A 127,561-nucleotide genomic window follows, 5' to 3' on the forward strand; every position below is an offset into this window, starting at 1 on the left:
CCATTGATAGCAATGGGAGTGAAACCCAAACATCTCAATCCAACCACCATTTCTTGGAGCCATAAGGTAACCTTAGAGCAGGATGGCTGATATATGCTGCTCACGCCAGACCCGCAGCCTACCTTCTGATGTAACTTCCTGTTCTGAATAGGTGCCCCACAGCCTTCCTTCTGATGTAACTTCCTGATCTGAATAGGTGCCCCACAGCCTTCCTTCTGATGTAACTTCCTGATCTGAATAGGTGCCCCAAAGCCTTCCTTCTGATGTAACTTCCTGATCTGAATAGGTAGAGTATGTCAGAAGGAAGACTGTGACTGTTGTGTTCCTTCCTTGGTAATCCAACATCTTCTGTAGCAGAGCAAATCGGATCCCCCTTATTACCATCCTGCACCCCATCTTTTGGTCTCTTACCACAAGGCCATGTAATAAGTAAAACAAATTTGTTTGATACAGATTTATTCAGCAGGTCTAAGCTCAATCAATAATGCCAGCGAGGTCATCACTCCATCAATAAATTCAGTCTTTCTGCCTATACAGATGATAGCACTGACTCTGTGGGTTAAGTTAAACATCGGCACCATCTTTAAACGCAAAGCTAAAAGGGTGGGGCATGATATGCTGCTTTTTATGGGTGGTTTACCCAATCAAAGCAGTTTACATGGGGCAAGGAAGTGTTAACTGACTTCCCAAAATCACAAGGAGTTGCAGTAGTTATTGAACCCACATCCTCAGAGGGTGGAGGCAGATACTCCCAGTGTACCCAGCGCCCTTGCAAGCCGAGGCAACCATACACATATGCTGTCTTTGCCGGCCCTGCAGACTTGCCTCTGCTGTGCCCTGCCTTCACCAATGACACTTCCTGTTTTCTTTCTAGCAGGACGCAGCCGCCTGCAAAACTGACACAAGTAGCGGAAGTACGTTGCTGCCGCCACCCAGGAGCTGAGGCACACCAGAAGGGATAGTTGCTGGGCCGTGGGCAGGAAAGGGTGGCAGCAGAGGCAAAATCTGGGGGGCATAAGGAAAGGAAGCGAGATGCAGGATAAAGTGTGTGCTGCTGTGGTGGCGGCAGAGGCAGTAGTTTGAGAAGGCCCACCCAACATAAGTGTGGGCCCACCCAACATAAGTGTGGGCCCACCCAACATAAGTGTGGGCCCACCCAAAATAACAGATCTGACCAGAATCTCAATAACTGGGCAGAGTAAATGGGGTATTTCATCATTTTCTGTTATCATCAACTACATTGCACTGTTATGTTATTATGTTCCATCCTGCACAAGCATTCCAATCAAATTAATATTTGTCTCTAGTTAATGAAGGCACAAGATTCATAAGATTATATTTAACAGAAACAACCTATATTTCCATAGTAAATGCAGGTGACAGGTGCAGATATCCCTTAATGCTTGACCTCCGAGCCGTAAGGCACAGCAGAGAGCACCTGGTACCCCCAGAGGTGTTGGAGCTCAGCAAGAAATAGAGCGGTCACCTCACCATCAGCATCATCATTTCTCTGTCTTTCTTCATTCTCCTTTGGGGGCAAATGCAGAAGTCTACTTCCGTGCATTTTCTATTTCTCATTCAAATATTCAATTGGAGAAGTCCGTCAGGAACTCTAAAGAATCCCCTGCCCTGTCCAAGGACAGTATTTGGAGCGGGAAAGGGGAACATTTTCACAGAACCTGTTTCATAACGTTAAAGATGGAAGCTCAACTGGTTTTGATGTTCTGTGACATCCTGAGGAAGACGGCTGAGGGTCGGTGCACACTTAGGAGCTTTGATGCAACTGTTCCACGACGAGGCTACCATGATTGGGGGACTCATAATTACACAAATCTTTCATGTGTCTTTAACTGAATTCTTCACATTTCATCCCAGTATACAGGGAAAAAATAATGTAAGTAGCATCGTGGATGAGTTCCTACCTGCGATATGCTTACAGGTTTTATTTTGATTGATTACAGCATGAGCTACAGATGTAACTAACTCAGGTTAGATGAATCTTTGGATTCAAAAGTTTTCTAAGCTATAAACATCTACTGTTCAGTTTTTCCATGTTATGCCTAGTATGAGTGATGTGTAAATGAGGGTAGTGTGAGTACAAGAGAGGACAGTACTCAGGGGGACTATTGCGGAGGGGTTTAGGGTGTGTCTTTCTCTCCTCTTCTTTCTCTCCCTTTCAACACTCACTTCCCTCTCTTCTCTTCTCTCTACTCATGTCACTGCCTGTTCCCTTCAATTTTTCTTCTTTCTTTCTCCCTCCTTTCATCTCTGCCATTTCCTCCTCCCCTTATGTATCTTTTCTTATCCTTCAAAGTCTGGGCCACATCTCCACTTGCGTTGGATATGATTTTCTTGCTCTTCAAACAGGGGGTCTGTCATTATTTTCATTGGTGAGGTCAGAAAACATTTATCGGTACCTCCAACCATGTCATCTCTCGCTTGTACCACTTCCTAAAGAAACCTCCACCAAATCCTGCATAAGCAGCATGGTGGAAAAAAAAACACACCACAAAAGCCAACAGAGGTGCTAGGGTCCACTGATTAAGTCTGCATGCATATGGGAAGGAGGGAGTAAAAAATATCTAATTTCTGCTAAACCTTGAGCACTGTTTCTAACCTTAATAGTTTTTTGTATTTTTTATTTTGATGCACATTTTTCATATTATCTGTCCTTAAAGAATTTCACTATTGAACTATTACAACTTGGTGACTTTTGTGTCTGCGGTGGAGGAGATTAACAACAGCTCAGAGCTCTTACCCAACCTCACACTGGGATTCCACATTTATGAACCTTGTAACTATTTATTCTTAATGTATAGAGCTGCTGTAAGTATATTTTCAGGAATTGACACCGGAGTCCCAAACTACAACTGCAAAACATCTGGTCCACTGGCTGCTGTCATTGAAGGTCTTCCACCTGAGCAATCGAGTCAGTTTTACAGCCTCTTCAGTATATACCACCACCCACAGGTCAGGGAGCATCTTTGATTTCACTTCATAACCTCTTCTACAACCTTTCCTTAAAAAACATCAATCTTCAGCTAATTGAAACCAAGACCCCCTTATACAAAGCCACACAGGTAAGTGCTACACAGCAAATGATCCCATTCAATTCCGATAGGAGTCACAGTATTGACCATGGTGTTGAGCTTTGTAAAACGGGGCCAAAAATTATTAACCACTCGACTGTAGCTGTGACAAAATGTAGAATTCAAATTGTGAGGGAGAAACAAACACTTCTAAAATAAAACGGCATGAAGGTAAGGATGGGGGCAGATATTAAGTCATTAAAGCACCGGGTGGAAGCCAGTGTTCAAAACCTTTCACAAGGTGCCCTCCTGATATTACTTATGACTCTCAGTAACTCACTTCTTCCTTCATTACCACTCGTGCAAAGTTTAACTCCAGTTTAACTAAAATGTACAGTGTATTATGTTAACTCGTGTTTTAACGTATGTTAGAACTTTTTAATACATGCTTAATGAATTGAAACTTGTTATGTTGGAGGCTAAGATGCATTAAGTCAATTCAGGGACCCTTTTACAAAGCTGTGGTGCATTTACCGCTGTGGCATCCCTACCGTGGCTTTGCAAATGAGGCCCTAAATTTGTTAAGGTGTGTTAAGAATCCAATTGCATGTTAACAAGAACACAATCTTGACCTGTATGGTTTGAGGCTGTCAGCTGCAGGAGTCCCTTAAAGCCAATATTTTTTACCACCTTATGAGATGTGTAAATATACGTAGCTGCAATAGAAAACCTAATATTAGATATGTAGGACGATTGATTTGGTATAAATATATTCAAATAAGTAGGATGATTGATGTGCCGGTAACATAAGTAGGATGAATGATTATGCCATAATTATGCCAGTCTTAATAACTCTGTATTGTAATACGGCTACAGAAACCCCTGTAACTCTGTAAAGAGCCCATGTATTGTAACACCTTTTACAGAAACTCATGCAAACCGCTATGAATTGATTCCCCAGTCATTAGTAGCGGTATATAAGCTCACAATAAACATCATTTCACAAGTGCACCAATTCACCATTTCATCATCTCCATTTCTCAATTTTTAGCTCGTTGTCAGTTTCAAGAAATCCTTGTAAAATGATTGAAACGCATCAATTGTTTTGAAATTGTTCTCAAAGGGCTTCTTCAGGAGCCATAGCAGATAGGAAGAAAAATGGGAGAACTAGAAGAAACATATCGAGACAATGGAATTTAAGGTCAAGAATTAAAAAAAATACCACTGAGTCTGGTTAACCAAAAGTTTTCACTAGTTTTCAGAAGCCACAATTTTGTAAATGAGTTATTTGTAAGGGAGAGAACAATTTTGGAAGTGATTTATTCATGTTCTTTCACCCCATCAATCATTTAATTTAAAATAGTCCTCCTTACATGATAGTTAAAAAGATTTCTATAGGTAGTGTCGATATCAGAGATAAGGAAGTGTGTTTCAAAATTGTGGAGAGGTATACAGTGCCTAAGGATGTATTTACACCTGCCCTTTCTCAGCTTTACTCTGTATGCTGGCAATAAAGGATGAGAGGGAACTTTCTAGCCCTTGCAAGGTTCCATCTCTTTAGGTATAATTCCTGGAGGTTAAACTACTGGACCAGAGATTGTCAGATCGTGATGACTCTCTTTTAATCCTTCCTAATCCTTGGAAAGGGAAAAGGTTATCTATTCTCCCCACCAAAAGTTCAATGAGGATTTGCCATGTCAAATCTAAATTTATAAATTTGCAGCATAATTTTGGGAATGTCCCATGGAAGCATGTAACTATGAACTGTTGGGGAACTCTATAATAGGGTGACTGGTAATGGCACCGGTGAAGTGGCTAGAGCTATATCTTCAGCACCTTGAGGTAGTGGGTTCAAACCCCATAATTTTCCCTGTGACCCTAGACAAGTCACTTAATTCTCCACTATCCCAGATCAATTGGGAACCCACTGGGACAGCTAGGGAAAATGCTTGAAGTACCTGTAGAGTATGTAAACCACTTTGAGTGTGGTTGTAGAACTACAAGAAGATGGTATACAAGTCCCAACCCCTTTCCTTGTTTTAAGCCTATTCTAGGAAGAAAATTATCTACTTTTCTTGATGGGCAAAAATAAACTCATTTACATCCTGATTGTATAAAAAGTACTAAAAATTGCATGTGTGAATATGGTCACGTGTCCAATTTTTGCATGAATAGCAACCCAATTAGCATCAGTAATTGACTTTTTAACAAACAATTACTGCTGCTAATTACTATTAATTAAACTTTGAAGTGGAGTTGGACCAGATATACTACCAGATCGACAAACTTAAAAGTGACAAATCCCCTGGACCGGATGGAATTCACCCGAGAGTTTTAAAGGAACTGAAGGTTGAAATCGGAGAGCTATTGCAAAAACTTGCCAATCTGACAATCAGAACTGGACAGATACCAGAAGACTGGAAGATAGCGAACGTCACGCCAATTTTCAAAAAAGGATCGAGAGGGGAACCGGGCAACTACAGACCTGTGAGCCTTAAGTCTGTCCCTGGAAAGATGGTTGAAGCACTGATCAAGGATAGCATAGTCCGGCACCTAGATACACACGACTTGATGAAACCCAGTCAACATGGGTTCAGGAAAGGGAAATCATGTTTAACGAATTTACTTCAATTTTTTGAGACCGTGAACAAGCAAATTGATAGTGGAATGCCGGTGGACATAATATATTTGGACTTCCAGAAGGCGTTCGACAAAGTTCCACATGAAAGACTTCTCAGGAAACTACAAAGCCATGGAATAGAGGGAAATATACACAGGTGGATAGGCAAATGGCTGGAAAACAGAAAGCAGAGAGTGGGCATAAATGGGAAGTTCTCAGACTGGGAGAAAGTGACTAGTGGTGTGCCCCAGGGCTCGGTTCTTGGGCCGATCCTATTTAATATTTACATCAATGACCTGGAAGAAGGAGTATCCAGTGAGATCATTAAGTTTGCAGACGACACAAAGCTATGCCGGGCAATCAGATCGCAGGAGGATAGCGAGGAACTCCAGAGCGACTTGTATCAGTTAGAGAAATGGGCAGAGCAATGGCAGATGAAGGTCAACGTGGAGAAATGCAAAGTAATGCATTTAGGTAGTAAGAATAAGGAACACGAGTATAGAATGTCATGCGCAACTCTGGGTAAGAGCGAACAAGAAAAGGACCTGGGTGTACTGATAGATAGGACCCTGAAGCCGTCGGCACAATGTGCGGCAGCGGCAAAGAAAGCAAACAGAATGTTAGGCATGATAAAAAAAGGAATCACGAGTAGATCGGAGAAAGTCATAATGCCGCTTTATAGAGCAATGGTCAGACCACACTTGGAATACTGTGTCCAACATTGGTCTCCCAACCTAAAGAAGGATATAAAACTGCTGGAGAGGGTGCAGAGACGAGCAACGAAGCTAATAAGAGGTATGGAGAGCTTGGAATATGAGGAACGACTCAAGAAACTGGGACTGTTCTCCCTTGAGAAGAGGAGGCTGCGAGGGGAAATGATCGAGACGTTCAAAATGCTGAAAGGCATCGGTAAAATAGAGCAGGAAAATAAATTATTTACATTGTCCAACGCAACACGGACAAGAGGACATGGTTTGAAGCTAAGGGGGGACAAGTCCAGGACAAATGCCAGGAAGTTCTGCTTTACACAGCGAGTGGTAGACGCCTGGAATGCTCTTCCACAGGAGGTTATTAAGGAATCCACTGTGCTAGGATTCAAAGGCAAATTAGATGCACATCTCCTTACGAGAGGCATAGAGGGATATGGGTGACTAAAACTACATCAGGTGTATACCTGACTGGGCCTCCGTGTGTGCGGATCGCCGGACTCGATGGACCATGGGTCTGATCCGGAGATGGCAGTTCTTATGTTCTTATGTTTGCATGCGTAAACGTAAGCACGGGATCCATGCCTATATTTCACATATGAGTCCAGAATGGGAGGGTCATTTGTGGATTGGGGCGTTCCTTCAAGTTGCGCAGGTAGTTATAGAATAAGGCGGGATCTACGCTTAGTTAAGACACAAACATTTCCACCACGTTTCAGTTTGTATAAATGTCCAAGCTTCAATTTAATCTCGTTTCCCGGGAATTGTAGGCCATATTCCGAAAACAATGCTATAAGTTAGGTGCCTTGATCACTCCTACAGGTGCCTAACTTAATTGCTTTAATTGGCTTTATCCAATTGTTTAAAGCCAATTAAAAACTATTTTAAAAAGAAAGTAGGTGCTGATAGGAGCCTTCTGGGGTAGGCGCTGGAATTGTACCTACAGCAGGTGGCAAGTGGTGCCTAAAATCAAGGTAGGCAGAGAAGATCTTAAGTGCCATTAGGCCCATTTCTCTAATAATCTTAGGCGCCGTTAATGTAGGCCTTTAAAATCCTGACCTAAATTACAGGCACCTAAGTTTTTTCTTAGGGGCCACTAGCTGTGATTCTGTTAATGGTGCCTAAGTGTAACTGACATGTGACTGGCGTCATTTTTCTAGGCGCCGGCTGACTTAGGCACCATTTAAAGAATCTAGGCCAAAGTGCTATTCTATAAACCATCCTTCTCATTTAAAAATCCCTCATAGACCTTTATAATAAAATAATTTCGTAATGGAACTTAAGCGCTCACAGTTACAATACCGTTAATGTATTTTTGGGCATATAACTTTAATGTGAGCTATTATCGGTCCTTTTATTATTATTAATTACTTAAAATTTTATTTTGTTTTAACTATTAACTGTGGCCATGTACTACAAAAATTTCCTTATATCGTTATTGTAGTAGTACTTAGCTTGTGAATACCACACAATACATTAACGGCATTGTAACTGTGAGCGCTTGAGTTCCATTACGAAATTCTTTTATTATAAAGGTCTATGAGGAATTTTTAAATGAGAAGTATGGCTCGAGCAGCAGCCTACATATACAGTGGTGTTTAAGTGCGAGGCACAAGTTATATTTGAACGAATTATTCTATAAACATAGAAACATAGAAAAATGACGGCAGATAAGGGCTATAGCCCATCAGGTCTGCCCGCCCAAGACTACTTTCCTAGAGATCCCACTCCTAATGACCGATCTCCTTAAGTCTTAAACCATGCCATTATTATAGAATAACGATGAGCGGTTTTTTCCAGCACTGACTTTATAATAACATTGGGACTCATACATCAGCCATTTTCACAACACAATTTTATTTCTTAGTAACAACTCATGACAGCGTTCCGTTGGGCAAATATTGGCCGCAGCTTTATTTCATATTATTTCAAACATTAAATTTTCAAACTTTTATTAAACATAACCAAACTGCACACTTAACCATTTAGGATTTACCTCCAAGAGCTGATCGGTATCGACACTAGCTCCCTTATCCCAAACTTGCCCTTAACTCCCGGTGACTTACGGTGTCGTCAAGCCACCTCAACTCGTGGCGGTGTCACCCACGAGGACATGTTTACAATTCACCATCATAGGTCTTCCAATTCAATTTGCCTTTAATAAAGGCTCTGCCCTTAGGCCATAAGCAGTGACAGAATTTCTTGTCACTGCTCCCCCCCCCCCCCCCCCCCGCGACGGAAGTCAATTAGCCCACTAAACAATGCTGTAACAAATCCTGAATCTCACTGAGAAAAATATTGACCCCAATTAAAGATAAATGTACTCCATCTGGGTGAAATAAGCCCGGGCAATCCACATTCCCGATTACTCCTAATCTCTCTCGGCTCACTAATGTAATTCAAATTATTTTACTAATGTAATTGACAATACCTTCTGTCACATCGCTGTCTATGTACAGTCTCTTCCTCTGTAAACCGCTCTGAACTGCTTCTGGTATTGCGGTATACAAAATAAAGTTATTATTATTATTATCCTGACCTGTATAAATAATAGAATTTATAAGAACATAAGAATAGCCTCACTGGGTCAGACCAATGGTCCATCAAGCCCAGTAACCCGTTCTCACGGTGGCCAATCCAGGTCACTAGTACCTGGCCAAAACCCAAGGAGTAGCAACATTCCATGCTGCCGATCCAGAGTAAGCAGTGGCTTCCCCCATGTCTTTCTCAATAATAGACTATGGACTTTTCCTCCATGAACTTGTCCAAACCTTTCTTAAAACCAGGTCCTCTGGGCATGTTGTACAGGTATCCATATCTGAGAATGAAAAATATAGTCTCATGATATTATAACTAGCGTCAGTTACAGGAGAGCAAATAAACACTCCTCCTTTATATTAAACCATATTTTAAATTCAGTTTTTAGCAGACAGTAACAAACATTAAACAAGTAACAGTGAGCTTTATGCAAATCTTATCCTGCATTATCGGTTAGAAGTGCCTGCACTTGTAATGTTTGGATTTAAAGGATTCCATTATCTCTTACACAAGAGAAGTATAGTTGTTGGGTTGTGGGGTTTTGTTTTTGTTTTTTTTTCTGGTATTCAGCTCATGTTTTGTGATAAACCAGTTTAAGGATTAATGCCCTATCTCACCGTGCTTCTGCTCCCTTAATCCCCACTTAATTTCCCTCCTCTTTGATTTTCTTCCTCATTTTTCCTTTGGGCAATTGATATTATTTGGTGTTCCCTTCTTGTTTTTTAGATTGTAAACCAACGTCAGATTGAGCAGTATGGCAAATATCCAAACAAACAAATATTCAAACTGTACCAGCATGCCGAGCATTTTCAAAACTCACAGACTGCTATTCTCTGGCTTCTTATCTCGTGCTCTGTGGGGGGTTATGCTTAGTTTATTTTAAAGTCATTTCTAAACTTCCTTGTTTTCCAGACATTTTTTCACTTTGTTTCACACATTCATGCTAATAAAATTTTTAATATTCTTTAGAATGTTTTATTGAATGCTAACAGATATGAAGGCCATTTTGTATCTAGTTTTCTGAGAAAAAAAACAGAACGTTTTGTTAAATACAATAGATTAAGGATAAGGTTGTACTGGAGCGTTGTAGACTTGCCACCATGTAAACTCGGGGCAGCCATTTTGAAAATATAGACATGAGCAGCTCATAGAACTGGAAATGGTGATTTCACGACTTGCCAAAGTCTCTTATGTGAGACTCCTTAGGAGTGTAGAGTATTGGAATGCAAGGTGGTGCCCTGTTGTTAATTGTAAACTAGCTAAAGACAGAAATCAGAGAGTAGAACTGAACTGACAATTATCTAAATAGAAAATAGTCACTAGTGGAGTGCCTCAAGGGTCTGTGTTGGAATCTGTGTTGAATAATGGGGCAACATTCAGATGGTCCATTATTTCTACAAATGCTAATCATTCTAGTTTATTGTTAGGTATTTCCTGATGTTCGTATCAGGTTTCAGCAGAATAATGTAGCACTTGGGCATAAAGATACAGCCCAGCAATCCAGCACTAGAGGCCAGAATAGCAAATATCTCCACTGCCACCATGTGCTTGCCTTTGGTGCTCAGGTACATTGGGATGAAGTAGACCCAGACGCTGCAGAAGACCAGCATGCTGAAGGTGATGTACTTCGCCTCATTGAAACTGTCAGGTTGATTTATTGCTAGGAAAGCTACTATGAGGCTGACACCAGCCAGAAATCCTAGGTATCCCAGAACACAGTAAAATGCAACTATTGACCCTTCATCACATTCAATTAATATTAATCCAATTTCTGATCTCATATTAAGATATGGGAATGGGGGAGCAGTGGACAACCAGGCAAGACACAGAACAGTTTGAATAAGAGAACAGCAAAGGACTATGGTAACTGAGACCCTGGAACCCATCCATTCCCGGAGCTTGCTTCCAGGTTTGGTGGCTTGGAAAGCTGTGACCACAGTGATAGTTTTTGCTAGTATGGAGGAGAGAGAAATGGAAAAAGTGATCGCAAAAACAGTCTGTCGGAGAAGACAAGTCACTTTTTCAGGACGTCCAATAAATACCAAGGTGCAGAGGAAGGAGAGCATGAGGGCGATAAGGAGAATATAGTTGAGGTTCCGGTTGTTGGCTGTGACTATGGGAGTGTCTCGATAATAAATAAAGATCCCCAGAATGACAGCAGTGATTAAAAAGAAGACAATGCTGATAAGAGTCAAAGCTATGCCCAAAGGTTCTCCATAGGACAGAAATGTTATCATTTTGGGGATGCAGGCGTCTCTGTTTGGAATGGACATCTGGTCCTCTGGGCATGTTGTACAAGTATCTGCATCTGAGAATAAAAAATATTGTCTCATTATCTTAACAATAGCATCAATTACAGGAAATAAACATACTTTATATTAAACCAGATTTCAAAATCACTTTTTAGCAGAAAGTAACAAACATTAAACAAACAACAGTGAGCTTTCTGCAAATCTGATCCTGCATTATCTGTTAGAAGTGCCTGAGCCTGAAATGTTTGGTTTTAAAGGATTCCATATCTCTTGTACATGGGAGGTATAGTATTTTTTTTTGTTAGTGTTTTTTGTGGTATCCATCTCATGTTTTTTTTATAAGACCTAGGGTGTTCCACTAGGATATGGGAACAGGGCAGGGACACAGGAAATCTGGTAACCGTACTTAACTCTCCATTGCCCCAGGTACAAAACCTCCCCAGAGAAACTACCTGCATATAATGTTTACAGCACTATAGAAATGATTAGTAGCATTAATATTCAAAGGGCCAAACTGGTATTCGGGGGTGGGGGTGGGGTTCACGAGGTGCCGTGTTTGGTAGAAGGGCTTGGGATCCCTCCTGCCGGTATTCGTGGGAGGGTGAGGGGGTCGAAGTGTTGCCTTTGGCAAAAGAGCTTGGGACCTTCCTGCCGGTATTTGTGGGGGTGGGTGGGGATATCAGAGTGGGGTGGGTGGGGGTGTCAGAGTGCCGTCTTTGGCAGGATGACTTGGGACCCTCTTGACGGTATTCATGTGTATGGCGGGGAGGTGGAATCAGGGTGCCATCTTTGGCAGGAGAGCCTGGGCTCCCTCCTGCCTGTTCTGGGTTTTGTTGGGAGGGGATCATGATCACAATCACAGCAGGAGAGATTAGGCATCTCTCCTGACACAATCATTTTGGTGGGTGGGTGGGTGTGGTGGTGTTGGTGGGGGGGGGGCAGTGACAGGCTTCTGTAACCGGTGTTGTTTTTTGACATATGCAGGTTACAGAATCCCACTTTTAGGTGAAGGACTGGCCCCTCCTTCGCCTAAAAGGTCTGGGTTTGGGTGTTTGGGACTTAGCCGATTGGTTGGGAATGTGGTGTAGGGATAGATGTAGTGGCAATCTGGGCGAGTAGATTGGTGAACGTGCAGGTAGGCCATTCTCAAAAATAACCTCAATTTGGATGTTTTTTTTGAGAATGGACATTTCCCTGCTGCCAACTTCAGCATCTACTGACTTAGGCCAAAAGGGGACTTAGACATTGTTTTTTTTTTATTATGCCCCTACATGCTTATAGGGAGAGGAGGAGATAGTGGTTGCTGCAGATGGGTAGACTGCATGGGCCATTTGGCCTCTGTTTCCATCATGTTTCTCTGTGTCATGTAGCTCATGGAAGGTCAGATTATGGTCAACGGGCCATAGGTTGGACAAGCCTTGATTTTATAATGTACTGTACAACTATTTGTGTTCTATTCCTTCTCCATGTTCAATTCACTATGAACTTAGAGAGAGAACATTTTTCTGTCTTTTACCTTCTCTTTGGCTAATTTGTGGTCTTAGAAAATTTGAACACATAACAACTTGGTTGAGGAAACTCCACTGGTTACCCTGTGCGCTCACGGATTATTTTTAAAGCGCTTGTACTTGTGTTCAAAGTTATCTATCATGGGATTCACTGGTATCTGTTGCAAGTTATTGCAATCTATCGGTCACTTAGAATGTTGATGTCTGAGGGTGCAATGTACCTGTCGGTGATGGATTTCTCAAAGATACACTATGAGAATACGAGAGTTTCTGCTTTCTCCATCATAGGAGTAACTCTGTGGAACAAGTTAACTGGACCACAAAGAGCTCTCGCTGATATTCAGAAGTTTAAGAAAATGCTTAAGACTACACTCTTTATAGAAGCATTGTAATGAATGATGATTCTTGTTTTCTCTAAGTCTGGATTGCAATATAGCAGAATATTGTGGATAAATTGTTCTTATTGACGGATTTGAAATTTATATTGACTGGATTAATTCAGGTTTTTGTACGTTTTTACTTATTTTATGAATGTTGATATTTGTAAGCCGCCTAGTACTAGGCGGTTGAGAAATTTGTTAAATAAATAAAATAGGTTTAAGGTTTATTTAAAAATTTGATATACCGCCTTATCAAAATTCAAAGCGGTTTTACATAATATAAAAACAAAGAATTAAAAAGACGTGAGTTAAAGACACATTACAATTAATATTACAAACAATCAAAACACACTGACAAACATTAACATACCGATACAGGATGGAAAAGGGCAGAAATACATTTTCTATAAAGACAAAGAGAGGGAGAAGGATCAAAACAAAAAGGAGGGGAACGAAAAAATAAATAGTCAGGTACTTGTAAAATAGGTTAAAATGATTAAAAGATGGCAAGGACTATTATACTTTGAATGCGTCTTTAAAAAGAAAGGCCTTCAAGTTACTTTAAATTTATCAAGTGATGAAATTTCTCTTACATAATTTGGGGCTGAGTTCCAGGTGGTAGGGGCCGTAACAGAAAAGATATTAGGGCACATAGTGTTAATGTGTCTTAAAGAGGGGATGGATAGCAGGTTTTGATTAGATGAACGTAATGTACGATGGGGGGTATGGGGGATTAATAACCAGTTAATGAAATCAGGTTGGCCATCTTGAGCTTTCATATTTAAGATTTAGATCTCTGCTAAAGACTTATCTTTATGAAGAAGCATTTTCTATTCAGTTGAATGGCTCAGATATTTATTCATTTAAAAAATTTATATACCGTTTAAAGCTGAACGGTTTACATAATTTACATACATAATTTTAAAACAAAACGTGATAAAAAAAACATACAAACAATCCTCAGAAATCATGACTACAAAATAATACCATAGCTTGCATAATAGAGATCATGAATAATTCATCAACTCTGCCAGAGAGGAAAATTAATGGCTAGAAAAAGGCGTCTTAAGTAATTTTCTAAACATGCCCTTTTCACAGCATTTTGTATCTGATCCACCAAGACGTTCCATATCTTAACTCCTGCACAACAAAAAGTAATTTTACCAGTCTTAATAAGCCTTGGATTGACCGTCGTCTTCAGTAAAGCTAGATTCTCAGAGTGCAATGATCTTTTTGGTGTACAGCTAAGTATATTATTTTTAAACAATTATTGAATGTTTCCATATAAGAATTGATGACAAATCATTACTGCTTTATACTGTGCTCTGAAGGCGACTGGTAGCCAATGCAATTTTTGGAGATGTGGCGAAATGGGATCATATTTAGATCATCCCATTATCAATCTTGCTGCTGCCTTTTGTATAACCTGCGATGCTCTACATCTTGCTTTTGTTATTCCAAGGTACAGGTCATTGCAGTAATCGAGTCTCGAAAAAACCATAGCCTGGACTACAGTACGGAAATCATATGGCGCTAACATTAATTTTAATCGGTGTAACAAATGCATTTGTAAGAGGCTGGAGAAGCTGGGGCTCTTTTCCCTGGAAAAGCGGAGACTTAGAGGGGATATGATAGAAACTTATAAGATCATGAAGGGTATAGTGAAGGTAGAGAGAGTCAGATTCTTCAGACTGGCGGGAGCAACAAAAACTAGAGGGCACTCAAAAAAAATTGTACGGTCTTGGTTACTTGCAACTTTATTGTTAGGCTAGAATCAAGTCTTCCACCTAAGATGGTCATAGACTCATGTACTGAAAGAACATCATCAATAATTTTCACTTCTTTAGTTAGCTTCTTTAGCTTTCGGCTTTCCTACCAACATTATTTCAGTTTTATCTACTTTTAATTTCAAACCTTGTTCTCCCATTCATTCCTCATATATTTACTCAATGATTTTTCAAAATTCTTATCTCATCTGCCTACTGGGAAAAAAACAATATTGTCTGCATATATTTGATATTCAACTCCTAAAGATTCAAATCATTTGCCTATAGCAGCCATATAGATGTTAAATAATAAGGCAGAGAACGCCGAACCCTGTGGTACTCCAGTCCTAGCTGAATATTCTCCTGAAATCTTACATCCATTTCTCACTTGGAAAGAACACATCCTAAAAGGAATGGTTTGGATTTACTAGCACTGTAGCCTACATTTTTTAAATTTATATATAGATGAAGCTAATTATATTGTATGTTTTATTGATTCTGTGAACCATTCTGTCGTATAAGAAAAGGTGGTATATTAAATAAAATAGACCATAAATCATAATGTTGTCTAGACACCAGCCCTGACTATCTGGATTTTATAGTTATGGTAGCCAGTGTTAAAAAAATCCCAAACATGACTGTCAAGGCTGAATATTGACCCAGTAATGAATATTCAGGGGCACGTGACATTATAATGATATCACTCACCAGTTTGGTTGGAAAACTCTCCCTCTGGACAGGGGATACAGTCATAGCAGCAGCTGGGCTTTCCTTCCATGGATAATTTCCTGAATCCAGGAAAGCAACTCGGGCTGCATCTGGACTGCAGACGTATCTGAGGATTGAGAAAAATCTGAATATCTTGAAATAACCCTGGGTTATGACTTTCAAATGAAGTATTACTTGATTGGTGGTCATTTTTAAGATGGCTGCAGATAACGGTGTTCTTCAACCTTTTTACACCCATGGATCGGCGGAAATAAAATAATTACCGGCAAACTACTAAGACTGAATTTTTTTTAAAAAACCCTTGCCACCCGTCCCCGCGAGCTTGGTCCCACAAACCATCTGATCCCATCCGCACAAGCCTCAAATAGTTATGATTTTATATTGAACATATTTTATTAAAGTATAAAAAGAAACAATATTCTATACCAGTGGTTCCCAAACCTGTCCTGGAGGACCCCCAGGCCAATCGGGTTTTCAGGCTAGCCCTAATGAATATGCATGGAACAGAATTGCATGCCTGTCACTTCCATTATATGCAAATCTCTCTCATGCATATTCATTAGGGCTATCCTGAAAACCCAACTGGCCTGGGGGTCCTCCAGGACAGGTTTGGGAACCACTGTTCTATACAATTGCCATTTTATAAATACAAATAATACAGGGCAAAGATCAACAAAACCCCTGTCTCCCCTCCCCTTCACATTTATCCCCTCTACTATCAAGAAAACTGAATAAGCCAAATTATTACAGAATGCTACACAAATATCATGTAACAGAATACCACAGTCACACATGACAGGAATGGTGTTAGGGGAGTGGAACTAGGGCAACTGCCCCCTGGTCAGAGAGAGCCCTAAGCCATCTGGAAGCTAAAGAAGCACTGCCTGGGCTTTGCAGTTTAGTTTAGTTTAGTTTATTGATTTTTAATATCCCGACCATCAAACAATTGTCTGGCCGGTTAACAATAAAATTTAAAAAAGAATTAAATATAGTAGTTTGTGCAAAAAAATGTCTAAGTTAAACATAAATGACAAAGACTTGACGTACTGGAGTGTGAGGGCAATAAGAGAGGAAAGGGAAAAAGTTACATTGTATAGGTGAGAAGGAGAGAGTGGGGGGGAGGATTGAACAAAGGGAAGGGGAGCGATAAAATGATGAAAGCTTGCTAGCCGAAAGAAGAGAGAGAAAAAGAAAGGAAAAAAAAAAAAAATTTTTTATTTTTTTAGGTTTGATTAAAGGCATCTCGAAATAAGAAAGTCTTTAGATTGATCTTGAATTTGACTAGTTGTTGTTCGTCGTGGAGGTGTTGTGGAAGTGAGTTCCATAATGTAGGGGCTGTTATAGCGAAGTTTGTTTTGCGAGTATAATAAAAGTCTTTAAGGGATGGAATATAGAGAAGTTTTTGGTCAAATGATCTTAATGTGCGAGTGGAACTTTGAGGTATAAGGAGTTTATCGAGGAATGTAGGTTGATGTAAGAGTTTGATTTTGAAAGTGAGTAGAATAATTTTATAAGTGATACGATGAGAAATTGGAAGCCAGTGGGCTTCCTTTAAGAGAGGAGTGACATGATCATATTTGTTTTTTTTATAGATAAGTTTTATTGCAGTATTTTGTATCAGTTGAAGGCGTCGTACTTCTTTTTGAGGGAGGCCATTAAGGAGCGAGTTACAGTAGTCTAAGTGAGAAATTACTAAAGAGTGGGTCAAGATAGTAATAGAATCAGTATTTAGAATGGAAATTAATGATCTGATGATGCGAAGTTTATAGAAGCAGACCTTTGCTACGGAACTAATATGTTCATGAAAAGAGAGATCTCTATCAATAATGACGCCAAGTAGTTTAATTTTAGTTTCCATATGTAGTGGGATGGATTTGATAGAGATAGTTCCTGGTAATGATTCAGATTTTTTAACTCCCCAGTTATGTCTAGCAAGATACATATTTCAAATCTGATATATTTGAATCACAAGATAGAAATAAAATTATTATTTTCTACCTTTTGTCATCTCTGGTTTCTGCTTTCATTGACTTTTCACTCTCTTCCATCCAGCGTCTGCCCTAAGAACATAAGAACATAAGAATTGCCACTGCTGGGTCAGACCAGTGGTCCATCATGCCCAGCAGTCCGCTCATGCGGCGGCCCTCTGGTCTAAGACCAGCATCATAACTGAGACTAGCCCTACCAGCGCACGTTCTTGTTCAGCAGGAACTTGTCTAACTTTGTCTTGAATCCTTGGAGGGTGTTTTCCCCTATAACAGCCTCTGGAAGAGCGTTCCAGCTTTCTACCACTCTCTGGGTGAAGAAGAACTTTCTTATGTTTGTACGGAATCTATCCCCTTTCAACTTTAGAGAGTCCACTCTTGTTCTCCCTACCTTGGAGAGGGTGAATAGTGTCTTTCTCTACTAAGTCTATTCCCTTCAGTATCTTGAATGTTTCGATCATGTCCCCTCTTAATCTCCTCTGTTCGAGGGAGAAGAGGTCCAGTTTCTCTAATCTTTCGCTGTACGGCAGCTCCTCCAACCCCTTAACCATCTTAGTCGCTCTTCTCTGGACCCTTTCGAGTAGTACCGTGTCCTTCTTCATGTACGGTGACCAGTGCTGGACGCAGTACTCCAGGTGAGGGCGTATCATGGCCTGGTACAGCGGCATGATAACCTTCTCTGTCTCTTCATCTGCCCCTTCCATTCACTGTCTGTCTTTCCCTGCCATCTCTCCTCCTCCCCCCCCAATTTGGTCTGGCATCCATCATCTTCCTTCTATTCCCCTCATGATCTGGCATTTCTGTCCTTCCCTCCCCCCTGTGGTTTTTAGCATCTCTCTCTTCTCATTTCCTCCACTCAGACCTGATATCGTTCTCTGCTCTCTCCTCCCTTTTCTTATCTGATCTTCCTTCTCTATTTTCTGCCTCCATCTAAATTAAATTATTTCTTACTATTTAGTCCTGTTTCCCTCTTTTCACTGTGTCTACCCACAGCTTGTCACCCCTTTCCCTCACCCCTCCATTATCTTACTATTTTCTTCCCCCTTTATTTATCTCCTTCTTCCATCCAGTATATGTTCTTTCCCCACTTCAATTCAGCATCTGCTCTCCCCTCTCAACTGACATCCATCTGCCTTCTGCTCTCTCTCCCTTCTTCTCATTTCCATCATCTGTCCCCTTCTCTCTCTCATCTCCTCCATTCCATCATCTGCCCCTTCTCTCTCCCCCCCTAACTTCCATCATCTGCCTCCTTCCCCTCACCTTTGCGGGTCACTTTCTTCCCCCTGAGGGTGGCTCATGTTAGACGGGAAGCTTTGGCCGAGCAAAACCGCTTGCAAGGAACAGTGGAACTTACTTGATGTCGATGCTGGGGCCCATTGCCGTTTGAAGAAAAAAAAAAAAAGGTGGAAAAAAAGGGACCTGCAAAGGTGAGAGGAAGGGAAACCTCCAGGACAGCTGCTCTTTGCTCTCCTTCAGTCTTTAGGCAAGCGGCAGCTCTGTGTGCTTTTAACTTCGGCAAAGAGCTGCCCCCTAAGCAGTAGTTTAGCGCGATTTCATGAGGCAGCCTCGGGGCCTTTGCTAGGCCGGCCCGCTTCAATGATGCTCCCCATCTCTTTAGTTCACTACACACCCACCAGGCTACTCCAGGAACCTGCTTGCTGATCTACTAGGACTGGCCATAAGAAGGGGTCGTGATTACATTTCTCCAGTGGTCATCTCATCAGTTTGGACACCTTTTAGGCATTTATTCATGTAAAAACAGGTCTAGCCCCAAACATCCAAACTGCCCAGGTGTTCGATTATGGTAGAAAAGCATCCAAATCATAAGCCCACCTTAGTCTGGCTAACACCATAGCTCTAACACGCCTACTTGAGATTTAGATAACTGCAGATGAACTGCATAGAAAATCATCTAGAAATATGTTTTAAAAATAGCAAATTGGAAGGGTTTGAGCACAGCAATGTCTACCTGATAGTTTCTGTTTTCTTTTTTGAAATGAGCTCCATTTTTTTTCTCAAAATTGGGTTCCTGGCACATCTGACTTTGGGAAAGCAAATGCTATACAAGTGTTTATTCCTCCTTGAACTAAATGTAGGGTATATTTTATGAAAGTTAACCTGTAAACATAAACTCCTTACTGGGGTTCAAAATATGTTTGCCACTTGCTTCCTTTTGCCAACAGAGGGCAGCACTGAGCACTCCCGTGTACAGTTGGAATAATAGGGTGCATTATTTATGGGATAGTTTGTTCTATTGATGACATTGCTCAAGACATGAAAATAAGTTTCAAAAACACCTAAACAAATGAATATACTGCATATGAAAGTTTTGGCTGACATCTACCTACTAAGTTTAAGTGCGCTAGAAACATTAGGCTTCTAAATTTGGCTCAAAAGAGAGGCCCATCTTAGGTGGCTAAATTTGGGTAATCATTTTTTTGTAAATATTAGCCTTGGTATTGTTATATACCCCCCTCCCCCCTTTACTAAGTCATGGTAGATGTTTTTACTTGGTCCGGACAACTAATGCTCCAATGAGCACCAGAGCAGCATTGGAGCATTTAGTTCCCTTGAACGCAGTAGAAATCTCTACCACGGTTTTGGAAAAGAGGGCTTCTATCTATAACTACATGCATGATATGTGTGTGTGGTTCACTGTCTTCCATCTTGTTTTTGTGTTACTCAAATCTGACCTGTGTAAATGGCTCCTCCCACACAATAGCCGTCTCATTGATGGTAAAATCCTTCCCCGGTGGAGCATAAGGGTTATAACTTCCAACTATTTTACTAATCGTGGTAACATTGGGTAGAAAGATAACATGTATAATATCATATCCAATGGCAAGATCACCGTTCTCATCAAAAAAGATTTCCTCACCCAGAATGTCCTTAAAGTGGAGGTTCTTCAGATAACGATGAAGCTAATGGAAAAGCAAATTCATTTTATTAGTGAAAATAATTGTAAAGATATGTTTCTAACTTCAAGCACATGTAGTTTTATCTGGATTTACGAATGGGTTTACTATTTAAGCAACATGAAAACAGTGACATGTTTCCTTACAAGTCATTTCCAAAATTAAACTATAGAAAATAACTGCACTAGACAAGTTGGTCAATTTGTATTTAATTCCCTGCCGTATAGAAATTTGAGGTATATGCACTGCAAACATTTTCAGTTTGGTTCGTCCTTAGTTCAATCATCTGTTTGGTTCATCTTTTGACTTAAAACCATTTGCATTATTCAGAGAATGGGAAAAACAATTTTGCACTTAAGAGTATAAGAACATAAGTTACCATTACTGGGACAGTAGCAGCCTAGTATCCTGTTTCAAACACTGGCTAACCCAGGTCCCAAAAAGTAAAACAAATTTTATGCTGCTTATCCTAGGAATACACTTCTTAAACAATATTAATGTTACCTGCCAGAAGTAGGTTTGCCCACAGAAAGAAAGCATTTAATAACAAGGTGGAGAAAAAGCCTCAAACACTTTATCAAAGACAAATCTTGTTAGTTTGGTTAATCACTTTTTCATGGGTTTCAAAGTTATCAAGGCAGATGACTTTAAAATATATAATGTCACCTCAGTAACTATAGAAAAATAGACAAATATAGTGCAAAATATAGACAGCAGATATAAGTTCTTAAAACTGACACATTTTGATCACTAAATTGAAAATAAAATCATTTTTCCTACCTTTGCTATCTGGTGATTTCATGAGTATCTGGTTGCATTTCCTTCTGACTGTGCATCCTTTCTTTCATTTCTTTCTTTACTCAGGCCCAACAATTGTCCCTTTCTATTCCCTCCCTCCTTCCTTCCTATGTCCTTAGTGCCCCGTCCTGTGTCTTTAATGCGTCCACTGCCTCCTTCCTATCTCCTTAGTGTCCCCAGTGCCTCCTTCCTATGCCCTCAGTGCTCCTTCCTATGTCCTTAGTGCCCCCAGTGCCTCCTTCCCATGTCCTTAGTGCCCCTTCCTATGTTCTTAGTGCCTTCCTATGTCCTTAGAACCCCTTCCTATGTCTTAGTGCCCCCAGTGCCTCCTTCCTATGATCTTAGTGTCCCATCCTATGTCCTTAGTGCCCCTTCTCATGTCCTTAGTGCCCTCAGTGCCTCCTTCCTATGTCCTTAGTGCCCCCAGTGCCTCCTTCCCATGTCCTTAGTGTCCCTTCCTATATCCTTAGTGCCCCCAGTGCCCCCTTCCTATGTCCATAGTGCCCTCAGTGCCTCTTTCCCATATCACCATCACTGCCTTCCAGATTTTGTCCCACCCCCACTCACGAAGCTAGCCTGCCTGCCTTGCTTATCTCCCTCCCTCCCTGCCATGCAAAAAAAGCCTTCCTCCTTCCTTTCCCCCAGTCCTCCACCGCTGCTGCTGATTGCCAGCCTATCTCCTTACTTCCCTGTTGCTGCTGTTGCTAATCGCTGCCCAGAAGCCTTCTTCCTGACAATTCTGACATTGGAGAGGATGTTCCGGGCCAGCCAATCACTGCCTGGTTGGCTCGGAACGTCCTTTCTGACGTCAAAATTGACGTCGGGAAGAAGGCTTCTGGGCGGCAATTAGCAGCAGTAGCAGCAGGAAGGTAAGGAGAACAGCAGCGGTGGCGGACCGGGGTAGGGGGTGGGGGGTTGAATCGGGCACTGGATGAAGGCTTTTTTTTTTTTTTTTTTGCGTGGCATGGAGGGACAGGAAGTGATCGCCTGTCCCATTGTTCCCGTGCACAGCTTCGGGACGCTGTCCTTGAAAACGGGACATTTCAGTGTCCCGAAACTGTTTGTCCAGGGTGTCCTATACAGAATTGGGCCTACAGCTGCCCAAATTAATCCCGATTCTGTAACCGACGTCCATGTTGCAGACGCCTGTTATAGAATCAGGTTACTTTAGACGCGGCCACTATACTTAATCGCTGCAAAGGATCTCCCTGCTGCAATTAGTATAGCGGCTTCGGCTACGGCCGCCAGTTTCCCCTCTCCCCCCCCGGACAATCGTGGCAGGAGAATGCCCAATTCCTCCTGCCCACAGAACCCCACGATTGCTGGCAGGAAGATGCTCAACACTTCCTGCTGGTAGGCCCACCCCTCCGAAGATCGCAGGCAGGAGGGTACCCAACCCCTCCTTCCGGACACCCCCCAATGACCCTCCCATCAAAATGCCCCAACCTCCCCTCCTCGAACACCCCCCAATGAAATACCCCACCCCGGAAACCCCCCTCAGGCTAATCTGCAAGTTGGCCGGACGGGTCCTCTCACCGTCCGGCCAGCAGGCCCACCTCTATCCAAATGAGGCGGGCCCGCCCCTCCTGCCCCTCCACCTGCCCAACCCTCAGGATCATAGGGCTGGATTGGTCCAGGTGCCTAAGGCCTCGCCTACTGCTGCCTACAATCGGGACACACTTTGCAGAATCGGGGCCATAAAGTATACACCATCTCGAATGTTACAGCAGCAGTATATAAATACATTCAATCAAATTAAATTAAGGGTGTCTTTTATGAAGCCATGCTACAAATGCACCAAAGGCCTTTAAATCTCTTTGGGCTTCAGTGCATTTGCTGAGCCAGCCTGTGCTAATTTGATGGATAAATCAAATTACCTTCCATGGCAAAAAATCCCCAAATCTCTCTCTTTCTCCATTCCATAGGGTGGTATTTCCAGATCTAGACGTGACCATGGCATGCAGTGCGTGTGCCACGGCGTACACAGCATTGTATACATTATACCTGTTTCCAGAGTTTATGATGTCACAGTGTCTGGGTTTGGCAGATGTTTCATTACTGCTGCAGGATCTTTTCATGTCTTTGGGGCACATTCTTTGACACAGGTCCTTCCACCACACCTTTGTACGTGAATTACTTAGATACCGGGCAAAATTCTCCTCATGGACAAATTTTAAAAAGCTTGGAATATTCCTCTTTCCCACAGTGAAAACTAAGGTGTTTTTCTTCACAGGATATTGTGGGCGTAAGTTAAATCCCCACTCAGAAACAGCAATCCAAATCTTTCCAGGTATTTTCCAGAGTTTTGTTTGTGCCATAATTTCTAAAAAATCTGTACTACAATAGAAAATGATCACTTTAGTTGAATATGATTGAATGATCTCTGACATACTATCGATACTTTGAAACAGTTTAGGACTGTAATGTCTGAAAGTTTCAATGAATTCGATGCAGCCTCCACTCCGCTCAATCCCTTCTCTCAGGATCTGCACAGCCGTCATGCTGTTTTCATCATTAGATGCAATGATACTGACCCAGGTCCAGCCAAAATGCTTCAGTAACTTGACTATCCCAGCGCAAAGGTGTAGATCACTGGGGACAGTCCGGTAGAAATTAGGAAACTTAACTGTATCACTCATGAAAACATTCCCTGAGGTGTAACTGATCTACTGAAAAATAAAATATTAAATTCATCAACATCTTTGTCATATTAAAGTACATCTCCTTCACCTGTAAAATATTTAAAAGATGATTATACTGTTAAAAGGAGATGTGGCTTAGTGGTTGGGAGTTTGATCCCATCCTGCTCCTTGTGATTCTGGGCTAGTCATTTAGGGGTCGATGAAGCCGTCCATGCAATGCGCGGCGGCGGTGAATAGGACGAACAGATCGGAGAAGGTTTTCATGCCACTGTACTGGGCCATGGTACACCCTCACCTGGAATACTGTGTCCAGCACTAGTCGCTATACATGAAGAAGGACACGGTACTACTCGAAAGGGTCCAGAGAATAGTGACTAAAATGGTTAAGGGGCTGGAGGAGTCGCCGTATAATGAGAAATTAGAGAAACTGAGCCTCTTCTCCCTTGAAAAGAGGAGACTGAGAGGGGACATGATCAAAACATTCAAGATAATGAAGGGAATAGACTTGGTAGATAAAGAGAGCTTGTTCACCCTCTCCAAGGTAGAGAGAACGAGAGGGCACTCTCTAAAGTTAAAAGGGGACAGATTCCGTACAAACGTAAAGAAGATCTTCTTCACCCAAAGAGTGGTAGAAAGCTGGAACGCTCTTTCAGAGGCTGTTATAGGGGAAAACACCCTCCAGGGATTCAAGTCAAAGTTAGACAAGTTCCTGCTAAACCGGAACATACACAGGTAGGGCTAGTCTTAGGGCATGGATCCCGTGCTTACGTTTATGCATGCAAAGTTTAATTAATAGTAAGCAGCAGTAATTGTTTCTTAAAAGGCCAATTACTGATGCTAGTTGGTTCATTATTCATTAAATTGCATGCAAAAATTGGACATGTAACCAAATCCATGCTAACAATTTTTAGCACTTTTTATATAATCCGGATGTAAATCAGTTTATTTTTGCCCATTTTTCAAGAAAACTAAGTAATTTTCTTCCTAGAATAGGCTTAAAACAGGGAAAGGGATTGGGACTTGTATATCATCTTCTGTTAGTTCTACAACCACACTAAAAGTTGTTTACATACTGTACAGATACTTCAAGCATTTTCCCTAGCTGTCCCAGTGGGCTCCCAATTGATCTGGGGTAGTGGAGAATTAAGTGACTTGTCTAGGGTCACAGGGAGAATTATAGGGTTTGAACCCACTACCTCAAGGTGCTGATGCTATAGCTCTAGCCACTACACCTGTGCCATTAACAGTCACCCTATTATAGAGTTACCCCAACAGTTCATAGTTACAAGCTTCCATGGGACATTCCTGAAATTATGCTGCAAGTTTATAAATTTAGATTTGACATGGCAGAGACCCACATCCTCATTGAACGTTTGGTGAGGAGAATAGAGTAACTTTTCCCTTTCCAAGGATTAGGAAGGATTAAAAGAGAGCCATCGAGATCTGACAATGTCTGGTCCTGTAGTTTAACTTCCAGGAATTATACCTAAAGAGATAGGACCTTGCAAAGGCTAGGACGTTCCCTTTCATCCTTCTTATTGCCAGCATATAGAGTAAATCCGAGAAAGAACTTGCTCCGATCCCGTATAGGAAGGAGCGAGGCCAAGGAGGCCGAAGCCGGAGCGAGAAGATGTGAAGGGGGGAGGGGTAAGGGAGGAGAAGGCAAGACCAATCAACGAGGGAAGCCGGGTTGGAGGGGGGGTTAGGAGAAGAATGGGAAGCGGAAGGGAGGTCGCCCTTTTCCAGATGGCGATCCTGGGAGACAGACGCGGCTTCCCTCACCTGCAAATCTTTTACTTCCACGGCCCATCTCCTGCGACCCAGCTAACAGCGTGTACTCTCTCGAGGAGGCACGCTCAGCGTCAGGAGCGTCACCACATCTGCCTCCCCCTAAGCGGCGATTCCTTACTGCGAGACCCGCCGAGACGCTGTCCCAATCCGTCCCAGCGTGCATCCAAGAACCCAGTAAGTGCCGCTGCACACGCGGCCATGGAAATCCTCGTCCATGCCGGTAGCGGCGGTAGTGGGGGAGGTGTGGTTGATGGTACGCCCACATGGCCACACGGCCTGATTTACTGCACCGCCGCCGCCAACGTAAGACCCGCTAGAGATCTGCGCCTGCCGGTGAATCCCCACTAATGGCTCCGGCTGCCGCGGGAGAGCGAATGGCTACACGGCTGGATGTAGGGCTCTCCGCCGCGGCCAACGTTAACGATCCCCTCATGCCAGTGAGTCCATAGGAATGGCTCCGGCTGCCGCGGTGGAGGGGTTGTGAGTGAGGGATCTGGCAGCTGTGGAGGAGCGGGGCTGCACCATGTGGCTCGGCGCCTGGGTCAGTTCTGGGTGGGCTCCGGCGGCCGCAGGAGATCGGGTACTGCGACCACATGGCCAAGAGGCCAGAGGGTAGTCCTCCACCGCACCCATGTTAATTTCCCCGCCGCTGCCGCTATGGGGGAGCGGGTCATGCGCCCACAAGGCCATGCGGCCTAGCGCGGCCGCTGAGACGAGTGTAGCGTGGCCACGCGGCCGGGACGGTCCTCCGCTACTGCATGTGCTTAGAAAGCCGTCTGGTGCCTGACCCTCTGCTTGGGTCAACACAGCTTTATGCAAGATAGGCACTGAGCTTGCTATGATATTTCCTTCTGTCTATCTGTTTTCTTTCCTTTTCTACTGCACTCTTTCTAATTGTACTGGACAAAAAAATGCAACTTGCCCTCACTGCTATTGTACATTGGAATGTCCCACTTGGCTGGGTTAGTCTAGCCCAGCCATCTGTCCAATCAACATTTTATTGATACTATAATTCTTGACTGCGGATGACCTTTAAATCCAATAGCATCTTCCGCATTAGCAATTTGGACAGATGGTATTATGGGATTTTTCTTATTAAGTTTCTGCTCTGAAATCAAGGTATACAGCAGTCTTAGGCTGCTCGGTTTTCTTTTCTGGCCCTCATACTGCAACAAGGTTAAACATGACATGCTTATGCTGGTACTTACAGTGTCATTCTCTTAGTATTTATTGTAGCCATGCCATCTCAACGTAAGCCAAGATCCAAGCCACCAGCGCAGAAGAAGCCCGCGGCCAACACTCAAAGAAAGAAGACCACACACGCTACTACCACGGCGGCGGCTTCTACGGCTGCACAGCCTCAGCAGGAGCTCGCCGACTTAATGACTGAGGTGCAACAGCAGATAGCTCTACATGGTGTTCATACAGTGCGCCAACGCCTATTAGCGGGGCCATCGGCCGTCCCAGGTGAGCCACCGCAAGCAACACCAGACCAAACACGACAAGCAACACCTGAACTTACACGGCAAGCTACATCAGAACCGACACACCCGACTCCCGCCGGAGCACCGAATCCTTCCTCTTCATCGGTTGACCACGTATCACCACGAAATACCAGCTCACAGGGTAAGGACTCCGGAAGCTCTGACCATACTAGTGGCCCCCCTTTCACGGGGGAGGCAGTCCCATCCACTAGTGGGCTGGTAGGGGATCAGCTGGCATTAGCTCAAGTGATACGGGAGGCACTAGCCAACTTCGAGAGATCTAACACAACCCCTCCCTCCAAAGCGGCGGACATATCGTCCCCAGTGGCGCCAGGCGATATTACATGTGGGGTAACCACTCTTGCGTCATCGGTCCCTAGGACACTCAAAGAAAAAATATGGAGGAGAGATTATGTTCACATGTTCTCCCTACTACAGAGAGAGCCAGATGAGGACTATTATGTGGAAACGGATAGGATATACATCCAGTTAGAGAGAGAGAATAAACCCAAGATCTATAAATCCTTAGCGAACTGGATATCCGCATTTCATGTATTCATGAGTGTGATCGTCAAAAGGGAGCCGGATATGAGTCCCTACTTAATCAGATATTCGGACACAATCATTAGGTCACATAAAAAGTATGGGGGATGGGCGTGGCTAAATTATGACATTAAATTCCATAAAAGTATGTCCGAGAACAAGTCCATAACATGGAAGCATAGAGTTTTTGATTTTTGGATGGACGAAATGGCCGCATTGCGCCCTTTTCATAAGAACATAAGAAGTTGCCTCCGCTGAGGCAGACCAGAGGTCCATCTCGCCCAGCGGTCCGCTCCCGCGGTGGCCCATCAGGCCCATTGCCTGAGCAATGGTCTCAGACTATCCCTATAACCTACCGCTACTCTTATCTGTACCCCTCAATTCCTTTATCCTCTAGGATCCTATCCAAACCTTCTTTGAAGCCTTGTAACGTGCTCCGGCCTATCACAGCCTCCGGAAGCGCGTTCCATGTGTCCACCACCCTCTGGGTGAAAAAGAACTTTCTAGCATTTGTTTTAAACCTGTCTCCTTTCAATTTTTCCGAGTGCCCCCTTGTACTTGTGGTTCCCCATAATCTGAAAAATCTATCCCTGTCTACTTTTTCTATACCCTTCAGGATCTTGAAGGTTTCTATCATGTCTCCTCTAAGTCTCCGCTTTTCCAGGGAGAACAGCCCCAGCTTTTTTAGTCTGTCAGTATATGAGAGGTTTTCCATACCTCTTATCAGTTTAGTTGCTCTTCTCTGGACTCCCTCAAGTACCGCCATGTCCTTTTTGAGGTACGGTGACCAATACTGGACACAGTACTCCAGATGCGGTCGCACCATTGCACGATACAGTGGCAGGATGACCTCCTTTGTCCTGGTCGTGATACCCTTCTTAATGATACCCAACATCTTGTTTGCTTTTCTTGAGGCTGTGGCGCACTGTGCCGATGCCTTCAAAGACGTGTCCACCATCACTCCCAGGTCTCTTTCAAGGTTACTTACCCCTAGCAGTGATCCTCCCATTTTGTAGCTGAACATCGGGTTCTTTTTCCCTATATGCATGACCTTGCATTTCCCTACGTTAAAGTTCATTTGCCATTTTTTGGCCCATTCTTCTAGCGTCGTTAGGTCCCTTTGCAGATCTTCGCAGTCTTCCATGGTTTCAACCCTGCGGTAGAGTTTGGTGTCATCCGCAAATTTAATAACTTCGCAATTTGTTCCCGCCTCCAGGTCATTAATAAATATATTAAACAGGAGCGGTCCCAGCACTGACCCCTGCGGAACTCCGCTCGTGACCCCATGCTAGTCTGAGTAATGGCCCTTCACTCCAACCCTCTGTTTTCTGTCTGCCAGCCAGTTTTTGATCCATCGGTGGACCTCCCCTTGCACCCCGTGTCTCCACAGCTTTTTAAGCAGTCTTTCGTGCGGTACCTTGTCAAAGGCTTTTTGAAAGTCAAGGTAAATGATGTCAATGGATTCCCCTTTATCCACCTGTCTGTTTACCCCCTCAAAGAAGTACAATAAGTTTGTGAGGCATGACCTACCCTTGCAGAAGCCGTGCTGGCTCGACTTTAGCTGTCCATTGTTTTCTATGTGTTCACAGATACTGTCCTTAATCAATGCTTCCATCATTTTTCCCGGGACCGAGGTCAAGCTCACTGGCCTGTAGTTCCCCGGGTCCCCCCTTGAGCCCTTCTTGAAGATGGGTGTGACATTTGCAATTTTCCAATCCTCCGGGATCTCTCCAGTTTTTAAGGATAGGTTACATATTTGGCGAAGTGGCTCTGCTATTACGTTCCTTAGTTCCTTGAGTACCCTTGGGTGAATGCCGTCCGGACCTGGCGATTTGTCGCTCTTTAGTCTGTCTATCTGCCTGAGGACATCCTCTTGGCTTACCTCTAGTTGGACCAGCTTTTCATCCCGATCCCCATTTACGATGTCCTCCGGTTCCAGAATATTGGATGTGTCCTCCCTCGTGAAGACTGACGTGAAGAACTTATTTAACCTGTCTGCTATCTCTTTTTCCTCCTTTACCACTCCTTTTTTGTCTCCATCATCCAATGGCCCCACTTCTTCCCTTGCCGATTGCTTCCCCTTCACATATCTGAAGAACGATTTGAAGTTTCTTGCTTCCCCCGCCAGTCTCTCCTCATATTCACTTTTAGCTTTTCTAACCACACGGTGACACTCCCTTTGGTGTTCTTTGTGCTCCTTTTGGTTGTCCTTTGTTTGGTTCTTTTTCCATTTTTTGAACGATGCTTTCTTGTCACTTATCGCCTTTTTCACCGCAGTTGTTATCCACGCTGGGTTTTTTGTTTGGTTTTTTTTGCACCCCTTCCTGATTCTGGGGATGTACAGGTTCTGTGCCTCTCGCACCGTGCCCTTAAGTAGGGACCAGGCTTTTTCTACAGACTCCATCTTCCTTGCATTACCGTTGAGTTTCTTTCCCACCAATTTCCTCATGCCTTCATAATTCCCTTTTTTGAAGTTGAGTGCTGTCGCTGTGGATCTTTTCACCTTTGATGGTCCAATTTCCAGATTGCACTGGATCATGTTGTGATCGCTGTTTCCTAGGGGTTCTAGCACCGCCACCTCCTTTGCAGGTCCCCCTAGCCCATTGAGGATTAGGTCGAGAGTTGCATCCCCCCGTGTTGGTTCCCGATAGATTTCCGTATAGATTCCCCAGCTGGCCCCCAGGGCCGGGAGAAAGACCACCAATGCACCGCAACACGTTCATCGACAAGCCGGACATTACACTGGGAGGCGTATCTGCAGGCAATTCAATAACGGCCATTGCACGTGGCCCAATTGTAAATACAGACTTGTCTGCAACACCTGTGGAGGCACACACCCATCCATACACTGCAGAAACGGCAGAGACTGCAGAATGTTTACACCACCCGTCCCTCCACACATTGAAGGAGCTGGCCCCCTCCCCCATCAAGCCTAACGCTTTACTCCCTTGGCTGCGGTTATACCCACAGAGGGAGGACGCACGAGCCATTGAGAAAGGCTTCGCTAACGGTTTCTCTATACCCTACACAGGGCCGCTCAAACAGGAGCATAGACCTCCTAACAATGCTACCTCCTGTCATTCACACACTCAAATAGTCCAAGATAAGATCACAAAAGAGTTACAGCTCGGTCGGATAGCTGGCCCCTTCGACTGCCCACCGTTCTCAGATTTCATTATTTCACCCATCGGCGTGATACCAAAAAAAAAGAGCCAGGCAAGTTCCGGCTCATCCATAACCTCTCCTACCCGGCCGGGGCTGCAGTTAACGATTTCATCGACCTGGCTTTATGCTCCGTCCAGTACACCTCATTAGACCAAGCCATATCATTCATCAAACACTCCGGCCCCAGTACCATGTTAGCAAAAGTGGACATAGAATCTGCGTTTAGGCTTTTGCCAGTACACCCTGACTCATTCCCCTTATTGGGCTTTCGTTGGCAGGGTCAGTTCTATTTTGATAAATGTATTCCCATGGGTTGTTCGGTTTCCTGCGCTTACTTTGAGCAATTCAGCACTTTCATCAATTGGGTATTCAGCCACTTAACATCTCAGGGTCTAGCAGTGCATAATTTAGATGATTTCTTATTCATCTTCCAGAGTCAGCAGGACTGCGACCATTTACTGGCGTCCTTCCATCGACTCGCTATCCACTTCGGAATTCCTTTAGCTAAAGATAAAACAGTAGGCCCAGCGAATGTACTCACATTCTTAGGAATCGAGTTAGACGTGATCAACCAGGTTTCCTGCCTCCCTGCTGAAAAAAATCTGTAAACTACGCGCGGCAATACATGACATGTGTACACGAAAGAAGGCCACATTACGCCAATTCCAAGAACTTCTGTGTTTGTTAGGGTTCGCCACCAGGGTGATCCCCATAGGCAGAGTATTTGCCAGGCGCCTAGACAGAGCGACAGCAGGCGCGATCAAATCCCACCATCACATTAGAATCACGGGAGCTATTAGGGACGACCTCAAAGTATGGGACTCATTCCACACACATTTTAATGGACTCGCCTTTTGGCAATCATTTATCGAAACAGCAGATGCACTACTGCTATACACAGACGCGGCGGGCAGCGAGGGATTGGGGATCTACTTTCAAGGGTCATGGTCCTCAGCCAGGTGGCCAACTCAATGGCTTAGCTCAGGCATCAACAAGAACATTACATTCCTCGAGCTCTTTCCCATCATGGTAGCCTTAACCTTATGGGGTGTTCAACTAGCACATAAATCCATTATCTTTAGGTCAGACAATGCAGCAGTAGTCGAAGCCATTAATAGGTTGACCGCCAACTCCCTACCCATTATCAACCTGTTGAGATACATAGTTCTCCTCTGTTTACATTACAACATTACTATCAAATCTCAGCACATACCCGGGGCCCAAAATGTTATCGCAGATTCCTTATCTCGTTTTAAGATGTCCATGTTCCGGGCGCTGGCCCCAGCAGCAGACCTGCATCCGATTCCGATTCCTGAGGAATTATGGCGATTTGCACCCCCGACGTTTGGAACCTGATGCTGCATTCATTATCGGAATCCACACGGCGCAAATATATTCAGTTATTTGACTCGTACATCACGGTGACAGGGAGAGATTGCACGATGCACTTCCTAGTACACTTCATCTATCAATCCAAGCTGGCTGGTGCAAAGAGGACTAGGGTGGCGGCCACGCTATCCAGCATTAGTTTCTTCACCGATGCAACGGGCGCCCCAAATCCGACTAAGGCTTGCGTGGTTCGACGCATGATGAAGGGTTGGGAGCATGAGCAAGCATCCCTCCCAGACCGCCGCCTCCCAATTTCACTCGACAATCTAGTCAGGCTACTCCAAATATTACCGATGATCTGCCACGATAAATACGAAGTTAATCTCTTCCGCTATGCCTATTCACTAGCTTTCCATGGTGCACTACGAGTCAACGAACTAGTCCCCGCTTCCAAACAACCGTGAGCGTTTGGCGGTATGTTACTAGCCAATGTCCGCTTCACGGAGAACACCTTAGCCATAAGGATACCTCGATCTAAAACTGACCAGTTAGCCAGAGGGGCCTGGCTATCGCTAGCCGCCTCTTCCATACCCCTAGCTTGCCTGATACACAATCTCCGGTGTTATATGTCTCACAGGCCGGTTGGATCCGGTCTTCTCCTACTGCATTCCAACGGTTCCCCTCTTACACGTTTTCAATTTGTGAGAATTTTACACTTATCCTTCACCAAGTTAGGTATGCAGGACAAACATTTTCGCTCCCATTTCTTCCGCATTGGAACAGCCATTACCGCCGCCGAGAATGGCTTATCCGACCATCAAATTAAAACCCTAGGTAGATGGAAGTCCAACGCATTTCGAAAGTACATTCGGCCATTCTCGGCCAACTGAACCAATACTCTATCAGCTACTAATCTCTTTCATCTGTGCGTTACAGGTTTTCAGAAGCACATTTGGATATGCAGCCACTCCTTTCCGTGGGCATAAACACATGACTTGCTAGAGCACAGCTGTCCAGGTCTGTACCACCCAGATGGGGGTACATCTATCTGACATCAGGCTGGATATATTTACCAGTACAATCCAAGATGGCATAGGGCACATCGCCTTGCTTGGACGGCAGGGAGGCCAGGCCATGATCTTCACAGCAACGTACCACTGACGAGGGGACACCTCTTTGAACGGGAAGGGTCCGGTGAGCCAGGGAAGCATGTACGGCACCCCACATTGTGCGGGGATAGAGAGGCATATGCTGTGCGCCTGATCATCGGTTGGTTATATGTTGCCTGGTGATGTATATTGCATGTTATGCCATTTTCAGAAGTGCGGTTACAGTATACAGTTCATCACCGTTCATGCTTGATTATTATGTTCAGTTGATAACAGTTTGATGTAATTGTGCTGTTATGGCTGCGGCCAAATAAATTCCACTTGAGTTGATAAACGCTTGAGTGTCATCATTGTGCCACGCTAGACCATGAGGGGTAAGAGCAAGTGCTGAGTGCACGATTTGAGGGCAGGTGTAAATACTTTCATAGGCACTGCATACCTCTCCACAATTTAGAAACGCACTTCTTTATCTCTGATATCGACACTTCCTAACGGAATCCTTTTAACTATCATGTAAGGAGGGCTATTTTAAAACAAATGATTGATGGAGTAAAAGAATATGAATAATTCACTTCCAAAATTGTTCTCTCCCTATGCATATTTAGCTGAGTATATTGGCCCTTACAAATAACTCATTTGCAAAATTGTCGTTTCTGAAAACCAGTGAAAACTTTTGGTTAACCAGATTCAGTGGTATTTTCTAATTCTAGACCTTAAATTCCATTGTCTCGACATGTTTCTTCTATTTTTCCCATTTTTCTTCCTATCCGCTACGGCTCCTGAAGAAGCCCTTTGAGAACAATTTCCAAACAATTGATGTGTTAGCAAGCAATTTACGAGGATTTCTTGAAACTGACAACCAGAGCTAAAAGTTGACAAATGGAGATGATGAAATGGTGAATTAGTGCATTGGTGAAATGATGGCCCTGGTATTATTTAATGTTAATTGTGAGTTTTTATACCGCTACTAATGACTGGGGAATCAATTCATAGAGGTTTGCATGAGCTTCTGTAAAAGGTGATATAATTTATTGACTCTATACAGAGTTACAGGGGTTTCTGTAGCCGTGTTACAATACAGAGTTATTAAGACTGGCATAATTATGGCATAATCATTCATCCTACTTATGTTACTAGCACATTGATTATCCTACTTATTTGTAGATGTTCATACCAAATCAATCGTCCTATATATCTAATATTAGGTTTTCTATTGCAGCTACGTATATTTACACATCTCATAAGGTGGTAAAAAATATTGGCTTTAAGGGACTCCTGCAGCTGACAGCCTCAAATTATACAGGTCAAGAATATGGTTTTGTTAGCATGCATTTGGATTCTTAACATACCTTAACAAATTTAGGGCCTCATTTGCAAAGCCACGGTAGGGATGCTGCAATGGCAGATGCACCACAGCTTTGTAAAAGGGTCCCTGAATTGACTTAAAGCATCTTAACCTCCTACATAACGTGTCAATTCATTAAGCATGTATTAAAAAGTTCTAACAACCATTAAATCATGAGTTAATGTAATACACCGTACATTTGAGTTAAACTGGACTTAAAATTTGCAAAAGTGCTAATGAAGGAAGAAGAGAGTTACTGAGAGTCATAAGTAATATCAGGAGGGCACCTTATGAAAGGTTTTGAACACTGGCTTCCACCTGGTGCTTTAATGACTTAGGGCTCCTTTTACAAAGGCGTACTTGTGATTTTAGCGTAGACATAGCACATGTGCTAGCTGCTACCACCTCCTTTTAAGCAGGCGGTAATTTTCGGCTAAAAACGCTAGCATACCTTAGTAAAAAGAGCCCTTAATATCTGCCCCATTCTTACTTTCATGTAGTTTTATTTTAGAAGTGTTTGTTTCTAACTCACAATTTGAATTCTACATTTTGTCACAGCTACAGTCGAGTGGTTAATAATTTTTGGCCCCGTTTTACAAAGCTCAACACCATGGTCAATACTCTGACTCCTATCGGAATTGAATGGGATCATTTGCTGTGTAGCAATTACCTGTGTGGCTTTGTATAAGGGGGTCTTGGTTTCAATTAGCTGAAGATTGATGTTTTTTAAGGAAAGGTTGTAGAAGAGGTTATGAAGAGAAATCAAAGATGCTCCCTGACCTGTGGGTGGTGGTATATACTGAAGAGGCTGTAAAACTGACTCGATTGCTCAGGTGGAAGACCTTCAATGACAGCAGCCAGTGGACCAGATGTTTTGCAGTTGTAGTTTGGGACTCCGGTGTCAATTCCTGAAAATATACTTACAGCAGCTCTATACATTAAGAATAAATAGTTACAAGGTTCATAAATGTGGAATCCCAGTGTGAGGTTGGGTAAGAGCTCGGAGCTGTTGTTAATCTCCTCCACCGCAGACACAAAAGTCACCAAGTTGTAATAGTTCAATAGTGAAATTCTTTAAGGACAGATAATATGAAAAATGTGCATCAAAATAAAAAATACAAAAAACTATTAAGGTTAGAAACAGTGCTCAAGGTTTAGCAGAAATTAGATTTTTTTTTTAAACTCCCTCCTTCCCAAAAGGATGCAGAATGTTAGAATCACTGGATTCTAACACCTTTGTTGTTTGGTTTTTTTGGGGTGTGTGTGTGTGTGTGTTTTTTTTTTAACCTATCTATAAACCCACTATGCAGGAGTTGGTGGAGGTTTGTTGAGGAAGTGGTACCGGGGAGAGATGGCATGGTTGGAAGTGTTGATAAATGTTCCCTGACCTCACCAATGAAAATAATGCCAGACCCATGTTGGAAGAGCAAGAAATTCATATCCAACGCAAGTGGACATGTGTCCCAGACTGCAAGGGAGAAGTAAAGATACATAAGGGGAAGAGGAAATGGCAGAGATGAAAGGAGGAGGTAAGAGAGAGGAGAGATTAAATTGAAGGGAACAGGCAGTGAGATGAGTAGAGAGAAGAGAAGAAAGGGAAGTGAGTGTTGGAAGGGAGAGAAAGAAGAAGTGAGAGAGACACACCCTAAACGCCTCCGCAAAAGTACCCCTGAGTACTGAACTCTCTTGTACCCACACTACCCTCATTTACACATCACTCATACTAGGCATAACATGGAAAAACTGAACAGTAGATGTTTATAGCTTTGAATCCAAAGATTCATCTAACACAGTGGTGTCAAACTCAAACCTTTGCGGGCCACATTTTGGATTTGTAGGTACTTGGAGGGCCGCAGAAAAAATAGTTAATGTCTTTAAAGAAATGACAATTTTGCGTGAGGTAAAACTCTTTATAGTTTATAAAACTTTCCTTTAACAGTTAAAAGGAAAGATATATAAACTATAAAGAGTTTTACCTTATGCAAAATTGTCATTTCTTTAATAAGACATTAACTATTTTTTTCTGCAGCCTTCACATTTAAAGTTTAATATCTTTTCTTTCTCAAAACTGACATATTTCAATCACTATATTGAAAATAAAATCATTTTCCCTACCTTTGTTGGCTGGTGACTTTATTTTTCTGTGCTTTTAACTATATTTCTGTGCCGTTTCTACTTCCCTCTATAAAAACCCGACTGCTGCCGCGGAGGGACCGGGAGCTGTTTTGTGTACCTGTGAGGACGCCGAGGATCTTTTTCGCTTCCCCGTTCAGCTTCTGCTACAGCAGCGTGTGCAGACATTGTGCAGGCAACCCAGAAGACGGACCCCTGACGTCACCGGGTCCGTCTTCCGTGCCGTTTCTACTTCCCTCTATAAAAACCCGACTGCTGCCGCGGTTGCAGCCGCAGCCACGCGGCCACAGGGTGTGGCCGAAGGGGCATGCCCTAAGGGGCAGGTTACGGCCCTTGGGAGCCCCTTGGAGCACCGTGGAGCTGTGGAGCAGGATACCAGGTCGTATAAGTTAATTGATCATGGGGAAAAGGAAAGTTAAATCTAAAAGTTCGACACCTGTTATTTTAGGTCCTATGGACAGACACTTGACGTTTTCTCTAGACTCTCCAGCACAAAATGTGTCTGATTTGAATTGTTCCATATCCGGAGCATCGATGAGTCCCCTACAAAGGACACCCCCCCCCTTCATCCAATATCCAGTGTAAGTGGGAATATAACTCTCACTATTTCCACAGATCCTGTGGTACCATCCACTTCAACAAGTAAATTGATTTTTACAGATATACCTAAACCACTTGAGTTTACTAGTGTAGTGGATGAACAACCACTAGTAGTGGAAAAACAGGATATTACCTTAAAGGACTTATGGTTAGGTATTTCTAGAGTTGAGGGATTTCTCAGAGAATCAATGAAACAAACGTCTGATTTCTCACAGTCTGTGGTTCAAAAGTTTGAGAATGTGGACACCAATTTAAGTTGTCTGGAAACTAGAATAGGTGTGATTGAAAATCAAAGTAACACATTGCAAGCTGTTTCACTATCCGCTGTGAAAGATTCTACATCATTGCATTTAAAAATGGAAAGGTTAGAAAATATGCATCTGGGAAAGAATCTCCGCTTGGTTAATTTCCCAGTGACTCATTTGCTATTACCAGATAATATTATTAAGAAAATACTGGGATTACCCAATGCGGATAGATTTCCAATAAATAATTGTTATCATATTCCCCACAAGAAAAAGGAAACTGTACAAGATGTGGACCATCTGGTAACTGACGATGTTAATTTGACAGAATTTTTAGAAGATTCTCAAGATGTTATTCAGACTCGGTCCACAATGATTATAACATGTGTGAGTGAGACAGATAAAATGCTGTTAATGAAACTTTACTTTAAAAATAGACTGACCAAGTACTGTGGGGATTTGGTCAGTATGTTTACTGATGTCTCAAGAGCTACCCAGCTTAGAAGAAAAGAATTTTTGAAATTAAGAACTAGAGTATTGGCACTTGAGGCATCATTTTATTTGAAGTTTCCTTGTAAATGTTTGGTTAAGACACAAGACACTGAATTTGTTTTTTGGGATCCCATTCAATTGCAACAATTTTTGCTAGCTCGTGAACAGAAGTGAGATTTTCTTTTCCTTTTCTTTTTTAATTTTTGATGAGAAATTAGGTTAGGAATGTCCAAAATGTCCTAAATTAATTGGGAATGACTTGGGTTCATTTAGAATTCAACCCATTTCTTTGTTTTCCTTTAAATTTAGTTGGTTAAATAAGAAATATGCTCCCCCTTTTAGTGGGCTTGTAAAGGATTGTTTGTTTTATTGTTTGTCGTATTGAAAATTTTGTATCGAAACCTTTTTTTTCCTTGATATCTGTATGATATTGTAAATGTATTAAATTCAAATTAAAAAAAAAGAAAAACTATATTTCCAGGGCCTTTTTGTCCTTTGACTGTTTTTCTCTCCATCTTCACTTTCTGCTTTGCATCCATCTTTGGCATTAACTTAATATTCAATTTTTCTGCTTTCTTTTCAAAATGTACATTTCCTTGTCTTACCTTCCCTTCCTATCTCTCCCTTCTTCCTTCCTATTTCTATGGTCTGACATCTCTTTCCTTCCTTTCTCCCCCTCCCTCCTTCCTTCCTTCCTTTCATCTGGTCTGGCATCTGTCTCCTTCCCTCCCCCCATGTCCTGGCATCTCCCCCTCCCCCTCCATGGTCTGGTATCTCCTTTCCTTCCCTCCCTCCCATGAACTTGGCACCTCTTGTTCATCTCCTCTCCCTTGTCTTCCTTCTCCTTCCTTCCCTCTTTCCCCAATTGGGTGCAGCAGCATTTCTCTTCCCCCTTTCCTGTGCAGCAGAGGCATTTATCTTCCCCCTTCCCTCTATCTCCCTGTACAGCAGCAGCAGCAGCAGCATCAGCAGCATTTCCCTTCCCACTTTCCTGTGCAGCAGAGGCATTTCTCTTCCCCCTTCCCTCACTCTCCCTGTACAGCAGCAGCAGCAGAAGCAGCAGCAGCAGCATTTCCCGTCCCCCTTTACTGTGCAGCAGCATTTCTCTTTCCCCTTCCCTTCCTTGTGGAGCAGCAGCGTGTCTGGCCGGCTCAGTCAATCGTTCTGTTCAAAGCCGCGGGTGGCGGCTCCTCACGAGATACGCGCCTGCGTCTGAAGCCTCTCTGGTGTTGTGACGTCAGAGAGGCTTCCAATGCAGGAGTGGATAGCGTGAGGAACCGCCACCTGCGGCTTTGAACTGAACAATCGACTGAGCCAGCCCGACACGCTGCTGCTCCACAAGGAAGGGAAGGGGGAAGAGAAATGCTGATGTGGATGGTGCCAGGAGCTGCCGGTGGCCGCAGCTTTGACCGGAAAAATCAACTGCAGCAAGGGAGCAGTTGATTATCACGTCCAGACTGCGGGCCGCAAAATAGCACCTGGAGAGCCTCATGCGGACTGCGGGCCGCGTGTTTGAGACTGCTGATCTAAAATGAGTTAGTTACATCTGTAGCTCATGCTGTAATCAATCAAAATAAAACCTGTAAGCATATCGCAGGTAGGAGCTCATCAATCATGCTACTTACATTTTTGTTCCTTCTATACGGGGACGAAATCTTAACACACGAATAGGACTCGGATAAAAGGTTTTCCATAGTTATGAGTCCGCCAATCATGATGTCTCCATCCTTATGGTATCCTTGTTGTGGAATAGTTACTTCGAAGCTGTTAAATGTGCACTGACCCTCAGCTGTCTTCCTCAGGATGTCACAGAGCATCAACATCAAAACCAGTTGAGCTTCCATCTTTAACGTTATGAAACAGCTTCTGTGAAAATGTTCCCCTTTCCTGCTCCAAATGCTGTCCTTGGACATGGCAGGGGAATTCTTTATGGTTCCTGATGGACTTCTCCGATTGAATATTTGAATGAGAAATAGAAAATGCACGAAAGTAGACTTCTGCATTTACCCCCATGGAGAATGAAAAAAGACAGTGAAATTATGATGCTGATGGTGAGGTGACCGATCTATTTCTAGCTGAGCTCCAACACCTCTTGGGGTACCAGGTGGTCTCTGCTGTGCCTTAATGCTCAGAGGTCAAGCCTTAAGGAATATCTGCTCCTGTCACCTGCATTTACTATGAAAATATAGGTTGCTTCTTTAAATATAATCTTACGGATCTTGTGCCTTCATTAACTAGAGACAAATATTAATTTGATTGGATTGCTAGTGCAGGATGCAACATAATAACATAACAGTGCAATGTAGTTGAGGATAACAGGAAATGATGAAAGATGGGGTGCAGGATGGTAATAAGGGGGATCCAATTTGCTCTGCTACAGAAGGTGTTGGATTACCAAGGAAGGAACACAACAGTCACAGCCTTCCTCTGACATACTCCACCTATTCAGAACAGGTGGCGTCAGAGGCAGTAGTTTGAGAAGGCCCACCCAACATAAGAGTGGGCCCACCCAAAATAACATATCTGACCAGAATCTCAATAACTGGGCAGAGTGAATGGGGTATTTCATCTTTTCCTGTTATCCTCAACTACATTGCACTGTTATGTTATTATGTTGCATCCTGCACTAGCAATCCAACCAAATTAATATTTGTCTCTAGTTAATGAAGGCACAAGATCCATAAGATTATATTTAAAAGAAGCAACCTATATTTTCATAGTAATTGCAGTTGTCAGGAGCAGATATTCCTTAAGGCTTGACCTCTGAGCAGTAAGGCACAGCAGAGACCACCTGGTACCCAAAGAGGTGTTGGAGCTCTGCTAGAAATAGAGCGGTCACCTCACCATCAGCATCATAATTTCACTGTCTTTCTTCATTCTCCTTTGGGGGAAATGCAGAAGTCTACTTCTGTGTATTTTCTATTTCTCATTCAAATATTCAATCGGAGAAGTCTGTAATGGAACCATAAAGAATCCGCTGCCCTGTCCAAGGACAGCATTTGGAGCAGGAAAGGGGAACATTTTCACAGAAGCTGTTTCATAACATTATAGATGGAAGCTCAACTGGTTTTGATGTTGATGCTCTGTGACATCCTGAGGAAGACAGCTGAGGGTTGGTGCACACTTAAGAGCTTCGATGCAACTGTTCCACGACGAGGCTATCACAGGGATGGAGACATTATGATTGGGGGACTCATAACTACGCAAACATTTCATAATTCTTTAATTGAATTATTCTTAGATCATTCTGCTAGACAGGGAAAAATAATGTAAGTAGCATCATGGATGAGCTCCTTCCTGCGATATGCTTATAGGTTTTATTTTGATTGATTACGGCATGAGCTACAGATGTTAACTAACTCATGTTAGATGAATCTTTGGATTCAAAAGTTTTCTAAGCTATAAACATTTACTGTTCATTTTTCCATGTTATGCCTAGTATGAGTGATGTGTAAATGAGGGTGGTGTGGATAAAAGAGAGGTCAGTACTTAGGGGAACTATTGCGGAGGGGTTTAGGGTGTGTCTCTCTTTCCTCTTCTCTCTCTCCCTTCCAATACTCACTCCCCTCTCTTCTCTCTACTCATCTCACTGCCTGTTTCTTTCAATTAAATCGCTCCCTTTTCTTACCCCCCTCCTTTCATCTCTGCCATTTCCTCCTACTCTTATGTATCTTTTCTTATCCCTAGAAGTCTGGGACACATCTCCACTTGCGTTGGATATGAATTTCCTGCTCTTCCAACATGGGTCAGGCATTATTTTCATTGGTGAGGTCTGGGAACATTTATCGGCACTTCCAACTATGACATCTCTCCCTGGTACCACTTCCTCAAGAAACCTCCACCAACTCCTGCATAAGCAGCGTGGTGGGTTTATAGATAGGTAAAAACAAACAAACAAACAAAAAAACAGAGGTGCTAGAGTCCAATGATTAAGTCTGCATGCATTGGGAAAGGAGGGAGTTAAAAAAAATATCTAATTTCTGCTAAACCTTGAGCACTGTTTCTAAGCTTAATACCTTTTTGTATCTTTTATTTTGATGCAAATTTTTCATATTATCTGTCATTTACTGTCCTTCAAGAGATTCACTATTCAGCTATTACAACTTGGTGACTTTTGTGTCTGCGGTGGAGGAGATTAACAACAGCTCAGAACTCTTACCCAACCTCACACTGGGATTCCACATTTATGAACATTACAACAATATATTATTTATGTATAGAGCTGCAGTTAGTACATTTTCAGGAATTGACTCCGGGGTCCCAAACTACAACTGCAAATCATCTGGTCAACTGGCTGCTGTCATTGAAGGTCTTCCACCTGAGCAATCGAGTCAGTTTTACAGCCTCTTCAGTATATACCACCACCCACAGGTCAGGGAGCATCTTTGATTTCACTTCATAACCTCTTCTACAACCTTTCCTTAAAAAACATCAATCTTCAGCTAATTGAAACCAAGACCCCATTATACAAAGCCACACAGCGGAGTGCTACACGGCAAATGATCTGATGCTCAGTCAATTCCGATAGGAGTCAGAGCATTTACCACGTGTCGAGCTTTGTAAAACGGGGCCCAGAGTATTAACCATGTAGAATTCAATTTGTGAGATAGAAACAAACACTTTTAAATAAAACTACATGAAAGTAAAGAATTAATGGGGCAGTTATTAAGTCATTAAAGCACCAGCTGGAAGCCAGTGTTCAAAACCCTTCACTAATAATAATAATAATAACAGTTTATATACCGCAGTACCGTGAAGTTCTATGCGGATTACAAAAGATTCAAAGAAGGATACAAATTGATTGAGCTTAAAAGAGGTGAAAGATAGTGGTTAATAGGTCAAGAGAACCGTTATTGAGGAGAAGGAGATGTACGGGTCAGCTGTCTAGATACTTCAGGAACAGATGTGTTTTTAGGCGTTTCCTGAATTCCTAATAAGCAGCTGGCGAAAGCAATTGTTCTAGATTTTTACCCCATAATGCTGCCTGATGTGAGAGAAGGTGATCATGGTGTTTTTTCAGTTTACATCCTCTAACTGGGGGGGACACGAAGTTCGAATATGAGCTTCTCTTGTGTCTTTTGGCTGAGAAGGAGAAAAGGTTAGTTATGTATATAGGGGCTAGTCCGTATAGAACTTTAAAGCAGAGGCAGGCAAACTTGAACTTCACTAGGTGCCCTTCTGATATTACTTATAACTCTCAGTAACTCACTTATTCCTTCATTACCACTCGTGCAAAATTTTAAGTCCAATTTAACTCAAATGTACGGTGCATTACGTTAACTCATGATTTAATGTATGTTAGACCTATTTAATATATGCTTAATGCATTGACACATGTTATGTCAGAGGTTAAGATGCTTTAAGTCAATTTAGGGACCCATTTACAAAGCTGTGGTGCATTTACCGCTGCGGCATCACTACCGTGGCTTTGCAAATGAGGCCCTAAATTTGTTAAAGTATGTTAAGAATCCAAATACATGCTAACAAATTAAACATTCTTGACCTGTATAATTTGAGGCTGTCAGCTGCAGGATTCCCTTAAAGCCAACATTTTTTACCACCTTATGAGATGTGTAAATATACATAGCTGCAATAGAAAACCTAATATTAGATATGTAGGATGATTGATTTGGTATGAACATATACAAATAAGTAGGATAATCAATGTGCTAGTAACATAAGTAGGATGATTGATTATGCCATAATTATGCCGGTCTTAATAACTCTGTATTCTAACACTGCTACAGGAAACCCCTGTAACTCTGTATAGAGTCAATGAATTATAACACCTTTTACAGAAGCTCATGCAAACCTCTATGTATTGACTCCCCAGTCATTAGTAGAGGTATAAAAGCTCACAATTAACATTAAATAATACCAGGGCCATCATTTCACCAATGCACCAATTCATCATTTCATCACCTCCATTTCTCAACTTTTAGCTCTGGTAGTCAGTTTCAAGAAATCCTTGTAAAATGCTTGAAACGCATCAATTGTTTGGAAATTGTTCTCAAAGGGCTTCTTCAGGAGCCGTAGCGGATAGGAATAAAAATGGTAGAACTAGAAGAAACATATCGAGACAATAGAATTTAATGTCAAGAATTAGAAAATATCACTGAGTCTGGTTAACCAAAAGTTTTCACTGGTTTTCAGAAACCACAATATTGTAAATGAGTTATTTGTAAGGGCCAAAATACTCAGGTAAATATGCATAGGGAGAGAACAATTTTGGAAGTGATTTATTCATGTTCTTGCACCCCATCAATAATTTGTTTTAAAATAGCCCTCCTTACATGATAGTTAAAAAGATTTCTATAGGTAGTGTCGATATCAGAGATAAGGAAGTGTGTTTCTAAATTGTGGAGAGGTATGCAGTGCCTAAGGAAGTATTTACACCTGCCCTTTCTCAGATTTACTCTGTATGCTGGCAATAATAAGTATGAGAGGGAACTTCCTAGCCCTTGCAAGGTCCTATCTCTTTTAGTATAATTCCTAGAGGTTAAACTACTGGACCAGAGATTGTCAGATCTTGATGACTCTCTTTTAATCCTTCTTAATCCTTGGTAAGAGAAAAGGTTATCTATTCTCCCCACCAAAAGTTCAATGAGGATGTGGGTCTCTGCCATGTCAAATCTAAATTTATAAACTTGCTGCAAAATTTTGATAATTATCCATGGAAGCATGTAACTATGAACTGTTGGGGTAATTCTATAATAGGGTGACTGAGAATGGCACCGGTGAAGTGGTTAGAGCTATATCTTCAGCACCTTGAGGTAGTGGGTTCAAACCCCATAATTTTCCCTGTGACCCTAGACAAGTCACTTAATTCTCCACTATCCCAGATCAATTGGGAACCCACTGGGACAGCTAGGGAAAATGCTTGAAGTACCTGTAGAGTATGTAAACCACTTTGAGTGTGGTTGTAGAACTACAAGAAGATGGTATACAAGTCCCAACCCCTTTCCTTGTTTTAAGCCTATTCTAGGAAGAAAATTATCTACTTTTCTTGATGGGCAAAAATAAACTCATTTACATCCTGATTGTATAAAAAGTACTAAAAATTGCATGTGTGAATTTGGTCACGTGTCCAATTTTTGCATGCAATTTAATGCAATTAGCATCGGTGATTGACCTTTTAACAATCATTTACTGCTGCTAATTACTATTAATTAAACTTTGCATGCGTAAACGTAAGCACGGGATCTCTGCCTATATTTCACATGAGTCCAGAATGGGAGGGTCATTTGTGGATTTGGGCGTTCCTTCAAGTTGCGCAGGTAGTTATAGAATAAGGCGGGATCTACAAATGTTTGCACCACGTTTCAGTTTGTATAAATGTCCAAGCCTCAATTTAATCTCGTTTTCCAGGCATTGCAGGCCATATTCCGAAAAAGCTATAAGTTAGGTGTTATTGATGTCTTGATCACTCATACTGGAGCCTAACTTAATTGCTTTAATTGGCTTTAACCAGTGCGGTAATTGGCCGTATTGTTTAAAGCCTATTAAAAACTATTTAAAAAAGAAAGTAGGTGCTGGTAGGAGCCTTCTGGGGTAGGTGCTAGTGGTGCCTAAAATCAAAGCAGGAGTGGTTAGGGGCAGAGATGACCTTAAGTACAATTAGGTGCCGGTAACGTAGACCTTTAAAATCCTGTCCTAAATTACAGGCACCTAAGTTCTTTCTTATGTGCCACTAGCTGAGATTCTGTTAATGGTGCCTAAGTGTAACTGACACGTGACTGGCGCCATTTTTCTAGGCGCCAGCTGACTTAGGCACCGTTTAAAGAATCCAGGCCTAAGTGCTATTCTATAAAACATGCCATTATTATAGAATAACGATGAGCGGTTTTTTTCAGAGTGGAGTTTTAAATACCGTATGTAGAATTTACTCCTTACGGTGAAGTCGCTTATCCTGACCTAGAGGTTAGCATTTTCTTGTATAAATAATAGAATTCATAAGAACATAAGAATAGCCTTACTGGGTCAGACCAATGGTCCATCAAGCCCAGTAGCCCGTTCTCAAGGTGGACAATCCAGGTCACTAGTACCTGGCCAAAACCCAAGGAGTAGCAACATTCCATACTGCCGATCCAGGGCATGCAGTGGCTTCCCCAATGTTTTTCTCAATAACAGACTATGGACATTTCCTCCAGGAACTTGTCCAAACCTTTCTTAAAACCAGCTACACTATCCGCTCTATAGTCTGCACGCTCTAAGGAAACAACCAAACTCTCATCCACATTAACCCAAGGATGACCCTGCAGCCATTAGCTACGGCAAACAGCCAAGTCGATGTACTAAGCTACCTGATATTTTGAACTTTTCTGCTGGAACCCATCACCCCCAAATAAATGTACCCGTGCATCCTGCCCAAACCGCCCATATCCAGTCTCACCGACAACAGATGCACCATTAAATCACGGCATGAACTTTTCTGCTAGTCTTCCATAAGAGCTCATTTCCTTGCAAAAATGAGTAGAATGCCTTTCTTTGTACACGTTCTTTATGCCTTTAACTAATTGGTTCTTTAGAGAATTAGCCACGAAGGGACAGATTCTGTAAACAGTGCTGTTAAACGTATGTCCATCACACACGGCTTTCATCAAAGGTAGGCACTGGAAATATAGGCCAGGGGTTTAAAGGTCTACATTTCTGGTACCCACCTTTGATAAGATTCATGTTTATAGAGGCGCCTTCGAACGCTTAAGGTCATTTCTGGTGTTAAGCAAACCTACTTTGACCTTAGTGTTCTAAGGTGCCTCTGTAGACCGATGATGCCTATTTTAATAGTTTTTAAATGATTTTTACCACTTAAGTTAGGCGCCAGTACCAGCACCTAACGTAAGATGCCATTTATAGAATACGGATCAATATGTAGAGATTTACATGCCAACCTGTGTCCCCAGATGTTTATGGATGTACTTGTTGCTTGTTTAGACTTACGTACATTGACGATGGACAGAGAAAGGGTAACTCTTGCTGCGTCATTTGAAAAAAGCAGGGGCTCTTCTCAGCAGCCCTGTTTTCTAGATCAGAGCAGGAGTTACCTGACCTGCGGTATATAAATCTATTATCCACCCTCAAGTTGGCCAGTCATCTTAAAATACAGAATCTACACAGAGTCTATAGGATTTCCTCAGCAGTAGCAACAAGGGAAGAGGGGTAGGGGGAGATTATCTGCTACTGTTTCTTTGTTATCTAAAAAAACCCCAAATACAATTTATAGACAAGTACAATAAGCACCCATTAAGGAAAACCTCAAAGTCCACAACAAATAACAGGAAAAGAAGTGCGTTAGTTACAAAACAACCCTCCCCCCCCTCACTGATGCTGCTTTGATGTTCATTGGAATTATATGAGCAGCGCTGGTGCATATAGTGCTCCTGGCCATGGTAGAAACCTCTATCGTGGCTTAGTAAAAGGAATGGAGGGTTGGGAGGGGAGGGATTGTCTTTAACAAAAAGAAGCAACCAGAATATGCAATGGAAAAAAAATATGTTCTCTCCACAGTCTCCTTTAACGCTGCTCTCTCTGCCTGAGAGTTCAGTTTGGCTATTGTGATTCTGCATTCCCGCTGGCTTCGGCATCTCATACTTTTTCTTAACTGCTTTTTTCGTGAAGAGATTCACCCACAGAAGTTTACGATATGTTTTCCCTGTCTGTCCTGGCAGGCTCATAATCAAAGTGTGGTACATGGGACAATGGAAGGACTAAGGTAGGGGGTGGAAAACTCTGGTCCTCGAGGGCCGCAATCCAGTCGGGATTTCAGGATTTCCCCCATGAATATGCATGAGATCTATTTGCATACACTGCTTTCTATGCATATTCATGGAGGAAATCCTGAAAACTTGACTGGATTCTGGCCCTCGAGGACCGGATTAGCCCACCCCTGGACTAAGAGGTCCTTTTGCTAAGGTGCGCTAACTGATTTAGCTCACACTAAATGCTAAGGTGCTCTTTATATTATATATATAATCAGTTTGCACGTGCTCAGTAAAAGGACCCCTAAGTGACTTGCCCAGAATCACAAGGAGCAGGATGGGATCAAACTCCCAACCTCAGGGTGAGGAGGCATAAGTTCTAACCACTAAGCCACACCTCCTTTTAACAATATAATCATCTTCTAAATATTTGACAGGTGAATGAGATGTACTTTAATATGACAGAGATGTTTTATTTTTCAGCAGATGAGTTACGCATCAGGGAATCTTGTCATGAGTGACAGAGTTAAGTTTCCTAATTTCTACCGGACTGTCCCCAGTGAGCTACACCTTTGCGCTGGGATAGTCAGGTTGCTGAAGCATTTTGGCTGGACCTGGGTCGGTATCTTTGCATCTGGTGATGAGAACAGCATGAGGGCTGTGCAGATCCTGAGAGAAGGGATTGAGTGGAGTGGAGGCTGCATCGAATTCAGTGTAACCTTCAGAGATTACGGTGCATATATGATTCAAAATATCAACAATATGTTAGAGATCATTCAATCATATTCAAGTAAAGTGATCATTTTCTATTGTAATACAGATATTTTAGAAGCTGTGGCACAAACAAACCTCTGGAAAATACCTGGGAAGATTTGGATTGGTGTTTCTGAGTGGGAATTTGACTACATCCCATTCCATGCTGTTAAGAAAAACACCTTAGTTTTCACTGTGGGAAAGAGGAATATTCCAAGCTTTTATAAATTTGTCCAAGAGGAGAATCTTGCCCGGTATCTAAAAGAGACATATGGAACGGTGTGGTGGAGGATCCATCGTGGCAATTGGTACTCACATTACCTCAAAAAATCCTGCAGAAAGTCATAAAGCATCTGCCAATCCCAAACACTGTGACATCATAAACTCTAGGAGTATGTATAACGTATACAATGCTGTGTACGCCCTGGCAAAATGCACTGCATGCCATGGTCACGTCTAGTTCTGGAAATACCACCCTATGGAAAGGAGAAAGGGAGAGATTTGGGGATTTTTTGCCATGGAAGGTAATTTGATTTATCAAATAAATTAGCACAGGCTGGCTCAGCAAATGCACTGAAACCCAAAGGTATTTAAAGGCCTCTGGTGCATTTGCAGCGTGGCTTCATAAAGAGACCCTTAATTTAATTTGATTGAATATATTTATATACTGCCACTCTAACATTCGAGATGGTGTATACTTTATATGAAAAACAAAGAATAAAAAGAAAACTGCAGAAAAATGTACAAGGTGCAGGGATTTATTCAACAAAAGTCATAAAAACATATATCTATAATAATAAAACGCTAAGTGCGCATGCGCATTCACACCGCGTGTTCCCTGATCCCTGATCTGTCGGGATGTGGCGGCAAGAGTGCGCATGCGCTACAGGAGGAGGGCTTAAAGGAGCGGTGCTGGCGGTGGTTGCCGGGAGGAGGGCTTCGAGGCAAGGCTGCTGGCGGCGGAGGGCAGACGCCGGGCCAGGACGGTCTGAAGAAGATGTGGATGGCGGTGGAGGGAGCGATCGCAGAGTCCTGCCGTCGAGACGGCCCCTGCCCAGGGAAACCTTCCAGGAAGTAAAGATAAACCAGCTCCGGAACACTTGCAATTCAAAGTCGCTGCCACGGCTCCTCTCTCGAACTGCACCAGCGTCGGAGAAGACTTCCGACTCAGGCGGGGATCGAGAGAGGAGTCGCGGCGTCGGCTTTGCACTAAAACATGAACTTTGATGGAAGAGCTCTCCCCAATCGGGAAAACTACAGATTTCAAGCCCCCATCTTCTGATCTGTAGAGGGAGAGTACCTTTAGGTCAGCTCCCCTGTTTCTTTTCTAATCCCTACGCTCCAGATCGGGAGGGGTGCAGCTCTCCCCAGGGAAACCATTGACTAATTAAACATAAACCAAGCAAACCCGCATGGGAACTAGCTCTCTCACACTTAAGATATAGTTACGGTACACAAACGAGCTTAAACATAAAGCAAATGTGGCATCACATCCGGGTAATAGTAGGCGTGTTACACGGCCGAAATTATCATGTTCAAGAGTGTGTCCGCCAGCTGGGATTATAACACCAACCTGACTGCGGAGAACCAGCAGAAGCAGGTAGTTCGGCGTGGAGGGAGACCACACAAGTGTTTTGCGGCGGATTTTGTTGTGGGGGAGGGGAAGGCAAGGACGATTGAGTATGAAAAACGGTAGGGGTGGGGAAGGGGGTTAAACAGATCCTTACTAAATAAGCCTCCAATGGGAAAGTCATTTTAGATACATATTCAAGGCCAGTTTCCAGTTCTTTCATCTGTGCTCCTCTGTTAATGAAGATATCGTGTATTTTGATGCCTACATAAGAGTAGGGGCAGGGATTGGGGAATGACTACCTCCCTCTTCCTGGCTAATGAGAGCTAGCAGGTGGAAAGTAGCTAGCTGGATGGGGAAGCTGCATACGGAGATGAGGTGCTGCAAGTATGCAACTGGTGCAACCCCAAACTTATATGTCATGTCTATATTTCTAAGTTAGATTGTAAGCTCTTTGGAGCAGGGACCATCAATAAATGTCAAAATGGCTACATCAGGTCACCAACTTCGACTTTATTCTACCCACCGAAAAAGTGACCGGCTTGAAACCTTTGCGCAAATCAAAACAAAGAGCCTGACAAACAGCAGGCAGGGGGTGGTCTTTGGGGGGGGGGGGGGGCGCCGGCACATCTTCTCTCTGCATACCTCTTTAAATGTTCGCCAGCGCACGGAGCATATTCCGTTCTTCAAATAAGCTACTCTTAGATTTACCCTTCTCCTCCACTGCCAATTCCATAGGGAACATGTGACGGAAGGAGGCTTTACTAGCACCCGTTAATGTAACGGGTTAAAAAACTAGTAACGTAAATAAACCAATTGTATCCAAAAGCTGGTCCTTGTTCTCGTGTGTATCGGACACGACAGTTCTGTTTGAGATTTTGTTTGTTTTCATCCATCTAGTCTTTTGAAACTCTGTGTACCATCCATCAGGGACCTCTGAGGAAGAAATGTTTTTCGAAATACAGGCCATGTCGGGTCCGGTATACACGAGAACAAGGACCAGCTTTTGGATAACAATTGGTTTATTTACATTATATATGTTTTTATGACTTTTGTTGAATAAATCCCTCCCAAAAACTTAAACTATCCTTCCCCTCACTAAAAGGTATCCCCTATGTGGGAAAATTGGGTAAATCCCTCTTCTTCAGAATTACAGGGCTTTGAAATAACCTTAATACCCCACTATGGAATCAGGTCTCCTTCCAACTATTCCGTAAGCACCTGAAAACTAGGCTTTTCACAAAAACTTAATGCTCTCCTCCCCCCCATACCCAACCCCCAATTCCAATGTGTTATCCCATCCTTTATTAAACTCTTGTAAACCGTGCCGAGCTCCATAATCATGGACAGTATGTGGTATATAAAAGCTTAAGGTTTAGTTTAGTTTAGCCACTGCAAAAGAGAGCGAACACTTGAAGGGCAGTTAGGCTGAAGCACCTTAAACAACATGCAAAGGACCTTAAATTTGACCTCTGTATCGACAGGTAGCCATTGAAGCTCACGAAGTTTAAACTGCTTCTTACCTGTAGTGCAGCAAGACTATGAAATTTTCATTCTGAAACAGCACTTTGGTCTGTTTACAATAAATATAATAAAAACATAACTGATAAAACAGGGGATTAAAATATAACATTATTACTTATTATTATTAATTATTATTACATAGTCCAGCAGTTTTTCCAATTCACTCACTATATCATTTTCGGTGCAGTCCATAAACTTATGGCCCTGGATCGGTAGCATGGAATATTGCTATCCCTTGGGTTTTGGCTACCATGAGAATAGGCTACTGGGCTTGATGGACCATTGGTCTGACCCAGTAAGGCTGTTCTTATTTTCTTAAAGCCAGCTGTCTGCCTGCTTCCGATTCATTGTATGCATGGAGATTTGCACTTATCTTTGGCACAATAGGTTCCCTTTTCTGACACAAACCTGTTTTTTAGCACTCCCCTCTTTTGGTGTCTCTTTAGAAAAAAATAAATAGGAATTGTCCGTTTCTATTTTCTTCTCTGGCAAATGTCTGGGCTTGGCAATAGGTGGGAAAACAGCCAGCCTTTTGGCATCTCTGAGTATAAGTCAAGGTTCACAATGTGACATTGGCAAAACAAGAGATTTGTCGGAGGCTTGAAGCAGTGGCATACCTAGCATATGTGACACCCGGGGCCCATCATTTTTTGACACCCCCCCCATCTATATGAAAAATATGATTTTTAGTAACAATCCACATATCGCACCACAAGAGTGCACCTAGGAAAAGGCAGCATCTTAAACACTGCAGTGAGCACACATACATTGTAAAACTAAACAAGCCAGATCCCGCACAGTCAATTGATCCTGCAGTCAATGCCAACTGAAAACTATGTCCTTTTCATACACACAGAACATAGATACGCCCTCGCCCAATATGGAATAATCACAAACTAAAAATAGAAATATGTAGACAAAAGTTAAACTGAACCGCCAAGAAACCAGACTCTGCATACAATGCAACACCACAAAAACAGTAACACATGTCCTCTAATACTGTGCAAAATATAAAGATAGTAGATGTAAATTTGAAAAAACTGATACATAATAATCACCACTTTACCAATTAACAAATAAAAATAAAACAAATAATGAGAAATAAGAAAATACCATTTTATTGGACTAATCCCCATAAGCTCGGTCCCAATCCCCGCAAACCACCTGATTCCATCCACACAAGCCTTGAATTGTTTTATATTGAACTTATTATATTAAAGTATAAAAAGAAACAATATTCTGTACATTTGTCAATTTATAAATCAGCATCTTCTCCCCACTCTCTCTTCCCTATTTCCCTTCAGCGTCCTCTGCCCACTCTCTCTCCACTTTCCTTCAGCGCAGGCACATAAAAACAAGCAAGTAATTTTATATCATTTTAATTCTATTCATTCATAGAAATTAAAGTCTAAATAATGCCAGTCACATAACAAAACATGATTTTACTAAATTAATTCCCTGCACAGTCAAGCCTGCAAAGATTACTAGATGTCTTTCAGCAGCACCCCTCCCTCCCCCTTACCTTTGTGGCCAAGTCAAAATGATCTACCAACAATAAAATTTTAAAAACAAAGCACACTGTACGCAGAGAAAATGTTAATTATCATTTATATTTCACGGGTTTTCAAAGAGGTCAAGGCAGATGACTTTATGCAATGTCACCTCAGTAACAACTGTACAAAAATAGACAAATATACCCCCTCCCTTTTTACTAAACTGCAATAGCATTTTTTAGCGCAGGGAGCTGCGCTGAATGCCCCATGCTGCTCTCGACGCTCATAGGCTCCCTGTGCTAAAAACCGCTCTTGTGGTTTAGTAAAAGGGGGCCATAGTGCAAAATATAGACATCATATATAAATTCTGAAAATGGACACATTTTGATCACTAAATTGAAAATAAAATCATTTTCCCTACCTTTGGTAATTTCATCAGTCTCTGGTTGCACTTTATTCTTTATTTCTTCCCTTCTTTCAGCCTCCTGTATGCTTCCTCTCCTCCAGACCTCATTCCCTCCCCCAACTTTTTCTTTGTTTCACCCTGTCCCTTCTTTCTTTCTCTCTCCATGCCCCCTTTCTTTCTCTATGCCTGTCTTTCTCTGATTCCGTGCCCCATTTTTTTCTTTGTTTCTCCTTGCCCCCTTTCTTTGTTTCAGGCTCCCTATCCCCTCCTCCTTTCTTTCTTCCTTCCTGCCCTCCCCCATGCCACCGCCGCCGAGGAATAGGCTGCTGCCACTGCCGCTGCCACTGCCACCATCGGGAACAGGCCGATATCTCCCTACTTCTCTTCCATACAAGGCCGCCCAACTCTCGCCGCCCAACGTCAATTCTAACGTCGGAAAGGACGTTCTGGGCAGCCAGGCAGCGATTGGCTAGCCAGAACGTCCTCTCGACATCAGAATTGACATCGGGTGACAAGAGTTGGTCGGCCCCGCAGGGAAGAGAAGCAGGGAGATCAAAGAACGCGGCGCCGGCCTGTTACCCGATGGCAGTGGTGAGAAGAGAAGGGAAGGGAAGGGAAGCAGGTTGGGCACCCCTGCTCTAAACGAGCCTCGAGCCGCACTCTAGGGAGAACAGTGGAGGGTGGCCAGCTGTGCACCCCCCTTGGGGCGTGCACCCGGGGAGGACCCCCCTCCCCCCCGTTGGCATGCCACTGGCTTGAAGGTTTCAGCGTGTGGGGTTCACTCAGTGAGGGTGTTGCAGTAATGGAGAGCTGAGGTCTGACAGTTGAAAGGAGACAACACTTTGATTAAGGAGTTGCCGACACTTTAAACTGAGTAAAATATATATATTTTTTTGTATTTAACCCTGTGCACAGTGGTAGGCTTAGTCTCTATTTGAAATTTTCATTTTTTAAAGTGGCGTTTTTTGATGCCTATGATAAGAAGCGAGCGGCTTAAAATCATTGTCGATTGCCATCTCTGATATAGTGCTTGAGGTTTTTTCTCCACCTTCTTATTAAATGGGTTTTTCTGTGTGCAAACCCACTTATGGCAGGTAACATTAATATTGTTTAGGAAGTGTAATCTGTTGCCAGACTATTATTACTTGTGAGATATCTTTGAAACTCGACTACGGAGTGAATGTGCACACTGCCCAGGGCCCCTCCCGTGGAAGAGCTCTTGATCTGACCGTGGTTGATGGGCTTCTCCCGGCCTGTATGAGATAAGAACATAAGAATATAAGAATAGCCTTACTGTTCTCATGGTTCCCAATCCAGGTCACTAGTTCCTGGCCAAGACTCAAAGAGATGCAGTTATATATCACGGTGAAGTATAGTACTTATTTACAAAGAAGAATAAGTACTATAATTGTCCCTTTCTCTTACTAATAAAGGCATTAGCTAGTTTTAAAAAAGAAACGAGTGTGTGTGATGTTTTTTCTACAATAGAGACAGTACGTAAAAACTGTTTTCTCCTCGATTTTTGTAACCGTTACGGCTAGGCAGAACAACGTACAATTTTCTTGACTCATGAGTCAATTAGTACCAATAGTCGGGTGATAACAATCAATTATTGGCATCCTTTGTCTCCAATTAGGATTTATATGTGCATGCAAACTTTTCAACGGGTGACTAAAAAGGGGCGTGAACAAGGGAAGAGCTTAGGCAGGTTGGGGTATTCACTAAAGATGGAAGATGTATTTCAGAATACCAAGGATTCACACTAAAATTATACACCAACATTTACTCCTGGTTTCTGTTTGTGAAAACCTCATAACCAAAGCTGGATGTGAATCCTGGTGCTGTTACACACTATTCTATTCTATAAGTGAGATGTGAGAAGATAGGGGAAGAGGTGAGTCACTTGTTTACTCTTTAGAAAAATGCTAGGAGGAAGGGGCATGTATTGAAGCTACTAAATAGAAGATTTAAAACAAACATAAGAAAATATTTCTTCATGCAACGTTTAATTAAACGCTGGAATTCATTGCCAGAGAATATAGCAGCATTTTAAAAAAGCTTTGGATAACTTCTTAAAAGAGAAGTCTATAAGCCATTACTAAGATGGATGTGGGGAAATCCACTGCTTATTCCTAGGATAAGCAGCATAAAATTTGTTTTACTTTTTGGGACCTGGGTTAGCCAGTGTTTGAAACAGGATACTAGGCTGCTACTGTCCCATTAATGGTAACTTATGTTCTTATACTCTTAAGTGCAAAATTGTTTTTCCCATTCTCTGAATAATGCAAATGGTTTTAAGTCAAAAGATGAACCAAACAGATGATTGAACTAAGGACGATCCAAACTGAAAATGTTTGCAGTGCATATACCTCAAATTTATATATGGCAGGGAATTAAATACAAACTGACCAACTTCTCCAGTACAGTTATTTTCTATACTTTAATTTTGGAAATGACTTATAAGAAACATGTCACTGTTATGTTGCTTGAAAAGGAAACCCATTCGTAAAATCCAGATGAGACTATATGTGCTTGAAGTTAGCAACATATTCTTGCAATTATTTTCACTAATAAAACAAATTTGCTTTTCCATTAGCTTCATCGTTATCTGAAGAACCTCCACTTTAAGGACGCCCTGGGTGAGGAAATATTTTTTGATGAGAACAGTGATTTCGCCATTGGATATGATATTCTACATGTTATCTTTCTACCCAATCTTACCAAAATTAGTAAAATAGTTGGAAGTTATAACCCTTATGCTCCACTGGGGAAGAATTTTACAATCAATGAGACAGCGATCATGTGGGAGGAGCCATTTGCTCAGGTCAGATTTGAGTAACAGAAAAACAAGATGGAAGAAAGTGAACCACACACACATATCATGCATGTAGTTACAGATAAAAGCCCTCTTTTCCAAAACCACGGTAGAGTTTTCTACCGCATCCAAGGGAACTAAATGCTATGATGCTGCTCTGACACTCATTGGAGCATTAGTTGTCCGGACCAAGTAAAAACCTCTACCATGGCTTAGAAAGGGGGTGGGGAGATATATAACAATACCAAGGCTGATATTTACAAAAAAATGATTACCCATATTTAGGTATCTAAGTTGGGCCTCTCTTTTGAGCCAAATTTAGAAGCCTAATGTTTCTAGCGCACTTAAACTTAGTAGATGGATGTCAGCCAAAACTTTCCAATATAGTATATTTATTTGTTTTTCCATTTGTTCGGGTGTTTTTGAAACTTATTTTCGTGTCTTGAGCAATGTCATCAATAGAACAAACTACCGTATTTTCACTCATATACCGTGCACCCGTGTAAAACGCGCACATGGGTATAGCGTGCGGGAAACTGTAATTTATGTAAATAGGGACCAGGGGAGCATGGAAGAGGTGCTGCTGACCGGGGGAGCAGGGAAGAGGGACTGGGGGAAGAGGGAAGATGTGCTGCTGACCGGGGAAGCAGGGAAGAGGAACCGGGGAAGCAGGGAAGAGGAACCGGGGAGCAGGGAAGAGGTGCTGCTGACTGGGGGAAGAGGGAAGAGGAACCGGGGGAGCAGGAAAGAGGTGCTGCTGTCCGGGGAAGCAGGGAAGAGGAACTGGGGGAGCAGGGAAGAGGTGCTGCTGACTGGGGGAGCAGGGAAGAGGGACCGGGGGAGCAGGGAGCAGGGAAGAGGTGCTGCTGACCGGGGGAGCAGGGAAGAGGTGCTGTTGGACCGTGGTGGGAGGGAGGGGCGTAAAAATGGGTTTGGATCTGGGGCTGAAAATAGGGGACATGTGAGGGAAGGAGGCTTTACTAGCACCCGTTAATGTAATGGGCTTAAACACTAGTATATATATAAAAGCTTGATCATTTGAAGATTGCAGTGAAAATACTCTATTTAGCACAGAATGCAGCTCGTGTGAAGCACATTTGAAGATCTTGCAAGTGATATACTGACTATGTATGATATGATATTTTGTTCTGGCATAAGAACATAAAAAGTTGCCTCCGCTGAGTCAGACCAGGGGTCCTTCGTGCCCAGCAGTCCTCTCCCATGGCGGTCCATCAGGTCCATGACCTGTAAGTGATCCTATGTCTAAAACTTTTCAATCCCCATTTTTCTTCTATCTATACCCTTCCATAATCCTATCTCTACCTCTATCTATATCCCTCAATCCCTTTATCCTTCAGGAACTTGTCCAATCCCTCTTTGAATCCCCTTAATGTACTCTGACCTATCACATCCTCCGGAAGCGCATTCCAGGTGTCTACCACCCTCTGAGTGAAGAAAAATTTCCTAGCATTGGTTCTAAACCTGTCCCCTTTCAATTTCTCAGAGTGCCCCCTTGTTCTTGTAGTTCCCAATAGGCTGAAGAATCTGTCTATTTCCACCTTCTCTATGCCCTTCATGATCTTGTAAGTCTCTATCATGTCTCCTCTGAGTCTCCGCTTCTCCAGGGTGAAGAGCCCCAGCCTTTCTAGCCTGTCTGCATATGAAAGGTTTTCCATACCTATTATCATTTTTGTCGCTGTTCTCTGAACCCTCTCAAGTATCTCTATGTCCTTCTTTAGATACGATGACCAATATTGAACACAGTATTCCAGATGCGGGCGCACCATCGCGCGATACAACGGCATGATGACTTCCTTCGTTCTGGTTGTAATACCCTTCTTAATTATACCCAACATTCTGTTTGTTTTCTTTGAGGCTGCTGCGCATTGTGCTGTTGACTTCATTGTTATGTCCACCAGCATACCCAAGTCCTTTTCAAGGTTACTTGCCTCTAGTACTAATCCCCCCATTTGGTAGCTGAACATCGGGTTCTTTTTCCCTATATGCATGACCTTGCATTTTCCCACATTGAAGATTGATAGGTGATACATGTGTACGTCATAATAAACTTGGATTTAGAACTCATATCGAAAATGCCCCTCCACGTCACTTGCTTCCTTTTGCCACTAGGAGGGCAGAAGAGTGTCCCATATTGCTTGATAGTATGCGCTACTGAACAATAGTGTGCCTACTCACAAATAGTGTAGATTATTGAGCTGTAGTGCTCCATATTGAGCAATAAGGTTCGCTAATAAACAATAATCTATATATATAAAATCGGAGGTATGTATGTATGTATGTATGTATGTGTGTGTGTATGTGCCGCGATCACGCAAAAACGGCTTGACCGATTTGAATGAACATTGGTATGCAGATCCCTCACTACCTGGGGTGATATGTTCTGGGGGTCTCGCGGCCCACCTGCACACGTGGCTGGAGCTACAAACAGAAATTCACATTTCACCCATTCATGTCAATGGAAAAAATGTAAAAAGCTGCCATTCTCACAGTAATTCAAAAACAACTTGACTGATTTGAACGTAACTTGGTATGCAGATCCCTCACTACCTGGGGTGATATGTTCTGGGGGTCTTGCGGCCCACCTGCACACGTGGGCGGAGCTACAAACAGAAAATCTTATTTCATCCATTCATGTCAATGGAAAAAATGTAAAAACCTGCCATTCTCACTCTAATTCAAAAACGGCTTGCCCGATTTGAACGAAACTTGGTATGCAGATCCCTCACTACCTGGGGTGATATGTTCTGGGGGTCTCGCGGCCCACCTGCACACGTGGGCGGAGCTACAAACAGAAAATCAGATTTCACCCATTCATGTCAATGGAAAAAATGTAAAAAGCTGCCAACGCAAAAACGGCTTGCCCGATTTGAACGAAACTTGGTATGCAGATCCCTCACTACCTGGGGTGATATGTTCTGGGGGTCTCGCGGCCCACCTGCACACGTGGGCGGAGCTACAAACAGAAAATCATATTTCACCCATTCAAGTCAATGGAAAAAATGTAAAAAGCTGCCAACGCAAAAACGGCTTGCCTGATTTGAACGAAACTTGGTATGCAGATCCCTCACTACCTGGGGTGATATGTTCTGGGGGTCTCGTGGCCCACCTGCACACGTGGGCGGAGCTACAAACAGAAAATCATATTTCACCCATTCAAGTCAATGGAAAAAATGTAAAAAGCTGCCAACGCAAAAACGGCTTGCCCGATTTGAACGAAACTTGGTATACAGATCCCTCACTACCTGGGGTGATACCTACCTGGGGGTCTCGCGGCCCACCTGCACACGTGGGCGGACTTACAAACATAAAATCTGATTTCACCCATTCAAGTCAATGGAAAAAATGTAAAAAGCTGTGGGACCGATTTGAACGAAACTTGGTATGCAGATCCCTCACTACCTGGGGTTATATGTTCTGGGGGTCTCGCGGCCCACCTGCACACGTGGGCGGACCTACAAACATAAAATCTGATTTCACCCATTCAAGTCAATGGAAAAAATGTAAAAAGCTGTGGGACCGATTTGAACGAAACTTGGTATGCAGATCCCTCACTACCTGGGGTGATATGTTCTGGGGGTCTCGCGGCCCACCTGCACATGTGGGCGGAGCTACAAACAGAAAATCAGATTTTACCCATTCATGTCAATGGAAAAAATGTAAAAAGCTGTGGGATCTCCAGTTATTTTACTTAGCAACCTTGACCCACCAAAACTTTGCAATGGCACAAGGCTTTGTGTAAAGAGGTTACTGGCCAATGTAATTGAAGCGACTATCTTAACCGGAAAGGGACAGGGTGAAACCGTATTTATCCCGCGGATACCACTTATTCCAACAGATCTTCCTTTTCAGTTTAAGAGATTGCAAATTCCAGTGAGACTTGCATTCTCTATCACAATCAACAAATCACAAGGACAGACTATTACATACTGTGGAGTGGATTTAAGATCCCCCTGTTTTTCCCATGGATAACTCTATGTTGCTTGCTCAAGGGTGGGTTCACCCAAGAATGTATATGTTCTTGCTCCTGGAGGTGAAACTAAAAATGTTGTTTATAATCAAGTTTTGTGTTAGTTGTATTGTATTCATTTTGTCAAATATTTCACATTATAATTTGAATATTGTACTTTTTATAAAGCTGTAAAAAAATAATTTCATTCACCACTATAAAGTATCTTTATTTGAATCCATTTACAGTGTTATTGCTATAATTAAATACCCGTGCAACGCCGGGGCATCAGCTATTATGCAATATTGGAGCCAGGACTAGAATTTGGGTGGGTGAATCAGGGCAAGTGCCCTGGTCTCCACGGCTCCAAGGGGCCCTCTTGGGCTGGGATGTCCTTCCCTTCTCCGCACTTGGTTCTAAAGCGCTCCTCACCTTTTAAAATGCAAAAGGGTCACTGGCGTGGCTGTGATTCTCTTGCACTGCTGGAGGCTTCCTTAGCTCTGCTCTTCTGCCGTGGTCCGCCCATATGGAAACAGGAAGTTGATTTGGAGGGGGCGGGCTTCAGCAGAGGAACAGTGTCCAGCAAGCTGTCAGGGACACTAGAGAATCGTTGTTGCACCGGTGACCCCTTTTCATTTTAAAAAGTGAGGGGAGCTTTGGAACAGAGTGGGGGGAGAAGGGAAGGATGTGCCCGCCCACTTGGCCAGCTAGAGCAGCTGATTTTTAACTGAAGGGAGTGATTCTGGATGACAGGGCATTTGGTGGACCCAGGAGGAGAGAGAGAAGGGGAGGAAGGGGAAGATGCTGGATGAGAGAGCATTTGATGGGGAAATCAGAAGAGAGGGGCAGATATGAGAGAAAGTGGGGTGACCCCTCCTTAATTACTGCCCTAGGCCTCAGCAAATCTAACACAGGTCCTGAATTGAGCAGTCATGTGTACTTCTTCTTAGCATATGCTTATCTTTCAACTAAATCAGTCAGTAGAGGAGACTAATGCAGTGTACAAAGCCCAAAACCACCAGGCAAATATATAAGTGGACATACAGCATATTGATCCAATTTGATATACTGCTTAAAAAGTTGTCGAAGCCGTGCACAAAGTCAGGAACACATAAAATCTTGTTTAGTAGACACTACAGGGATACTGTGGATCATCTCTGAATAAATTTTGTAATTCGGAGCTAGATTTTCAAAAAAAATGCATAAAAATAACCGATAAGCTGCTATCACAGCTGTTATAGTAGCAATTTTTAAAAAGTGAGTCATTCTCCAAAAAATGCTCATACAAATGAGGTTGGTGGAGAGTAGCGAAGACTCACTAAATTTGCATGTGTCCATTGCTAGTTATAGTTATGGGCACATGCACAGAATAAACAAAAAACAAAACCCACAACAGCGGGAGAGATGCTGAATCTCTCTGGCTGCTGACACACATACCCAGCAGGGGGAGAGATGCCCAGTCTCTCCCGCCACCAACAAATACCCACCCAGCAGTGGGAGAGTTGCCCAAGCTTTCCTAACCAATTAAAACCCCTCCCCTCACAGCAGGAGTGATGCCCAATCTCTCCTGCTGCCAATCAGCACCCCCCCCTAGTTCCCCTCAGAAGCGGGAGAGTTGCCCATGCACTCCTACCCACCCAGCACATCCCCCATGGCTAGAGAGTTACCCATGCTCTCCCACCACCACTCAACCCCTCCCCGTGCATCCAACCTCCCCCATTCCTCCACCTTCTCCCTCCTTACCTTCTTTTCAGATGACTGGCTGGAGAGATGCCTACGCCTCTCGGCCGACTGGCCCATCTCTTCAACCTGCCTCTTCAAAATGGCAAAACTTCCCCTCCCCAGTGCATCCTGCGATGCACCAAGGAGGGGCCTTAGGCATTGATTGGCCCAATTGTTTAAAGCCCCTCCTATGGGTGGGGCCTTATGCATCTGGGCCAATCAGTCGTGGGCTTCTTCTTTAAAAGGATCAATGCAGTTTACAACAAAAATATCCACTTAAAGGAAAGGATAGGACAGATCCACATCTACACCAAACTAACTAAAAACATCTTGGCCCAGATTCTGTAAATAGTGCCGCTATCGGCAGCCATCTTAAAAACGGCCACCAGTCACATAATGCTGCATTTGAAAAATCACAACCCAGAGTTATTTCAAGTTATTCAAATTTTTTCTCAATCCTCAGACACGTCCACAGTCCAGATGCAGCCCGAGATGCCTTCCTGGGTTCAGGAAATTAACCAAGGAAGGAAAACCCGTCTGCTGCTATGACTGTATCCCCTGTCCAGCGGGAGAGGTCTCCAACCAAACTGGTGAGTGATTTCATTATAATGTGAAATGCCCCTGATTATTCATTACTGGGTCAATATTCAGCCTTGACATTCAATGTTTAAAAACAAACATTAAACACTGTTTGCCATGACTATAAAATCCAGATATTCAGGGCTGGTGTCCAGATAACATTATGATTTATGGTCTATTTTATTTAATATACCACCCTTCTTTATACAGTAAGAACAGTTCACAGAATCAATGAAACATACAATCAAATTAGCTCCATCTAAAAAGGAAAAAAGAAAAAAAATCTGCAGGCTACAGTGCAATAAATCCAAACCATATCTGAGTAGTCCAACTGAATAGAAAAGGCCTCTTCATAAAGATAAGTCTTTAGCAGAGATCTAAATCTTAAATACGAAAGTTCAAGATGTACGGAAGATGGAAGAGAGTTCCAAGGAGAAGGTGAAAAACATGGGGGGGGGGGTCGTGGGTCGGCAGGGGGCCGATCAGGGATTCAGGGGCAGTCATTGGGGGGTAGTGTCGAGGGCAGGAAGGCCTGGGATCTCTCTTGCCCGTATTGTAGTGGGGGTGGGGGGTAGGGGGTCCGCCTGGGCAGGAGGGGTTGGGCTCCCTCCCGCCCGATCTTGTAGGGGGTGGGGGGCGAGAGGCCAGGAGGGCTTGGGCTCCCTCCTGGCCCCATTGGACTCAGGGGGAGATTAGAGATCGCAGGGCAGGAGGGCTTGGGTTCCCTCCTGCCCTGAACGTAATCGGGGGTTGGAGATCACGGGGCAAGAGGGCTTGGGCTCCTCTTGCCCCAATCTTATTTAGGGGTTCGGGGGTGTCGCAGGGCAAGAGGGCTTGGACTCCCTCTTGCCCCGCGGCACACCCTAATGAAGATCGGGGCAAGAGGGGAGTCCCTCTTGGTCAGATGTCGTGGGGGGGGGGGATTCTGTAACCGGTGTTGTTTTTGATAGACACCGGTTACAGAATCCAGCTTTTAGGTGAAAGACTGGCTCCTCCTTCGCCTAAAAGCCCTTGTGTTGGACATTTGGGGCTTAGGCGTTTTTTTGGGTTCATTATGGGGTATAGGTTTAGACGTAGTGTGGTGGTCTGGGCGTTTAAACAGCTGAACGTAGAGGTAGGTCATTATTTTAAAAAAAACCTCATTTTGGACGGTTTTTTTGATTATGGACATTTTCCCTGCTTCTACTTTCAACGTTTAAGGCCTTAGGCCAAAAGGGGACTTAGAAGTTTTTTTTGATTATGCCCCTCCACATGTTCATCCCACGCTTCTTTGAACTCCGTCACTGTTTCCTCTCCACCACCTCTCTCGGGAGCGCATTCCAGACATCCACCACCCTCTCCGTAAAGTAGAATTTCCTAACATTGCTCTTGAATCTACCACCCCTCAACCTCTGGTTTTACCATTTTCCTTTTTCTGGAAAATATTTTGTTCTATGTTAATACCCTTCAAGTATTTGAATGTCAGAATCATATCTCTCCTGTTCCTCCTTTCCTCTAGGGCAGTGATGGCTAACCTTTTTGAGCCCGAGTGCCCAAACTGCCGCACAAAACCAAAGAATTTCCTCAAAGTGCCAGCACGTCAATTAAACCTTAATAACAAGATTTTAGTATCTAAAAACTCTTTATAAAGTTGCCTGAACTATGTAACATCATTTTTAAAGGTTGGAATCTTTGTATTGTCAGAGAATCAATTTGATTCACAATCCTTTGGTTTTCATTTCAATTTATTGGCAATTTATAATGTTTTAATGATTTCATTCAATTTAATGAATTTAGGAAGAATTTGATTCAGTTACATAATATATTTTAAATGTATTATTCACATAACATGTCAAATGTATACCGAGTAAAAAAAAATATAAACTTCTTAAAACTGTTAACTGTGTCAAGACTCGGTGTGCATTCCCAAAGAGTCTATACATGTTTTTTTGTAAAATTTACAATCAAATTAGAAAATAGTTAAATCATTACATTTCTAATAATATGATGTAAAGAAAACAAAAGAGCTTTCAATTAAACCAACCGTTTTTATTGGAAATTCCAGATTGGAATACAACAGGGCCATGTAAAGTCCCTTTTTTAAATAACATCTTTAAATAATATTTAAATAACTTAGAAAGTATCTTAACTGCAAACTGAAAACACTGCTTCATGTAAACATATGCATTGGGCATGCTCTGAAAAAAATTAATGTGATTTTTGTTGTTGCATGCATGCTAATAACTTGTCAATCCTTGGTTCATAGTGCGTTAATTTCAGAGCAACACATGCAGCACTCATGTCATCCGTTAATCTGTTTCTAGCATCAGGTTTTATATGATTCAAAGCCGAAAACAGCTGCTCACAAGCATAGGATGACCCAAACAAAGTAAGAAGAGCAATCCCAAGTGCTTTCATGGACTTAAAATTGTCTGGCAGAGAATTCCACGCTTTTAGGATTTCATTTTCAGAACTGCTAGCAGTGATTTCATTTGTCACCCTTTCACACTCAATACGTTCAAGAGCCGCACGCAGGTCATTGAATTTACTTTTCCAGATAGAGCTTTCTTGAAATTCCAGTAGCTCCATTTCCAAATTTTGAATATCCAACCACTGTAAGCAGGAAAGATCAAGATCTTCAAATGTGGACTTTTCTGGGGAAGTTATAAATGAAAGGGTTGTCTCCATCTTACGGAACTGAGAAAATCTTTTACTAAAATTCTCCTTTGCTTCGGCTACAATGGTGGAATATGCTTTGTGGATTTCCTGGTGTTTTTTATGACTGTCCACAAATGTTGTAGAATTATCCAAATGTATTTTTAGGTTGGGAAAATATTTTAGCTGTCCACTCTCAAGGTCTTTTTCAAAAACATGCAATTTTCTCTCAAAAGCTTTGATGTCACTAAACATGCTTTCTGCTGTTTTTCCCATGCCTTGTAATTTTTTGTTTAGTACATTAAAGTGGTTAGTAAAATCTGTAAAGAACATGAGGTTGGTAAGCCAGGCCATGTTGGTGAGTTGAGGATAGTCTTCCCCCTTTTCGTTCATAAATAGCCTAACTTCTTCCAAGCAGGCCACAAATCTCTCTAACACTCGTCCTCTGCTCAGCCACCGGACATTATTGTACATCAGTAAAGTGTTATATTGTGCCTGAACCTCATCAAGAAGGGCTTGAAATTGTCGAAAATTAAGAGCACGCGCCATGATGAAGTTCACCATTTTTGTTACATCTTTGAGGACATCGTCAAGTTTTTTGCTGCATTCTTTGGCGCAGAGAGCCTCTTGATGTATTATGCAGTGAAATTGAATCAGTGGATGTTTTGCTTCCTTAGCAAAGAAATGAATGAATCCTGATGTTGTCCCCACCATGCTAGGTGCTCCATCGTTAGTAACTGAAACCACTTTTTCTGGACTTATGTCTAGTGATGAAAAAGCCTCCATCACAGCATTGTGGATATCTATCCCTTGTGTTCTTCCAGGCAAAGACAGCAGTTTTACCAGCTCTTCTCTCATGATGTCACCAGTAGCATAACGCAAAATGAGCGCTAGTCTTGCATGGTTAGTAATATCTGTACTTTCATCCAAGCACATGGAGTAGAAGGGTGCTTTTTGTAAGTCGCAAGTAAGCTGTTGACTAACATCAGCAGCCATTCGCAGAACCCTATCTTTTGCAGTATTTTTGCTTAGCGGCATCTCAGAGATGCGCTGCACAATTTTATCCTTGTTTTGGAAATCATGGAAGAGTGAATTACTCCCAGCCAAAATTGCCTTTTTGATAAAATCTCCATCAGAGAGGGGCTTAGCATGTTTTGCCATACACAGTGAAATTTGAAAGCTGGCAACTGTAAGATGATTAGTTTTTGAAAGATAGTTGTTAAAACTAAGAGACTGGGAGTGATATTTCTTTAATTTTCCTACAAGGAACTCTTTTCTTTGAGCTAAACCAAGTTCAGCAACACTGTTATGGTTGGTCTCAAAGTGACGTTTGACACTTGATGTGCGAGACACAACACTTTCATTACACATAATACACAATGCTTTCCCACTGCGTTCAATCACTCCATATGTCTCTGTCCAGGCCTCTTGGAATGGTCTTCCACTATCTGTTTTTGCTTTTTTTGCTGTACTCATTTTCTTTGTCTGGGTGAAAACCGGACTTGTGCAACCTGAGTGTATGGGAAAAGGACTTTTATTTTTCATTATTGGAGCCTTTGTTATTTTATTATGATGTTTACAAAAGCACTGTGAAGGGCCACATATACACTTTACTGTTTTTTGCTATATTGAGTTTTTCATAAGGTACAGCGCAGAGGATTAGTGTGTTGGTTGTTCACAGAGAGCCCAGCCCTCCTCTCAGCTTACTGAACTTCTCTATGCAATCATCATAAGCAACTTTTTTATTTCCTCGAATTTAGCATGTACCCCATGGAAGATACAGAGGTTTTTACAGAGGAGCACATTATTAGACACATTAACATCCCCCCATATCCTCACCTCTCTAGCATGGGAGCACTAGGAACTATTCCTGATTACAGATGTCACATGTGGAGTCACACTACAGCCTCACTGAGTTCCTGTGACAGACTCAGTGTGAAGCTTCTCTTCCTCCCCCCACTTCCCCCTCACACACTGCCTGGCTCATAGGATACTAAGGGGAAGACAGGCAGGCTAAACATCCACTCACAGGACTGCAGCCAGCACAGGAGGATGGGCCGCGGCCCACCAGGACAATGCCCGGTCCTCCCAATGGCCAGTCCGGCCCTGTTGCCAGGTGAGCTGCAAAGCAGACACCGGCACACTCGCCTCCCGCCGCGCCGCATATCTTAATTGCGGACCTTCCCGCATGCCAGCTGCAAGGCCTTCACGTGCCACAGCTGGCACGCGTGCCATAGGTTCGCCATCGCTGCTCTAGGGTATATATATTCAGGGCTTCCAGTCTCTCCTCATACATCTTCTGGCGCAAGCCTCCTATCATTTTCGTCACCCTCCTCTGGACCGCTTCAAGTCTTCTTACGTCCTTCGCCAGATACGTTCTCCAAAACTGAACACCAAGTGGGGCCTCACCAATGACCTGTACAGGGGCAATAACACATTCTTCCTTCTACTGGCTATGCCTCTCTTTTTACAGCCCAGCATCCTTCTGGCAGCAGTCACTGCCTTGTTACACTGTTTTTTCACCTTTAGATCTTCGGACACTATTACTCCAAGGTCCCTCTCCCCGTCTGTGCATATCAGCTTCTCACCTTCCAGCATATAAGGTTCCTTCCGATTATTAATCCCCAAATGCATTACTCTGCATTTCTTTGCATTTAATTTTAGTTGCCAGGCATTGGAACATTCCTCTAATTTTTGCAGATCCTTTTTCATATTTTCCACTCTCTCCATTCCTCTAACTTTTGCAGAGCCTTTTTCATATTTTCCACTCCCTCTTCGGTGTCTACTCTGTTACAAATCATGGTATCATCTGCAAAAAGGCAAGCTTCTCCTTCTAACCCTTCAGCAATGTCACTCACAAACATATTGAACAGGATCGGCCCTAGCACAGAACCCTGAGGGACTCCATTAACATAAGAACATAAGAACATAAGCAGTGCCTCTGCCGGGTCAGACCAGAGGTCCATCCCGCCCAGCAGTCCGCCTCCGCGGCGGCCCAACAGGTCATGACCTGCCTTAATCACCAGAAGGGGCCTCCTTGCCCCCTAGGTTTCTCATCGAAGTCCTATCTTCCCATCAATGTCCTAACCCTCCGGCCTTGCACCTGCACGACCTGGTGAGCTGTCTATACTTATGCAACACCCCAGCACCTCCCTCAGTACCCCACGATCCCCTTTTCCCTCAGGAATCTGTCCAATCCCTGTTTGAATCCCCGTACTGTACTCTGCCGGATCACTTCCTCCGGGAGCGCATTCCATTTGTCCACGACCCTTTGGGTGAAGAAAAACTTCCTTGCATTTGATTTGAACCTATCTCCCTTCAGTTTCTCTGAGTGCCCCCTCATACCTGTCGTCCCTTTTAGTCTGAAGAACCTGTCCCTGTCCACCCTCTCTATGCCCCTAAGTATTTTGAAGGTGTCTATCATATCCCCCCTGAGCCTCCTCTTTTCCAGAGAGAAGAGCCCCAGTTTATCCAGCCTCTCAGCATATGGGAAGTTTTCCAGCCCTCTTACCAGTTTCGTTGCCCTCCTTTGGACTCTCTCAAGAACTGCCATGTCCTTCTTGAGGTGCGGCGACCAATATTGAACGCAGTATTCCAGATGTGGGCGCACCATCGCTCGATACAGCGGCATGATGACTTCCCGCGTCCTGGTTGATATGCCCCTCTTGATGATGCCCAGCATCCTGTTGGCTTTCTTTGAGGCTGCTGTACACTGTGCGGATGGTTTCATGGATGGATCCACTAGCACACCCAAGTCTCTCTCAAGTCCGGTGTCTTCCAGCAATCTCCCCCCCATTTTATACTCGAACAACGGGTTCTTTTTCCCTATGTGCATGACCTTGCATTTATCTACGTTAAAGCGCATTTGCCATTTGTTTGCCCAGTCCTCCAGCTTATCGAGGTCCCTTTGCAGTTCCTCACACTCCTCCCTGGTCCTAACTCTGGCGCAGAGCTTGGTATCGTCTGCAAACTTTATAACCTCACACTTTGCCTCCGTTTCCAGGTCATTGATAAATATGTTGAAGAGTAGCGGCCCCAGCACCGATCCCTGCGGCACACCGCTCGTGACTCCCCGCCAGTCAGAATATTGGCCCTTTACTCCGACCCTCTGTAGTCTATCTGACAGCCAGTGCTTGATCCATCTGTGTACATCCCCGCCCACCCCGTGGTTCCACAGCTTCCTAAGCAGCCTTTCATGTGGCACCTTGTCAAAGGCCTTTTGAAAATCGAGGTAAATGATGTCTATGGGTTCCCCTTTGTCCACCTGACTGCTTATTCCCTCAAAGAAGTACAGAAGGTTTGTCAGGCACGACCTTCCCTTACAGAATCCGTGCTGGCTTGTCCGCAGTAGGCCATTTTTCTCGATGTGCTCGCAAATGCTGTCCTTGATCATTGCTTCCACCATCTTCCCTATAACTGAAGTCAGGCTCACCGGCCTGTAGTTCCCGGGGTCACCTCTCGATCCCTTCTTAAAGATAGGTGTGACATTCGCCAGTTTCCAGTCCTCTGGTACCTCTCCAGTTTTCAAGGATAGGTTGCAAACATGCTGGATTGTGCCCGCTATTTCCTGACTTAGTTCCTTTAGAACCCTTGGGTGGATCCCGTCCGATCCCGGTGATTTGCCGCTTTTCAGTCTGTCAATCTGCTTGAGGACATCCTCCCGACTTACCTCTATATGCCCCAATCTTTTGGCCTGCTCCCCACTCATGAGCTCCTCTGAGTCCGGTATATTGGACGTGTCCTCGCTCGTGAAGACCGACGAGAAGAATGTGTTCAACCTCTCAGCTACCTCTTTATTCTCCTTAATCACTCCCTTCCTATCCCCATCGTCCAATGGCCCCACCTCCTCTCTCACTGGTTGCTTCCCCTTTACGTAACTGAAGAATGCCTTGAAGTTTTTCGCCTCCCTGGCCAGCCCCTCCTTGTATTTCCCTTTTGCTTTTCTAATCTCTCGGTGGCATTCCTTTTGGCATTTCCTGTGCTCCTGGTGATTTTCCTCCGTTGGATCCCTTTTCCATTTCCGGAAGGACACTTTCTTGTCACTGATTACCCTCTTTACTTCAGGTGTCATCCAAACCGGGTCTTTTGACCGCTTGTTCTTGCGGCCTTTCCTGAAACTGGGGATGTACAGTTTTTGCGCTTCCTGCAGTGTGTCCCTGAGAAGGGTCCAGGCGCTCCCTACAGTCTCCATCCTAAAGCCGTTCCTGAGCTTCCTCCCCACCATTTTCCTCATAGCAACATAGTTCCCTTTCCTGAAGTTGAGCGCAGTTGTTGCGGTCCTCCTCACTATGGGTGACCCCCTTTCTAATGTGAATCTGATCACGTTGTGATCACTATTGCCTAGTGTTCCTCCCACTTCTACCCCTCTTGCAGGCCCCCCTAATCCGTTAAGGATGAGGTCAAGAGTAGCATCCCCTCGCGTCGGTTCCTTGACTAGTTGCTCCATGAAGCAGTCCCTCACAGCTTCTACGAATCCTGCTTCCCTCGTGGAGTTGGAGTGTCCCGTACTCCAGTCTATCCCCGGGTAGTTGAAGTCCCCCATCACTGTTACACTTCCAGTCCTGCATTCCTGTCTCAGTTCTGCTTCCAAGTCTTGTCCTATTGTTTCTGACGCACCAGGCGGGCGATAATACAGCCCCAGCTTTATGTCTGCACTCTTCTTTCCCGGCAATTTGACCCATAGCGATTCTATCTCCTCTGCCTTTGTTGCCGTATCGATCCCAATCGAGTAGATATAGTCCTTTATATACAGCGCTATGCCTCCCCCCTTCTTGTGGGTCCTGTCCCTCCTGTAGAGCTTGTACCCTGGCAGCGCCACATCCCATTGATTTTCCTCTGTCCACCAGGTTTCTGTAATTCCTATTATATCCAGGTCCTCCCCCTTGGCCATGACTTCCAGTTCACCCATCTTAGTACTCACCTTTCCTTCCTCCGAGCGACTTCCATTTACCCACCACCCTCTGGCGTCTGTCCAACAGCCAGTTTTTAACCCAGTTCATCACTTTGGGTCCTAACTTCAGCCCTTCAAGTTTGTTCAACAGCCTCCTATGAGGAACTGTATCAAAGGCTTTGCTGAAATCTAAGTAAATTACTTCTAGCATATGTCCTTGATCCAGCTCTCTGGTCATCCAATCAAAAAATTCAATCAAGTTCGTTTGGCATGATTTACCTTTTGTAAAGCCATGTTGCCATGGATCCTATAACCCATTAGATTCAAGAAAGTACACTATCCTTTCTTTCAGCAACACTTCCATTATTTTTCCAACTGAAGTGAAGCTCACCGCCCGTAGTTTCCCACTTTTGTGAATAGGGACCACATCCGCTCTCCTCTAATCCCCAGGAACCACTCCTGTCTCCAGAGATTTGTTCAACAAGTTTTTAATAGGACCTACCAGATCCTCTCTGAGCTCCCTCAGTATCCTGGAATAGATCCCGTCCGGTCCCATCGCTTTGTCCATCTTCAGTTTTTCAAGTTGCTCATAAACACTCTCCTCTGTGAAAGGCGCAGAATCTACTCCATTTTCTCGTGTAACTTTGCCAGACAATTTCGGTCCTTCTCCAGGATTTTCTTTCATGAACACAGAACAGAAGTATTTGTTTAGCAAGTTTGCTTTTTCCTCATCACTCTCCACTTATCGGTTCCCAGCATCTTTTAGTTTAGCAATTCCATTTTTCATCTTCCTCTTTTCACTAATATATCTTAAAAAAAATTTGTCTCCCATTTTTACATTTTTAGCCATTTGTTCTTTAGCCAGATGTATCTCTCTCTTGGCTTCTTTCAGTTTCACCCTGTAGTCCTTTCTGCACTCCTCTTCTTGGTTTTTTAATATTTCACGAACTCCATCTATTTCGCCTTTATTTTCTCCGCCACTATTTTAGAGAACCATATCGGTTTCTGTTTTCTCTTGTTTTTATTTATTTTCCTCACATAAAGGTCCGTAGCCATTTATATCGTTCCTTTCAGCTTAGACCACTGTCTTTCCACTTCTTTTATGTCCTCCCATCCTAACAGCTCTTTCTTCAGGTACTCTCCCATTTCATTAAAGTCCATACGTTTGAAATCTAGGACTTTAAGTATCGTGCGGCCGCTCTCCACTTTAGCCATTATATCAAATCAAAACCGTTTGATGATCGCTACTTTCCAGGTAAGCACCCATTTGAACATTAGAGATACTCTCTCCATTTGTGAGGACCAGATACAATAACGCTTTTTCCTTCATGGGTTCCGTCACCATTTGTCTGAGCAGAGCCTCTTGAAAGGCATCCACAATCTCCCTACTTCTTTCCGATTCCATAGAATGAACATTTCAGTCCGCATCCGGCAGGTTGAAATCTCCCAATAGCAACACCTCCTCTTTCCTTCCAAACTTTTGGATATCCACAATCAGGCTTGTTCAACCTATGGCTCGTTACCAAAACTAAACCCTCTATGAGCTACATGAAACATAGAAACATCATGGCAGACAAAACCAAATGGTCCATCCAGTCTGTCCATTTGCTGCATCCACTATCTCTTCCTTTCCCCATAGGCCAGGGGTCTCAAAGTCCCTCCTTGAGGACCGCAATCCAGTCGCGTTTTTAGGATTTCCCCCAATGAATATGCATGAGATCGATGTGCATGCACTGCTTTCGATGCATATTCATTGGGGAAATCCTGAAAACACGACTGGATTGCGGCCCTCAAGGAGGGACTTTGAGATCCCTGCCATAGGTTAAGGCTCTTTACACCTACATTGTCATAGTTAAAGAAACATAGAAGCATGATGGCAGAAAAAGGTCAAATGGCCCATCCAGTCTGCTTATCCACAGCATCCACTGTCTCCTTCTCTCCCTAGGAGATTCCATGTGCCTGTCCCACACTTTCTTGAATTCAGACAGTCTATCAGGAGTCTAATCCATGCAACTACTACCCTTTCTGTAAAAAAGTATTCCCTTAGATTACTCCTGAGCCTATCACTTCTTAACTTCTTCCTATGCCCTCTGATTCAGAACTTCCTTTGAAATATAAGAGATTCACCTCATCTGCTTTCCCCGAGGCAGCTCAGCTATTTGCAAGCTTGAGCTCCTTAGTGCCAGAGGTTTGGATTGGCCTTGTGCTTTCAACTCTTGCTAAACTTGAAACCGCAAGACCAACTAAAAATTCCAGCAACACACAGGCCAAACTTACAGAGAGCAGAGTCACAGGGGGAAGCAGTACCACTGGGCTTCTCCTGCTGGAGCCAGGTGAGGGGAAAGAAATTGATTGAAGACTGGTGGGGTGGGGTGGGGGGAGGGGAGGCTATATGAGAAAGAGAGAGAGAGAACATAAGAACATAAGAATTGCTGCTGCTGGGTCAGACCATTGGTCCATCGTGCCAAGCAGTCCGCTCACGCGGCGGTCCTTAGGTCAAAGACCAGTGCCCTAACTGAGACTAGCTTTACCTGTGTACGTTCTAGTTTAGCAGGAACGTGTCTAACTTTGTCTTAAATCCTTTGAGGGTGTTGTCCCCTATAACAGACTCCAGAAGAGCATTCCAGATTTCTACCATTCTCTGGGTGAAGAAGAACTTCCTTACGTTTGTACGGAATCTATCCCCTTTCAACTTTAGAGAGTGCCCTCTCATTCTCTCTACCTTGGAGAGGGTGAACAATCTGTCTTTATCTACTAAGTCTATTCCCTTCATTATCTTGAATGTTTCGATCACATTCCCTCTCAGTCTCCTCTTCTCAAGGGAAAAGGGGCCCAGTTTCTCTAATCTCTCACTGTACGGCAACTCCTCCAGCCTCTTAACCATTTAAGTCGCTCTTCTCTGGACCCATGCGAGTAGTCCTTCTTCATGTACGGTGACTAGAGCTAGACACAGTATTCCAGGTGAGGGCATACCATGGCCCGGTACAGCAGCCTAGTACAGATCTGTTTGTGATCCCCTTCTTACAGATCGGAGAAAGAGATTGGGTGAAGGTTGGGGGCAATTCTCAGAGAATATGTGATTCTCAAATGGAGAGTGTGAGTTCATGTGTCCATGTATGGTTTGGCCCTCTGAATATTAATACTACTAATCAGTTATATAGTGCTACTAGATGTATGAAGTGCTGTAGACATTATTTGCAGATATTAAGTACGGTTACCAGATTTCCTCTTTAAAAAACAGAGGACGTGTGGCCCCGCCTGGTTCCCATAACCTAGTGGAACACCTCCCATGTGGAAGAGATATTGAATTCTTTAAAACCAAACATTTCAGGCTCAAGCACTTCTAATGGATAATGCAGGATAAGATTTGCAGAAAGCTAATTGTTACTTGTTTACTGTTTGCTATTGTCTGCTAAAAACTGATTTTGAAATAAGGTTTAATATAAAGTATATTTATTTCCTGTAACTGATACTATATTAAAGATAATGAGACAATATTTTTTGTTCTCAGATGCGGATACTTGTACAACATGCCCAGAGGACCAGTGGCCCAATCCAAACAGAGATGCCTGCATCCCCAGAATGATAACATTTCTGTCCTATGGAGAATCTTTGGGCATAGCTTTGACTCTTATCAGCATTGTCTTCTTTTTAATCACTGCTGTCATTTTGGGGATCTTTATTTATTACCGAGACACTCCCATAGTCAGAGCCAACAACCGGAATCTCAGCTATATTCTCCTTATCTCCCTCATGCTCTCCTTCCTCTGTACTTTGATATTCATTGGACGTCCTGATAAAGTGACTTGTCTTCTCCAACAGACTGTCTTTGCGATCACTTTTTCCATCTCTCTCTCCTCCGTACTAGCAAAAACTATCACTGTGGTTATGGCCTTTCATGCCACCAAACCTGGAAGCAAGCTCCGGAAATGGATGGGTTCCAGGGTCTCAGTTACCATCGTCCTTTGCTGTTCTCTTATTCAAACTGTTCTGTGTCTTGCCTGGTTGTTCACTACTCCCCCATTCCCATATCATAATATGAGATCAGAAATTGGATTAATATTAATTGAGTGTAATGAAGGGTCAATAGTTGCATTTTACTGTGTTCTGGGTTACCTGGGATTTCTGGCTGGTGTCAGCTTCATCGTAGCTTTCCTAGCAAGAAATCTACCTGATAGTTTCAATGAGGCCAAGTATATCACCTTCAGCATGCTGGTCTTCTGCAGTGTCTGGATCTCCTTCATCCCAACATACCTGAGCACCAAAGGAAAGTACATGGTGGCAGTGGAGATATTTGCTATACTGGCCTCTAGTGCTGGATTGCTGGGCTGTATCTTTATGCCTAAGTGCTACATTATTCTGCTGAATCCTGATAGGAACAGCAGGAAATACCTAACAAAAAACTAGAATGATTAGTATTTGTAGAAATAATGGACCATCTGAATGTTGCCCCATTATTTAACACAGATTCCAATACAGACTCTTGAGGCACTTCACTAGTGACCCTTCTCTATTTAGATAATTGTCAGTTCAGTTCTACTCTCCGTTTCTTGTCTTTAGTTAGTTTGCAATTAACAACCGGGTACAGCTTGAATTCCAGTACTGTACTTTCCTAATGAGTCTCTGATAAACTAATTTGGCAAGTCATGAAATCACCATTTCCTCTTCTAAGTGCTGCTCATGTCTCTATTTTCAAAATAGCTCCCCCACTGTACATGATGGCAAGTCTACAAGCACTCCAGTACAACCTTGTTCTAAATCTATTATATGTATTTAATAAAAGTTTCTGTTCTTTTCTCAGAAATCTAGATACAAAATGGCCTTCACATCTGTTAACATACAATAAAATATTTTAAAGAATATAAAAAGATTTTATTAGTATGAATGTGTGAAACAAATTGAAAAAATGCCTGGAACACAAGGAAGTTTAGAAATGAACTTAAAATAAATGACAAAAAACCTCAGTTCCCTTATAATGGAACCAGCAATGTAACTGAAAAAGGGGAGGGAATTGGGTATATTTGCTTTTAGTGATAATGTTTATTATATATTAACTCTGTAAATTTTGGTTTTTTTCTTGTATTTGAAATGATTTTTACTATTTTGTTTGTATTTGAAATTTAATAAATATGATTTACATTAAATAAATAAATAAATATATATATATAGTGGTATGCGAGGTAGGCCTGCTAGGATTGGCCCTAGTATAAGGCCCTAGAGCAGTTGATTCCCATTCTGCCCAAGATAAAGAACAATTTTCCTTCTTACCTGATATTCCCACTAAAACCAGCAGAGGGAGCTTAGGGGTTGAGCTACAGACTTCCCCTCCCCCTCACCTTCCCAAGGCTTGTGACCGGAAATGCTTTGCACCTGGGAAGGTTGGGCGGGGCTGTAAGTTCCTTAACCGCAGGTCTGTGCAGTTGGAAAGGCAGAGGGAGAACTGGAGAGCAGGAGAACAGTCGCAAGAGAAGTACTGGCAGCCTAGCTCAGGACTAAGAGCTCTGCAGGACCAACAAACCCCAGAATGTATGGAAATTGTTGAAGCTGGGACTGAGATGACTCCTGACCTTTCCGAAGTTCCACAAGCCATGGAACTAGAATTTGAACCAGGCCCAGAGGTTCAAACTGTTCAACCTATGGAAGTGTGTGTCTCCAAGGCAAGTTCCAAATCTGCCTAAGGGAATAGGTATTGCAATTTATTATGCTTTGGGACACTGAACTGTTTGTTTTTCTTTTGAAGCTGTGCTTTAATTCTCCCTGGTGAGGTTTAAGCAGGGGAGCACAGGAATTTGGGACTGAAAGAACCTATGCTTATTTGTTTGCTGTGTTTCTCCCTGTTATGAAGAAAGTGGACTTTATCCAGCCAGTGTGGTGGGGGATTTAGCCCCACGTTTTTGAGGTGGGATAGTGGGCTCAATTGTGTAGCGAAATTACAACACGTGGAGCACACCACCTGGTCAGCATTTCCATTTGCTGAAGAAGTGCAGTGCTGTGTCACTGATCTTGGTACAAGTTTCTATCTAAGGAAAGAGACTGTTTGTTTTGGTTAGTTTTTCTTTTTTGAAAGAACTTTAAAGCTGAGGCTCATAAATACAGAGCCCTTCTTCCTTTTTGCTGTGTGAATTTTTGAACTTTAAAGCATATGATATTGAAATTGAGTTTGGTTTTGAAGACTGCATTATTTTGTTTGAAATCCTGACAAAAAAGTTTGTTTTTATTTTTGTTTAATGCTATGCAGCAAAATAAAATCCAGTCCTGATTTTCAAGAAAACTTACCTGGCTTTTTGGCAAAATCCTTGCTCTAAACCGGTGTCTTTTTCATTCCTTGTGGAGCCTTCCGCGGCTCACAAGGGTGCAAACCTTGTCCCCGCAGTCCTGGACACATTGCCCTGAGAGTGCGGGTGACAAAAGATATATATATATATATATATATATATATATATATATATTTATTTATTTATTTATATATATATAATTTAGTCCATTATAGAGAAGAATCATACACTTCTAGAGTTACTTATTATTAGGTGGAATGGCCTTAGAGATGGAGCGTATATATTATCCAGTGTTGATAGCCGGCTTGTAAGTGCTCTTACCTTCAATCATTGGCCTAAACCACCTTCCTACCCACTATATATTCGATCTCTTTTTTTTTCTTTTTTTTCTATTGGAACTTTCTCAACTATTAATTTTTCACTTCAGGAACATAATTGGGCAGGAATACATCAATTCTCAAACCTCAATTTCTGTAGTGTTATTCATGCAAGCTACATTTTCTGTAATTCTGCAATAATATTCAAGCAGGCTGTCCTTTTTCACCCTGTAGAATGTAAAGCACTTCTTGCAATCGAGAAAGGTCAACAAAGCAACGGTACTTATCTCTTTATCTGTTGCAGTAAAGTAAATCACTTCAGTTCATATGTAGTCGATACTTTTTCACTTTCTATGCAGTCAATATCTCTCACAGCATGAGCCGCTTCATACTCGACCAATGAGGCCAGCGATTCGCTGGAAAGAGTTATCATCTGCTGCTTTAGGGCTTGTTTAGTATAAGAATGGTAGTCTTTTAGACATTTAACATCAGACTTTTCTTGAGTGCATCGTTTATATTTGGGAGGTTTACAATGAGATCAAGGCTGAGCCCCCACAGAGCATGAGACAAGAAGCCAGAGAATGGCAGTCTATGAGTTTTGAAAATGCTTGGCATGCTTGCAAAGCTTGAATATTTATTAATTTGGATATCTGTTATACTGCTCAATTTGACAATGCAGGTCTAAATGGTTTACAACCTAAAAAAAACAAGAAAGGAACTCCAAATAATGTCAATTGCAGCTTTCTAGGAACAGTAGAAGCAGGGAGCCGAGGAAGGAGAGAGGCGGCTAGGAGAGGGATAAAGGCAAAGGAGAGAGTTAGCAGAGAAAAGTGGAGGACAGAGAGAGAGCTAGGGGAGGCAGAGAGAGTTTGATCCGCCCAACCCCCGACATCATCCACCGGGCTCCGACTCATAAGGGGAGGAGCCAACGGTGCTCAGCCGTTTGGCGCGCGTTGAAGGCAAGCGTTAAAGGCGCTCGCCTTAGCAAGAGCGCCTTTGCAAAGGGCCTTGAGAAGGGACGAACCACCGCTAAAGGAGAAGCAGAAGAAGACCAGAACAGACACAGAGGACACAGAACCAAGCAGGGTCAGCAAGCACAGAGGACACATAACCAGGCACAGGGGACACAGCAGACACAGAGGACAGCCAGTAGACGCAGGGGACACAGAACCAAGCAGGCTCAACAGGTACAGAGGACACACAACTAAGCAGGCACAGAGGACACATAACCAGGCACAGAGGACAGCTAGCAGACACAGAGGACACAGACCTAAGCAGGCTCAGCAGATACAGAGGACACACAACTAAGCAGGCACAGAGGACACATAACCAGGCACAGGGGACACAGCAGACACAGAGGACAGCCAGCAAACACAGAGGTATGCGTTCAATACGGAAAACTGGAGAATCTGAAGAAACAAATCAGACTCCTGGAGGGAAGAATACTGGAACTGGAGGCGCTTCAAGCAATGGAGGAGGAAGACAGAGATGCGGAGACGCAGAGATGCAGAGAACTCCAAGCAGTGGAGGAGGAAGTCTGAGAGCTGGAGAAGTTCATAGAGGAGGCGTACAGGGAGGCTGTGGAAAATCACCAGCAACAGTGGAACTGCCGAGACTCACCTGCAGAGAGTGTGGACCACCCGACAGACAACCACCACAAAAGAATAGGTGACACAGCAGTGAGAATGAAGGATACAGACCTACGGCTGGAGAAATGGACGTGCACCAGGGACACGGACCTGCTACTGGAGAATCAAAAAAAGATAGAGAGGACAGCAATCGTCGAGGGGGACTCCATCATCAGACAAGTCAACAGCCACATAGCGGGAGGAAGACTGGACCAGCCGAATCGACAGGATCATTGACAGTGTGGAAGAAGATACAGCAGTGGTGATCCATGTGGGTACAAACAACGTGAGCAAAAGGAACTACAACAGGGAAGTACTGAAGGACCAGTTCTGGATGCTAGGAAGGAATCTGAAGACCAGAACACAGAGGACAACATTCTCGGAAATCCTGCCCATACCCAGGGCTGATGAGAAGAGGCAGATGGAGCTGCAATCAGTCAACATGTGGATACGGCGCTGGTGTGAGGAAGAAGGATTCCACTTCATGCACAACTGGACGACGTTCTGGGAGAAGAGCAAGCTATTAAGGAAGGACGGACTCCACCTCAGCAGAGACGGAACGAGGCTACTTGCAAGCAACATCAAGAGAGAAGTTGAGAAATTTTAAAACTAGGAAGAAGGGGAAAGTCGACAGTCGACCGAGAGAGAGAGTTGATGGTTCGGGAACCAGTATACCCAGAGGATACCGTGCAGGATGATAGAGGGGAAGACTCACTAGAGGATACCATGCAGGAATATAGAAGGGAGGACAGGCAAGACAGACCGAAAGGGACATAAGAGGGAAGGAAATGCAAGAAAAGAACAGGCCGCAAACTCAAGTGTGTGTACACGAAAGCAAGGAGCTTAAGGAATAAGATGGGTGAATTAGAAGCAATGGATAACATGGACATCTTCACCATCACAAAAACATGGTAGACTGAGGAAAACGTCTGGGACACTGTGCTACCAGGATACAAACTATACCGCAGAGACAGAGTGGCTCAAAAAGGTGGGGGCGTTGCCATATACATCAAAGAGGGAATCGAATCTACTGGAGAGACCACACCACAACTGACGAATAAGTTAGAGTCTCTAGGGGTCAAAATTCTGGGAACAAATGGACTGGAAATGAAGATTGGCATCTACTACTGACCCCCAGGGCAGTCAGAAGAAATTGATGGAGAAATGATGGACGAGATTAAACGCAACTGCAAGGGAGGCAACACAGTTATCAGAGGTGACTTCAACTACCCGGGGATAGACTGGAACCTAGGCACCTCCTGCTGCAACATTGATCACTTTGACGGACACAATCTGATGAGGACCAGCCAGCACGGCTTTAGCAAAGGAAGATCTTGCTTGACGAACCTACTGCACTTCTTCGAGGGAGTAAACAGGCAGATAGACAAGGGTGACCTGGTCGATATTGTATATCTGGATTTCCAAAAGACGTTAGACAAGGTCCCGCATAAATGACTGCTTCGAAAAATTGCAAGCCATGGAATCGAAGGTGAAATACTCATGTGGATTTAAAAACTGGTTAGCGGATAGGAAACAGAGAGTGGGGGTAAATGGATAATACTCGGACTGGAAAAGCATCATGAGTCGAGTGCCGCAGGGTTCGGTGCTCAGGCCCATGCTCTTCAACATAAACAACCTGGAAATTGGTACAATGAGCGAGGTGATTAAATTTGCGGACTATACAAAGTTATTCAGAGAAGGATTGCAAAGACCTGCAATGTGACATACACACGCTCGAGGAATGGGCCGCAACATGGCAAATGAGGTTTAACATGAATAAGTGCAAGATGATGCATGTTGGTAACAGAAATCTTATATATGAATACAGGATGTCCAGTGCAGTACTCGGAGAGACCCCCCAGGAAAGAGACTTGGTAGTACTGGTAGACAAGTCAATGAAGCCATAGGCGGTGGCAAAAAGGGCAAACAGAATGCTAGGAATGATTAAGAAGGGGATCACAAACAGATCGGAGAAGGTTATCATGCGGTTGAACTGGGCCATGCTACACCCCCACCTGGAATACTGCATCCAGCACTGGTCGCCTTACATGAAGAAGGACATTGCACTACTCAAAAGGGTCCAGAGAAGAGCAACTAAAATGATTAAGGAGCTGGAGGAGTTGCCTCTTTTCTTTTGAAACGAGGAGACTGAGAGGAAACTTGATCAAAACATTCAAGATAATGAAGGGAATAGACTTAGTAGATAAAGACAGGTTGTTCACCCTCTCCAAGGTAGAGAGAACGAGAGGGCACTCTCTAAAGTTAAAAGAGGATAGATTCTGTACAAACGTAAGGAAGTTCTTCTTCACCCAGAGAGTGATAGAAATCTGGAACACTCTTCCAGAAGCTGTTATAGGGGAAAGCACCCTCCAGGGATTCAAGACAAGGTTAGACAAGTTCCTGTTGAACCACAATGTACGCAGGTAAGGCTAGACTCAATCATGGCACTGGTCTTTGAACTAAGGGCCGCTGCGTGAGCTGATTTCTGGGCACGACAGACCACTGGTCTGACCCAGCAGCAGCAATTCTTATGTTCTTAAAAAGTCACACATGTATAAAATAATTCTAATGTCTCCTAATGCCAAAAGATATCATAAAACTACTTATTCATAAATTGTTTATGTAAATCAGAAAACTCGTTTTTGGCTCCTACAAGAGGTCTATCTAGCTAAGTTATCACACAGGTCAAAGATTTTTTTTTTTTCAATTCAAACTCATTTAACATTGATTCTCCATAATTACCCAAATAAAGATTGCATTGTATTGTATTGTCTTCTGCAAGCCTGCTGTAACTGGCAGGGTTGAGTTGTTACATCTCATGATTAAAAGCAGTACTATGTACTCCATATAGTCCCCCCTCTTGTAAGAAGAAAAAGAGGGACGTCCAGAAATGCTTGCCATAGGGGTGGAGGGAAAACAGAAAATCCCCTACATCAGAGAGTATGCATACCACAGTTAGAATAAAAGACCATAAGAACAGTTCCTCTAAAGTTCCCCCAGAGCCTCCAAAACACCAACCAAGTATTCAGATCCCTGAAATGTAACGTAATCTTATTTGTACTCTAACTGTAATCTATTTTTTATATCTCACAGTAAAGTACAGTCAATTTAATATCCAATTTGCAAGTTCTTCCGGAATTAATCCAGCTACCTCTCCTCCCTTGTAACCGAAAAAAACCCCAAAAAAACCCCAAAACTGTTGTAACTTCACTGGAAATGTCCAGTTAGCTCTTTTGTAATCCGCCTTGAACTGCAAGGTATAGGCGGAATAGAAGTCCCTAATGTAATGTAATGTAATGTAAATTTAAAATTGTTAAGAGAAGGACTTGCAAATTTCTGATACGGGATGAGCATTGTGCCACTGCATCAAAGCAGTGTTTTCTAATAATTCCCTGTTCCTTTCTGCTAAGCACAAAAAACAAAAAAGAAAGATAGACAATCTCCTTTCAGATATGCAAAATGCGTCCTAAGCATTGGTAAAAATTATTCAATTAAATCATTGAATCTTCCAGTTAGGATTTCATTCTGGACAGAGAGCTCTTCCCCGTCTATTGTTAACATATTCCGTTCCCCTGCTACTACCCTTGAATGTGAGAATTACTGTGCACTCTGGTATTTTCAGGGTTAAGTCACACATTCTTATCTATTCAGATTCCAAGTTTAGCAAACACTTCTAGCCTGTATTCTCGCTAACGGATTAGCTTACAGAATTGCATTTTAGGTAATATCTGCTTATCTAATTATTCCCTACTTTCTGTACTCAATAATTTTTATTATTTACACTGTAAAGGACTAAACTTTATGTGTCCTTGCTTTTGGAAATTCTGTTCGTATTAGCTTAACTATTAAAACTTTCTGTCTTTTATCTATCCAACTTACTACTCCCCTTCCTATTCTGCATCTGAAAAAGGTCAGAAGTGTAATAAGTTTCAACTCCAAGGGCTAGATTCACTAAGCAAACTGATTGTGTTCTGATCGATTTGCACCCCCTTTGCAACCCTATTTTACTCTGGCCTGATTCACTTACCTCTCTGCTGATCCAAATCCGATTCACGCATGCAAATGAGGGGAATGGTATGCAAAGTAGGCAGGGGTGCGATTCACAAAACAAATTTTACAATCCAACTGGGCTCATTAATCAACCCAAGAAGCGACTGCTGGGACCAGTTGCAAATGTCCTTTCTGACTATCCATCTCCATTGCCGCCCTGCTCTCAGCTACCCCGAAAATCTCCTGCCTGCTGCCCCGATGCTCTGCCCCGAATCTCTCCTGCCTGAAGCCCTGAATCTCTCCTGTCCTTCCCCGCACTGTGAACCCATGGTTTTAACCCATGGGTTTAAAGCAGGTTAAAACCACGGGCTCGCTAGGCTACAAAAATTAAAATAGAAGTTATAGAAAGTCATGGCTCAGATGGGTCTTAGACGCATGCACAGACCATCTACAGATGCTCTGCGCATGCGTTGGGATTGCACACTAGCGATCCATGGCGGCAGATGGGGGCATTCCTCCGATCGCCCCCCATTTGAATATTGCCGGTTTGTGAATCCATTGGCCCTACCCAGATCGGACACGGATCGGCCACGATCGGGCAGGTTAGTGAATCTAGCCCTAAGTCAGAAGTGCTGTATGCTTTATTCTTTTTTGGTGTGTTTTATGTAAATTAGCTAGAAAACCCTTGGATTGTTAGAGGACTAGATTCTTACTTTTTTTTTTTTTTTGCACAACTTTTTCTGCTCAAGGAACTAAGGGGCCTGTTTACTAATGTGTGGTGAGGATTTGCATATACCATGCATTAATTGCAAACGCTAATGCGTGATAACTGCCAAGCCTGTGAGAATAAATGCTGGGGGCATGCCCTGCATCTGCCCATGCAGTGACTCTGCAGTCCATATATTTATCACACATTAAGTGCATTTTTGATAATGCAGCGGCAGCCTTGCAATTGGCAAAGAATTAAAGGGTTACGGCTGCCCCAGAAAACTCTTCCATCCCTGGAAGCCACTCCCTGGCATGATGAAGAAGATCCTCTCGTCCCTCCAAACCCCCAGCTGTTTTCTTGATGGCTAGTGGAGAGCCCTTGAGGATACTGTCCCATTGGCATTCATGTTCAAAATGATACCCAATGGTCAAGCTTCCAAATAAAGATGTTATCTTCAGCAGTGACAGTGCACAGTGACGCACAGTACATTAATTGCCAATGCTGTCCATACCCATAACCCACCCATTCTCCAACTTTTCCCATGCATTGGCGCAGTAGGCTGGGTGGCTGGGGAGCAGTCAGCCCTGATGTTTTCTCCCCCTTGGCTCTTGTAGAGGAGAATCTGTTCAGCTCCTCCCATCTCTGTTTAGGTCACTGTCTCAAAGTCACAGAGAATTTCCCTGTCTCCTATTTACCTATGTAACTAAGAATCTGTGCCTTTCCTTTATCAGGGCACTCTCCTGCTGTCTTTTCACTAACACCCCCTCTCCCCCGAGGGTTTTACGAGGAGGGGATAAATGCTTCAAAGAGTTCATTTTAGTTTCCTTCATGAATAGATCTACTGGCTATTCACCTACATAGTTAAGATTTCGACATAGCCAATTTTAACATTCCAGCATCTCCCTAAGGGGCTTTCCCAAAGCCCCCCCTATCACTTCTGTTAGCTTTTTTCTTCCCATTCTGGCACCTTTACTCAGAAGAGAAAAACTATCCCTTAGTCTGCAAGACTTCCCTTTCTTTCCATGTCACCGACACACTAGAGAATGTCTGTGGAATCGGGAAAGAAGTAGGGAGATTGTGGATGCCTTTCAAGAGGCTCTGCTCAAACAAATGGTGATGGAACCCACAAGGGAAAAAGCGATATTGTATCTGGTCCTCACAAAAGGAGAGAGTATCTCTAATGTCCGAGTGGGTGCTCACCTGGGAAGTAGTGATCATCAAACGGTTTGGTTTGATATAATGGTTAAAGTGGAGAACTGCTGCCACCCAGGAACTGAGGCACACCAGGAGGAATAGTTGCTGGGCTGTGGGCAGGAAAGGGTGGCAGCAGAGGCAAAATCCGGGGGCAGAAGGAGAGGAAGCAAGATGCAGGATAAAGTGTGTGTTCCTGTGGTGGCGGCAGAGGCAGTACTTTGAGAAGGCCCACCCAACATAAGTGTGGGCCCACCCAAAATAACAGATCTGACCAGAATCTCAATAACTGGGCAGAGTGAATGGGGTATTTCATCATTTTCTGTAATCATCAACTACATTGCACTGTTATGTTATTATGCTGCATCCTGCACTAGCATTCCAATCATATTAATATTTGTCTCTAGTTAATGAAGGCACAAGATCCATAAGATTATATTTAACAGAAACAACCTATATTTTCATAGTAATTGCAGTTGACAGGAGCAGATATTCCTCAAGGCTTGACCTCTGAGCAGTAAGGCACAGCAGAGACCAACTGGTACCCCCAGAGGTGTTGGAGCTCAGCAAGAAATAGAGCGGTCACCTCACCATCAGCATCATAATTTCACTGTCTTTCTTCATTCTCCTTTGGGGGCAAATGCAGAAGTCTACTTCCGTGCATTTTCTATTTCTCATTCAAATATTCAATTGGAGAAGTCCGTCAGGAACCCTAAAGAATCCCCTGCCCTGTCCAAAGGACAGCATTTGGAGCAGGAAAGGGGAACATCTTCACAGAAGCTGTTTCATAATGTTAAAGATGGAAGCTCAACTGGCTCTGATGCTGATGCTCTGTGACATCCTGAGGAAGACGGCTGAGGGTCGGTGCACTCTTAGGAGCTTTGAAGCAACTGTTCCACGACGAGGCTACCATAGGGATGGAGACATCATGATTGGTGGACTCATAACTACACAAATCTTTCATTGGTCTTTAACTGAATTCTTCATATTTCATCCCAGAATACAGGGAAAAATAATGTAAGTAGCATCGTGGATGAGCTCCTACCTGTGATATGCTTACAGGTTTTATTTTGATTGATTACGGCATGAGCTACAGATATAACTAACTCAAGTTAGATGAATCTTTGGATTCAAAAGTTTTTTAAGCTATAAACATCTACTGTTCAGTTTTTCCATGTTATGCCTAGTATGAGTGATGTGCAAATGAGGGTAGTGTGGGTACAAGAGAGGTCAGTACTCAGGGGAATTATTGCGGAGGGGTTTAGGGTGTGTCTCTCTCTCCTCTTCTTTCTCTTCCTTCTAAGACTCACTCCCTTTTCTTCTCTTCTCTCTACTCATCTCCCTGCCTGTTCCCTTCAATTTAATCTATTCCCTTTATTACCCCCTCCTTTCATCTCTGCCATTTCCTCCTCCCCTTATGAATCTTTTCTTATCCCTCACTGAGACACATCTCCACTTGCATTGGATATGAATTTCTCGCTCTTCCAACAGGGGTCTGGCATTATTTTCATTGGTGAGGTCAGGAAACATTTATCGGTACTTCCAACAATGTCATCTCTCCCTGGTACCACTTCCTCAAGAAACCTCTACCAACTCCTACATAAGCAGTGTGGTGGGTTTATTGATAGGTTAAAAAAAAAACAACCCAAAACCAGAGGTGCTAGGGTCCACCGATTAAGTCTGCATGCATTTAGGAAGGAGGGCGTTTAAAAAAATCTAATTTCTGGTAAACCTTGAGCACTGTTTCTAACCTTAATAGTTTTTTGTATTTATTATTTTGATACACATTTTTCATATTATCTGTCCTTCAAGAAATTCACTATTGAACTATTACAACTTGGTGACTTTTGTGTCTGCGGTGGAGGAGATTAACAACAGCTCAGAGCTCTTACCCAACCTCACACTGGGATTCCACATTTATGAACCTTACAGCAATATATTCTTTATGTATAGAGCTGCAGTAAGTACATTTTCAGGAACTGACAATGGGATCCCAAACTACAGCTGCAAAACATCTGGTCCACTGGCTGCTGTCATTGAAGGTCTTCCATCTGAGCAATCAAGTCAGTTTTACAACCTGTTCAGTATATATCACCATCCACAGGTCAGGGAGCATCTTTGATTTCACTTCATAACCTCTTCTACAACCTTTCCTTAAAGAGCAGCAGCCTTCAGCAACTTGAAACCAAGACCCCCTTATACAAAGCTACGTAAGTGAGTGCTACACGGCAAATGATCCAATGCTCAGTCAGTTCCAATAGGAGTCAGAGCATTTGTCACGGTGTCGAGCTTTGTAAAACGGGGCCCAGAATATTATCCACTCAACTGTAGCTTTGACAAAATGTAGAATTCAAATTGTGAGGTAGAAACAAACACTTCTAAAATAAAACTACACGAAAGTTAAGAATTAATGGGGCAGATATTAAGGCCCAAATTCTGTAACCAGCGCCTAAAGTTAGGCACCTATTTCGGAGGCGCCCAACTAGATAGGCGCCTATCTAAATTGAATAACAAGCTCAACTAAGCTTTTTAATCAGCACTGGCGCCTATCAAGAAAGCGCGATTCTGTAGCAAGGCACCTCAAAAAATTTAGGTGGCCTTCAAAAAATAGGTGCTATTTATTTTAGGCGTGGGCATGGCTACGTGTTAGGTGCCTTCTTACAGAATCACTGCTCTTAAGCGTGCTTAAGCGCTCAGCTAGGCGCATAATTTTAGTTGTGCCTAGAGCTGGCCAATTTCTTGGGCGCCTCCAAAATAGGTTCCGCTCAGCGTAATTCATTAAATAGCACCCAATTTGACTTGGGAAGGAAGGAGTTGTGTTATGTTATGTCGGAGGTTAAGATGCTTTAAGTCAAATCAGGGACCCTTTTACAAAGCATATTCTTGACCTGTATAATTTGAGGCTGTGAGCTGCAGGAGTCCCTTAAAGCCACCTTAGGAGGTGTCTAAATATACTTAGCTGCAATAGTAAACCTCTGCTTCAAAACCCTAACTGGCTTGTCCCCGATATATCTGTCTCACCACTTCGTGTTCCCTGGAACCACTCGCACGCGCAATGCCAACCTGTTTACCTACCCTTCCCCAAAGGGATGCACCCACAAAAGATTCCTCAATAGAATTCTCTCATACCAAGCTGGCAGATGGACAAACTGCCTGACCACCCTCATCTCATCTGCCCCATCCTACTCATCCTTCAGGAAATCTCTCAAATCTTTCCTCTACGACAAATTTCTTGAACCCCCCCTCATCACCAAATAACCAAATACCTCCATCCTGTAATTGATACTGGTCGTCTTCTTGACATTCACCACCCTGTATTGGTTTTGTACACTGCTTTGTTCTTTATAAGCCTCTCGCACTGCCTCTCTACTATATATATATATCTCCGCTGTATACGTACAGTCTCCTGCATGGTAAATTTACATGGTGCCTCGCTGTTTAAACACCTTTACTGAATATGTACAGTTCTCATTGTATCTTCGCTGTAAATGTACAGTCTCTTACATTGTAAACCGCTCTGAACTGTTTGTGGTACTGCGGTATATGAAATAAAGTTGTTATTATTATTATTAATATTAGATAGGTAGGATGATTGGGGTTTTTTTTCCCCATAAAAGTTTATTAAGATTTTGAGAAAAATACAAGAAAATATAAAACTGAAACATCAATGAGGTTCACAGTACATCAGTGCATGATTCAATACAAAACGTAATAGAGTTGCAATGTCTGTTTGTATGCTTACATTCAAAATCAATGGAACAGAGAGAAATGATATGAAGTAAGGTTTCAACATTAAACACTGCTGGAAAACGATTACAGATATGCCTGCAAAGGAGACCAGTGTCTATTGAAAAAGACGGTGGTTCCAAATTTCTTGGCAAGGACCAATTCATATTTATAGTAATGTAAAACGGATTGCCACCAGTGATGTGAGTATCAAGCTTCTAGGTATCACTTTGGATGAATCTCTCACTTTCCAAGATCGAATAAGTACAGTTATAAAAAAATGTTTTTATCGTTTATGAATGATACACTCTCTAACTAAATTTCTTGATATATCGGCTTTAAATGCTTTTAATCCATTCATTAGTTATTTCTTGTCTGGATTATGGCAAAGCCTTGAACATAAGAACATAAGCAATGCCTCTGCTGGGTCAGACCTGAGGTCCATCTTGCCCAGCAGTCCGCTCACGCGGCGGCCCAACAGGTCCAGGACCTGAGTAGTAATCCTCTATTTATACCCTTCTATTCCCTTTTCCAGCAGGAAAATGTCCAATCCTCTCTTAAATCCCAGTACTGTATTCTGCCCTATAACGTCCTCCGGAAGCGCATTCCAAGTGTCCACCACACGTTGGGTAAAGAAGAACTTCCTGGCATTCGTATTGAATCTGTCCCCTTTCAACTTTTCCGAATGCCCTCTTGTTCTTTTATTTTTTGAAAGTTTGAAGAATCTGTCCCTCTCTACTCTCTCTATGCCCCTCATGATCTTATAAGTCTCTATCATATCCCCTCTAAGTCTCCTCTTCTCCAGGGAAAAGAGACCCAGTTTCTCCAATCTCTCAGCGTATGAAAGGTTTTCCATCCCTTTTATCAGACGTGTCGCTCTTCTCTGAACTCTCTCAAGTAACGCCATATCCTTCTTAAGGTATGGCGACCAAAACTGGACACAGTATTCCAGGTGTGGGCGCACTATCGCCCGATACAGCGGCAGGATAACTTCTTTTGTCCTGGTTGTAATACCCTTCTTGATTATACCTTGATTGTACCATGGTATTACTAAAAAAGAGTTAAAACATCTACAAATAATCCAGAACACAGCAGTAAAAGTTATCTATAAAGCCAAAAAATTTGACCACATAACTTCTCTTCTGATAAAAGCCCATTGGCTTCCCATCCATCACCGTATCATTTATAAAACTCTATTATTGACTTTTAAAACTAGAAACACTGGACAGCCAGAATTTATTAATACATTTTTGATACCGTATGCTACATTGCGTTTTCTTCATTCCTCGGAGAAAAATTTATTAGCAATCCCAACCTTGAACTATATTAACACTAGAAGAAACACTATCTTTTCAGTAGTTGCCCCAACCCTCTGGAATTCGGCACCAAATGCTCTAAGAGAGATAACCAATCTTGAGAAATTTAAATCTTTTCTTAAGACATTCCTTTTCAAAGATGCCTTTCGAGTGTAAATGTCTTAAGGATTTTAAATTTTTTAAAAAATCTTTTATTAGTCTGCTTGTATTGGACTTACTTGTTTTTAACCCCACCCTTTTGTTTATACCTTTATTTTTTACTTTTCTTTAATCATTGTAGTTCTTCCCTTTTTTTCCATTCGTACCCGTTTGTCTAATCGTGTTTGTCATTGTTTTGTTTAATCTTGTATGTTTATTTTGATAAAGTTATGTTAAATTGTATTATCTGTTTTTACCCTATTTTAAAATGTATAACCACCTTGAAATACATAAGGTGGTATATTAAATTTTTAATAAACTTGAAACTTGAAAGAGAGCTAGTTGACTTCCAATTAGAAAGAATGAACTTAAGCGCTATAGAGAGAAGAATATCAAGGGGTTTAGCATGATTTTCACTTAGAACCATTCCTGGAGCATGAGACTTGAAAATTACTATGGAGAGAGAGATATCAGCTTGGATATCAAAAATTTTTAGTATAATATTCCAAACTTCTTTCCAATATTGTGATACATATGAACAATCATATCATATGAAGTAATGAGCCAACAGCTCATCCACAGTTCCAACAATTATTAGACGGCAGGAGGCCTACCAGTGAGAGTTTATGTGGAATCCACAGGGCTTTATGGTACAGGAAATACATGGATTGGGACATGCTAGCTGAAGCCAAAGGCCTCGCCGTTCTTTTCCAAAATTGTGATTAGTCCTGTTCCCCTAAGGAAGAGCCACAGTCTTTTCCCCAGATATGTTGCAGGCTCTCTATTGAAGAAATATCTGCAGGTAATAACATCTTATATAGGTTTGAAGCTGCATGTCCTGCCTGTAATAAGACTGTGGCTTGAGTCAAAATAGAAGGGAAATGAGTATGAAAAATTTGTAAAATATTTTTATGACTAAAGCAGTGACGTAGTTGCAGACATTTAATTGAATAGCTTTCCCTTAAGTTGGAGAAGGGGATTAAGGTTTTCTCAAGAGTTAGAACATCATAAAGCCTGAGAATACCTTTATCTATCCATTCCTTTCAAAGGAATGGAGTTCTGTTAATGAGAATGTGGGAACTGAACCAAAGATAGGCATATGTTGATGAATGAAAAGGAAAATCAAGTAATTTATCAAATTCTAAGCATTTGTAGGTGGAAAGTAAGATTGGGTTTTTAATATAAGAGCATGGTACTGATAATAGTGTGAAAGGGAATAGGTTGGGATAGTGTTTCTTCAAGCAAGTACCAAGAAGGAGTGTAATAAGAGTGATCAGTGAACCAATGAAGTCCCTGATGTGTAATGAAAGCTTTATAATAGGTAATAAAATCAGGAAAAAGCACTCCTCCATGTTCAATTTTCATCTTTAATTTTTTCAAGGCCAATCTGGGTTGCTTTTGTTTCCAGAGAAATGCAGTGAGAATTTGATCTATGGTTTTATAGAAGGGAGCTATCATCATTTTTATTGTTTCTAGTCGACCCCACCATGAGAGGTTAAATGAGTGCCAAGAATGAGTTATTGTTTTAACTGATGAAATAAGTTTGTCATTATTAATGGCAATCGTGTCATCTAAGGATTGAGAAAGTTCAATACCTAAGTATTTAAGCTTGGATGGAACCCATACCAAACCATAAGAAGTGACTTGAACTAGAATGAGTAAGCATATTTAGGGGAAAGGATTCTGTTTTTTTGTTGGTTTATTTTATAACCGGAGAAGGTGGAGAACTCCGCAATGGTATTCAGAATTGCTGGAATTGATTTATAAAAGGACATCATCTGCGTAAGTGGATAATTTGATGTCCACGGAGTCTATGGTTAGTCCTTGCACATCTGTATTTAATCTTAGTGCTATAAGCAACGGTTCTAAAGCGAGGTTAAACAAGTAAGGAGAGAGAGGACACTCTTGACATGTGCCTCTTTGCAATCGAAAAAGAGGAGACAATGACTATGATTTTTGCAGATAGGTGAGTGTAAAAGATTTGTATCATTTTAATAAAACTAGGTGGGGTACCAAACCATTTAAGGACAAAAAATAGGTATTTCCACTCAACTCAAGAGAGATTGTGCAATGTGAGAGACATGAAAGAAGAGTCGTGAATTATCGATTAGCCTACCTAGCATAAATCCCGTTTGGTTAGGATGAGTTACCTTATTAATAATAGGTTTAAGGTGATTAGAGAGAATTTTGGCAAAGATTTTATAGTCGATATTAAGGAGTGAAATGGGTCTAAAGTTTTGCACCAGTAATGGGTCTCTATAAGGCTTAGGTATAACTGTTATAACCACATCTGTGAATCTGGTAGAGGTTACCATTTCCGGAGGGAGATTTTGATAAAAATTTAGGAGCCAATGCATTAATTCTGATTTGATAAGTCTATAAAACTCAATTGGTATCCCATCCGGGCCAGGTGATTTCCCAATAGGTATTTGTTTTATAGCCCTGAGAAGCTCTTCTTCAGAGATTTCTTTTTCTAAGAAGTTAATATCAGAGGAGTTCAATTTGGGCCCTGAGAGATTGTGAAGAAAATTTTGAATATGGGAGTCATCTGAGATCGATTCCGATTGGTATAATTCAGTGTAGAATTCTGAGAAAACTTTAAGGATATCCTGAAAAGCAGTAACTATTGTATCATTTTTGTCCTTAATAGCTGCGTTTGTAAGTAATTACGGTATTTGAGATGCTTTATGTATGTTCAATTTTATCCCGATATCCAGTATTGCCTTACGTATAGATACGTTCTCTTTGAACCAGCTGATTAGGTTGTACGTGCTTCGTCACACGTTTCGAGCTAGATTTAATCACAGCTGCATGGCAGCCTTAATGATTAATGAGAGACGGCATGAGTTTGATCGGTTTGAACTATTCAACGCGTTTGTAAGTACCCATTTGATATGTTCTATAAATGTTTTATTTTACAGCTTTATCCCGATATCGTCGTCTCATGCTAGTTATATATCTTTTTTGCCTCCTGTACGCCCATTAACTACTGCCTCATTTGTGTTTTTAGGTGTCAGGTCAAAAGCGCGCCGGGGACAAAGGCGTGCGCAGACAATTGAGCGCAGCGCGGAGGCGCGCACCGCAGAAAATTACTGTTTTTAGGGCTCCGACGGGGGGGCGTGGGGGGAACCCCCCCCACTTTACTTAATAGAGATCGCGCTGTATTGTGGGGGCGTTGTGGGGGGTTTGGGGGGTTGTAACCCTCCACATTTTACTGAAAACTTCACTTTTTTCCCTGTTTTTAGGGAAAAAGTTAAGTTTACAGTAAAATGTGGAGGGTTACAACCCCCCAAACCCCCCATAACGCCAGCGCAATCTCTATTAAGTAAACTGGGGGGGCTCCCCAACAAAACCCCTCGTCGGAGTCCCTAAAAACTGTAATTTTCTTCGGCGCGCGCCTCCGTCTTGCGCTCAGTTGTCAGCGCGCGCCTTTGTCTTTCACGGGGTTGTCTATGAACCGTGTTTTTATACTAAATAATCCTGGTCTACCTCCCCTTTTTTAACGCCCCAATGTGTGGCGGTACTCCTTTTTTATCATGGATGGTGGTATGTTTGACTCATAGATTTTATACATTTTAAACATTTACTCCTTTTGTGTACGCATTATTCTTGGTGGTTTTTTGTTTTCTTGTTGTGTAGTTCGCTTCTTTCATTTCAGTTTTGTTTTTTAGCGTAGGTAGAATAAGCAATAAGTGCAAAACCTAATAATATTACAACTAAACTAACCAAATAATATCTTCACAACGATATAATGTTTTTGTTTTTTCTGTGTTCTTTCCTTTTTTTCTTCTGGGCTTTTCTTTCCCTCTTGCATTCCTACCCCTTCTCTTTCTTTTCTCTCTTTTTTTTCTTTTTTCTTTCCCTTTCTTCCCCCTCCCCCTTTCCTGCATTTTTACCCCCTTTTTCTTCCTCTTCTATTCTTCTTTATCTTCTGTTTTTTCCTTTTTCTTTTTGCATACATTTATTTAGCTTTTAGATTTCACATTTGAATTTTGGCAGTGTTCATGTGTTTTGCCAGCAAAATTGTTTTTGGCTTTGTGATTCTTAAGGTATGTTCTTCATTATTTATCTACTATCATGACCACTGGGTGTTTCACAATATGGTTCTCACAATACAGTTTTATAAGATAGGTTTATAATATAATATATTGTTTTATCGATGCTCTACTGCTTTATGTTTCTTAAGGTATGTTTTTATGGTATATCTACTATTTATGACCACTGGGTGTTTTATAGTACATATTTATATCCCTCATTTTTCATTGGTGCCTACATTTTATTTTATTTTAATGTGTTTTTAAGTTTTAAATAATTTAAGTTGTATGGTACATGTTCTTTTTGAATTAAATATATTTTATTGTTTATATTAATATTGTAGTTTTATATCATTTTTTGATACTATTAAATTAGATTTATATCAATTGATTCATATCATTGCATTAATTCTATATACATTTTGCAATTTTATTGTTTGTGAATGTATTTTCACATGGTTGTAATTTTGTATGACTTATGTTTTTAACTCATATATTTCTTTTTAACTATTGCTGTCTCGATTTCCATTGTTCTTTTTAAATGTATATTTCTTTAAAATGTATATTAAGTTATTTACACTTTTTATGTATATATATTCATAGACTCCTGAATCATTGATTGTACCATGATGATATTGGAAGAATAAAGATTTCTACATCTACAGATTAGCTTGTGGACACTTTTTTAGTGCACATCATTCTACTCTGGACAATTCCACCTTTTTGGTCTCTGGTCTTTCTTTTAAGATAATTAGCTAGCATATTACTTTCAGCATAGAATCTTGATTTAGTGACAAAAATTTCTTGTCCTACTTGAGTTGAAGGGTTTTTTTTTTTATTGTATTCATATTTTAACTGACAAAACTTATTGCAAACGAGAGGGTCATTAGAAGCAATATAGTTAGCTTCTTCAAGTTTAATAGAGGTTTCTAGACTCAATATAGCGGATTTATCTGATTTAGTTTTAAATGCTGCCATGGAGTTAAGTTCACCTCTCAGAGTTGCTTTAAAGGATTCCCAAAGGGTTCAGAGAGATATAATTGGGCTATTATTAATGGTAAAAAATTATTGGATAAATTTTTTAATATGTGGGACATTGTCTTCTTCAAGAAGAGATGGTTTTAATCTCCATAATGGAGATCGGGGAGAGCTCATACCTTGCCATGCAAGGGAAAGAGAGACTGCGGCATGATCTGAGATAAGGATTGGTGAGATATTTGATGAAGTTACTGATTGTAATAAGGATTGGGAGATAAAGATATAATCTATATGTGAAAAGCAATGGTGAGGGATTGAATGATGGGTATATTCTTGAGCGTCAGGATGCTGAAGTCTCCAGGGATCTGTTAAGATTAGTTGTTGAATCATAGTATGAAAAGCAGAAGTAGATCTTTATTGGGAGAACTTACTTTTAGATTGTCTATCCAAGATGTGATCTACTGGAGTATTAAAATCACCCACAACAATTAATGGGTGAGGTTCAAGTTCTTGAATTTTACTGATAAGATTAAGAAAAAAATCTGGGGAATCAGAATTGGGAGCATAAATGTTTACTAACAATATGTCAATGTGTATTTTAACATGTGCTAGTATCCATCTACTTTCTGGGTCTATAAATTGCTGGATGATTTGGACATTTAGTGATTTATGGAAAAGAATAGAAACTCTACCTTTCCTACCTTTAGAAGGAGAGTCAATGGAGGTTTTGATCCATTTACAAGTTTTGGTGAGATTTGAGGTATCTGGCACATGAGTTTCTTGTAGCATAATTATACTAGGATCAAATTTCTTAAGGTGAATTAGAATTTTTTTTTCTTTTTAATAGGGTTTTTAAGACCATTTATGTTCCAAGAAATAATATTGATGGGAGAGGTAGTCATAAAGGCTGCTTGATAAGAATTTGTTAAAATTCCAAGTAGTGATATAAATCAGCAGAATGAAAGCACAACATTGCAGAGAGAGATAGCAGTGAAGGATGTAGTATACTTGTGAATCTCATAACAAATGGTATAAGGAACGCAACGGGTTCCAACCTATAGGGAAGAACTATGCAATGGAGACATCGGCTGAGAACAGAGAATGGAACACATAAACCATTCCCTCTAACTGTGGTTGAGCACATTGGGAAACACAATGGCATTAAAGAAAAGATACATCTTTGATGTGAGAAAATGAATCCAAAATGATTGGAAAATAAAAGGTAAGGAAAATGAACAAAATAAGCGATCGTGAGAGCAATTATGAACTTCAAAAGAATGAAGCAGGAGAGCGTTTAATTGGGTAAGTGTCTCATGGAAAAGAAACATGAGATCTAATCCAATTATACAATATCTAGAGAGAAAAATCTGAGAACAGTGGGAAACAGCGGGTACCAGCAAGTATTGCCATCCATAGAAGAGGTCATTAACAGTAAAACCATCTATCTGCATAAAGGACATAAGGTTAAAAGGCAAACTTACCAGTGGAGGCAGCAAAAGCATGATTCATGCTCTGCAAGTCCCATTAAGCATAAATTTGAGATATACAACGTAATACAAGTTAAGAAACTGTAGGAGAGACTTGGTATAGAGATTCAGAAAGGCATTAAATATCAAATAACAGCCAAGATTTATGATTATCATGGAATCTCAATGTGATAATAATGAGAAACTATAGGCTGCAGAGGAGATTGTCCATTGGAAAGGAGGTTAATGAGGTTGAAAAGCAACGGGGAAGAAAATTCCATATATCAATTATTATTATCCACATAAGTTAATTTCATTGGTAACATCCATCAAAAAAAAGAATATAAGGTGAAGAGGCAAACTTGGCAGTGAAAGCTGCATTAGCGTGGTACATATACTGCAGGTCACATACAGTAAAAAAAAAAAAAAAGTGAGATATGCATAGTTATACACATCTAGAGAATATAGGAGAAGTTTGGCACAGAGAATCAGAAAGGCAGTACATAAGAACATAAGAAGTGTCATCTCCGGAACAGACCCTAGGTCCATCAAGTCCGGCGATCCGCACGCGCGGAGGCCCCGCCAGGTGTACCCTGGCATAGTTTTGGTCCTCCAAGCTTCTCGTAAAGAGAAGTGCATCTAGCCTACCCCTGTCACTTCATGCCACTCATTTAACTTACCCTTAAATCCTAGAATGGTGGATTCCGCAATTACCTCTTCTGGGAGGGCATTCCAGGTGTCCACCACTCGTTGCGTGAAGCAGAACTTCCTGATATTTGTCTTGAACTTGCCCCCCTTAACTTCAGCCCATGTCCTCTTGTCCGTGCCACATTGGACATTGTAAATAACGTTTTTTCCTGCTCTATTTTGTCGATTCCTTTCAGTATTTTGAATGTCTCGATCATATCCCCTCGTAGTCTCCTTTTCTCAAGGGAGAACAACCCCAGTCTCTTAAGTCCTTCCTCGTAATCCAGGTTCTCCATATCTTTCACTAGCTTTGTTGCTCGTCTCTGCACCCTGTCTAATAAAGAGAGAAACACTAGTTGCAGGAAATATATTCCATAAGATAGGGAGATTAGTGAAGCTGGGAAAGCAGTGAGGAGAGTGAGAGAGAAAAAAAGGAAAAAGGATGTTATACCAGCTAATAAATCACCCAAATAAGGAAACTTCTAGAAATGTCCAAATAGATATAAACACCAGATAATGAGGACAAAACTATATTAAATGGATTTTTCCACTAAACTTCAAACACCCAAGGTACTACTTAATATTTCTATTCATACCCTTACTGGGGTGGTGTGTTCATCATTGGTCGCAGCAAGTCGCATGTGCAACCAAATATTTTTTATATAAATTAATTATCTCTTCCGGCTCTGCATAAATGATAAACTGCATAGAGTGCTATAAAGTGGTATAGAGTGCTGTAAAGGAAAGGAACTTATCTTTATGCACGATGGCTGCCCAACCGTTTCACTCCTAGTTTCGTCAGGGGCTATGCCTCCTTCAAAACAAACACCATCATTTTTAGTTAAGAAGACCCTTATTTTGAGCCAAAAACGCCGCTATTTTTAGCACATGCTACTTGCTAAGACCAATGATGAAAATACCACCCCAGTAAGGGTATGAATAGAAATATTAAGTAGTACCTTGGGTGTTTGAGGTCTAGCAAGTGGTGCCTAAAATCAAAGTAGGTGTGGTTAGGGGCAGAGATGATCTTAAGTGCCATTAGGCCCAATTCTCTAAAAATCTTAGGCGCCGGTAATGTAGGCCTTTAAAATCCTGACCTAAATTACAGGCACCTAAGTTTTTTCTTAGGCGCCACTAGTTGCGATTCTGTTAATGGTGCCTAAGTGTAACTGACACGTGACTGGCGCCATTTTTCTAGGCACCGTTTAAAGAATCCAGGCCTAAGAGCTATTCTATAAAACATGCCATTATTATAGAATAATGATGAGCGTTTTTTTTTTTTTCAGCGCTGACTTTTAAATACTGTACGTAGAATTTACTCCTTAAGGTGAAGTCACTGACCCTGACCTAGAGGTTAGCAGTGTCTTGTATAAATAATAGAATTCCATTGTCTACATGCTCCAAGGAACAACTAAACTCTCATCCACATTAGCCCAAGGAAGACCCTGCAGCCATAAGCTACGGCAAACAGCCAAGTCGATGGACTAAGCTACCTATCTTGAACTTTTCACCCCCAAATAAATGTACCTGTGCATCCTGCCCAAAGTGCCCACGTCCAGTCTCAACAATAGATGAACCATGAAATCAGGGCATGTACTTTTCTGCTAGTCTTCCATAAGAGCTCATTTCCTTCCAAAAATGAGTAGAATGCCTTTCTTTGTACACGTTCTTTATGCCTTTAACTAATTGGTTCTTTAGAGAATTAGCTATGATGGGACAGCTTCTGTAAACGGTGCTGTTATCGGCAGCCACCTAATAAATTACTACCCAACGTATGTCCATCACACATGGCTTTCATCAAAGGTAGGCACTGGAAATATAGGCCAGGGGTTTAAAGGTCTACATTACCTGCACCTACCTTTGATGAGAATCATGTTTATGGAGGCACCTTAGAACACTTAAGGTCATTTCTGGTTTTAAGCACACCTACTTTGACCTTAGGTGTTATAAGGTGCCTGTGTAGACCAATGGTACCTACATTTTTCTTTTAAATGATATTTTAATAGTTTCTAAATGACTTTTACCACTTAAATTAGGCACCGGTAGGGCACCTACCAGCACCTAACTTAAGATGCCATTTATAGAATACTAGTGTTTAAGCCCGTTACATTAACGGGTGCTAGAATATATGTCTGTCTGTCTTTCTTTCTGTGTCTCTCCCTGCCCCTGTCTCTTTCTTTCTTTCTTTCTGTCTCCCTCCCTCCCATTGTCTATCTTTCTTTCTGTCTATCTCCCTCCCGCTGTCTGTCTTTCTTTCTGACGGTCTCTCTCCCTGGCCCCTTTGTCTGTCTGTATTTCTTTCTGTCTGTCTCTCTCTCCCTGCCTGCTATCTTTCTGTGTGTCTGTCTTTCATTCTTGTGCGCTGCCTACCTGTCTTTCTGTCTCTCTCCATGGCCCCCTTCTGTATCCCCCCAAAAGCAAACCAAGATTGCTCCCTGGCCCAATTCCCTTCCCCCCCCCACTTCCCTGTGCAGCAGCAGCAGCATTCCCCCCACTTCCCTGTGCATCAGCAGGAGCAGCATTCCCCCCCACTTCCCTGTGCAGCAGCAGCAGCAGCAGCAGCATTCCCCCCTATTCCCTGTGCATCAGCAGGAGCAGCATTCCCCCCACTTCCCTGTGCAGCAGCAGCATTTCCCCCTCCCTTCCCTGTACAACAACAGTAGCAGCATTTCCCCTGTCCCTGTGCAGAAGGTCGCAGCATTTCTCTTCGTCGTTTCTGTCCAGCTCCCTTGCTGAAGTTATTTTGTAGTTCAAAGCTGCAACCGCCGCAGCTCCTCTCATGATCCATGCCTGCGTCGGAACCCTTCTCTCTGATGTGACATCAGAGAGGCTTCCGACAATGGTGCAGCTCGTGAGAGCAGCCACCACCGCAGCTTTGAACTCAAAAATAACTTCAGCAACGGACTGAAGAATAACTTCAGTAAGGGAGCCGGCCAGACCGCAGGCCGCAGATTAGTACCTGGGAGACCGCGAGTTTCAGACCACTGTGTTAGACGGAGTGAGGGCGGGAGTCGCCGCCGTGGTCACCACCTCCGTGTGTCTGTGGTTAAGGTGCCTCCGCATCATAGTAGAAGGAGACAGCATCTCCGAGGGATGAAACCACTGCTGGCTCCTTCTACTGCGCATGTCTGACATGGAGGCACACATCATGGACACAGAAATCACGGCGTTTGAACTGCGCATGTCTGGTAAGGGTTTTATTATAGCAGATGGATCAATATGTGGAGATTTATATACCCATCTCTGTGTGCCCAGGTGTCTATGGATGTACATATTGCTTATTTAGACTTACGTACATTGACGATGGACAGAGGAAGGGTAACTCTTGCTGCACCATTTAAAAAAATGCAGGTGCTCATCTCAGCAGCCCTGTTTTCTAGATCAGAGCAAGAGTTACCTGACCTGCTGTATATAAGTCTGTTAGCCACCCTCAAGTTGGCCAGTCATTTTAAGATACAGAATATGAAATGGGGGGAAAAAAAAAAAAGTTCTCTCCACAGACTCCTTTAACGCTGCTCTCTCTGAGAATTCAGTTTGGCTATTCTGATACTGCATTCCAGCTGGCTTTAGCATCTCATACTTCTTCTTAACTCCTTTTTTCATGAAGAGATTCACCCAAAGAAGTTTACGATACGTTTTCCATATCTGTCCTGGCATGCTCATAATCAAAGTGTCGTACATGGGGCAATGGAGGGACTAAGGGGTCCTTTTGCTAAGGTTAGCTAAATCGGTTAGCTTGCCTTAGTAAAAGGACTCCTAAGTGACTTGCCCAGAATCACAAGTAGCAGGATGGGATCAAACTCCCAGCCTCAGGGTGATGAGGCAGCAGCTCTAACCACTAAGCCATGCCTCTTCTTTTTTTTTTTTTTTTGTTCTTTATTTATCATACCTCTTCTTAGCAGTATAATCATCTTCTAAATATTTGACAGGTGAATGAGACGTACTTTATTATGACAGAGATGTTTTATTTTTCAGCAGATGAGTTACGCATCAGGGAATCTTGTCATGAGCGACAGAGTTGAGTTTCCTAATTTTTACCGGACTGTCCCCAGTGAGCTACACCTTTGCGCTGGGATAGTCAGGTTGCTGAAGCATTTTGGCTGGACCTGGGTCGGTATCTTTGCATCTGGTGATGAGAACAGCATGAGGGCTGTGCAGCTCCTGAGAGAAGGGATTGAGTGGAGTGGAGGCTGCATCGAATTCAGTGTAAACCTTCAGAGAGTACAGTGCACATTTGATTCAAAGTAATCAATGATATGTTAGAGACCATTCAATCATATTCAACTACAGTGATTATTTTCTATTGTAATACAGATTATATGACAGTTATGACACAAACAAAGCTCTGGAACATACCTGGAAAGATTTGGATTGCTGTTTCTGAGTGGGGATTTGACTACCGCCCATTCTATGCTGTTAAGAAAAACGCCTTCGTTTTCACTTTGGGAAAGAGGAATATTCCAAGATTTTATAGATTTGTCCATGAGGAGAATCTTGCCCGGTATCTAAGAAATCCACGTGCAACGGTGTGGTGGAGGGACCAGTGTAACAACCAGTGCCCCAAGAACATCAAAAGATCCTGCAGAAGTAATGACACATCTGCCAATCCCAAACACTGTGACATCATAAACTCTAGGAGCAGGTATAACGTATACAATGCTGTGTACGCCCTGGCACATGCACTGCATGCCATGGTCATATCTAGTTCTGGAAATACCACCCTATGGAAAGGAGAAAGGGAGAGATTTGAGGATTTTTTGCCATGGAAGGTAATTTGATTTATCCATCAAATTAGCACAAGCTGGCTCAGCAAATGCACTGAAGCCCAAAGGGATTTCAAGTAGAGGTCTGCACGGGAACGGGGATCGCGGGAATCCCGTGGGTCCCGCGGGAATCCCCCCCTAGCTCACGTGACTCCCACAGGGGACCCCCCTCTGGCCCACGGGACTCCCACGGGGATGGAAGGCTTTGAAGCAGGGTTCGTCCATATAATATAAAGGACACGTCAACCTTAGTAAAAGAGAGGGTTTATAAGTTAATTACCTGAACAGAAAACAAAAAAAGGGTTTCACCAAAGAGATTCCACAAGGAAAACAGCAGCGCAAACACAAAAGAAACTGTGGAATTGATGATCCTGTCAGAAGTAATTGCTGCTTTTTATGGGGACGGGCGGGGATGGAGGTAATTCCTTGCGGGGATGGGTGGGGACGGAGAGGATCCTGATGGGGACGGAGAGGATTCTGGCGGGGACGGGCGGGGATGGGTGGGATTTCTGTCCCCGCGCAACTCTCTAATTTAAAGGCTTTTGGTGCATTTGCAGGGTGGCTTCATAAAAGAGACCCTTAATTTAATTTGATTTAATGCATTTATATACTGCCGCTCTAACATTCGAGATGGTGTATGCTTTTTATGAAAACATTCACTATCAAGAAAGGATGTCCAAATAATATATATCCCAAAACAACATCCAATATTATTCAGCACTACCTACAATACACAGAGAAAAAAGGAGAAAAGACCTCAGTGTCTAATGGGGTTTCCAAAAAAACTTCCCACATAGACAAGCCAATCTAAAAATCACCACTTTGAGGCCAGCAGACACATCCTCGGTCAAAAACTCTAAGATAAGTGGAATTATATTATAAAGTAACATAGTCCTTCAATATCACCACTTATCTGAAAATGTAGTATTCCAAAGGTTCTTTGACATAGTGCATGGAGATTTGCACTTATCTGTGGCACAATAGGTTCCCTTTTCTGACACAAACCTGGTTGCTTAGCACTCCCCTCTTTTGGTGCCTCTTTAGAAAAAAATAAATAGGTATTGTCCATTTCTATTTTCTTTGATGGAGTCGCCAACACTTTGAGTAAAATATATATTTTTTATATTCAAACCCTGCGCACAGTGGTGGGCTTTGTCCCTATTTGAAATTAGCATTTTTTTAAAGTGAAGTTTTTTGATGCCTATGATAAGAAGCAAACGGCTTAAAATCAATGTCAATCGCCATCTTTGATAAAGTGTTTGAGGCTTTTTTTTCTACCTTGCTATTGAATGCTTTCTGTGGGCAAACTCACGGCTGGTGGGTAACATTAACATTGTTTAAGAAGTGTAATCTGTTGCCAAACGATTATTATTTGTGAGATATCTTTGAAGCTCAACTGCGGAGTGAATGTGCACACTGGCCCAGGGCTCTTGATCCGACCATGGTTGATAGGCTTCCCCCGGTCTGTGTGAGATAGAGATGCATTTATCTACCATGGTGAAGTATATTTCTTATTCTTCTTTGTAAATAAATACTATAACTGTCCCTTTCTTTTACTAATAAAGGCGTTAGCTAGTTTTAAAATAGAAACTAGTGTGTGTGATATTTATTCTAAAATAGAGACAGTACGTAAAAACTGGTTTCTCCTGGATTTTGTAACCGTTAAGGCTAGGCAGAACAACAATTTTCTTGACTCATGAGTCAATTAGTACCAATAGTCAGGTGATAGCAATCAATTATTGGCATCAGTTGTCTCCAATTAGGATTTATATATGCATGCAAATTTTTCAGCAGGTGACTAAAAAGTGGTCTGGACAAGGAAAGCACCTAGCCAGGTTGGGGTATTCACTAAAGATTGGCGCTGTATTTCAGAATGAAAACAAAAACAAAAAACTGTAGATACAGATGTTCTGGAGATAATTTATTATACACTGACATATAAAAACATGAAATTCAATGAAAAAAAGTACAATGATAAAAAATACAGTGGTAAAAATCCAACCGGACCCTACACAGTCTGTGTTTCGGCAAACATGCCTTCCTCAGGGGTCCAATTGTTTGCAAACTTACATACAAAGAATTGGACTGAAAACAGTCTATTATCTTTAAACATGTGAGCAAAGAACATCTGTATCCAAAGTTTTTTGGTTTTGTTTTCATCGGTGGATTGTTTTCACTGTGGATCATTGGGTCTCCCCATTTTTCTTTGTTGTGCTGTATTTCAGAATACCAAGGATTCACACTAAAATTATACGCCAACATTTACACCTGGTTTCTGTTGGTGAAATCCTCATAACCAAAGCTGGATGTGAATCCTGGTGCTGCACACCATTCTATTCTATAAGTGAGAAGTGAGAAGATGGGGGAAGATGTGAGTCACTTGTTTACTTTTTAGAAAAACACTAGAAGGAGGGGGCCATGTATTGAAGATTTAAAACAAACAAAAGAAAATATTTCTTCAGTCAACATGTAATTAAACTCTTGTCTTCATTGCCAAAGAATGTAATAAAAGAAGATAGCTTAGCATCTATAATAATAAAATGCTAAGCGCGCATGCGCACTCTCACCGCATGTTCTCTGAGATCTGATCTGTCGGATCTGCTGGCAAGAGTGCGCATGCGCGCTTACTACGTCACGGAAACAAGAGCGGAACGAAACTGGAGGCGGAAAAGACAGCGGACTTCCCCCCTCCCCTCAGAACAGGCCACACCGCGCGGCCCCTTCACAACACCAGCCAGAAGGGTGATGTCCATTGGCTGGCTCGGTGGAGGGTTGGTGTGACAGTGGCATTGGCTGCGCCCACCTAGCGCTGAGGAGGGGCTGAGACCAAGGCGGCTGATGATTGGCTGGGGCGATGGTGCTCAGAAACCCCGGCTGGGAGCATGAGACTGGTAGGTGGGCAGGCGTTGTGGCTGTCCGGGGGTGGGAGGCAAGGCCATTAGAGTGCCTAAGACCCAGCAGGGACGCCATGATGGCCCTGGGAGAGGTGGTCGTGCGCAGGGAGGAGGAGCCGACTGAGTCATTGCCTGCGGCGCTGGCACCGGTTTTGAGTCACGGCGAATGCAGCATGCTGATATTGACGCGGTGCCTGTCGATGGGAGGCAGGAGCGGCGACGTGACAAGGAGCCGGCCCGGATGGTGCAAGGTCCAGGCCTGACCCTGGCTCTGCCTAGCTCCGCCCAATCCTGGACTCCCCGCCATCCTGCGTGCCCCGGCCTCCTCCTCCTCCCGCAGATGTGAAAAAAATACAGAAATACTGAAACAGGCTAAGCACAGAGAGAGAAATAAATAAATACAGACACACACACACACATATTCTAGCACCCGTTAGAGACAGAAAGAAAGACAGACAGGCAAAGAGACAGAAAGAAATACAGAAAGAAAGAAAGGTGGCAGGGAGAGAGAAAGAAAGAAAGACAGACAGACAGACAGGGGGCCAGGGAGAGAGACAGAAAAAAGACAGACAGACAGGGGGCCAGGGAGAGAGACAGAAAGAAAGACAGACAGGGGGAGAGAGACAGAAAGAAAGACAGACAGACAGGGGGCCAAGGAGAGAGACAGAAAGAAAGACAGACAGGGGGAGAGAGACAGAAAGAAAGAAAGACAGACAGGGGGCCAGGGAAAGAGACAGAAAGAAAGAAAGGGGGCAGGGAGAGAGACAGAAAGAAAGAAAGAAAGAAATGCCTAAGTCTACACATCTATTCTAGCACCCGTTAATGTAACGGGCTAAAAAACTAGTGGTTTATAAAAGGTTTGGATAGTTTCCTAAAAGAGAAGTCCATAGGCCATTACTAAGATGGATGTGAGGTAATCCACTACCTATTCCTAGGATAAGCAGCATAAAATTTGTTTACCTTTTTGGGACCTTGCCAGGTACATAGGACCTGGATAAGCCAGTGTTGGAAACAGGATTCTGGGCTAAGAGGGACCTTTAGTCTAGTCCGGTAATGGTAACTCTTATGTTCTTATATTCTTAAGTGCAAAACTGTGTTTCCCATTGTGTGAATAATGCAAATGGCCAAAGATGAACCAAATAGGTGATTGAACTAAAAGACAACCAAACTGAAAATGTTCAGATTTCTATAGGGCAGGAAATGAAATACCAATTAGCTAACTTGTCCACTGCAGTTATTTTCTGTAGTTTAATTTTGGAAATGACATGTAAGGAAACATATAGCCACACCAAATTGATATTCAAACTAATTATACTGTCAAAAAAACAAGTATAGTACTCTTTTCACTTTATATAAACGATAAAAGACCTCAGTGTTTCTCAAAACTGAGAAACTAACTATGCCTGTAAAGATACTGTCATAGAGAAATACATCCTTGGTCTTATATTCTATCGTTTACTTTTCTATACTTTTTTACCTATTTATTATCATTTTTTAAAAAAAGATTTTATAAGTTTCTTAGAAAAGTGAGCACTTATCTTATTTTTAACAGTGCAAAATCACCGCAGGAGTCATTCGAAGGTTCTAGTGCGGTATCGTGAACAATTCCGCTTCAGACTGATTCACATAGAAATCCCAACAGGCCCTGTTTCGCCCTACGGCTGCATCAGGGGATTATTTTTAATTGTGAGCCACTGCTTCAATGATTTTCTTTCAGCGAAAAGGAAACGTGTCACCGTTTTCATGTTGCTCGAAAAGGAAACTCATTCGGACAGTCAAGATGAGACTAAATGTGCTTGAAGTTAGCAATATATCCCTGTAATTATTTTCACTAATAAAACGAATTTGCTTTTCCATTAGCTTCATCGTTATCTGAAGAACCTCCACTTTAAGGACGTTCTGGGTGAGGAAATCTTTTTTGATGAGAACGGTGATCTCGCCATTGGATATGATATTATACATGTTATCTTTCTACCCAGTGGTACCTCGATTAGTAAAATAGTTGGAAAATATAACCCTTATGCTCCACCAGGGAAGGAATTTACAATCAATGAAACAGCGATTGTGTGGGAGGAGCCATTTACACAGGTCAGATTTGAGTAACACAAAGCAAGATGGAAGACACTGAGCCACACTTATATCATCCACGTACAGTGGTGCCTCACACAACGAACTTAATTGGTTCCAGGAGCAAGTTTGTTATGCGAAAAGTTCGTTATGTGAAACGCGTTTTCCCATAACAATACATGTTAAAAAAAATAATTCGTTCTGTAGCATAAAATATGCTAAGATGACATAAAAAAAGATACATTTTTTGTTATTATTTTTATTTAGATACATCTAAAAACATAATTGTTTTTTAAAACAACACACATTTTTTAAATTTAAAGACAGACTAAGTAGAGTCTAATTTTACAGTGAGAGAGGGCAGAGTCTCAGCGGCAAAAACTGGGACTTAACTGTTCATTTTTTTTTTCTAGCATCGGGGAAGCGGCGAGAGTAGCTCCGCCCCCCCCAACGCATCAGCAGTAGGCGCCGGGCCCCTGCGAGCCGACGGTCCGCCACTGCACAGGGAGCCAGGCGGAGAGAGGGCAGTTAAGCGCAGTGCCTGCGCGGAAGGATGCAGCTCGGGCGACTTCGTTGTGTGAAACGAAGTTCGTTGTAGGAAGCAAGACATGAAGTTCGTTGTGCGCAGCGTTCGCTGTGCGAGGCGTTCGTTATGCGAGGCACCACTGTAGTTACAAATAGGGCCCTGTTTTATAAAACCGCGGTAGAGATTTCTACCATGGCCCAGGAGCCTAAATGCTCCGATGCTGCTCTGATGCTCATAGAATTTCTATCAGCATTGGAGCATTAGTGTTCTGGACCAAGTAGAAACCTCTACAATGGGTGGGGTGGGGGAGTGCGGGGGGGGGAATTTATAACAATACCAAGGCTGATATTTACCAGAAAATGATTATCCAAATTTAGGCACTTAAGTCGGGCCTCTATTTTGAGCCAAATTTAGAAGCTTAATGTTTCTAGCACACTTAAACTTAGTAGGTAGATGTCAGCCAAAACTTTCCAATATAGTATATTTATTTGTATTTCCATTTGTTCGGATGTTTTTGAAACTTTTTTTGTGTCTTGAGCAATGTCATCCATAGAACAAATTATCCCTCAAATAATGCACCCTATCATTCCAACTGTATACGGGAGTGCTCAGTGCTGCCCTCCAATGGCAAAAGGAAGCAAGTGGCAATCTCATATTTTGAACTCCAGTAAGGAGTATTTTTTCAGGTTAACTTTCACAAAATGGACCGTATACAACATTTAGTTCAAGCAGGAATTGTATAGCACTTGTTTTCCCAAATTCAGATGTGACAGAAACCCAATTTTGAGGAAAACAATGGAGCTCATTTCAAAAAAGAAAACACAGAAACTATCAGGTAGAAACTATCAGAAACTTTGGTCAAACCCTTCCAATTTGCTATTTTTAAAACCTATTTCTAGATGATTTTCTATGCAGTTCATCTGCAATTATCTAAATCTCAAGTAGGCGTGTTAGAGCTGTGGTGTTAGCCAGACTAAGGTGGGCTTATGATTTGGATGCTTTTATACCACAATCGAACACCTGGGCAGTTTGGATGTTTGGGGCTAGACCTGTTTTTACATTAATAAATGTCTAAAAGGTGTCCAAACTGAAGAAATGACCACTGGAGGAATATAATCACGACCCCTTCTTATGGTCAGTCCTAGTAGATCAGCACGCAGGTTCCTAGAGTATCCTGGTGGGTGTGTAGTGAACTAAAGAGATGGGGAGCCAGACCCATATTCCACTCTAACCACTACACTTACAGTGGAATTTGTGAGCCATCCAGACCCCATCCTAATCCCACTCTACCCATCTATAGAGCTACTGGTGTGGTGTACAGTTGGGTTGAGTAGGTTTTGGAGAGCTCACCATACAATATAAGGAGGCTATGGTGAAATGTGAACCCAGGACTTTTTACGTGAGATTCACTGCAATACCCTCCACTGGGTTATCGATATGGCCAGTCTACTAAAATTGCTGGTCCCTCCTACAATAGCTTGTTTGGTGCACTGAACAGGAACACATCATTTGATAGGTGTTTTGCATTTTTGGAAAATAGGCATCTTTGGTACTAGATTTAGGTATGTCTTCCACAAAATGTCTAAACTTGGAGCAACATGTCCCTTCCCAACAACATTTCTCATGATTTCTACAGCTAAGTACAATTTGCTCTTTAGATTTTTGAGTCTATAGAGTGGTTTTATAAAAGCAGTAAAACAAAATTATATATATAAAAGCTTGATCGTTTGAAGATTTCAGTGAAAATGCTTTATGTAGCACAGAATGCAGCTCGTGAGAAGCACATTTAATGATCTTGCAAGTGATAAACTGAATATGTATGATATGATATTTTGTTCTGGCATGATCATTAAAGATTGATAGGTGATACATGTGTATGTCATTACAAACTTAGATTTAGACCTCATATCGAAAATGCCCCTCCAAGTCACTTGCTTCCTTTTGCCACTGGAGGGCAGAAGAGTGTCCCATATTGCTTGATAGTATGCGCTATTGAACAACAGTGTGCCTACTCACAAATAATGTTAATTATTGAGCTGTAGTGCTCTATAGGGTTCATTAATAAACAATAATATGCACTATTGGAGCCAGGGCTGGAATTTGGGTGGGTGAAGCATGGCAAGTGCCCTGGTCCCACAGCTCCATGGGCCTCCCCCCCTTGGGCCGGGGTGTCCTTCCCTTCTCCTCACTTGGTTCTAAAGCGCCCCTCACCTTTTAAAATGCAAAAGGGTCACTGGTGTGGCTGTGATTCTCTAGCACTGCTGGAGGCTTCCTTAGCTCTGCTCTTCTGCCGTGGTCCGCCCATATGGAAACAGGAAGTTGATTTGGAGGGGGCAAACTGTAGCTGAGGAACAGTGTCGAAGAAGCTGTCAGTGACACTAGAGAATCGTTATTGCACCGGTGACTCCTTTTCATTTTAGAAAGTGAGGGAAGTTTTGGAACAGGGTGGGAGGAGAAGGGAAGGATGTGCCGACCCACTTGGCCAGCTAGAGAAGCTGATTTTTAATTAAAGGGAGTGATACTGGATGACAGGGCATTTGGTGGACCCAGGAGGAGAGAGGGAAGGGGGAGATGTTGGATGAAAGAGCATTTGATGGGGAGAGATGGGGAAATCAGGAGAGGGGTAGATATGCGAGAAATTGAGGTGACCCCTCCTTAATTTCTGTCCTAGGCCTCAGCAAATCTAACATAGGCCCTGAATTGAGCAGTCATGTGTACTTCTTCTTAGCACATGCTTATCTTTCAACCAAATCAGTCAGTAGAGGAGACTAATGCAGTGTACAAAGCCCAAAACCACTAGGCAAATGTATAAGTGGACATACAGCATATTCATCCAATTTGATATACCGCTTAAAAAGTTGTTGAAGCCATGCACAAAGTCAGGAACATATAAAATCTTGTTTAGTAGACACAACTGGGATACTTTGGATCATCTCTGAAGAAATTTTGTATTTCGGGGCTAGATTTTCAAAACAATGCATAAAAAACCAATGAGATGCTATCACAGCTGTTATTGTAGCAATTTTTAAAAAGTGAGTCATTCTCCAAAAAATGTTCAGGCAAATGAGGTTGGTGGAGAGTAGCGATGACTCATTAAATTTGCATGTGCCCATTGCTAGTTATAGTTATGGGCATATGCACAGAATAAACAAACAAAAAAAAAAACCATCCCACAACAGTGGGAGAGATGCTGAATCTCTAGTGCTGCCAACCGACACACACACCCAACAGCGGGAGAGATGCCAAAGCTTTCCTACCCAATTGACACCCCTCCCCCCACAGCAGGAGCGATGCCCAATCTCTCCTGCTGCCAACAAGCACCCCCCAACTCCCCTCAGAAGTGGGAGAGTTGCCCACGTTCTCCCACCCACAACTGCCCCATGGCTAGAGAGTTGCCCATGCTCTCTCTCAATCATGCAACCTCTCCCCGTGCCTCCAACTTCCACCCTCTCCCTCCTTATCTTATTTTCAGATGACTGGCTGGAGGGATGCCTACTCCCCTCCCCAGCCAACTGGCCTGCCTCTTCAAAATGGCAGGACTTCCCCTCCCCGGTGCATCCTGGGATGTACCGAGGAGGGGCCTGAGGCTCTGATTGTCCCAGGTTGTTTAAAGCTCCTCCTATGGGTGGGGTCTTATGCATCTGGGCCAATCAGTCGTAATCTTCTTCTTTGAGAGGATCAATGCAGTTTACAATAAAAATATCCACTTAAAAGAAAGGATAGGTCAGATCCACATCTACACCAAACTAAGGCCCAGATTCTGTAAATGCTGCTGTTATCGGCAGTTATCTTAAAAATGGCCACCAATCACGTAATGCTGCATTTGAAAAGTCACAACCCAGGGTTACTTCAAGTTATTCAGACTTTTTCACAATCCTCAGACACGTCCGCAGTCCAGATGCAGCTCGAGTTGCCTTCCTGGATTCAGGAAATTAACCAAGGAAGGAAAGCCCATCTGCTGCTATGACTGTATCCCCTGTCCAGAGGGAGAGGTCTCCAACCAAACTGGTAAGTGATATCGTTATAATGTGACATGCTCCTTGGGCACTGATTATTTATTACTGGGTCAATATTCAGCCTTGACAGTCAATGTTTAAAAACAAACAAACAAAAACTGCTGTTTATCATGACTATAAAATCCAGATATTCAGGGCTGGTGTCCAGATAACATTATGGTTTATGGTCTATTTTATTAATATACCACCCTTCCTTATACAATAAGTGCAGTTCACAGAATCAATGAAACAATACAATAAAATTAGCTTCATCTAAAAAAAAAAAAAAAAATTTGCAGGCTACAGTGCAAGTAAATCCAAACCATATCTAAGTCATTCAATTGAATAGAAAAGGCCTCTTCATAAAGATAAGTCTTTAGCAGAGATCTAAATATTAAATACAAATGTTCAACATGTACGGAAGATGGAAGAGAGTTCCAAAGAGAAGGTGAAAGACAGAAAAATGTTCTCTCTCTGCTAAGTTCATAGTGAATTGAACATTGAGAAAGGAATAGTACACAAACAGTTGTACAGTACATTATATAAACCAGGCTTGTCCAACCTATGACTCGTTGGCCAAAACCCAACCTTCCATGAGCTACATGAAACAGAAACATCATGGTAGACAAAGCCAAATAATCTATCCAGTCTGTCCATTTGCAGCATCTACTATCTCCTCCTCTCCCCATAGGTTAAGGTTCTTTACACCTGCATTGTCAGGTCGTAGTTATAGAAACATTGAAGCATGATGGCAGAAAAAGGTCAAATGACCCATCCAGTCTGCTTATCCACAGCATCTACTATCTCCTCCTCTCCCTATGAGATCCCAAGTGCCTGTCCCACATTTTCTTGAATTCAGACACAGTCTTTGTCTCCACCACCGCTACCAGGAGTCTAATCCATGCATCTACCACCCTTTCTGTAAAAAAAGTATTTCCTTAGATTACTCCTGAGCCTATTACTCCTTAACTTCTTCCTCTGATTCAGAGCTTCCTTTGAAATGTAAGAGACTCACCTCATTTGCTTTCCCCAAGGCAGCTCAGCTGTCTGCAAGCTTGAGCTCCTTGGTGCCAGAAGTTTGGATTGGCCTTGTGCTTTCAACTCTCGCTAAACTTGAAGCCGCAAGATCAACCCAAAAATCCGGCAACACAAAGTCCAAGCTTACAAAGAGCAGAGTCACAGGGGGAAGCAGGAATACCATTGGGCTTCTGCTGCTGGAGCCACGTGAGGGGAAAGAAACTGATTAAAGGATGGTGAGGGGGGAGGCTATATGAGAGAGAGAGAGAAAGAGATTGGGTGAAGGTTGGGGGCAACTCTCAGAGAGTGTGTGATTCTCAAATGGAGAGTATGAGTTCATTTGTCCATGCATGGTTTGGCTCTACAAATATTGTGATGGGGCCAGGGGTAAGCCTAGCGCTGGCAACCCGGCTCCTAGGAAATTCTACTTTACGAAGAGGGTAGTGGATGCCTGGAATGCGCTCCCGAGAGAGGTGGTGGAGAGTAAAACTGTGACTGAGTTCAAAGAAGCGTGGGATGAACACAGAAGATTTAGAATCACAAAATAATATTAAATATTGAACTAGGCCAGTTACTGGGCAGACTTGCACGGTCTGTGTCTGTGTATGGCCGTTTGGTGGAGGATGGGCAGGGGAGGGCTTCAATGGCTGGGAGGGTGTAGATGGGCTGGAGTAAGTCTTAACAGAGATTTCGGCAGTTGGAACCCAAGCACAGTACCGGGTAAAGCTTTGGATTCTTGCCCAGAAATAGCTAAGAAGAAAAAAAAAATAAAAAATAAATTTTAAATTGAATCAGGTTGGGCAGACTGGATGGACCATCTGCCGTCATCTACTATGTTACTATGTTACCACAGGCGCAAGTATTAGCGCTCTTTGGAGAACCAGTTTGGAATAAGAACAGCAGAGAAAAAGAAAACCCTTCTACCAATAACTGTCAGTTACAAGTTTTATTATCCAGTTCAGTTTGCACTGGTTCTGATACAGCTACACCAGCTGATGATGTTTGGAAAAGGTTTATCACAAACAAAGTTCTCCTTGCAGCCACTTTTTGTATCAATCAGAAAAAAGAAAAAAAAACCATAAACAAGTCCCTTTTAATCCGAGTTTCTTTTGCACAGTTCGGCTGCCATGCTTTGCACAGTTCTGGGCAGCATTCTAGTTTCAGGAACTTATATACAAGAGCTCTTGTGGACCAGCCAGCCCTGGGCTTTAGCTCCACTCTTTTTAGATTTGGCACAATTATTGTATTGAGCCCACTGTATTTCTTCAGGAAGTTCTCTCCACCTGACTGCCTGAAGTATAAATACTCCCTCTACCCTTTTATTTCTGGGCAGGGCTGGGAACCATCCACCCTTGTTTTAATGGTCTAAGATTCCCCTCCCAAAAGTTCCCATTATCAGGGATGTGCAATGTCAGGTCACTGAGTCCACTCCAGGCTTTATTTCTCCTTTTAAGGTTAGTTAGCATTACCCATCCCCCCATCTTATGCTTTGCTTGCATACAGGGATTCTGGTTTAATTTCTGTTACTAACCGATCCTCACATTCACACATCAAACTCTCATTCATTATACAGTCCCACATAAGGACAGAAATGTTTTTTAAGTACTTTAGACCATTGTTATAGAACAAACCTTCATTCCCTTCCCCCACACAGTACCTTACTGACTCATGCTGCATTCAGACATATAGTCTAAGGCTTCTGGGCTGCAGTCCATTTCATCCCCGTCAGAGATATCTCCCTCTACCTCCATAAGAGATTCCTCACTCTCTGAAGCTGGATACAAGCTATCCTCTTGAACAGCATTTGGCCAGCCCTGCTCATGGAGCTTTTCCCTTCCAATTAGCCTCTGCTTAGGAAGCAGAGTTATATCAGCATTGCAATGCTGTGGGACAGGTTTCTTAGCAAAAGGGAGTAAGACAGAGCTCCTAGCCTTCAGTTCTCTGTTCTGTGAGGAACATCCTTCCCTCCAGGTTCCTGATTGCTTGTGTGTGTTCTCAGCTGGCTTTGATTTATTCTGCTGTGTAACTTTCACTTGTACTCTAGCCACGTTCTGCCTGTCAGCTCCACCCCTTTTGTTAACCCTTGCTGTGTCAGATTGCCTGACTAGAGGTTTTACTGGAGAATTAACAGATGGTTTATAAAAGGGATTATAGTGGCTTGGAATAGGGATTCTGTTCTTCTCTGCCATCCCTTCTCTATTCTGCCTTGCTGGTCTGATCTTAGCACTGGGAAAAGAGTTAATGGGCAGTTTCCTTGGCTTAGGAATTGGCAAATTTGCTTTAGTGGCAGGGTTTAGCCAGTGACTGGAGCTTCCCTGTCACATAATTAATGCTACTAATCATTTCTATATTTCTACTAGTTGTATGAAGTGCTGTAGAGATTATTTGCAGGTATTAAGTACGGTCACCAGATTTCCTCTTTAAAAAATAGAGGACGTGTAGCCCCACCCGGTTCCCATGACCTAGTGGAACACCTTCCTTGTGGAAGATATATGGAATTCTTTAAAACCAAACATTTCACGTGCAGGTACTTCTAATGGATAGTGCAGGATAAGATTTGCAGAAAGCTCACTGTTACTTGTTTACTATTTGTTACTGTTTGCTAAAAATTGATTTTGAAATAAGGTTTAATATAAAGAAAGAGTATTTATTTGCTCTCCTGTAATTGATGCTATTTTTAAGATAATGAGACAATATTTTTTATTCTCAGATGTGGATACTTGTACAATATGCCCAGAGGATCAGTGGTCTAATCCAAACAGAAATGCCTGCATCTCAAAAATGATAACATTTCTGTCCTATGAAGAGCTTTTGGGCATAGCTTTGTCTCTTATCAGCATTGTCTTCTTTTTAATCACTGGTGTTATTCTGGGGATCTTTATTTATTACCGAGATACTCCTATAGTCAGAGCCAACAACCGTAACCTCAGCTATATTCTCCTTATCTCCCTCATGCTCTCCTTCCTCTGCACCTTGGTATTCATTGGACGTCCTGAAAAAGTGACTTGTCTTCTCCGACAGACTGTCTTTGCGATCACTTTCTCCATCTCTCTTTCCTCCATACTAGCAAAAACTATCACTGTGGTCATGGCCTTTCATGCTACCAAGCCTGGAAGCAAGCTCCGGAAATGGATGGGTTCCAGGGTCTCAGTTAACATAGTCCTTTGCTGTTCTCTTATTCAAACTGTTCTGTGTCTTGCCTGGTTGTTCACTGCTCCCCCTTTCTCATATCTTAATATGAGATCAGAAATTGGATTAATATTAATTGAATGTAATGAAGGGTCAATAATTGCATTTTACTGTGTTTTGAGTTACCTGGGATTTCTGGCTTGTGTCAGCTTCATCGTAGCTTTCCTAGCAAGAAATCTACCTGATAGTTTCAATGAGGCGAAATACATCACCTTCAGCATGCTGGTCTTCTGCAGCGTCTGGATCTCCTTCATCCCAACATACTTGAGCACCAAGGGCAAGTACATGGTGGCAGTGGAGATATTTGCTATACTGGCCTCTAGTGCTGGATTACTGGGCTGTATCTTTATGCCCAAGTGCTACATTATTCTGCTGAAACCTGATAGGAACAGCAGGAAATACCTAATAAAAACCTAGAATGATTAGTATTTGTAGAAATAATGGACCATCTGAATGTTGCCTCATTATTCAACACAATTCCAATACAGACCCTTGAGGCACTCCACTAGTGACCCTTCTCTATTTAGATAATTGTCAGTTCAGTTCTACTCTCCGTTTCCTGTCTTTAGCTAGTTTGCAATTAACAACAGGGTACTAGCTTGCATTCCAATACAGTGGTACCTTCGTTTACAAGCATAATTCATTCCAGAAGCATGCTCGTAAACCAAAATACTCGTATATCAAAGCGAGTTTCCCCATAGGAACTAAGGGAAACTCGCTTGATACGTTCCCACCCACCCCCACCCCCCGAGGCCAGTGGCGCTGCTCTACCCCCCTGAGAACTGGCATTGCTCCCACTGAAGGTCTCCCCCGTGTGATCCGGCACACTCCCCCTGCGATCTGGCACCCTCCCCCCGCCGCGATATGAAATCCCCCAGGCCCACCCGAACAGGCTTCTTACTTGTATCTGGCCACCAGCACCGGCACCGGCATATCCTGTACATTTAAAGTAGTGGCACTGGCAGACAGGGGACGCTGGGGCATGCAGTACTAGAATGAATAGTGTGCAGAATATATGCAAGATACCTACTTTTCATAGGATTCTGGTTATATCTAGTTAGTAATGCATATATGATAGTTAGGCCTGTGCCCAATTAGGAATCTATGAAAAGTTGTGGTACAAAGATATAAAAATTTGAATATGGATTGCAGCCGAGGCCAGAAAAACTAGAGATTAACAGAAAAACACTAGGGGTTACTAGGAAGAAAAAGCATAATAATTTCTCTTTATGTAATTTGTTGGATTAAGCTATATAACACATTTGTAAAGGTATTAGTCTGCCTCCATTTTCCTTTCTTTCTTTGTGTCTTTCTTTGTCTAAACTACTGCAGTTTTCCTGCTTAAAAGCCTGGGTTTCTGGTGTCCTTTGTTTGAATAGAAGAAACCTCAGGACTTGATTGATAACAGATGTTCCTGAACTAGCTAGAAGGAAGCCCAGATCTCTTAAATGTACTTTGATAATAATTATGATATATGTGATAAGATGTGATGTATGGATGTTAATAACTATATGGGATCCCTATATGTGTGCGAGTGTATGTTTAAACAAATAAATTGGGTTTGCAAACTATTTTTATATATTTTAAACCTTGAGAAATTTGAGAAACCGAGAGGTAACATCTGCAGTTTGACCTATCTGACCTTTAAGCTAGCCTTCCATAGAAACTCTCTTCAGTCTGTAGATGTGAAGGGAGGGCGCATATGGCCCACATTAGGATTTCTCATTAAGGGGGGCTTAAACACAGGAAAGCCCAGACTGACAGCATTTGAGTTCCTGACACAGAGATCTGTTTTGATTTAAACTATTTAAAGAAATTACTGAGAGAGAAAGTGTTTTTTTTGTATATTATAATGTTTTATGCATATTCAGAAATTGCTGTGAACAAATATATAATTTGTAAAACTTTTCTTTAAGAGCTAAAAGGAATTTCTTTGTTCAAACATATGAACACCCCCTTCTGGCTGATGATTGGTAGGTTGGAGTGATTTCATACTGGTCATTGCGAAAGTACATAAATGAACACACCAGAATGGGTTCCTCAAGACCATATTTTTCAGGAGAGGTGCATTTTTCCATGCCTGACTGTATGTGGCTCCATTGTACAAATACCTCTCAGCTCCTTATCATTGCTGCTGCTTTCCCACATGCTCCTGACGCTGACAGCACACATTCTCCCCCGTCCATCATCTGCCCCTTCTCTCTCTCTCTCTCTCCCTCTACCCCAGACAATTTGCTGAGGGGGCAGGATAATGTAATGTAATTGCTTGGAGTGGAGGGAGAGAGAGAGAGAGAGAGAAAGGGCAGATGATGGAAGTGGGGAGAAGGGAGAGAGAGAAGAGGGCAAACGGATGTCAGTTGAGATGAGAGGGGAGAGCAAATGCTGAATGGAAGAACACATACTGAATGGAACAAATGCTAAATGGAGAAGGGGCAAACATACTGGATGGAAAGAGGGGATAAAGAAAAAGGGCATATGCTGAATGGGGGAAGAAGATAGTTAGTAAGATAATGGAAGGGTGAAGGAAAGGGGTTGCAAGCTGTGAGTAGACACAGTGAAAGGAGGGAAACTGAGGATTAAATACAGTGGTACCTCGGTTTACAAGTGCACCGGTTTGCTAGTGTTTTATAAGACGAGTAAAATATTCGCAAAATCGGTGACTCGAAAACCGAGTATGATTTGCTAAACAAGCAAGTGCGGCCCTACATCTGTACCTCGGAAAACGAGTGCTTCACTTGCTACACGAGCAACTTCGCCGGCACGTACAGCATACAAGCGGCACATACAGGACGTGCGCGCCACGAACAAAGGACACTATAAAAGTGCAATGCATGCGCGAAAACTGCCAGACCAGGAGAACTGCGTGGAGATCGTCTATTGAGGGAACTAGCTTGCGATATTAGCCAGTAAAACTATAAATCATCTTATAGCCAGAAAAAACAAACAAACATTGTGTGCTGTTAAGCCAGCCAAATTATCCTGTGGTAGCCAGTCAAAAATAAAAATCCATCGTGTGCTGTTAAACCAGCCAGCAGCAGCCACTAAAATTATCCTGTGCTAGCCAGCACACCAAAACAAAATCAACTTGTGCTGTTAGCCATCAGTGAGTGCTGTCAGCCAACAGATTAAATAGAAACAAAACCAGCAGCTTGTATTGCTAGCCTGTGCCCATCTCAACAGTGCATCCTGAGTGAGCGATTCCTCCGTCTTTTTCTCCTCCTCCTCACCAGTGCTTCCCGAGTGCCCATCTCATAAACTGTGTGCCCATCGTAGAAGTGCAAGCTGCGAAAATGGCCCCTAAGAAGAAGCAGCATGAAAAGGAAGGCAATAAGAAGGAGATGATTAAGAAGGAAATCATCCAGAAACATGAACAAGGTATGCGAGTGGCATTGCAAGATGTTATAATAAAGCTACGTCAACCATTTGCACAATATTAAAAAAGAAAGTAATATTATTAAATACAGTGGTACCTTGGTTTAAGAGCATAATTCGTTCCAGAAGCATGCTCTTAAACCAAAACACTCGTATATCAAAGCAACTTTCCCCACAGAAGATAATGGAAACTTAAACAATTCGTTCCACCAACCCCCCCCCCGAGGCTATCGGCGCTGCTCCATCACCCCCTTCCCCCGCTCTAACCGGCATCGCACTCCCCCCCGAACCGGCATCACAACCCTCCCCCCCTCGCGAACGCCCCCCGCAAGAACCGCAAAGCACCCCCGTGCTGAAAGCGGCATCCGCCCACCCTTTCTCCCAAGCACTTGGTCCTTACCCCTTCTGCTCGTTGTAAGTGTGAATGCGAGCTCCCGCCTCTTGTCTGGGCTTGGCCTTGAGCATCTGCGCATGCTCAAGGCCTTCTGGCTCTTGTTCTCTCGGAGCACGGGGGTGCTTTGCGGTTTTCGCAGGGGGCGTTCGCGGGAGGGGGGGGCGGGTTGCGATGCCGGTTCGGTGGGGTGCGATGCCGGTTAGAGCGGGGGGGGAGGTGCTCGTACACCAGAACATGCTCGGTTTGCGATGCAAAAGTTTGCTGAGTGTTTTGCTCGTCTTGCAAAACACTCGCAAACCGGGTTACTCGCAAACTGAGGTTCCACTGTATATTTATTGATTTTCAAATCATATAATCAAGAATAAACTTGTACAGAAAGCAAAGTTAGTAATTCTACATAAAGCAAGAAATATTCCAATAACATTAAGATCATTTATAACTAAAATGCTCAAGTCCTCAAATTTTAGATCCAAGATTTCTTAGCGAGAACAAAAGAAAAGAATTGAACAGAATGTACACTCTTCCATTTAAAGTTAGCTGGAAGACTGATTGCTGGGATTAATCAATAATCTTAGGGTTTATAATTTTTCTGCCTCCAACCGGGAGAGCGCTAAGAAAGAGGTCAACTGATTAGGCTTAAAGAAAACATACTTAACTGATCGGTGATGCACTATACATTTACAAGGATGTCGTAAATAGAAAGTAGCACCTAAAGATGTAACACCTGGCTTCAACATAAGAAATTCACGGCGACGCTTTTGGGTCTCTCGAGATAAATCAGGAAATATCTGCACTTTACAATCCATAAATTCTTCTGTCTATTTTTAAAGAATAGTTTTAACAACCAAACTTTATCAATAGAAAGAGCTACTGTTACACTCAAAGAAAGAAATATTAAGGAGGCTAGATGCATCAAAATGAGTCTCGAGAGTGTCAAAGCAACGGCCACGAGTTCTGGAAGATGTAGAAAAGTTGCTTCTCCTTTGGATAAAAAAGAAGCAACTCGCAGGTGATACTGTGACCGAGAGCATTATCTGTGAGAAGGCAAAGGCATTGCACACCGACCTTGTAAGTAAACTGCCAGGTACGTCAACAGACAATGAAGAAGGCGGATGATATATTGCTCTATTTGAGAAATCCTGAGACAACCATTCCTTGCTTACTTGAAATGATTGAGAAATTTGGAAAATATTCAGGTTACAAGATAAATTGGAGTAAATCAGAAATTCTTCCACTCAATGTTCATTGTACAAAAGGTTTGTTTGATTCGTTTCCCTTCCTTTGGAAGGAGGATGGAATAAAGTATTTAGGCATTTAGATTAAAAATATGATGGAAGAAACAATGAAAATAAATGAAAAATCTTTATTACAAAAGGTAACAGAAATGTGTGAGCAATGGAATCCTTTACATCTTTCGTGGTGGGGAGAGTACAAACTATCAAGATGATGATTTTGCCTGTGGTTTGTTATCAGATGGGTATGTTGCCGGTTTATTTTCAAGGCTCCTTTTATAAAAAATTAAATAGTATTCTTATAAAATTTATTTGGCTGGGTAAAACTCCTAGAGTGGCTTTGGTATCGTTACAAAGGCCAATTTCAGAGGGAGGGGTAAATTTTCCTAATTTTTATAGGTATCATCAAGCCTATATTTTGCGCCTGGGTATATATTGGGTCCTCCCAGAGCTCATTGAAAAACTCCCAGATTGGCTGTAATTAGAATGGCAACTCATGTCTCCATTACGCCTTTGCCATGTGCTCAGTATAGTGCTAAAGTTTTTGTTTTGCTTGTTTAAAAACCAAGGACCTGGTGAAGACCGGGACTAAGATAAGCTGAAGTCCAGAAATCCTTGGAGTATAATGAACTGATGACTCTGAGTTTTGCATTCCCTGAAAGAATACTTAAAGACTGTGCTAAACCCAGAACTTGATACTTACCTGGGACAGGATATTTTTGTTTTGATTTATTTTTGACTAATTGAGCTTCCAAGAACCTTGGGGGAAATATTGTCTGTTGCTATCTCTGTGCTGAGACAGAAAGCCAGCCTTGTTACTTTGTTTTTTAAAAAAAATTTAAACTGTTTGCAATATGTGGAGTATCTGACGTTGCTTTATTATCCTTAATACACCAGTGAACCGACGTACTGTGTAGGGTCTTCCCTCTTTGGGAGCCACGCAAGGGTCATGCTGCCACCAGTCGGCAGACCCTGTAGTGCTCTCGCAGGCCCGACTAGGTGACAATATACTGGGCAAAGCCATACTTGAACTTGCAACCAGGAAAGGGACACATGGACTTATTAAATTTCCAACACATGGCAGAACCAACCCCAGCTCTGGAAACACCTGGACCCAGAGAGACCCGAAAGAACAGTGTGAAACCTGCCCCCGAATACCAGATCATACGGTTGACCCCACAGTAATCCCTCCCAGCCTGGATGCCATGTGCATCAACCAGAAGGCCTCATCATAGTTGAAAAACAAAAAGTAGTAGAGAAACTATCAATAATTCTTGTTGTTTAGAATGTGGAGATTGAAATGTTTAAACAATCTCTAAGATGGCCATACAACAGGGACATTATAGGAAATTTATGGATGTTTGGGAACCATTGACAAAATTCTGTAAGGAATGATAATTTATCTTATTTTTGACCCTTTCAACATACACATCCAGGGTGGGTGGGTAGAGGGGGAAAATTCGCTATTTCAAATTGTGAAAGGTTATTGAAAGATTCTATGACTTTGTGTTTTCTTGTTAATTATTTGGTGGGTGGGAGGGTTAAAATGATTGCTCATGTATGTCTGCAAGATGAATGTGCTTTTCTTGGTATTATTATATGTATATAAATTTGTGTTTTGCACTGTTGTTTGGAAAATCAATAAAGATTTTTTTAAAAAAAAACTTGAACTGTAATATTCAAATTTATAATTGCTCTTCACATACACTCAGAATTGTGCATACAACGAAACGTTAATAAGATGTACATACATAATCTTAAAACATAAGTTGCTAAACATACAAAAAATTATATTTGTAGCTAAAAAGTACTATCAAGAGTTTGTCTAAAAACAAAGCTTAAGATAAGTAAAAGTTAATAAGATGTTGTGAATGCAGATTAATATAATAGCTCAGAATCATAAAAAAATATGACTAAAAGAAAGCATCGACAAATAGCTGGGTTTTAAGTAATTTTCTAAACATACTTCTCTCTCAACAGATCCGTATCTGTCCTACCAAAGTCTTGACACCCACACAGCAAAAAGTTTTTTTTTTCCCAGTATCAACCAACCTTGGGTTCACAGTCGCCTTCAGCAGGGCCAAATTCTCAGAACACCAGGATCGTTGTAGAATATAGCTAGACATGTAATTTTTAATCAATACTGGAATATTTCCGTACAGAAATTGATGACAAATCATTGAAACTTTGTACTGTATTCTGAAGTCGACTGGTAGCCAGTGATGTTTTTGGAGATGAGGCGAAATATGGTTATATTTTGACAAGCCCATTATCAATCTTGCTACCGCATTCTGGGTAACCTATAATGCTTTACATCTAACCTTCATTATTCCGAGATAAAGGGCATTACAATAGTCAAGTTTCGATAAGTCCATAGCCTGAACAACAATTTGAAAATTGTATGATGCTAGTATTGGTTTTAATCGATGCAACAAATGCATCTGTGCAAAACAAGCTTGAACAGTCTTGATTACTTGCAACTTCATTGTTAACCCAGAGTATAATCTCACACCTAAAATAGTCATGGACTCATGCACTGGGAGAACATCATTGGAAATTTTCACTTCCATAGGCCATTGAGGATCTAATTTTCCTACCAACATTATTTCAGTTTTATCTACATTTAATTTTAACCTATGTTTTCCCATCCATTCCTCAATTTTACTCATATAATCGTTCAGTGATTTCTCAAAATTATCATTCCATCCATCAATTGGAAAGAAAAAAATAATATCTGCATATATTCAATATTCTACATTTAAAGTTTCAAACAATTTCCCTATAGCAGCCATGTAGATATTGAATAATAAGTAAGAAAGAGCAGAACCTTGTGGTATTCCTGTCTTAGCTGAGTATATATTTGAGATCTTACATCCATTTCTCACTTGAAAAGATCATCCTAGGAGATCTGTTTGAAACCAATTAAACAAAACATCATGTATCCCAAGATTATACAAACTACCCAACAACTTAATTAGATCAACCAAGTCAAAAGCTCCAGATATGAACAAAGACACCAGACAAAATGTTTTATTTTGATCCATCACCAATCTCAAAGTATCAATTAGAGATCAATAATAATTCTACACTGTGATCTTTCTGAAAACCAAATTGATTGTGATCCAATCAATCTCATGAACAAAATCATCTAACTGAGATAGGACAATATTTTCTAAGACCTTTCCTATGAATGGAACAACAGAAATAGGATGAAATTTTTTCATAACACTTACTTCCAAATTTTTACGTTTCAGTACAGGTCTAGCCCCAGAAAAGTTCCATTTTCTAATGATTTGTTTACAATCTTAGTGATTAGAGGGGTCACCTTATCAACCATTTGTCTAATAATTGTCAAAGCACAAGGATCCTGAATTGCACGAGTAGGTGTACAACTACAAATAATTTTATGAACTTTGGATTTATCTACCATCAATGTTGCTGCCTGCGTCAACATTGTATTTAATATTAAAAATTGTATTTCACCTAAAATACAAAATTTACTAAAATTAATGTTTAAGCCCATTAAAAAAAATCTAAAAATGGGAACTCACAGCTACCCCTGGGGGAAGATAGACTAGACATATCACATAGGAATCATTTTTTACCACTACGCACTCACCCAGTTCACAAACCATTTTACCAATCATTCTTATTCTCAAACTCTGTCTTGAAAAAACTACCACTCCCCTTCCTCTTCTTCCCTTTCGGCATGCCCATTCCCAACCAACTCTAAAAACCAGGATTCAGTTATATACAATAGATCATATTCACCCTCACTCAGCAAATCATAGATCAAAACTACCTAGCAGATCTAACATTTATATATCCACATTTAATCCTTGGTTGGCATTCATTCAGCATTACTACCTTCTTCAAATCTGTTGTTACACCAGGTTTATCTCGTCTACAGGAGGGTATATTCCATAAGCTCCCATATCTCCCCTGTCCTATCAATACAGTAATCAGTTCACTATCCATAACATTTAAATGTACCAATACCCCAAAGTCTCCCCAAAGGAGCACCCCCAAGGAGAGTGCTCCTTAGTTGTGCTCCTTTGTCGGCGCGACACGGAGGCATCTGCACCTCCAGCGCTCTGCTTTAAAACCACACGCCCCTATGAGGAAAGGCTGAAAAAATTGCAGCTATACTTACTCGAGGAACGCAGAGAGAGGGGAGACATGATCGAGACGTTCAAATATCTCACGGGCCGTATTGAGGTGGACCAGGACATCTTCTTTTTCAAAGGCCCCATGGCAACAAGAGGGCATCCGTTGAAAATCAGGGGTGGGAAACTACACGGTGACACCAGGAAATACTTCTTCATCGAGAGGGTGGTTGATCACTGGAATGATCTTCCACTGCAGGTGGTCGAGGCTAGGAGCGTGCCTGATTTTAAGTCAAAATGGGATCGCCACGTGGGATCTCTTCACAGAGAAAGGTAGGGGAGGGTTATTGGGGTGGGCAGACTTGGTGGGCCATGGCCCTTATCTGCCGTCTATTTCTATGTTTCTATGGGAAACGTCATCAAAAGGGGCATGGCTAGCAGTAGTCCGGCTCAGCTGTTCTTGGGGCAAAATTACTAGAGTAGGGGTAAAATAAAGATATTACCAGTCCTTTCCAGGCTCACGCTCAGCAGTGTGCAAGATGTCAAGAAGTCCTTCCAGGCTCTCCCACAGTGGCACTAGTAAGATGTTATCTGACATAACTCACATACACTCAGAATTGTGTAATATGACTAAAGGCCGAAGCCCCTATAGCCAATCCCACCACCCAATCATTGTGTATGGAATATTGATCTGAGGATGTAATAATTTTAAAAAATATATTTTTATAGATGAAGGAAATAATTAATAAAAATTTTTTAAACTTTTTATTACATCCTCAGATCAATATTCCATACACAATGATTGGGTGGTGGGTTTGGCTATAGGGGCTTCGGCATTTGGTCAAATTACACAATTCTCAGTGTATGTGAGGAGTAATTATAAATTTGAAGTATTACAGTTCAAGTTTTTTCTTAGAGATTGTTTATTATTTTCTGTCTCATCATAGTTGAGCCAAACCCAACCTCCAAATTGCTGATAAGCATCTAAAGTCTGCGTATGCATTATCCTGTGAATGAGCTCAGCCCCAAATGCTAGTCAATTTCGGGAGTGACTGGATCCAATTAATAACATTTTGCAATCACAGAGAAGGACGCACATGAATATTCTCCTTCTTAGCCTTCCATTTGTATTTTTTACTAACACGACCTTCTATCAGCTGAAAAATATCTATACACACCCTCTTACAGACCTTACGCCATAATGCCTTGAGAACTTTTTCCCATAACTCCTACAGAGCCACCAAGGCTGGAGCACCTCTGAACTGCCTCCTTGGTTCTGAGAATCCCCCTGAACCACTGAAGGACTGGCTACCACAGACAGTGAGGAAGACAACGATGTGGAAGAAGAAGAGGAGTCAGAAGAAGAGGAAGCATGCACCCTGCATCTACACTTCCTCTTGTGCTACCTCTTAGACCCCTTAGCCCCAGCACCTGCCTTTCATCCCTGTCCCCTCTCATGAGTTCCCCACTCACCAAATGCACTTTCATCCAGCATCTCCCCCTTCCTCCTCCTTCCCTCTCTCCTCCTTCCCATCCCCCTGGGTCCACCAAATACCATGTAATCCTGCATCCTCCCTTCATTAAAAAATCAACTGCTCTACGGGGTCCAATGGGCTGAAATATCCTTTCCTTCTCAACCCATTCTGCTCCAAAGCTCCCCTCACTTTTTAAAATGCAAAGGGGTTACTGGTGTGGCAGTGATTCTCCAGTGCCATTTGCAGCTTCCTCTGCGCTGTTCCTCTGCCACGGTCTGACCCCTCCATATCAACTTTTGGTGGACCATGGCAGAAGAACAACGCTGAATAATATGCCAGCAGTGCTATAGAATCACAATTATGTAAGCGACCTTTTTGCATTTTAAAAGGTGAGGAGAATGGAAGAACATCCTGGCTTATGGGGACCCAGGGCACTTGCATTGCTTTCCCCCACCCAAATGCTGGCCATGGCTCAAATGGTGCATACTATAGTTTATTAGTGAACCCTATTGCTCAAATATTAAGCACAACAGCTCAATAATTCACACAACTTATGAGTAGACATACTGTTCAATAGTGCAAACAACTGAGCAATATGGCACATTACTCTGCCCTCTGGTGGCAAAAGGAAGCAATGACATGGAGGGGCATTTTCAATATGAAATCTAAATCCAAGTTTAGATGTTTTGTGGAAGATGCTCATAAACAGTGGCATAATAAGAGGGGGCAGTCCACCTTGGGCGTGGTCCTGTAAAGGGCATTGTATTCCTCCTCTCCTTGCTGCACACTTGCACCCCTTGCATTCCCCCATACCTTTTTTACTTCTCTGGCACAAGGTTGCTGCCTGCGTGAACATTAGAACTCTCTCTGATGTCACTTCTGAGACCCAAGCCTAGGAAGTAACCTCAAAGGGCAAGCCA

General features: G+C 42.4%; 2 protein-coding genes and 1 pseudogene across 2 annotated transcripts; 2 read left to right on the forward strand and 1 right to left on the reverse strand.

The window, feature by feature from the left end:
* Positions 1 to 10,306: 10,306 nt before the first annotated feature.
* On the reverse strand, positions 10,307 to 23,728 carry LOC117368631 (vomeronasal type-2 receptor 26-like). Its single transcript, XM_033962360.1, has 4 exons — positions 23,105 to 23,728; positions 20,208 to 20,435; positions 15,509 to 15,635; positions 10,307 to 11,202 (listed from the first exon to the last, which is right to left on the reverse strand). The coding sequence occupies exons 1-4, from the start codon at positions 23,726 to 23,728 to the stop codon at positions 10,307 to 10,309; spliced, it is 1,875 nt and encodes a 624-aa protein (XP_033818251.1).
* A 3,170-nt stretch (positions 23,729 to 26,898) lies between these two features.
* LOC117368632 (vomeronasal type-2 receptor 26-like) lies at positions 26,899 to 75,563 on the forward strand. Its single transcript, XM_033962361.1, has 6 exons — positions 26,899 to 27,286; positions 37,384 to 37,521; positions 48,624 to 48,835; positions 56,146 to 56,373; positions 62,517 to 62,643; positions 74,668 to 75,563. Exons 1-6 carry the CDS (start codon positions 26,899 to 26,901, stop codon positions 75,561 to 75,563), a joined length of 1,989 nt encoding a protein of 662 aa, XP_033818252.1.
* A 1,121-nt stretch (positions 75,564 to 76,684) lies between these two features.
* LOC117368633 lies at positions 76,685 to 116,488 on the forward strand (annotated as a pseudogene).
* The last annotated feature ends 11,073 nt before the right edge of the window (positions 116,489 to 127,561 follow it).

This window comes from Geotrypetes seraphini, chromosome 10 (assembly GCF_902459505.1).
Source record: "Geotrypetes seraphini chromosome 10, aGeoSer1.1, whole genome shotgun sequence".
Classification (NCBI taxonomy): Eukaryota; Metazoa; Chordata; class Amphibia; order Gymnophiona; family Dermophiidae; genus Geotrypetes; species Geotrypetes seraphini.

Bases quoted from the DNA above. Each gene is read 5' to 3' on its own strand.
- LOC117368632 (XM_033962361.1), top strand. From the start codon at position 26,899: ATGCCATCTCAACGTAAGCCAAGATCCAAGCCACCAGCGCAGAAGAAG. The intron at 27,287-37,383 runs GTAAGGACTCCG...CTATTTCCACAG, and splicing joins ACGAAATACCAGCTCACAGG to ATCCTGTGGTACCATCCACT. The intron at 62,644-74,667 runs GTGAGTGATTTC...TTTTGTTCTCAG, and splicing joins AGAGGTCTCCAACCAAACTG to ATGCGGATACTTGTACAACA.
- LOC117368631 (XM_033962360.1), bottom strand. From the start codon at position 23,728: ATGACGGCTGTGCAGATCCTGAGAGAAGGGATTGAGCGGAGTGGAGGC. The intron at 20,436-23,104 runs GTAATTTGATTT...CTTTTCCATTAG, and splicing joins GGGATTTTTTGCCATGGAAG to CTTCATCGTTATCTGAAGAA. The intron at 15,636-20,207 runs GTCAGATTTGAG...CTCAATCCTCAG, and splicing joins GGGAGGAGCCATTTACACAG to ATACGTCTGCAGTCCAGATG.